This window comes from Oncorhynchus gorbuscha, linkage group LG09 (assembly GCF_021184085.1).
Source record: "Oncorhynchus gorbuscha isolate QuinsamMale2020 ecotype Even-year linkage group LG09, OgorEven_v1.0, whole genome shotgun sequence".
In the NCBI taxonomy this organism is placed as follows: Eukaryota; Metazoa; Chordata; class Actinopteri; order Salmoniformes; family Salmonidae; genus Oncorhynchus; species Oncorhynchus gorbuscha.
Genome location: NC_060181.1, coordinates 60740218 through 60884396, shown reverse-complemented (window position 1 = coordinate 60884396; position 144179 = coordinate 60740218). Strand labels below are relative to the sequence as shown.

Below are 144179 nucleotides of genomic sequence, written 5' to 3'. Positions count from 1 at the left end.
AGGTCTTCGCCAGCGCCCCATTAATGGGCATGGAAGCATAGATCAGCCCCCTGGCCCCTGGCATCAAAGATACTGGTTGGTCATACACAAACACACACACAGAGCACTGACTACATTATCAATGATGTTTAGGATTTGCATGGTGGAACCAACCTGATCACTGCATTCACCTTTCTATTTCACTTCAGATATCATGATATAAAAATAGAATGGTAAACGCAGCGATAAGGCTGCGTTTACCTGGTCAAATGTCACCATCCTGATTCAGGTGTCCTCCCTAGGAATGCTCACAGCAAGGGTGTCTGGGTGATGCTGAGGGTCCCCTTGCTCGTCTTCTCTATGATGCATGTTCGGCAGCAAACTGGACATCTCTCGAACAACTGCAGCAGGCGTTCCTCATCTAATGAGGTGGTGTTGACTGGGAGGGCCTGTTACAGGGTGATAAAATAGACATCCAAGTGGCAAATTGCATTTTCTTATGAAGAAAGGACAATGCTTTTTGATGATGCACTTCACAACCAAAATGAATCTATAACTTATATCTGCTTGGCTGGGTAATTAACCTACTAGTTTACAGTGGTGACATGTCATTCAGAGCACTACCTGTTTTGAGCCCCACCTGTTTAGCAAAAAATATGTTTTTTTTCCCCCTTGCTTTGCATGTTATTTTGGCATGAATACATGTCACATATCAGTTTGCAAACAATGTAAAAAATAAATAATTTAGTTAATAAAGCCGCAAACAAACATGGTCTCTTTTTTGCTTTCTTGAGTAAGGCAGCTCCAAAATGCAGGTGTTTTAGTCTAGTTCAGTGCTTTCTGTGGTGTTGGGGCAGTCAGTGGAAAATACGGAGCGTAAGGGTTGGTAATGTTCTCTAGTTGCGCCGTGATTGGCTCAGTGTTCTGTCACTCATGGGGACACTACGTCACCTCAAAATCTACAGGTAGAGCTCGAAAATTCAAGCCCCTAGAGTGCTGCAATAGACTTACATTAGAAGTGCCCATCCAAGGTGGCTCAAGGCAATTGGCCACAGATAAAATTGTTAAATCACGTTATATCTACTGTAGCTTTGATTGGACTGATCATGTCAACATCATACTTTCAAAATCTTAGCAAGCAGTCATCTTGCATCAAGTCAGCAATCTACTGGCAAATATTTTTCAATCCTTGTCATATGAAGAGAAATTATAGATAAAACGCATCGGTGCTCTGCGGCCATAAAAATTACACAAGTTGGAAATTGCAAATTTAACAATAAATGCTAAGGCATCACTGCAACACTGGGTTCAATCCCAGGCTGTGTCACAGATGGCTGTGACCGGGAGACCCATGAGGCCCAGCGTCGTCCGGGTTAGGGGAGGGTTTGGCCGGCCGGGATGTCCTTGCCTCATCGTGCTCTAATGTCTACTTGTGGCGGGCCGGGTGCCTGCAAGCTGACTTCGGTCATTAGTTTGACAGTGTTTCCTACGACACATTGGTGTGGCTGGCTTCCAGGTTAAGTGAGCAGTGTGTCAAGAAGCAGTGTGGCTTGGCTCTCGACCTTCGCTGAGTCCGATGAGACAGGATAGTAACTACAAATTGGATATCCCGATAAAGGGGGAAACACCATGGGCCAGTAAAGTTTGAATACATTGGCCATCTAGTCAATCCAGCAGGTATTCTGCCGTGCTCAATACAACTGGAAACTTGGAAATCTCATACAGTGAGTTCAAGACAACTGGGATAAAACTAGACTGGGAAAATAATTTTGAACGGTCATCCAACTCAGAATTCCAAGTCGGAATATCGGGCCTCTTTCTAGAGCCAACAAGGACCTCCACACCACCTTCCTGTTCAAGTGAGCACAACAAGGTAAGTCCAAAAATGTATGGTATACTGCTGCATGAATTATTAAATATGCCAGTGGAATATGCATAAGCCAAGAGAGTAATACTAAGTGCACAGTGCATTCGGAAAGTATTCAGACCCCTTGACTTTTATCACATTGTTACCTTACAGCCTTATTCTAAAATTGATTAAATTGTTTTTTCCCCTTCATCAATCTACTGTACACACAATACCTTACAACAAAAAAGCAAAAACAGGTTATGAATTTTTTGCACATTTATTTAAAAATAAAAATACCACATTTACTTAAGTATTCAGACCCTTTACTCAATAATTTGTTGAAGCACCTTTGGCAGTGATTACAGCCTTGAGTCTTCTTGTGTATGACGCAACAAGCTTGGCACACCTGTATTTTGGGAGTTTCTCTAATTATTCTCTGCAGATCCTCTCAAGCTCTGTCAGGTTGGATGGGGAGCGTTGCAGCACAGCTATTGTCAGGACTCTCCAGAGATGTTTGATCGGGTTCAAGTCAGAGCTCTGGCTGGGCCACTCAAGGACATTCAGACACTTGTCCCGAAGCCACTCCTGCGTTGTTTAGGCTGTGTGCTTAGGGTCGTTGTCATATTGGAACCCAGTCAGAGGTCCCGAGTGCTCTCGAGCAGATTTTCATCAAGGATCTCTGTACTTTGCTCCATTTAGCTTTCACTCGATCCTGACTAGTCTCCCAGTCCATGCCACTGAAAAACATCTCCACAGCATGATGTTGCTGCCACCACCATGCTTCACCAAAGGGATGGTACCAGGTTGTTGCCACACGTAAAGAGTTCAATCTTGGTATCATCAGACCAGATAATCTTGTTTCTTATGGTCTGAGAGTCCCTTAGGTGCCTTTTGGAAAATTCCAAGCTGGCTGCCATGTGTCTTTTACTGAGGAGTGGCTTCCGTCTGGCCAATCTACCATAAAGGCCTGATTGATGGAGTGCTGCAGAGATGTTTGTCCTTCTGGAAGGTTCTGCCATCTCCACAGAGGAACTCTGGATTTCTGTCAGAGTGGCCATCAGGTTCTTGGTCACCTCCCTTACCAAGCCCTTTCTACCTTGATTGCTCCGGGTGGACAGCTTTAGGAAGAGCCTTGGTGGTTCGAAACCTCTTCCATTTAAGAATGATGGAGGCCACTGTGTTCTTGGGGATCTTCAATGCTGCAGAGATGTTTTTGTACTCTTCCTCAGATCTGTGCCTCAACACAATCCTGTATCTGAGCTGTACGGACAATTCCTTCGACCTCCTGGCTTGGTTTTCGCTCTGACATGCACTGTCAACTGTGGGACCTTATATAGACAGACGTGTGCCTTTCCAAATCATGTCCAATCAATTGAATTTACCACAGGTGGACTCCAATCAAGTTATAGAAACATCTCAAGGATGATCAGTGGAAACACACCTGAGCTCCATTTCGAGTCTCATAGCAAAGGGTCTGAATATTATGTAAATAAGGTATTCCTGTTTATTATTTTTAATACATTTGCAAATAATTCTAAAAACTGTTTTTGTTTTGTCATTATGTGGAATTTTGTGTAGATTGATGAGGAAATGTTTTTATTTAATCCACTTTAGAATAAGGCTGTAACTTAACAAAATGTGGAAAAGGTCAAGGGGTCGGAATGCTTTCCTTAGGCACTCTATCTCCAGTGCTTGATTTATGGCTTCGCATATGACTGTCATACACTCCACTCGGGCTCCCGAGTGCAGCAGTCTAAGGCACTGCATCTCAGTGCTAGAGCCATCACTACAGACACCCTGGTTCAAATCCAGGCTGTATCACAACCAGCTGTGATTTGGGAGTCCCACTGGGCGGTATGCAATTGGCCCAGTGTCTTCCGGGTTTGGCCGGTGTAGGCCATCATTGTAAATAAGAATTTGTTCTTAACTGACTTGCCAAGTTAAATAAAGGTTAAATAAAACAAAAATAAAAGCACTATTCTGATTTTCTCTGTTGCCCACATCTTCAATATTTAAATATTTAAATAATAATGTTCCAGGGTCTTAACGATGGAGGATCATTTTATATCCAGTTTTTAAGTAAACGTTTTTTTAAATGATTGAAGAGAAAAGTATTCAATGAGGGGAAGTGAAGTGGGCGGAGTGCTGATTTGCACTTGGAGCTTGGCAAAAGGGGGCATGATTTGTTGACATAATTGTAATCAAAACCCAACCTTCATTTACTGATTGTGATGCAGTGAGGTTCCAAAAACCGTTTTAGAAGACCCTGACTGACTTTGTAACCAAAATGATCCTATTTACACTTTGAAGTCAATTTTGACACTACAATAAATGTGTATGACTCATATCAATGCCACAAAGACTGTTTTCAAAGGCGTACTTTGCTTTTATGGGTCAGTCGTTCTTTAACTATTCAAATGTATCTTGCATTTTTATGGGCTGATTGTTTAGACATGGAGGTATGGGTTAGCCAAATTAGCCCAATTGTATCCAATTACTTTGCACTTAGTAAAACAACATCCTCTTATGGCAACACGTTACAGTTTGGAGGAGCCATTACGGGTTTGCTTCAATTTTTTTCACTGACACGAAGTCCTCTGTCACGTGGTGAAGCCAGCATGGTCAACGTTACAGCGTATGCGGTATTATGTGAAGTCACATAAACCGACCCTGGATCTGCGGTTAGGGGCGGGTTTGCGTGTCTTCTGACGTCAGAAATGGGTCGCGCATATTCTTCCGCCCCTAATATATAAGCAACAATATAGTGGTAATTGTGTTTCAGTCACAGATGAACTTCGGACATTAATACTGTCCAGGTAAATTGCTTCAGAATTAGTTCAACGCCAGTGCTAGCAAAAAAAAGTGTGTTCCTTGATATTGAATCGCGTTTACGATAAAGTGTCTAGCTGAAATAGCGACTGTTAGTTTAAAGTTGCATGAAGCTAAAGTTGCTAACTGGAACAACGATGGCTAGAACGCTGCAACTTGACACTTTTGAGTTGGTCAATTTAGTAGCTAACTAGATAGTTTTCCCCTTCTATGCAAGAAGGTCGAATTGGCTAGCGAGTTATGTCGCTTGATGTTGAACACTTCTGCCCATGAGCCAAAGCCCTAGTTAGCTAGCTAAATTAGCTTGTGCATGCTAACTAGTACTTAGCTAACTCCAGCGCAATGTGCCGTTGAGCTATTTCATGCACACATTTGGTTGACTATGTCACACTGTGCATTTTGTTTTTCTGGGCAAAGTGAACGGTACCGTTAACCAATTTAAGAAATGCATCGTAAATTAAACTAGGTAATGTGGTGCTAGCGTCACAGCAACTCGTTGTGGTCGAGCGAGGTATCAAACGTCAGTGCGGTGCGTCTGCTAGAGTTCGTCTATTCTAGACTTAGCTAGAGCCTATACGTTCCAAAATAGTAAATTGTTCTGTTATTGTGCCTTTGGACACGCAGCGAACTGTTGCTTGCTCGCTTCAAAACATACGCTACACTCTTGATGAATCCTGGACAGGTAAACACATGCGTCATGTGACCCACTTTTGGATTTGGGATTAGCTAGCCAATGTATGCAATTTAACCAATATGTAAATCAAGAATAATGCTTTCAAAAGTTGGGAACGTTATGGAGCTTGAGTCCCACACTCAAGTGAATTTACAGTGTCAGTAAATTGGATACCCATGCATTATCATCAGCTACCTTCCTTGCACAATCATTGGTTGCTTGTATTTTGTTTTGATAGGAATGTAGACTGAGCAGTATTAGCTAACAGTACATTTTTGTCAGCAGGTGAAGAGAGATTCCACTGGAAAATCAGAGGGCTCTTAAAAGACTGACTTCATTTGGTCCTCAACATGGGGGTTGTAATATCCCGGTTTAGGGTATGTATGGCATAACCTGTGTTTTCCTCTTGGTGATATGTATCACAGGTTGGTGGCACCTTAATTGGGGAGGCTGGGCTTGTGGTAATGGCCGAGTGGAAAAGGTGGAATTGTGGAACTGTATCAAATACATCAAGTATATGGCTTCAGTGTGTTTGATTCCATTCGCTCTGTTCCAGCCATTATTGTGAGCCGTCCTCCCCTCATTGCCTCCACTGATATGTATGGCTGAGTATGTATAAAATATATTTTTAGGAACTTAGTTGGCTCTCAATTTAGTTAGAATAGTAGAATACACAAGGTGCAATTTTGAAATTTGGTTTGCATCAGATTTTTGCTGATGTTGGTCACTCAAATACCCATGTCAGCTAAAAAAACGTTGATTGAGAAGTTACTCTATCTAGCCTGTTATCTAAACTTGTAGTACTCATGGCCTTATACTGACTGGTCATGTGCCCAGGACCCTGACTTCCAGGGGACCCCATTGATTTTGTTTTCTTTGTCAGTCTCTCTGATAACCTATTAAAGGAAAAATTACTATCATTTACAGTGGTCCATAACACTAATGTGAGGACAATCTTTCATTTTGTCGTTTATAAGGTTGGTAGCAATGTGAAACTTGTTGTGGAAATCTGTTGCAGCTGAAGTTTACTACAAAACCTGGCAATGCTCTATGGGCTAGCTAGCTAGGTACGTAGCCACACGCAATAATACCAAAGTCAATATCTGCACGTGAAGTAGCTAGTTAGCTGTAAAATCCTCTAAACAAACTGCACTGTCAATTTAGGAGTCTACATTCTCACCATGTTCAACCTGCATTATGACATGGGCCAGTATTGAAATCTGACATGTATGATAGATGCTTTTGTGATCTTAAAGGCCTATTCCTCTTTACTTCCAGTGTAGTGAGCGCAGCCTTATCGTAATGCTACGTCATACCTGCCCAACTGCTGCCTGATTAAAATGCAATAGCTCAGATACACACATGAAATGACCCAGGGAAGTGGTAGTTCATCGTCCAGAGATGCACAAAGTCTTTACTTTAGCATGGCATAAGTCATGGCAAAATTTGTGGAATTGCAGGAAATTAGATGTTAAACTGCTTTATTATAATTTTTTGCTTTAAAACTTTCTATACACCCCATGGAAAAAATGTGTAGAAATATATATACTTTAAAACAAAAAAATTATCCTGAGGGGAGAGCAACCAAATTTCACTTAGGGGCTTGTCCTAGGTACTAGTAACATGCATTTATTTAAGAGTAAAGTAGTTTATCTGCACAAATCAGTTGACTGCGTGTGGGGTATGCAGACCCACGAGCCACTGCAGGCCCTGTGAGTTCAAAATGTGTGGCCCCCACCCCCATCAAAGTTGCCCATCCCTGCTATAGAATGTATGGCGTAACTTGTTTGACATTTAAATAGTGCAGCATTAAAGAAGTGCTCTGCAATGCTCACAAACACACAAGATGTATTATGCGTAAGCTGCTGTGGTGTTATTGACACTACTGAATATCTTTCATTGGATGTTAAATTGTGAAAGGGATTAGTTGACTCTGTCTACATTGCTTGGCAGTGCATATGTCTGAAATAACATTGATGTAATTTTCTACTAGTATAGAGGAGAATGTGTGGGTGATACTCATTGGCCGATATGTAATTCAAGTCTAGTGATCGTTCACTTGTTTGAGCTCTGTTTAGTGCAATATGTCCATGCATGGGACAGGAAAGATACAAAAACCTCTGCTTTCACATGTTATGGCTTTACTATTCAGCACTTCCTAAAAACAAATGCTGTTTTATGGGGTAATGGACAATAGCATTGTTATCATATCAACATGATAATGGTAAATGTAATGATGCTATAGGCCTATATACGGTTTAGCAGACAATTTTATCCAAAGTGACGTACAACGGCGAGTGCTTTTATTTGTATTAGTGGCCCCAGCTATGTCATGTAATTTAGGAACAGCATATTTTATACAACAAGTGGAAATGCAAGTGCTTTTGAATGACAGTTTTGTTCATCACAAGTTAAAAAAAAAATAATAATACTACAATGACGCAATACTTCTCTTGCATTTCTCAAAGAGAAGCAACAATCTGCACATCTAGATGAATGGACAGTACTATTTTTCACAATTTGTGTTCTGAATGGGAACATTTGGTGGGAACATGCAGTACTTTGAACTTATGCAAACTGGAAGGCAATGTAGGGACCCTCAACTCCAGAAAATAAGCCTATGGTTATAAGCTATGGATGGTACCCTGCTTTCTTAAAACTGAACTCTATGCATGTCTTCAATCTCTAATTGTATCTCATTTATTTTTCTTTGGACAGACTAAGCCATCAACTGTAGAGGTTTTGGAAGGAATTGATAAGGTATGTGTTTCTGCTTTTTGAAAAAATATATTTAGCCTCAGAGGCTACACTCCCTCAAGATGACGTTGATCAAGAGTATTTTGGGAACTTGCTCTAGACTAGAGATTGACCTTATTACATTATACAGATCCTGTCTCGCTCGAGGTTTAGACCACTGGAACCAATGTCCAGTGGAGTGACAGACACACATGTTTCCTAGCACCAGCGCAGGATAGGTTGCTACGCTGTCCATCAACTGATATTTTTGGGGGCGAGGTTAATCCACACCGAGAACCAAAGGTGTTTCCTTTCCATCTAAATATAAAGGAAAGATAAGTTGGCAATGCAGTCTGATTTAAGCCTGCATTGAATACATAGGCTTTTGTCAAGATCACAGGAGGAAGGGTGGAAAAGTCATGTTTCCAAATGTTACGCCACAGTCCAGGTTCCAACACTTATATTGTATTGATGTTTGGCTTTATGCTGGTTGTTTATGTATTCATCATACACACGAGGTACAGTATTGACATAATTGTAGCCACAGGGTTATGTTGGATAACTAAAAGTTCTGATATTAGTATTATAATTTGGGAATACTAAACTTGTCAGTTTATAGTGAGAGAGAGCTGGGCTATATTCAATGTGTTTTTTTGTTTGTTTTTGAGGAACATGATCATTGTTTTTTACAGGATATCCAGGCTTGTGAGGAATGTCAAGAACTGTATCAAAAACAGTTGAAGTTATGGGTGTGGAGACTGCTTCAGTACTCATCTCTTCTTTACCTGATGGCTAGCATAATTGTGTGTCTTTGGTACCTCCCTGAACAGATGATTGGAAAGGTCATATTGGTCCTTCCTTTTGTTGTATTTCCACTATTGTAAGTATAGCTGTTTAAAAACATTTCTAAAGAAATGGATTGCTAGAACTACTAATAGTTTGTTACTGAACCTGCAATTGAGGTTCTAATATTTCCTTCAACAGTGTATGGCTCCTTCGAAAGGGGCTGCTCACTCTTTTTAAAAGAAGAACAGAAAAAAACAGTATGTGCTTTGAACTTTATTTACCTCTGCCTCATCATTATTATGACACCGCTGCTAATCTCTGTTATCTATATGTAGTCTTTTCATTTTTTTACTGCATTGTTGGTTAGGAGGTCGTAAGTAAGCAATTCACTAAGGTCAGCTAAATCTGTATTTGGCGCATGTGACTAATACAACTTTACTTGACATTCTGCTTTTGGTGTAATCACTCAAATGTCGTTTTTTGTTTCAGATGAAAAATTGGAGCACCTCAAATCACAAAAACGAAAAATGGTAAGTTCACTTTTTTACAGGTTTGCTTTTGATTGGGTGAACATCGTCTAGACCGCAATTTAGAATCCCACCATAGCTGATCCCTTATCTTTAAAAGGAGCGTCGTGCAGCATTGCAAAATATTTATGCAGTACATAAAACGGTTGTTGTTGATTACATTAACATCTTTGGTGTAATATCGCAAACTGACAGGGCTGTTTTACCATTAAAGATTCCAGCTTTAAAGGCCCAATGCAGTCAATTTATTTCAGTTTTATATCAGATTGTACAGCTGATGAAACTAAGACTGTAAAAGTGTTAACATTTTTGATCAGCTTTATTTCCTGATAGTTGCTTGTTGAAATTACAATCTACGTAGGACCTTCTAATCAGCAGTCTTTCATTGGCGGGAGTTTCTGCTTTCCATGGTGACATCACCATGCAGTAAATTGGTTAATAGAACGATTGTATTTACATTTTTTAAAACTAGTTAAGTCAGTTAAAGAAATTCTTATTTGCAATCTTGGCCTAGGAACAGTGGGTTAACTGCGTTGTCAGGCCCCCAAATTTGCTACTCTCTTGGCCCAATGCAACCTCGACGGAGCTATATCCTTGGCCCAATGCTCTAACCACTAGGCCACCTGCCGCCCCACTATACGAAGCGTTACAAACCTCTCTGCCAAAAGCTAGTTTTTGGTTTTCCCCTTCCCACTCAAACCAGTCCCAGATAGCCCTAACAAAATTATTTCTTGAGCAATAGTTTTGCTAAAAAGCAATTTTTGCCCATTTGTTTTTTAAAATGGAAATCTATTGCAATAAGGTACTTAATTGGTAACCATAAATGATTTGATACTGATGTAAAAAATAATAATAATGTGAATTGCTGCATTGGGTCTTTTTTTAAAGGGTGTAGGCATACTACAGACACTTATTTTCAAAAACATTTTACAATGCAGTGATAAATGTCGGTCTGGCTGCCATTTTGACTTTTGTAGGTAGCTCATTTTGTGGAGTTTCATAAGACTGAAGAAGAAACATCTAGTTGAGAATATTCACATACTTCAAAGACCATTTGTATGAACAGGTCTTAGATCAGCACGCCCTACTCTGAGACTCTTTGTGTTTATGGGCCCGGATCTGTGCAGATGCATGACAGGATAGATGTGGATCGTAGGACCCACCTGTTTTTAAAGCAGTTAATTATTTCAAGAAATCAATTAGTGTGTTTACATGCTCTTTTTAATTTGATTAATGATGATATGGAAGGTACAACGTTAGTCATCATTGATGTCTTCATTACTCATTGGATTTGAACAGAATTAAATGTATGGAATGGTGACATGTCATAACAACATAGGTCAATTAACAGATCAAACACAAGCGTCTTGAATAAAAACCTGTGTAGTCAAAGGGGTTAACTGGAACACCAATCCTTGCTTCAATACTCCAATGCTTGCCTGAAGACGAATACTATGATGTTTGACTGAATTTTTCTTTTGAATTTTTTTAAATAACCCAAACAGGTGTCACAAATCAACCTGACTTTCAATTTGTGCTTTATTTGCCCTTTTCATTTCCTTTTACATTGAAAATATGAACTGCTTTTGTCCAACAGCTTCTAGAGGTGATGGAGACTGAAACATATAAAACCGCAAAAATAATTCTGGAGAGATTTGATCCTGATTCAAAGACAAAGGTGAGTATTCCATCTTCCTCTGAGCCCACTAATTCTTTGAATACCCCCCGCCGCTATAATTAACCTTGACGGTATCCTTCTTAATCTTGTTTCCAATTTGAAGGTGCCAGAATCCATTCCAAGTGGAACACCTATGACTCCAAAACCTGGCCAAGGTAATATAGTTGGCTAGATATTTTAAGGCCTTTCATGTGCTTGCGTTGCAGACCACTGATAAACATAATCCCTGCATTGTTTCCTCCATTAGAACTCCGTCAGCGGTATGTCACTCCTCGGCCCCCGGTGGCGGTGACTCCTGCTGCAGGACGTCCTCTTCTGGCACCAGGGGCCACCCATGCAGGACCGCCCCTCCACTCAGCTCCTGGAGGACCCCCAGAGAGAATCCTGTCTGCTGAGGCTGCTCAGCAGAGCTTGATGAAGAGGCCCATGACCCCTGGCACACCTGTTCCAGGAGTGGGTGAGTTAGCTGCACACGGGGACTACATCATAATGTGGTCGATTTTTAAGGTGATTTACCCATCCCTGTCTCACCAGTCCTTCAGGGATGGGACTCTATTAATAAACTTTTTTTTTTTAAATATTTTTTTACTGTACTGGTATGACAGTTTGTTTTACAAATGGTAGTTATGACCAATTAATTGTAGTATTTGAATCCATTATGGTAGGGTTTGCCGTAAAACAAACCGAAGGTCAAGCTTGTTCCAGAGAAGAGGCAATAATGGTTAACAAAGTCAATAGGTGTGAAATTGTACCTAGATTTTAGGGCCATTTGCAGCATCAAATTTGTTCCAATTCAAAAACAAACAAAATAATTCTCACGACAAAGGGTTATTCCAAAATAAACCGGACACTACCCAGGTTTCCATCAAACCTTTTTATACGAGTGAAGTACATGTAGGATTAAAAGAAGTCATGACAGGCCTGAAGGACAGGCCTTAAACTTTCCAAATGTAGACAAAACAAAATACGCTTGTCTTTTTGTCTGTAAAATTAATTATGCAAGAAATGGTGGTGGAAATGCCTTAAAGTGCATATATCGATCTAATATTAAATGGAAGTAAACTTGGAGTCACGCGATATGTTGTGTGGTATTCACACTACAACTCTGGAAAGCTTTTTCTTCATTAGGCTTCAGATGAAATTATACTGAACAAAAATATAAACGCAACAATCGGAGTGTTTGTTTCATGAGCTGAAATAAATGATCAGAGAAATTTTCTATACGCATAAAAATCTAAATCTAAATCTCTCAAATTGGGCACAAATTTGGCTTACATCCCTATTAGTGAAACTTCCCATTGCCAAGATAATCCAACCACCTAACAGGTGTCATATCAAGAAGCAGATAAAACTGCAGGATAATTGCACAGGTGCACCTTGTGCTGAGGACAAAAGGCCACTCTAAAATGTGCATTTTTGTCACAACCCAATGCCACACTTTTGTAATTGGCATGCTAACTGCAGGAATGTCTGCCAGAGCTCTTGCCAGAGAATTTAATGTTAGTCTATCTACCATAAACTGCCTACAATGTCGTTTTTAGAGAATTTGGCTGTACGTCCAACCAGCCTCACAAGTGCAGACCACGTGTAACCAACCCAGGACGTCCACATCCGGCATCTTCACATGCGGGATTGTCTGAGACCAGCCAACCGGACATCTGATGAAACTGAGGAGTATTTCTGTCTGTAATAAAGACCTTTTGTGGTGGGGGACTAATTCTGATTGGCTATGCTCTCCCAGGCCCACCCATGCTTGCGTTCCTGCCCAGTCATGTGAAATCTGCTGTTGGCTAGAGCACATGCGCGAAGACCAGCATGGGCTCATTCGCTTTCCAACACATTTGTGACAACCAGTAGTAAAGTTGAAAATACGATTTGAAACCATTTTAACTTATATTTTTTCATTAGGTACATAGGAATTTAACCGCAGAAGTAATTTTTATGTGCACTACATCAACACGCACAACCATTTATCCACAACAAGTCAGTTTGATGGGACATCTTGTGGGAAAACACCTATGTAGTTTTTATGCAGATTTTACAATCTTTTACAACATTAAAATCTGTCGCCCATTGGATGGAAACCTAGCTACTGTCAGTTTATGTTAAGTATATATTTACTCTTATGTAAACATGCGGTCTGGCCTTGGACACTTCATAGGAAATGCGAAAGAGGGCAAACCGTTAAAGACTGTTTGCTTTCCCAGAGAAAGCAACATGGTGTAATTGCCATGTGGAATGCCAACAGAGGTGTACAAGAGCCAAGATCACTTTAACTATGATTAATTAGGTAGGCCGGCATTTGTTCTCTGGGCATTGGTACTGAAATGTTACTAAATGCCTTTCTATTGGCCAGGTGAAATTGCGTTTGGCATAGGCACACCATGCAAATGTTTCATATGGCTCGAAACTCAGGCACTTTTGTGGAAAATTGAAAGTGAAAAGCAATTTGATAGAAAGAGTCACCACAGAGTTTCCATATGTTGGTAAATGAATAAGCAGCAGGAAGCTGAGACTTTGCCAAGTCTCCCAGAAATGACCAGTCATCTTCCTATGATTGCTCTTGATGTTAGATTATATTAATTACTGCTCAGCGACACAGCAGGGATTCTCGTTCAAGTGAGATCCATTTCCAAGTCATTATTAAAACCTGTCCGTATCAACCGTTTATCATGGTCCTCTGCCACTAACTGTTGATCTGTCTGGTTTCTTCTCCTCTGGCGCAGTGTGTGACGATTTGTGTTTGAGAACAGACTTTGTGCTGCTAATGTGCATGTGTGTTTGCCATAACAGGAATGCACCCTCCAGGCCCACCCTTGGCCAGACCTGTTCTCCCCCGGGATAGAGGCACCATGGACAGGGTCATTGAGTACTTTGTTGGCGATGGCCCTCAGAATAGGTAAAATGTTGCTTCTGTTTGAGTGTCACCCAAATATTTGCTTTTGGAAATCAAATATGTATTTGTGCAGATGTAAGCGCTGTAGGAATTTACAGTTAAATGTATTTCTAGTGACAATTGCTATGTTTAAATGCAGCTAAATTATCTTTAATTTCATTGCATGTATGCAGTCTAACAGATTATTTTCTCCCTCCAGATATGCCCTCATATGCCAGCAGTGTCTCACCCATAACGGCATGGCATTAAAAGAGGAATTTGAATATGTTGGTAAGATTTAGAGAAACACGACTCTGTCAGTCTCCATCAAACACTGCGCCTTCATTTGCCCTCTAGCATTTGGCAGTGCCGTATATCATCAGGCTCTTAAAAGCCTCTGCCACTACCAGCCTCTGTAAGCAAAAAGAGCCCATCTAGATTGACTATGCAAATGAGTGTAACCCATCGATCTGATGAGTTTATGCGTCTTTGACTCAATTCTTCTTGGAATATCATTGGTTTCATTTTCATTATACATGAATCTGTGTCTACATGGAAATGTATGACAATCATTCATTTGACAGTCGCTTCGGGCATGGTGGTTTGTGTCTCGTTTCAGCCTTCAGATGTGCATATTGTTATTTTCTGAATCCTGCGAGAAAGACCAGACCCCAAGCCCCCCGACTCTCTGAGGTCACTGCTGAGGCAAAGACGCCTTCACACGCACCCATACCAACATCACCAACACCTGTGGAAGCAGCACCCGTAGAACCAGCACCTGCCCCTGAAGCTGATGAGAGCCCCGCTACTGCAGGTTTGTCTCTGCGCAACCTCCTCATTATTGTTCCCAAATTCACTGCTCAAAAAAATAAAGGGAACATTAAAATAACACATCCTAGATCTGAAAGAATGAAATATTCTTATTAAATATTTTTTTCTTTACATAGTTGAATGTGCTGACATGACAACAAAATCACACAAATTATCAATGGAAATCAAATTTATGGCAGTCAGGCTACCTACCTCTGGCCATTTGAACGGTACCTGCCCCAATGCATAGTGCCAACTAAAGTTTGGAGGACTAATGGTCTGGGGCTGTTTTTCATGGTTCGGGTCAGGCCCCTTAGTTCCAGTGACGGGAAATCTTTAACGCTACTGCATACAATGACATTCTAGACGATTCTGTGCATCCAACTTTGTGGCAACAGTTTGGGGTAAGCCCTTTCCTGTTTTCAGCATGACAATGCTCCCATGCACAAACGAGGCCCATACATAAATGGTTTGTCGATCGGTGTGGAGGAACTTGGCTAGCCGCCAGCCACTGATTTAAAAAAAACAACAAAAAGAATAATTAAAATAAATCTACCACCCACTCAGATTTTTTTTTAGTAGACCAAATAAAAAAATATTCACACAAATTACACCAACAAAACACAAGCGGATGAGCATGCGTTGCAATGCTTCTAAAATGTAAAACTAGGCAGGAGTAATGTGGTATATTGTTTAATTGCATTTAACCAAAATATCAGATGAGACAATGTTCACGGTTGAACTAATGTGATTAGCATGAGGTTGTAAGTAACAAGAGAATTTCCCAGGACACAGACATATCTGATATGGGCAGAAAGCTTTAACAATAATTTATCTAACTGCTCTGTTCATTTTACACAAGCTATTACCATTGAAATAATACCATGTTATTGTTTGAAGAGTGCACGGTTATGTACTCAAATGTATCAATAAGCCAATTAGGCACATTTTGAGCAGACTTGATACATTTTGAACAGTAATGCAATGGTTCATTGGAGCAGTCTAAAACTATGCACATGCACTGCTGCCATTTAGTGCCCAAAATCCAAATTACGCCTAAACTGGAATAATGCATTGTGGCTTCTCTTGCATTTCAAAGATGATGTAAACAAAAAAACATTTATTTTGTATGATCTTTTATCAGATCTGTGTTGTTCTCCTACATTAATGTCACATTTCCACAAACTTAAGTGTTTCCTTTCAAAAGGTATCAATAATATGCATATCCTTGCTTCAGGTCCTGAGCTACAGGCAGTTAGATTTGGGTTTGTCATTTTAGGCAAAAATTTAAAAAAGGGTCTGATCCTTAAGAGGGCGAGATGTTACTGTGGTAATGCTACTCGTCATGCTTGTGCCTATGAGTCCAACTAGTAGCTGCTTTGTCTTCTCTTCCCAAACATTGAAAAATAACCTAGCTTGTAAATAGCCAAGAAGAACAGTCTCACTTCAGTAGACTTTTGTTTAAAGTAAATTAGACAACTTTTACACCTGTGCACAGTGCTACGAAAAATGTTTCGCTCGTCACGTGAGCACAGCCCCCAGCCAGTTAGTGTTGTCATGGGATAGGCAATAGTAGGATTTGTGCGGTTGTTTGACCTTGTGCGGTTTAATTTACCAGCTATGAAACAAAATGGCAGAAATACTTAAACCGATACAGCAGAATTTATTTTGCTAAAATTTGATCATACTTGACAATTAAAATATATATATATATTTTTATTATTTATTTATTCACACATGCAAGTGAAGTGGTGACACTGTGGAGCCCTGACCACCCACCAACGTGGCTGATGAAATAGACATCTTTACCCGCCAATGCTAAAGTCCACCCACATTTGGCAGGTGGCCGGTTTTAATTTTTAGGCCCTGATTGGCAGAATTTCCTGATTGTCTTCATTGCTTACTTTCTTAAATGCCTGTAAATTGAATTGATCCTCAATTTTAGTTGCTGAGAAGCAGCCTACTCCCCCAGCTGAAGAGATCCAGGAGTTGGTGACTCTGACCACAGATACTGCCCCAGAAACAGAAGTGCCAGGAACTTCACAATCTCTGCAACTCACCCCAGTGAAGTCAGACGGGGAGCTGGATGTATCAGACATGGAGGTTGAATAGAATGTCATTTCAACACATTAATTTATGCTAGAGCTATATTCTATGTTTTTCAGGGGGGGGGTTATTTCTGTTTTTAAAGTCGACTTAATAATGGTTAGAATAATGCTGTGAGGTAGAATGGCAGAATAACAGGCAACGGGTTTGGTATTAACTTAAAGGTATTTTCTTGTCAGTTGTCATGGTACCAATATGACTTTAATGATTGGAATAAAAGTGAACAGCCAACACTTGAGATTTTACGTCATGTCCACGGTACTTTCATGAACTGTACTTTCACTTCTATACATTGCGCAACAGCACACTTAGGTCAGCTAGCTAAGCGTTTAGCGTTGATGCACTTAGTGTGTTCTACATAAGCGGAAAAGCAATTTCCAACATTACTATTGTATTTGACTTGTCTCTATCCATGTTGTCTACAGGCATGCAAGATGATGACAATAACGAGCCAAAATCTAGCTAAGCAGTTTGAGTTTCTGCACATATGTAGAATGAGGGTTTCTTTTTTTAAATTTAAGTAATTTGCAACATTGTTTTAGTAGTTTGTCTTTTGACTGAATGTCTTACCATGTCTACAGAAGTGCAAAAAAATGTCCTGTCTGGTGTGATGAAATATTTTTAGGGGGCAGATATTTATAGATACTATGGTATACGTTAGTGCCTTTTTAACAGTATTGACTAGGTTTTGGGTAGTCCTAGTACAATGGGACTAACCACATGTTTACACAGTAATAGTACAGTCATAGTAGTACTTATTTATTGCTTAAGAGGAGAAATGAAGCTGTATTTGCTGTCCTCTGCACCTGAGTGCCTTGATGCGTTTTATGTTTCCACTTTGAAATGAATAAAGACTTGAGTCATTGTCAGAATGCATGTGTTTGAAAATGCCAGTTTCGTGTGACCCTGCTATTTGGAGTTCAAGTTTTAATCTCCATTCTCTCAGGCTCCCAGAGTTCATTGTTGAGAAGGATGTACTGCTGATTTCTGAAGCACCCATTCCAACACTTAAGGTACACTATATATATATGAAAGTATGTGGACTCTCCTTCAAATTAGTGGATTTGGGTATTTCAGCTGCACCTGTTGGTGACATTGTCGGTAGAATGGCCTTACGGAAGCGCTCAGGGACATTCAGCATGCACCGTCATAGGATGCCACCTTTCCAACAAGTCAGTTTGTCAAATTTCTGGATATCACTCGAGGTAAGATGTAGGCTATAAGAGTATATTGAAGGCTAGCTGTATTGGGTGCAGATGACTGAACTGCTCACTTTTGTGTCTGTCTGCAGGTATACAGATGAGGCATACAAAGGTAGTTCAGTTGGTATTTTATGCAGATCACATTTACCATCTTCCTCCCTTACCTCTTCAATAAATATCCAATAGGCCTCTACATTATGGACAAGGTATGTGTATGAAAACTATTATCAAAAGTTTTAAATGTTATATTCACATTTACCACAACCAAGGTATGAATACATGTCGTGCATGTTTTGTTATCTGTATAATTACATTTTTCTCTCTATGCCTCTGATAAATATAACAGGTAACCTGTTCGATCACAATGCACTACAAAATCATTCTGGCTATGGAGAACATAAACATGCCAGAGATTATACCCATTGGACTTGGGGCTCTGATGGGAGTTTACCTCATATTTAGATTTTTTAATTCTGCTTTGCCACTAAAATCACAAGCACTGACAACTAAAGTATTGTGTTACTGTTATTCATATTCAAAATAACGGGAGGGGGTTAGTTAAAAAACGAACCCCAAAAGGTTCTGCAAGGATCTGTTAAAAGGTGTTCTTTGAAGAACTTTTAAACGGTTCTTCAAAGAATTTAGAGGTTCCCCAACAGTTTCAATTTAAAGAAGCCTTAAAGGATACTCCAGGAATCTTTATAGTGTACATATACAATGCATTCAGAAAGTATTCAAAACCTTCACTTTTGCCACATTTTGTTAGTGTTATAGCATTATTCTAAGCTGGATGTAATTCTTTTTCTCAGCAATTTACACACAGTACCCCATAATGACAAAGCAAAAACAGGTTTTCATAAATGTTTGCAAATGTAGTACAAATAAAAACTGAAATACCTTATGTAAGTATTCAGACCCTTTAGCTATGAGACTCAATTTAGCTCAGGTGCATCCTGTATCCATTGATCATCCTTGATATGTTTCTACAACAACTTGATTGGAGTCCACCTTTTGGTAAATTCATTTGATTGGACATGATTTGGAAAGGCACACAACTGTCTATATAAGGTCCCACAGTTGACAGTGCACCTCAGAGCAAAAACCAAGCCTCGGGGTGGAAGGAATTGTCCGTAGATCTCCGAGACAGGTTTGTTTCGAAGCACAGATCTGGGGAAGGGTAACAAAACATTTCTGCAGCTTTTAAGGTCACCAAGAACACAGTGCCTTCTATCATTCTTAAATGGAAGAAGTTTGGAACCACCAAGACTCTTCTTAGAGCTGGCCGCCCTGCCAAACTGAGCAATCGGGGAAGAAGGGCCTTGATCTGGGAGGTTACAAAGAACCCGATGGTCACTCTGACAGAGCTCCAGAGTTCCTCTGTGGAGATGGGAGAACCTTCCAGAAGGACAACCATCTCTGCAGCACTCCACCAATCAGGCCTTTATGGTAGAGTGGCCAGACAGATGCCACTCCTCAGTAAAAGGCACATGACAGCCTGCTCAGAGTTTTTTTAAAATCTCAATGTCAATTCAGTTCTGGGTAACAATTAAGTACCTTACTGTGATTGCTTTCAATTAAAATTGTCAAAAATAAAGAAAAATATCTTAGCGAAGTGCAAATTTCTCAAGCATGAATTTTGCAAGGAAACAGAGTAGTCTGAGTGGGGAGGGGAAAAACTGACAACTAGCTGTTATTGGCAGAGAGGGTTGGAACTCTCTTTCTTATTGGTCTATGAACTAATTTATCGCCTGGTGAGTTCACCATGCAAGACAAAACTCCATCCCACCTAAACAGACTGACATTTTTGGCAGTCTTTTCAAACAGCTATTACATTAAAAGGGCATTACCATAATTTTCACAATTTCACAGTATTATTCCGACCTCATCGTGTGGAAATGTATATGAAATACAGGGAAATAATGTTTTTGACTGCACTGGACCTTTAAATCAAAATAACTTAGTTTTTCCAGTGAGGTAACTTTTTTTGTGATTCAGTTCATGAAACAGTAGACCTAAACCTACACATAAGGAACAAACTATTGCCAGGATAAAAGGAAATGATGTGGATATTCAACCCGCAGAAGAAAAAGAAATGGTTGAAAAAATGCCAGTTTAACATACACTACCAAAACCAAAAAGTAATCAGATCAGAGGGGTATTTCAGAAAGTGGGGTCAATGAGTTAACTAGATAAGTTTACTGTTAAAAGACACCGTAAGCTTATGGGGCATTCGCATGCTCGTCGGAAGTGGGAAACTTTCCAATAAGGGAGTTGTAAGTCTGACATAATTGTGTTCAAGTGCTTTTGAAGTTGGAACAATTCTTAAACAAACAAGATTTTAGCGAGATGAGCTAGCTAACGTCACTAATTAGCTACCTTGCTTATCATTGACAATATGTTCAAACTAGCTACATTTTCCACATTGTTAAGTTTGTAATTATCAAAAATGTATTTGTTTGCCACTTCAAGTGAAACATCCCAGTCTTCGTTGCACCTTAATTAGTTGAGAATGCTTCAGAAGTGCGAGTGAAATACTTGAAATAGACTTTTGGGGGTCCATTTCAAAATGCTATTGAGGGGTCCAGCAAAATTGACATTTTCCTTCACACATTAGCTGCTATAATTATTATTATCCCACCTAACAAATAACTATTTTGTTTAAGTATTTAATTTTAAGCACTTTTGGCAATATGAAGATGTAGAATCATTGGTTAACACACTTAAAAGGTCAGAGAGGCAGCTGGAGCCTGTTTAGTTTGAAGCCTATGAAACATAGGGGAGGATATCAAGGGTCTGGAAAGATTGTGTATGGAGAAATGGTCTTAGATCCCTTACAATATGTTCTCCAATCTCATAAAACATATTAGAAAACGGCTCAGTGCCGTTATGCTTGCAAGGTGGGGTATTGAAAGATATTGCCAGTAATCTTGACAATTGTACTAGTATATTAGTATTAGTATAAAATAATATAATTTCCCATTGCTTTTAGCATACAATATATGTCAGTATTTATATTATTTACTTTATACAGTCATTTTTGCTCATCTTTATTAAGGGTGTGAATCATTTTGGATCTATCCAAACATTTGTGGGTTTGATTACAGGCTCAAAATGACCAGAAACAAATAACTTTCTTCTAAAACTTGTCAGTCTATTCTTGTTCTGTGAAATTAATGCTATTCTATGCGAGAAATAGCCAAGAAACTGAAGATCATGTACAACGCTGTGTACTACTCCCTTCACAAAGCAGCGCAAACTGGCTCTAACCAGAACAGAAAGAGGCCCCGGTGCACAACTGAGCAAGAGGACAAGTACATTAGAGTGTCTAGTTTGAGAAACAGATGCCTCACAAATCCTCAACAGGCAGCTTCATTAAATAGTACCCGCAAAACACTAGCCTCAATGTCAACAATGAAGAGGCGACTCTGGGATGCTGGCTTTTTAGGCAGAGTTCCTCTGTCCAATGTCTGTGATATGGCTTTTCTTTGCAACTCTGCCTAGAAGGCCAGAATTCCGGAGTCGCCTCTTCACTGTTGACGTTGAGACTGGAGACAACGCAGGATTGGCTTTGGAACAAGTCTCTGAATGTCCTTGAGTGGCCCAGCCGAGCCTGGACTTCAACCCGATCTAACATCTCTGAAGAATCCTGAAAATAGCTGTGCGGCAACACTCCCCATCCAACCTGACAGAGCTTGAGAGGATCTGCAGAGAAGAATGGGAGAAATCCCCAAATACAGGTGTGCCCAACTTGTAGCGTCATAGCCAAGACGACTCAAGGCTTTAATCGCTGCAAAAGGTCCTTCAACAAAGTTCTGAGTAAAGGGTCTGAATACTTATGTAAATGTGATGTTTCCATAATTTTTATATACATTTGCAAAAATGTTTTAAACCTGTTTTTGTTCTGTCATTATAGGGTATTATGTGTAGAATGATGAGAAAAAAAATAATATTTAATTAATTTTAGAATATAATAATAATATTTATGTATAGGTAATGATATTTAAAGATACTGCAGTACTGTGATAACATTGTTTTTATACTAGTATGGAATAGGTTTTGGGTTCCAAGAATAATGTGGATAACCATATGTTTACACTGTCATAGGAGTGCTTACCTATACACTGCATGTACAAAACATTAGGAACGACTTCCTAACATTGAGTTGCACTCCTCTTTTGCCCTCAGAACAGAATCCATTTTCCAGGGCATGGGACTCTACAAGGTGTTGAAAGCATTCCACACGGAATGTTGACTCCAATGCTTCCGACAGCTGTGTAAAGTTGGCTGGATGTCCTTTGGGTGGTGGACCATTCTTGATACACACAGGAAACTGTTGAGTGTGAAAAACCCAGCAGCGTTGCAGTTCTTGACACTCAAAACAGTGCACCTGGCACCTACTACCATGCCCTGTTCAAAGGCACTTAAATATTTTGTCTTTCCCATTCACCCTCTGAATGTCACACCTACACAATCCATGCCTCAATTGTCTCAAGGCTTAAAAATCCCCCCCTTTATCTGATTGAAGTGGATTTAACAGCTGACATCAACAAGGGATTATAGCTTTCACCTGGATTCACCTGGTCAAGTCTATGTCATGGAAAGAGCAGGTGTTCTTAATGTTTTGTACACTCAGTGTATATGTATTGCTTAAAATGAGAAAGATGTACTGCTGATGCTAAGGAAAGCCTCACTGCTGCAGGCATGTCTCACCTCAAGATTAAACAATATATCATTTTTTGTGATCTATTGTGTTGCCCCGTTAACCCATAACCCAATTACCTGTTTTGTTTAAATAGGGCTCTTTTGTCTTACATTTTGATAACCCAGGAGTTTTATTGTGACAACCAAAGAGAGTGCAGCCCCTGGTGGCCAAGAAATAAAAGTCAGAAGCCACCCCAGAGAGGTCAGACAGAGAGCAGGATGTCTCAGCCATGGAGGTCAAATAGAAGGTCATTTCAACACACGCAGAGCTCAGTTCAGCTGGCTAAGCATTTTTACTTGAATAATGATTTGTTTTCAGTGTAATTTGTTTGCTCGATCTGAAATGTCAATTCTCTCAGGCCCCCCAACTCCCTGAGTTCAGTCTTGGCCAAGATGTACTGCTGATTTCTGAAGCACCTATTCCAACACCCCCTGCCCCTGGTACTGCTGATGCTGTTACAGGTAAGCCTCTGCTCACCCTATTCACACAATTTTCCCAAATGTATTTTATTGTATTTAAATCTTTGGGAAAAACCTTTAGAGCAAGTGCCGACTAAAACTTTTATTTTAATAATGGTGAGCCCCCCCCCCCAAAAAAAATGCAATGGAAGAATCACGTCAATGTCCTCGTTGCTTACTTTTTCTTGAATGCCTGTTGAGACCAAGCAGCCTGCTCCCCCAGCTAAAGAGGAGCTCCAGGAGCCAGTGATTCTGGCCACAGATAGCGTTCCAGAAATAAAAGTGCCAGTAGCCTCAGAAGCTAAAGGAGCCAGAAACACCACAAGCCAAGAAAGTCACCCAGAGAAGTCAAACGGCATACTGGAAGTCACCCAGAGAAGTCAAATGGCATGCTGGAAGTCACCCAGAGAAGTCAAACGGCATGCTGGAAGTCACCCGGAGAAGTCAAACGGCATGCTGGATGTCACCCTGGAGAAGTCAAACGGCATGCTGGAAGTCACCCAGAGAAGTCAAACGGCATGCTGGAAGTCACCCGGAGAAGTCAAACGGCATGCTGGAAGTCACCCGGAGAAGTCAAACGGCATGCTGGAAGTCACCCGGAGAAGTCAAACGGCATACTGGAAGTCACCCTGGAGAAGACCAATGGCACGAAGGATGTCCCAGAGAAAACAGAAAGATCTTGTAACATCCTTTAGTGTCTTTAAAGATCTTACAAGGTTCCTAATGATTTTTTTATTTTACTTAACCTTTTTTTAAACTATTTAATTATGAGCAAGAGCTTAGGCAAGATCCTTGCCACAAATAGTGTCCTCTGTCCGATATCCTATTCATATTCAGGATCCTAATCAAATCTTGCAAAGATACGAGATCTTTTGATCCTACTCAGGAATTAAATCCTGTACAGGATCCTAACTAAGATTCAGTTTGTGTACCGGATATTTACCAGGATTCTACCTCTACATCGGATTTTGAAGGTTGAATAGAATGCTAAACAAATTAATATTTTCTTAGCAGTGTGATTTTAAACAGAGGATTTTATTGTCCGAATAATGGTGGCAATGTGAATGTAACGATGACAGTAAATCATAACCTTTATACCCAAATAACCATATTTTCCAAATGTACACGTCCAATGCATGTATGTTCTTTGCTAGCAGTTTTATACACAATACATGTGAACAGCTAAGCACTTTCAGTTGATGAACATCCATATAATGTGATTGTTGGTACTCCAAGCATGTTTATATAGCAATGGTACAATCATAGAGGTACTTACTTACACATGTATTGCTTAAAAGGATAAATTGGATGTACTGCTGTACTCTGCACCCAGGTGCCTTGATGTGCTTTTTGAAAATACCAATTTCATAATTTGACCATGTTATTGAATATAGGTTTGAAAAAAAAGTGAGATTTCCATGAGCCATATTGGTTTATATTGTATTGATCACTTCTTATGATTCATAAAGGTTGAGGGATTGTCCTTACTATCACTCACAAGTGTAAGATCTTGAAGTGAGGAGATGTAAACATATAAATGCTCATTTTCATTAATGCCCCCATAGTCATCTGGATCATTTATCTCGCATGTCACTCAATCAATCGTACACAAAAATGGGTGAAACCATGGTCCCTACTTTGTTGAAATGAGATATTAAGCGTGTTAGTTTGCTGGTTTATTGTCCACCTTGCCTCTGTTCCACTTCACGTATCACCATGGGACATTTAAAGGAACACGTTAAAACAGTCTGTTTTCATTAGCAAGCCTATTTTAGCTTGTGATCATTTGATTTTAGCTCATTGATCATTTCAGACAGCGTAAGATAATGGTGTTGACACACAACCCCAGCCAATCTTGATTGCTTGACCCTCTTCATTTGCAAGGAGAGAGTCATCGCTGCTACAAAGTTGCCCTCTGCCTTTTCACGACCCCCCCCCGAAGATACAGCGTAAACTGTTGGTGGGGTCAACGTCACACGTTTTTCCCTGGGTTTTGATAATGTATGTTTACGGAGACATGACCTTCTGTGTTTAGTAATGCATCAATGTGACATGAACAGTAACACCTGATTCCACTGCATGCTGCTTGAGGTTGACCTCTGACAAGAGCCCAACAGAAAACATAAGACAGCGTTTGAATCTTTTTTTTTTTCACCACAGAGAGGCTTTTTAAATACTGTAGTATGTGTACTACCACTAAGGTCCCAGTGAGCATGTTAAATACCACAACGCTAATGTAATGAACATTCATTTTGTTTACAGTTTTTATGGATATTACCTGCTGCATTTCATCGTTTTGTCAAATAGCATTTATTTTATCTGTCATTTTGACTGCACAGTCACTAAAATGATTGTTTGTGCAGAGCGTTTTTTGAATTCACATCAATTTAAGAGCATTCCATCTTTCAGTGATAGTTTTTCTTCTCTTTTATGGAAGATTTCACCCAAGGAACAGATGGAGATATTAAAAACACCGTCAAGGTTATACATCTTTCAGAGAACAGATAGAGATTTGAACAAATCCACCACTGCAACTATTTCAAAGCACAATCATTTAAAAAACAAACACACAATCTTGCATATGAGAATAATGCAACCTAAAAAATAGTGTCAAAAGACATATGACTTTCTCTTACCACTAACATTTGAATTGCTAGATGCTCCTGACGGGCATTCTCTTTGAGCATAATGAATGACTTGAGACCACCTTACAAGTCATATGGCCTATCAGCAGGTTGAAAATAACAATTGTCTGCAACTGACCTCAAGGGCAACTTCTTTCACAAGTTGTGTAATCAACTCCAACCAATAGATAGACATGATTTGAAAATGAAGAGATGCAGCTTTGTGTCTCCATTTGTCCACAGTAGGAAGATTGCATCTGCTCTATGTTATCAGTGAGCCACTAATTGATTTTCAAGGATGACAAATGACATACAAGGCCTCAGTGCCAAGGTAATTCTGTGCCGCGAATCAAAATGTACAGCCGGGCTGTCCCAAGGTCCATGGTTCTTTTCACACTCATCTCTCACACGGGCATTCCGGGCCACTTGACTCAAATTTATACTGATCTTTTATTTATACCCCCAAAAAATGGCAGATAAGAAACATAAGTGTTCTTGATATTGTGTTTTGTCATATCTAGCAGCCAAAGATTGAAATCCTGCGAAACAATTTTCTGAAGAAATGAAAGAGCGTGGCCTCCTGAACCCTGGAGGAAAATAACCTCGCTAGTTGAGGCAGAATATGAAACAGAGGCACAGAATAAGTAAAATAGACAAGTGCACCATGGCTTGTCACTTTTCCATTTGCTGCCCCTGAATGTGAGCACTTCAAAATTCTCCTCAGCTCAAAAAAGACCTTTATCATTATCCATCTACCCACTGTACTGAATACAAAAGAAATGCCATACCGTTCCACAAAATGATAATACAACGTTTACGTTTAAAGATACACTATGTTTATGTCCATAGTAAAGTAGATCATTAAAATACAGAAATATAGCTATGAAGGATTGTTTGGGGGGTTTCATCCAAGAGTGTATATGAGACAATGTGAAAATACTTAGACCTAGAAGACTTGTCACAAAAGCAATTAACATGCCCGGAATATTAGAGATCACCATGGGTTCTTGACAACAGCATCATTACACTGTAATATGAGCAGCAGCTCCTTCAGAGAAGCATTAAAATCAAATTAGACGATTATACAAGAGCTTGCCTTGATGGCTTATAATAGGAGATTGTTTCTGAACAGTTGATTTCTGGTCATTAGTTCTTGGCTACTTGGACTTTAAATGCCACTTGACAAAGTTGAGTGGCATGAATACATTTGACGAAAGGTCATGAGCCTCTAAGAAATTAGTTTTTAAAAATCAAATTATCATTTCAAACCACAAAATACAATTAGGAAGCCGCGCTTCAATTTTCCCCCACATTTCATTTATTCATGAACGCATGGCATAGAGTGCATCACGTAAGCAATAAACTACTGCCAAGTCATTTATACAATGACATTCAAGGATCAGGCTTTTTAGAAATGGAGCCTCTCCCTTCTACATTCTACCTCCAACAACTCAGACGGAACCTTAAACTCTGCCTATTCAGTACCATTACAAAGGTTAAAAGCCATATTCAGGGGATTTCGTTGAAATGCATGACAAAGGTTTTCCTAACAGAAGTTGTGCTGCATTTTCAACACACATGGGAGTATGTGGGGCCAGAAGGATGGTCTTATTAAAGCCTCTATTACGGGTGGAAAGTGTTCACATATCAAGCATTAGTTGATGGGTGATGATTGTGGTTGGGTGATGCCAAGGTATTTCCCACATTATATGGATATAGAATTACATTCTAGACCCCAGATGCATTGATTCATCTTAAAATGACTCTAAAATAACATTGTATTGTAAATCGATTAGAAGCCAAAGCGATTTACCAAATGTTCAAGTGCCTTCATGTGTACTATAATTGTAATAGTTCTAGCACACACACAAAATAATGTAAAACAAATTCTAGTTTCCAGCCGAGGGACTTTTCTGAGAGGGATACATCTCTCCGGTTGTGCTCCAGAATCCAACAGCAAAGCTCTCCTGGTTCTGGAAGGGGAAATGGAGAATGGTTGGCCTGGACTCATACACACCCCTGGCACTACCTCATGTGGAAATCATACAAAGCATCCTGCGGGCAGCAGGTTCATTTTATGGCTTCATCTATTACCACACTGTCATTGTTAATTGTCTTCTTTTTACCTCTGCAGGATTCACCAAATTGGCCCTATCGAATGTGACAGGAGGAAGAGCATTAAGCATCTGACAAGATGATATCTAAGTTCAATTTCCTACTCCACACCTGATTTATACCTGCAGCAGATCATTTTCCTTTCTGTCATAAAGACCTCTATAAATCAGTGATGCTTATGGGAGCGCTGCAGAACAGGTCCCTGGATTTGTATCCCCTGTGTTGGCTATTAGGAAGCCATTACTGCCACATTTTCCTCCTTCAAACAAAAATGATCAAATCTAATACCAGCAAGATTAGGGAGATTAAGAGAAAAAGTGCTGGCAGAGCCATTCAACACGAGCCCCTATCTAAACAATATACGCTAAACTCAATAAAAACAGGGCTTTTTCCTGTTGACACCATTATCCATCTGTTTGGACAAAATTGCTGTATCATGGTATAAATCTGTGATACAAGTGACATATCCTCTAAAATAAAAGGGAACATTAACTGCTCTATCTTCTAGAGGCCCTGGGACTAGCTGGCTATAAGCTCACTCAAGTGTGATGGCAGTTATACTGTGTTTTACTAGACTGCAGACAATTATCCTTTGCTCCTCTCCCCTTTGAAGACAAACTGCCATGACTTGAGCTGAAATGATTTCAAATAGATTTTCCAAAATGTCTGTCGCTAGATTGCTTCCATACATTATTTCGCTTAAATGGATAGAAAAAAAGAGGGTGTAAATCCACAAATCAATCACAACAGCCGCTTTACCAGATGGAAACAAAAAATAAGCTTTCCTTCAGTGTGTGTGTGTGTGTGTGTGTGTGTGTGTGTGTGTGTGTGTGTGTGTGTGTGTGTGTGTGTGTGTGTGTGTGTGTGTGTGTGTGTGTGTGTGTGTGTGTGTGTTATTGCTTTAAAAACCGTCAGAGACAGTTATGGGGTTTGGAGTGTCCTGTCTATTCTGTTCTACACGTCTCACTCACCTTGGGGACACGGTTGTCCTCCGGATGAGCTAGGATAGCTTCTTGCCATGGGTAAGTGCTCCTTTGCAATGCTGTACTTAACAGTGGCATAATGTGCACTGCACTGTACTGCTGACATTAGATGCCAACAACATGTACAATCCATTAATTAAGGAAAGAAAAATCCAATCGGATGTGCCATTATTTCACATTTAGGATGGAGTCAATGAATGATATTTTTCAACAATTCACAATTCGATTTTTGGGTCAAAGTGCAACACGCAAATGTCTTGACAATATTTTTTCAGGAAGTCACGTTTTTGAATCAGGACAGGTGAAACGTTTTACATTTCAGTCATGGGTACGAAGTCTTAATATGGTGTTCTATTAAACAGAGCAGCCGTACCGATTAAGACACTATGCTGCAATTCCGCATTATAGTCATCCACATTTATTACATTTAGGTCGGCTGGCTCAAACAGCCATGCATGACTCAATCCATCTCTGTTTGTTGCAGATAGATTTTATGAGATGAATATATGCACAAAAAAAAGTGTCTCAAATGTGCAGAAATTGTGCTGAATTGTAACAACGGATAAATTAAAGAGCTGCTTCACTGATTTTCATTCCCTAAATGAAAGAATTACAGCTTTTCATGGTTCTTTATCATAACTTTGACTCCCTTTTGTTCTCTCCCTAATATTTCTGTTTTTACAATGTGTCTCGATGAAAATCAAGCAATAATCTTTATTCATATTCAAACAACCCATGCTGTGACCCAAGGTTGAAATCAACATAATTGAAATCCATCATCAAAATGATCAGTGAACACTAGCCTGAATAAAATGAGGCATGTGTGGAAGCCAGTGCAAGTATCCCCTCTCAAGCAAGCCTCCCATCTAGGTTCTGAACATTTAGGCCTATGCAACAACACTAATGTTTAGATCATCGCTTTACCAGCATGTCTATGTTGTTTCAGGGTCATTTTGCACTGAGAAGCTGGGTATGTATCCCTGACAAGTAATCCGTTTACCTTCTTATGATTGGTAAAGCTGCAGATGGTAGAAGCCATTTTAAGTGACTACAAAGACAGGACCATACCAGGTTGTCTCTTCATTGGCGCCAACCTAAACTCAATTAGCATACAACACTGGTTGGTTACACCTAATGGTGTAATGTCAGTCAAAATAATACATTTTCTATACATTTCCCCCGAAACCAATATCTATCCTCAACTGGAACCACTGTTTCAGAACGGAGCTGGATTGATGGTGTGAACGCACAGTACAACTGCACATGCTGCAACCATTTCACTCTTTATAATATATGGTCTGTTACCTACAAGGACACATTTCTGGTAATCAGGAACCAGTAAAATGTCTACTGGAGTTTATTGCTTGTGTCCTTGACCTCTGGTCGAACTGCTTCAGGAGCAATGTCCACTGTAAAGAAATAGCCACAAGCCATTGAAACCACTACCGCCAGGATTCTAAAGCCAATACCTTGCTGAGTATCTTGTGTTCAAGACGACCCACGGCTAATGTCATCTTGACATTTGAAAAGAGGTTGGGGTTGGGAAAATGCATTCATAAGAGAGGAGAGCAGGCGCAAGTGGAAAAGAGGGTACAGAAAGTTACACTCCAGCACTGTGTGTAGGCCACTGCATCCGCAACAGTATTGATTGAACTTGTTCAACATTTAAACGGTGGTCTCTAATGCGACTTTGCTCCTACCTGCACATACTGTAGAGTACTGCTCTGAACTGTTGCATTTATTGCTATTGTATGACGGACCCAAGACAACATTCACAAATGTAATTATCACATTAAAGCTTCAATGAGAAAACAGTTTAATGCCGTTGTCTTTTTGGACATTAACTCTGCGCTGCCCGTGATACTAATTGCCCTGAATACTTGCCAGGTAGTCCTTTACAGACATACTGTAGTCCCTATTGCCAACCATAATTAATAGCTTTACAGTCTTTGAGGCCATAATGCTCATCAGTTATTAATTAGAAATTACTTTTACTGAATAAATAATGCTGATGATTGATGATGGAACTTGTAATTGGGCTGTGAGAGTAATTCTCTGGGGAGAGCCTTCACTGGAAAGTATATTAAATACTTCACTGAAACAGGAACTATTGGACGTCTTGTGATAGTCAATGAATAGCCTGGCTATACTGTGAGGACTACAGTGCAGTATAGCCACAACAATATCCTCTGGACTGATAATTAAATGAATGCAGCCTACCAAATTATGATGGATTGTAAGGCCTATGTCACATGATCAGTGCATATAATTGCCAGTCAAATGAAAGAGGGCTTTCAGGTAAATAGAAAAAACACTGAACCATGTTGCCCAATGACCATATCCTTCAACCTGACCTGAACATGTAACATTAAAACAAGTAAGTACATGCCAGATGACAGAGACACAGTTGCATGTGCTAGTTTTGGAATGGTAAACCAGACTTGTTATAGAGTAAAAGATTCGGCGCGCAAGTTGTCAAATGTTTATCAGTGTGCGTCTCAACCTACCCGAAAATCACTCGCGTGCTCAAAGCTACCTATTCCATCCACACATGCACCTAAGTAATCTAGGCATAACATGTTTTATTGTCCACTAAATGTATTCCATAACAACAGTTCCTGCTCCACCAAATAGGTTACCTTATCCCAGAGTGTGTGTTAGTGTAGCTCGCGAATTGATGGGGAAGTTCTGGAACCTTGGACATTTCTGGAACAGGGCTAACGCGATGGCGCCCGTGTGTTTGCACGAACTTCATCATGTGATATCACGGTATCAATATTTGCAACAAAAGGCAAAACTGCAAACCTTAGCTAATCGGTGGTAACCGCATGGTTGCTAAGTTACACAATTATCTTGGGGCCTGCTCTGCACGGTGCAGTCTTTTTTAAATGACGGGGGAGAACTGTGAAAACTCTAGCCATTTATGCCTCACTATTGATTTTACACAGAACATCCAAGCACTGACGATAGTCTTTTTGATATATTTCCCTGCTGCAGCAAGACAAGTCCCTTGGAGTCTTGAGAGTAAAAAAAAAACACTTGTCAATATACACCTATTAAGGTCTCTTGATCTGTGGCCATTAACGTTATTTAGTTCAAACCCTTATTAGAACCGAATGGTGGAGACTTGTTCTGTCAAGTGTTGTGATATTTAAAGAACTGGGCTCATCTTTCGTGGCCTAATTAATGATTGACTCACAGAGGTACAGCTGTGACATCATGAGCCTGAGCAATAAGGTACAACTGATGAGGTGACCTCATCAAGCTTAGAAGCAGTCACTGGTCTATCATCTGTCAGTCAGAGAGTGAGCAATAGAACCCCCCTCCTCCTCCTCCACATACTCCCTGCTTAGCAGTTTCTGCCCTATTAGCAATTTACAATGGTGATCAAAAAGTAGTCAGTGGAGAATCAAGACAACTGTCTGCCCACTGCCTATAATTGGCCTTGTGTTCTCTTTCTGATAAACGGCTCGTGACTACTAAGGTCCCTTGGATTTCAGCGCCTTAATAGGCCACAGTAACTAGATTTACCAACAGATACCAGGTCAGAAAAGGAGATGGGGGTGCAAAAAAATGTTAATTAATATCAATAATGGCCAATTATTAGTTTGACAGAGGGATCCAAGCTAGCTGTGTGCTCTAATGACTCAGAGCTAACTTGAAGGGAAACACTGGCAAATTAGCATAACTGTGTATGCACACTCCATGGAGGTGCCCAGCAAACATCTGTTATGTTAGAAATTCAAATAGAATTCCTATTAGTAACACTGGCTGTGGTTGCATAATCAGCCATTCTTCTCTGGTCATTTTGAAGCCACTAACAATGCCCCAGTGACTGGTGTAACTCCTCCCTCTGGGCTTTCCAATCAGATTTGGGCCCCATGTGGACCTGGTCCTAACAACAGACAAGTTAAAGTGGACTCTTTGAGGGGGGCTTGGCTTTGTGCTGCCCAGGCTCATTCTCCTTAGCCATGGCACTCTGCTTAAGATGGGCAAACATTTTTTGTTTTAAATATACAGTAGGTAAAAGTGAGATGAATTAATTATAAAACACAAGCAAGTGTGTTTTTGACCGGCTGGCAGACAGCCACTTATTCTGCTGCTCACCATGTGTTTTTCTTATTTCCCATGCTAACCAGAGGTTCCTTTCAGGGTGGGTTGGATTTTGTAGGAAGAAGTGATTTATGCCATAAATTCTATGTCAATACTGAATATATGCATGAAATCAGATAGGACAGGGGAGAGGGATTTCCTACTGCTTTGAAAAGTCTCCTGTTTAATAACCATCTCAGCTAACCACAGTGGACCCAATAGCTGCTTTAACATTAAGTACTACCTACTATGCAGATTTTTTTCTCCCCTCACGGAACACCAATATCGAGCTTTATAAATTAACTTAGCATTTCTTTTGGAAAAATGTACTTAAAACTTCTTTCTCTGTCATGACCTCCTGATTTAGCATAAATCAAGTACCGTAACATGTTTTTATAGATCTACGGCCCAAAACAACCGTGCATTACTAACTCCATTGTAAAGCCCTGTAGACATTTTCTGTGGTCTTAGAACAGCAAAGATTATGGTGGTAAAGATCCTATTCTGTCTGGCCTCTGTTTTCAAGGGTCTTCATGTACACATCATCAGTACATACTGGTTGGAGGCATGTACACTAGACAGGCCGAGTGTTCTCAAATTCACTGAAGAGGATCTGTTTGGCTATGTCAGGCTCAAAGAGGATCTGTTTGGCTATGTCAGGCTCAAAGAGGATCTGTTTGGCTATGTCAGGCTCAAAGAGGATCTGTTTGGCTATGTCAGGCTGAAGAGGATATATTTGACCCTGTCTGGAGACCTGACATTTCAATGCAAGCTTGCTTATCTGAACATGGAGGTTGCTTTTAATTAAATGGGATGTCTGGACACGCAAAATACACATTTAGTTACTGACATGGTTTGGATCTGGATGGCCTATCTATTCAGTGTTGCAAATAAACTCTTGATTGGTTTAGTTACATTTTCTAGTTGGTTTCAATTGTCAAAGGACTCTTGTAATAAGTACAATTTTTGTGTCTCTTTAACATTTTCCAATCTATGTTAATGTTCAGTAAGGTTGATTATTGAGTGTCCTATTGGATCCATAGCCTAAATGATGGACAATGAGCCTGTGTTTATTATTGAAATTAAGAACTAAGAGACCATTTCAAATATAATATTTGTTCTGGTAACCCAAGAAAACCAAATCAAAAGCATTTGGTCCATCAAAAAGAACTACATCAATAGCAAGTGTATACAACAGTTTAGTTTCGAATGTGGCAGGATAATCTCATTTTAAATTGTAATTCACAGCATGTCTGAGGGCAGGTTAAAGAAAGACTATTGTATTCAGTTTGGTGTCAATGGACTAATTCTTTAAGCTATACTACCCTTGCTAACCGCACCATTCTGCGAGACTGCCTTTATGACTTACAACAGCATTGTGACCTTCTCTATTATAATTTAAGCATGTTATTCCCTCTAGTGGAATGTCATGTTTGATCAGGGCAGGGGAGGTACCTCTGGTTGTAGTGTCCTGATCTCAGCAATGCACAGCAGGAGGCGTGGCGAGTCAAAAGAACAACTACAAGTTCCCCTTGAGGGCAAAATTGACATTGTCTGCATATACTGTACCTGCTTCATTTTGCTTGGCTCCGTGCAATGTTTTGACTTGTGGGCCTCGTACTGGGATAAGGTGGCGTTGGCTACTATCTGAAAGGGGACGAGCGTGCACCGAGTTATGGATTTACAGCAAATGGATGGGCAATTAATGTAGTGTAATTAATGAGAGAGTTGACGGATAATCCTGCAAAGTGATGAAAGAAGTAGATCCCTTGCTATAACTCATCAAAATCTAAATTGGTATTAAAGAAGCTGCAAAAATCGATGCTTGTCAGGGGAAAATGTTTTTTGTTTTTTTATCGCACTCTAAATGAGGTTAAGTATTTATTTTGGCAAAAGGCAAGCTTTACTCTTCAGTTTGAATGTATTCCTGTCTCCTGCACCAATTTCATAGCCATTAAAAAACGACATATGTTTGGTGCACGTTGCTGCATCCAACAGATTTTGGGTGCAGTATAGATGAGTGGTGAATCCAAGGCTGTATATATGAAATGGCTCGTGCTTTCTGCTCTTCCCCATTCCGGAGGCCTCCGGTGTATAAATTTACTTGATGGTTTTTTCGTTTCTCTTTCTTAATTCATTACAGTCGGGTTCCTCTTTGATGCAGTTCTCTTGTCCCCCCACCCAAACAATTGAAGTGTAGACAATGGAGGCACGATGATAGATCCGTGTACCCACCATCTGTAAGAGCAGCTGCTCCCCTGCATCTGTACAATATGCTGGAGCGGGGAGCCTCAGTAATCTGCATAATAAGGAGAGGGCTTATCTCAGTCTAGTTAATAATCACAAGCAATCGATGCACTTCATTCCCTCACTCTTGCCGGTTAGAAAAAAAACAACAACGTTTCAGTATGCCTGCCATATCCTCCAGACGTGTGGGGGTCACGGTGTAATGTCGAGCTGTTGATTTAGCCTGGAGCTACAGATTTACACTGCGCTCAATTTCATCTTTTCATGAATACCATAATTAGGACACTGGGTTATCACGTCGCCGACCCTCTCCGCTTCTTTCAGGAGGACTTTGCTCATCTGATGTTGGATCCAATATCAAAATGGGACATAGGAGGACACAACCCACTGGGCACCACACTGGTTGAGTCAATGGTGTTTCCACGTCATTTCAACGGAGTTACGTTGAGACAAACGTGGAATAGACGTTGAATTGACATCTGTGCCCAGTGGGAATGCAAAATCAGTGTTACGACCTGACATGTGGTGGACACAGTTTGGCGGGGGTGGTGGTGGTGGAATTCTCACCTCATAATCAATAGTGTACCATCAGAAAGACTAGAGGATTGGCCTCATAAAATGGCATGACTCAAATGGTAATGTCACTTCCTGTCCAAATCACTCAGGCCCTGGCATCCTAGTCCATGTGACTATAATAGCCCTATAATGAGTAGACTGTAAGGCACTGAGACATCAGGTACAGTTAGCCAGGGTTTTTTAGTGTACAAACACAGAAATGGATGTGGAAATGTGCTTATTACCACTTTTATGGTTCATCATTTTCGCTGAGATTGCATTCCATTTCAGAAGGCTAGCTTGTATGCCTCATCATTGGAATCATGATTTGTTCCAGTATGAAACACGTGCTTTGGTCCAAAGTCAGTGTTATAGTTGTGTTTGGAGCTTAGTCACACTCGATGAAAGATTTGAATAACTACAGATCACGGAAATGACTTGTGTAGGCCTGTACGATAATCAATGTATTATGTTTACTTAGCCATTTTGATAAAGCAACAGTTCATTCTGTTTGTGAATTGTATTTGTAAATTGTTGATTATATCACAGTGTGATATGCATGGAACTACTTTAATGTGTTTGGAATTTGTCTGGCATTGAACACTTCTCTGCTGTTTAATAAATGCCTTTGGGTGTTGGGAATTAGTATATTCCACTTTTCTGATATAACACAATTTATTAAACTAGGTAATGGACCATAAGCAGACACTAAATTGATTGAATAGGAAGTATGCGATAATATTGATCAACAAAGTCTCCCCTTGGTATTCCCTTGTTAAATAGCATATGCTCATTAAATGGAAACTATTTATCGTACTTTGCACTCTGAATATAGTAGCATACGGGGTGACACTAAGATGGAAAGAAAATGCTTTCATTTTTAATGGTATTTCTCACAGGACTAACTCTAACTCATTTTCTTGACCATTTCTTTAATTTTGTTGTCTTTTAGAAATGAGGACTGTGGAGCGGTGAGGACTGCGGAGCGGTGAGGACTGTGGAGCGGCGAGGACTGTGGAGCGGTGAGGACTGCGGAGCGGTGAGGACTGTGGAGTGGCGAGGACTGTGGAGTGGCGAGGACTGTGGAGCGGCGAGGACTGTGGAACGGTGAGGACTGTGGAACGGTGAGGACTGTGGAGCGGTGAGGACTGTGGAGCGATGAGGACTGCGGAGCGATGAGGACTGCGGAGTGGCGAGGACTGTGGAGTGGCGAGGACTGTGGAGCGGCGAGGACTGTGGAGCGATGAGGACTGTGGAGCGGTGAGGACTGTGGAGCGATGAGGACTGTGGAGCGGTGAGGACTGTGGAGCGATGAGGACTGTGGAGCGGCGAGGACTGTGGAGAGGCGAGGACTGTGGAGAGGTGAGGACTGTGGAACGGTGAGGACTGTGGAACGGTGAGGACTGTGGAGCGGTGAGGACTGTGGAGCGGTGAGGACTGTGGAGCGGTGAGGACTGTGGAGCGGTGAGGACTGTGGAGCGGTGAGGACTGTGGAGCGGTGAGGACCTTGGAGCGATGAGGACTGTGGAGCGGTGAGGACTGTGGAGCGATGAGGACTGTGGAAGGAGACAAAGCTTTTGATGACACACAACAGGTAGGCCACATTTCCACTCTGAAAATAACTTAATCAGATGCAACAAAAGTGTAAATATACCGAGGTGCACATAGCCCAGTATTTTGTCACTGTCCTGTATATGATATTAGTAGGCATGTCAGTGTGGAGACCTGAAAGATGTCAGTATGAAAAGTATGGATTAAAAATCGCAACAGCGTTCCCAAGACCCTAAATCCTCCTAATTAAACATGCATGATGTTTAGCTTCCAGATGCTGAGATGTTAAAAGGCATGAAGCAGGTGTATTGAGCTCCCAGTGAGGCCAGGCGGGGGATGCTATAGAAGTGCAGGTGTGACATGTTAAGAGCTATCCAGGTGCTTATTGAGATATCAGAATCAGTCACTGTGAGTTTTGATGCATCGTCTGGGGTTTAGCATTGTCACTCTGAGCAGTGTATCAGACAACTAACTAGACTGTTTGTTTATTGAGCAGGCAGCTTGTCAACTCGCAAAACACAAGCGTAGCCTGCGATGCTAATTTAGCTAGCTCTGCTAGGCTACATTTAAAAGCACATGAATGCACAAAAAAATACTCAAACCTTTTCAGTTAAGTGCGTTTGTGTTTTGTTATGACAGTGTAGGGACACCAAATTCTCTCAAGCCTCCCTGTCAGTGCCGTGCTCTTCTATTCAGAATGCATTAAGACCGATTACGCCATGTTTGGATGTCTCCATAAAGCACATCCATTAAGCTTGCGGAGAGCTCGTCATATAACGCCCACTGCTTGACATGAAAGGCCTCCTTTCCTTTTTAATTCGGGAGAGCCCCGCACAACTTTGAATCAGCCAGTGTGTCTCCATGAGCACATAAAAGGTACCCAGATTTACGGGAAGGTTTTCATCCTAGACTCTTATCCCAGGCACCATCTGATAAACAAGCAGTCTTTGCTTGTGGCTAAATTATACTCTTTGAGGTACTGATTTACAATGCTGTGAAGGATCCGTTTGTGATTCCAGTTGTGAAGCGCCTCTGTGATTAGTCATCCGTAAGTTCCAAATTTGGCTTAGATCTTCAGCTTAGGAGCTTGAGGATTTCTAAATGAACAGATGCATAAATGATGGTGGCTTTATTCCGAGTTAATAGGTGAAGAGAAAGGAACTTTTCACAGATGCGAATGGCTCTGAGATTGAAGTAAATTCCCCAGATTCCTCTTGATTTGAGGGTAAAGCTTAGCCAGCGTGCAGCAGCCAATCTTATTTTCCTGCCTTTTTAAAGGGAACTCATTGGGGCATTGGTCCACTACATGGATTCCTAAGAGATCTGATTAAAGGGAAATCCTTCAATGTTTTACCCTCACTTTTTCAATAATAAATGAGTTGCCCATTGCAAATGACTAAACTCGCCTCACATCCCCATCACTTGTCACAGGAGTTAGAGAGCTGTCTTTGAAGGCAGTGAAAGATGCTCAAAAGACAAACAAATTGTGTTTTTTTTTGTGAATCCCTTTGTGTGATACTCATATTAGCAATGTTTTTTTTTATTCCTTAAGGCACAGGGGTTCCACTTGGACATCCCGACCCAATCAGCTCCTTACGGTAGATTGTTTTATCTTAATTCCGTCGTAGCCAGACAGACTTCTCTAGAATGGTCTAATTTACCGACCATGTCTTGTAGAAGGGTCTAATGTGTGTCTACTAACTAACCCAACTGTACTAAAATATCTTGCAATTTTGGGATAGTACGTTGGTCATTTCAGTAGGTCTTCACCACTACATTATTTTCCCTGGTTGTTCAAAATATAGTATTTACAAAAAGGTTGAAAAGAATTACGCAAAGCCCTTTCCTATCTTATTGCTCAGAATTAGCTATCTTTGTAAATCCTTCCTTGAGTTTTTTCACTAGGTATTACTTATATGGATTGTGTCAAATCAACAGTCAGTGTTTAATCAATGGTGACCTAGCTCAGTCATAATCAGAGGGGAATCATATCATAATTTATGCAGATTTTAAGGAATGCATTCACTCTCAAGCAGATGAAGTAGTTCGGGCCCATGGCAATGCATATGACATGTAAATAGCTTGAGTAATTCTGTTTGCATTCGAATAAACATGGACTCAAGGTCATAACACGAGCTGTAAGCTCTGGTGGTCCAAGCTCATAAATTCGACTTCATTCGGCAGTATTTCTGGAGAAGAGCGAGCTAATTTTCAATTTATGACACGCACAGACTTGTTGTGTGTTTACATGTTCTTGGTGCATGACAGGAACTTCTGCAGCTTGTATATTAACCAGTGAATTAAGCTCTAATGATAGCATTAAGTTCCATTAATGAAAAAAAATCATGGATCATTTGCAGTATCAGGCTTGCTTAAAAAGTACCATTCATTTAATCATTTCCTGCGAGTCGGCGACAATTACATTTTCATTGAGAGTTTTGTACAGTTAGTTTTCTTTCAATGGCAATAAACACAGCATCTTCAGAGTTGAGTGCACTACAGTAGCCTATAAGAAAATGACAAAGGTTTGTCTGGATATTAACACCAATTTGTGCTTTCTTGTTGGAACATGACACAGTTTACACAAGCCTGTTGTGGACCGTGAAATTCTGAGGGTTGCCCCTGAGTTGCCTTGAGGATTTCACTATGGCTGTGCTTAGCATGGCCATAGCTATATTTAACTGTATCCTCTCTTGTTTCAGTATACATTAACCTAGGTCTCTATAGAGAGCACATACCCTTAGAACGTCAACCCACCATGCTATATTTATCCCATATCAAGTGTCAACTTCTTGGCTGTGTTTGCTTTAGTCGTAGTTGAGGATGTAGGTCAAAGTTCTGCGCCAACATAATTGGATGACCGATGCTCGAAAGCTTTTGGCAAGCAAATCAAATGCTATGTTTCAACTCTAATACACATCATGGTAAGCTTTCATTTCGTTTAGCGTGTAGTCGGTGGGTCCTGAGGAGGCCTTGACATTGCCTGTTCAGAATGTTGAGGCATTAATTGTGCTGAGAGCTCTCCATCACAGCTGCTGAGAAATTACTAGGAGATTGAATGCCCCTGATGTCTGGTAATTACTGCTTCAGGTTGTTACATGGTAATTTATGACCCGTAGAGCTCTGCACTAAATGGACAATAAAAAGAATAATGGAGTAGCCAACAGACAAGGAATTAAGTGGGAATTAAATGTCTGTTAGAAGATGTAGGTTAAAGGTTAGAGGGCGAGCTTAGGAACAAGTAAGTCAATTTCCTATCAGACCGTAATTGGAAAAGAAGATGCTCGGAGTTAAAAGGTCATAGTACATTTGGCTCTGATATGTTAAAGGATATCTTCACTTCTTTTTGACATCTCTTTAGACTTGTCACTTACCCTGAAAGTAATTTATGGGGCTTTTGGAGAGACAGTCGTCCACGCTTTGGATTTATGTTTCAAAAGCCACCGCTCCTTTAAAAGAGAGGAGAGTATAATTGTAACATAATTGAATGGTAGACTGTGCAGCGGCTCGAAAATGGCATTACAAACACTAAACACACTATTTTGGTCCATTAGAAACATGCTAAACAAAAGAAAGGTTCTGCTTGTATAGTCAGTCCACATTGTGTTTTGGGCCTTGTTCCAATGAGGGGAGGTGGTTTGCTAAACAAACCGCTCTCTGTGATATCAGCTGGTTAATCCTGTTCCTTTAGTGTTTTTATTGGTTCATTCAAGAGGGTCTGTTGACATTCCCCCTGCCCTGTTAAAAGGCGACTGCATCTCAAGTGAAATCTGGAGTGTTCTTTACACAGGCGGGGAGCCCCATGTGGCCGCTGGCTCCCAGAGGGCCTGTGATTTTCCTGCTTTAAGTGTCTACTGTCAACGCTAATTTGTCCCACTCCTCCTCCACCCCCCCCAGAGGGGGACGCTCTCCTAAAGTTTTAATAAAAGATCAGCCATAACTCCCTGTTTGTTTTCTGGGGAGGACACTGAAGTTTTAAAGCCATAAAGGCCATAAGATGCCAGGTAATGATTACAAGACCAGAACAAAAGCACTACCCAATGCCACTTACTGTGTTACACAGCACTGGGACGTGTACGGCTTCACTAGCAGCAGACTGAATTATGGAAATGATGTGGTCACACTGGTCAGCTTTCAAACCAGACCTTTAAAAAGGGGTTCCTGTTTGGAAATGAAACATGCCCCTGAAATAGCATAGAACTAGTACTGCATAATGTTTCAATTAATGTGGTCAGCTTTGGCATTTTATTCGTTTAGCAGACGCTGTTATCCACAGCAACTTACAGTAGTGAGTAGATACGTATTCACACGTTTTTGTTGTTGTACTGTTCCCCCTTGGGAATCAAAGCCACAACCCTGGTGTTCATAAGCGCCATTCTCTCCCAACTAAGCTACACAGAACCCAAACTGGACCGCTAGAGTGGGTTTACTGCTTGGGATGGAAAGGTATCCCTGAGACGGAATAGAGGATGTCCTTACTGATGTCATTTGTGTGTACTGTACATTGTGTTAATTTCTATTATATTTGTTACTCCTGTACTGACACATGTTGGGTCTTTCTACCCACAAAAGGGCGTGGGCAGCTTAATACGAATTCAAAATGCATTGTTTCTCAGCTGAATGCCTTTGTTTGTGAACTCTCATTTATTCATTTTCGCTCTGGATTTATAAGAGGTGCATGATTGCAAATAATAGTTTCTGACATGTTGTTCAGCCTACAGGAATGGCTTTACTGGGCCAGCCAAAGCAAATTGCCCGATCGGATTTATCTACCTTTGATTTCTAAAGGAAAATCAATGAAAGAAGGTAATTCTTTTCTGCCACTCAGCCAAATTCCCATCCAACTCAATGATAAGTCTCCGGGAAAGCGGTCAGTCAGGAGACCTTTCTTTTCAATTATCCCCCCCCCCTTGTTTACATTACATTCTGTAGAAGTGCTGGATGGGAACACTCAGACCTTATATGGACTGCTGTGTTCTTATTGAACAAGCGAAACAAAATTTCACATCTGAGGTGGGCAAGAACCATGTAGAAGATTGTTCAATATCTCGGTTGCAGGCCAATTTCCACTGCATTGTTTTGTCATACATGGTATTGCAGGGGTATGGTAATATAATATGCATAATTCATACACCTTGGGCCCCTCTTCCTTTTTGATTCTGCTGTCCTGCCTGTTCATCTGAAGCTGAATTAATGCTACATTGTCCATTAGGCGGCCATAACACAGGGCGATATTGTCACACACTTTATGAGAACTGATATCTCGGGAGGCAGAACCCTTTTTTTCCCCCTGTTATACTTACGCAAGTATTGGTTTGCAAAACATAAAAACATTGTTTTCTGATTCTCACTCTGGACCAAGGTCTTATATGTATATTGTCTTACCCTCTTGGCTGTAGTTCATTTTGTTTCGCTGAATAATTCCACTAAAATGTATAAAAACTTAATAGAATGATATTCAGTTATACAATAAATGTAGAAATTGAGCTGTCCATATTCAAAACGAAAAAATACACTTTTTCATTTGGAGTGCCGAGGTCGGCCAGAGCTGAGGCCACGGTGAGAGCACAGAGAGACAGTGTTGGACAGAGCTTATTATCCTCTCCAGGGTTCACTTAGAGAGCCCCTGGACTACTGTAATGGTGACCTTCATAAGGCCCCGTCTCCCTGCTGGGAACACGCATACCAGACACATCCACTCCACAACCGACACTCATTGGGTCATGATGGGGCTAAGCAGGCCCCATTAAGGCATGCTCATCTAGGCTGGGATCACGTGCACAAAGCATAAGGATGGACCTCAGCCAGGAACATGAAGGCTAGGGCTTCTTAGCCTAGCACCTTGACTCTTTATAGTTTATAGATGTGGTGGAAAGCGGTATATACGCTCAGTCAATTATTATTACTATTATAAAAGTCCATTATTGATTTTTTGGTGTGCCAGGCTATTGCTTTATTCCTACCCTTAAGATGCTCTTCTCAGGATCTCTGGTGATGCTATCAGTGGATTATGAATCCATTTTTCAGACATGGCATGGTCAGTTTAATGATCATTATATGGCTCAGATGGAAAAACATGGGAATAAGGTGAATCAATGATTGATTCTGCAACGTTGCTTGATTCATGGATGGTCTTTTGATGAATGACCAGCTTATTGAGCCTCAGAAGAGCCCCTTTGAAGTAAAAACTGTTAGTAAGTGAGGAGAAACGAGAAATGAGACCATGAAAATATATACTTTTGTGGTTTTCAGTGACTTCACAGCACCTGAATGAACTTCTATTAGACATGGTAGAGCTGTTAAATTGAATGTGAATCCAGTTTTGATATAAGTATGCTTTTATTTAAGTCGATGGATCCCTATGTAGCTTCATACTGCAGGTGGAAGTCTCCCTCACAGACCTAGTTGATGGAATCCCAACAGCGACTCAAGTATTGTAGAGTTTTATCATTTAAATCAAACGCTGAGTAATCTTTGCAGACGTAGGCTAGTATGTATGTGTGAAATGGCCGTTTTGTGTCAACTCTCTCCGTTAGAACACAAGCATGTATAATAGCAGGCGGGGGATCTGTCTTTTGATTCTGAGAGACGGGGGGGGGGGGGGACAAGCTTCACCTAAGTGTAGTGAAGCAGAGAAATAATGGTATCCTACTCTGCTTGTGCAAAAGCAATAGGAGAACGAATGGGGGGATTCACATTAAAAGTGCCTCTCTTGGTAGCTGACATGACGCGTCTAGTCAGACGTAAATAATGACAGACGGAAACTATCATGAGGTCTGTGAAGCATCCACACGCTGCCGTCATTTTGTGTCTAACCTTGCATTGCCAGCAGCTCACAGCCCTTACCAGCCCTGGAGATCATTTAAAAAGCAGAGACTAATGGCGCTGCCAGGCCTAACACCAGTCTGGTGGATTTGCATGAGTTTAGATCAGTTAAAGAGATCGCTGTCATTGCAGCGTCTTGATGTCTGACTTCTGCATCCATTTCAATACCATCCATTTTTTTAGCACTTATTATTTACTGTTTGTGGGAAAGGTCGGAGTTCGTGCGCTTCCTTTTGTTGCTTGCTCACCAAGAGTCACTGTCGATGACACTGTTATTGATCTCCTTAATATGAATGGATGACTTTTTGAATGAGGTTGAAATTAAGATACAAGAGTAGTAAAAAGTAAACGTCAATTTATGTAACGATTCGGTGTTTAGATGGGTTGGTTCTTGATCAGCTCCAATTCAAGACCTGGAGGTTTTAAATCAAAACGGTATGTTTACGGAGCAGGGCGTAATTAAGAAGGATGGCTTTTGTTTTTTGTTAATTCGTGTGTTTCAGTATGATCGAAAAGCAAGGTCACGCACTTTGTCAGGGGATCTGATTTGATAACCGTTTCATAAGACTGAGATGCTCTGTTTAAAACAAGCAATAAACCTACTGTGTCAGTGACTTCTCTCATTGTTGCATTTGCATAATGCAACAATGAGTCGCACTCAACCGACGTATTCATCTAGATCGTAAAATAGCCACGGCAAAGCAACTTGCATACTGTAATTGGCATCTTGTGGTTTGCTTTCCTGAGGAGAAAGTTAATTTTACATGTTTTTATAATAAATAGCATATTTAAGCAGCCAGGAAATCACTGCAAGACATCCATCCTACAACGTTTCATTTATTCTTGTGTGTTTAATTAAAGCCAGGAAACTGTTTGCAATTTGTGTCTGATACATTGTCTAATGTCTGAGACTGGTTATTAGATATTAAATTGATGCATAATTCAGGCAATTAAGAAAGTAATCACACAAAGTAATGTAATGGAAGTTAATTATTACTGCATAAGCAAACAGTTCATCAATGCTAGTTAACGCTGTGACTGCATGCCTAATATGCACACCAAGCAAGCAAATTCCTCTCTCTCTCTCCGAGTGTTTTGATCAGCTGATTAAACATAATACAGGCTGATTAGTGGGGAAGGGAAGCCAGGCCTCCTCACCTCCCCTGTGTCTGAGCGACAGGGTTCACTGTGCTGCTGTAGCAGGAGAGGGTCTGTTCTCTTTTTAAAGCAGCACACATGACGAGGGGAAGGTTGCTCTGCGGCAGCCTTCTCCAGTCAACACTCGTGTCACAGACTGGGTGACTGCCAGTTCCACTCTCTTCCCACTCACTTTCTTCCCCATCTCTCTCTCTCTCTCTCTCTGTTTCCCTCTAATACTGTGGTAATCTTTCTGTCTTTCTCTTACTATCTCTATATCTATATATATCTCTCTGCGTGTTGTTAAGCAGTGGAGCTTGACGAGGCTTTGTGTGCTTTGAAACCATGAAATGCTTATCTCAGTACCTTACCCTTTGATGGCGGCGGTGAGGATTTGAGTGCTTCCTTAGCAAAGCACCAGTGACAACGTCGAGCCGCTCTTTATGGGAACAAAGGCCCTAGTCAACATAATCCCAACAATTCGGTGCCCAGACTCTCCCTTTTGAAGCAGCCCTATAAAACAAGACCTTCCAGCCTTTAGTTGTTTTCCTGAGTAAACATGCATGTCACAGTTGACCTTTCCCGGGGTCAGGCCGCTTTTATATTGGCTGACATGTTTCCAACTTAATAGATCCATTTAGCAGGGGTCCCCTGGGCTCCTTTATTTATTAAGCTGCAATGAGTTGCATCTGTCTGCTGGAATCGAGGGGACCAATCAGCAGAGGTCACATCCGCACTAACATAGAGATATATAGACATATACTAGACATATATAGATGCACGCAAGTGCACACACACACACCCACACACACTGCACAGACGCTTGTACCAGCCTCAAATAGTAACCCTTTTTCTGTGATTGTCTGTCCTCAAATGATTAGCCCCCTTTTCAAATGCACCCCTTGCTGGGTTAGGGTTGTCAGCGTTCCTGAAGTATTATGCGGTGTGACACCCTTCAGTTGTTTTTCTCAGCTGTTGTCTGAGAGTTGTATTGATCTATCTTTGTTCATCCATTGTACAACACCCCATAATGCTGGTCATTTTCTTAGACTGATTCTAAGCCCCTGTCTGGTAATCAGGGATAATTGTCAATTATCACAAGGAACCATCAGATCAATTACTGCAAAATCAATGCAGCCACTTGACTGGAGTGCTTTGTTTCCCCAGCAAAACTAAGGTCTGGACTGTTCAAGCTGCAGAATATTCAGGAATGCGACAGTACTATATAGTGAAAATGTTTACCATGTTGGGGTAATTTCCTATTGAACCTGTTTAAGGAAAAAAGGATCTCCAGATCGTCTTTTACTGTGATGTTGTTGAACTAGTAAGGCACCAGATGGTGTGTTGTTGTTACTATTGTTTGTAATGTCTAATGGAGACAAAACTACTGTTGTCCTTTCAACTGAAAACAGTGGATTACACCTTTCCCCTTTTATGAGCAGGATAGAAGGAGCCTCTATATTCCTGGTGGTTGAAATGACTTTTGTGATGAAAGTTAATGTGTGTTTGTCCTGACGTCCTTATTTTCCTCATCGGGCCCAGATTTCACTTTCACCTCATGAAGGCGATGCCATCTCCTGAATCGCTTCCAGTGTGTATGGAAACAAATGTCCTGCTGTAATGGCATAGCCCAGCCAGCAGCCTGACATATTATCTCCTCCTCAACGTATTTACAGTGAACTTCTCAGCAAATTGTGTTGTCATCTTAATAGGGGAAGATTAATCTGTTGCCATGTAGGTTTAGGTGAGTGAAAGAGATGGACTTTTTCGGAGCTTTGTTTACACACCAATAAAACAAGTTAACTCTTCGATGCCCGGGCCCCCGTGCTTTAGAGTAAAGGTTCCCTCTGATTATTCATATTTAAACTAACTCAGTTGTAATTACATGGTATAAGTGAATGATAATGAACTAATCTTACTCAGTCTGTGTGATTAAAAAGGATAATGATTCAAATGTGAACTGTCCCTCGCCTGTCTTAATCTGAACAGTATTTGCAGAATCACTTCTGAAATATTAACATAACCTATCTACTCCATACTGTATTCAATATTACTTCAATTTAGGTTGTATCTGATACTTGCCACGTGGATAGTTCTATTCAAGGACACTGTTAACATTTTGTTTACAGAGCAAGGTTGACAATCCTGTATCATGACAAATGACAAGGTTATTGAGCGCTAGTATTTAAAAAAATATATGTTAGCATTGTACATTTCAAGTCAAATCCTGAAATAGGGTGCCCAAATCAAGTAGGCCTACTTATAATACCATCACTATACTAAATGTAACTTTAACAGTCATCACTGTCAGTGATTGTAATTGAGATTGTCATTTACCCTGTGTCCAGTCTGCTCATATTTCATCCCTCCCTGAAAGAGCCACACATTGAATATAATCACACACACCTACTGCACCAGACCAAGAGAAAACAGAGTGTGCACTTTGTGCACAGCTATTTATATCAATAAGTCCCGTGCTGAGAGGCACAAAATGAGCGTTTAAGCTGCAGGGCCCAGAGAGCTCAGTAGCAGGTGGGCAGGCTGCCTGTGGGTGCCTGGGTGGAGGGAGTGCCCGCTCTTTTACAGGTGTTGCCCATCTCTCTGGGCCTCCGTGGCTCTGAGAGGGGGAGGTTTTGGGGAGGGCAGGGAGTGGGACAGCTGGAGGCGCAGGCGTTGGAGAGACCGAGAAGGAGCCACTTCTCGCTGTCGAGGCCTCCGCAGGTCAGTGCCTCTCCCCAAAGGGACCGCCGAGCGAAACGCCATCAATTCACAAACAAAGGAGCCACTTCACCCGCCACAAAGGAAACATATGTGATAGAGCTGGCTCCCGAGCCGCAGCTCATTTTAACATGTCAGCCTCTCCTAATTAGCTTTGTTAACTCCCTCTGCTGTCTGCCCAACTGAGGCCTGGGGAAGTCACATGTGGGCTTTGGGTTTACAACAGCAGTTGCTCGGCCTCGGCTATGCCCTTTACAGAGATTTAGTTAAACGTGATACTCTATCCTGTTTGATTATATTAGTGTAGAAATGGACCCTACCAAACTCTGTTGCCTTCTTGAAGATTGACATGCTGTAGATATATTGATCATGTATGATCCAAATGAGCAAAATCTTGTACTCTCTGTAAGGTTACACAGAGAGGCTTCACTTGGCCTTTTGTCCGTGTGTGTGTGTGTGTGTGTGTGTGCGCGTGTTGAAATGAAAACACAAACACAGCTCCCCCTCTATCTTTGTTGGGACGGCTTGGCGGTCATTACTGGCTGGCCTTCAGAACGTGGTCCTCCAAGCGTTACACGCTGTAGTCCACACTGGGCCTCATGTGACCCCTGCTGCTTATCCACTGGCAGTGCAATTTAAGCAGTCTGATGACATGCAGCATGACACCCCTCTGAGAAGAGGCCCTCTCCGGCTCCTCGTTGTGGTTACTGGGTTAGGGGAGGTGTGTGAACTGCAGGGCTCCTACTCACCTCTCCCGAAACGCAGCTCAAATTGGGCAATTTTCATTGTTTGTTTCATTGTTGTTGTTTATTTTTTGGGGGGTGCATTTTTAGGAGGATTGTTAGGGATGTTGAAGTGTGATGCCTTGATGCTTAATAGCTCTCATCCTGTAATTGCTCTGCAGGTGAAAATGAGGAACAGGAAGTTCCTTCTCCAACTTTGTGAAATGAATGAGCGAGGGTGTGTATGGATACGCTACATTTGGCGTGGGATGCCCTCGAGTGCAGTGGTGTGAATCTAATTAAAATACGGCGTCCACTGAGTCCGTCTCTAGCGAGACATATCTGGTATAAGCTCTACTAGGTAGATCTGACTATTGACAGGTCTCCAAAAATGTCAGCCTTGTTGCTGTTTCTTCCACTTTGTTGGGCTTTAGACAGCAGTATGCGCTTTATTTACTTCGTGAACAATGCCAGGGAGCGTTTATAATGTGTTCTTCTCGAACAATGTGTATGTTGATATAAGTGGAATCAATTTCAGTGTGTTTAAGTACAAGGCAAACTAAAATGCTCGCCTCCCCTCTGGCCCTGTCTGCCAAGCAGTGGAGTCCAGCTGGAGTAGCAGCCAGCTCAGAGCTGTGTGACTGCTGCCGACTAAAGTGTCATGATCCCCGGATCTCTGCTCCCTCTTTTGACAGAAGGATTTGAAATTCCTGGGTTAAAAGTTCTCTTGAGTTGATATCTCAGAAGGCTTATGTGATGATGGTCTATGACAGGTATTGTTTTCTAGTGGCTAGCAGAATTCTGCTGAATTTCTATCTGTAGACTATACCGTGTAGCCAACTTAAAAATAACAAATAAATCACAACAGTGAGATATCTAGACAAATATTGTGTTGCACGTTTCTTGAAAATGAACCAGTGGGATGGTTTTGGAAAAGCAAACCCCCTCGACATCAAAATAAAGATAATTTTGGATTGGCAGTAGGTTAAAGACAAAATGTTTATTGAATTGTCAACAATTAAATTGTCGGAAATAGTTTATAGAGATGGATATAACCTCCTTAGATGTCAGCCAGATAACATTTATCGAGGATTGTTTTGGTTTTAACTCTGCTTTAGACAGTTTCCTTTTTATTGCCAGTGTTCCAATATTGGAGAAAAGAACAGGTTCATTGCTATATTTACACAAGTAAACAGCTTTGCCTTTGAAGTTGATCAATTATTTGCTCATGAACCTTTCAGCTGTAATATGCCCATACTTAACTTGCTCGTTCATTTCACGAGAAGCAGGTCTGCCAGCAAGATGCACTTTCTAGATCTAGATTATGATCTCATTAAGATTGACATTGATGACAGCTCGCCCCAAAGTTGAAAAGGTCACTGTGTTCATATAGTGTCTTACCAGAGAGTGCTGCTGTAGGATCTGCGGTTTATATAGAATGAATGTGCTTCATGGGCAGGCTGAAGGTCTATTACACCCCTCTTTGATGTCGAGAGTACGATCAGAGGAAATATTGGCCCGCTTTTATTGTACGACTCTGTACGAGCTGTTCAAATACATTTCACGTTCATTACCCATGTGTCTTCTTCATTGTGTTGTACGTGGCTGAACATGTATGTGGTTTTCCTTTCCTTGGGGTACCGACCGGAACACAGGACCCATGATGTTGCATCTTCGATCATCTAACTGATACGAGGTCATCTATACAGGGAAATGAATGAGGGGGAGCGTTTTCTGTACGCGACTGGCTCGTGCAGAGGATGTACGTGAAGGCACAGGGTGACAATCCTTCCAGATGATGACCGTCAACCCACTGCAGTGTTTTCCTGTCAGTGACACCAATCTGCTTGACGGTGCAGTGCTAGACCACCGTCGGTGTCTAGAATGCGCATAGCAAGAAGCCGTGTAGGGAGCCATCTTGTGTAGCTACAAATGTTGACGTAAGGACGACATATTCCAGCAAATGCATGCAAATAACAGCACTAATCAGTCAGCGAAGGGCTTTAAGGTAATTCAACCCGGCCTGTGCCTTTTAGGGAAAGAGAGCAACGTGTTTACCAAGCAAATGTGGATCAAAATATGGCATTATTCCTCTGATAGGTGAAGCATACTGTACCATGCCTCAGTGGCTAAATGTATTTTACACACTCACTTCCAGGCATGACAGCAGGTTTTGTGTGTGTGTGTGTGTGTGTGTGTGTGTGTGTGTGTGTGTGTGTGTGTGTGTGTGTGTGTGTGTGTGTGTGTGTGTGTGTGTGTGTGTGTGTGTGTGTGTGTGTGTGTGTGTGTGTGTGTGTGTGTGTGTGTGTGTGTGTGTGTGTGTGTGTGTGTGTGTGTGTGTGTGTGTGTGTGTGTCCCCTCTGTCTCTAACACTTAGAATAAAAATCACACGAACAGTCGTGGAGGAATACCAAGGCAACAGTCTGGAGATGTCTGGCCAAAAGGGATTTGTCCCTCTAGGTACAAGGTAGAGAGCCGTGTGCCCTGGCATTTGCATTTCTGAATTGCTTAGCTGCCCAAGCATGCTTTATGTGAGCAGGTTGCGGCGTGTCATAGCATCATATGACCGTTGTACTGGAGGCTCACTGTTGGACTTTACCCAACAAATATGGATTATGTTAAAGCGGGCTGTGGATTGACGAGGATATGCTAATATGTCCCAGATGGGCATCTGAGCGGCTGCCGGCAGGGACATGCAGACAGTATATGGCAGGAGCAGTGTTTGGCAGGTCCATCATTCCGTCATTAAAGGCCACATTATTACTTACAACCGGGCTTGCATGACAATGGCAGGAATGAATGCAGTCCCTTGGAGAGTAACCCGTTGTGTCCTTCACGTTTCTGTGGCTTTTCCCCCCTTTTTGTTGTTGTCGGTATCCTTGAAAATACGCTCTCAGTAGCAGGTTCAGTACGGTGGGGAAGTGTCACTATGAATGTGTGCCCATGTGGATATAGGGTTTGCGCTTATGGTCAAAGCATCAGCGAAGAGGCCTCTCAGAGGGATCGGTCGTTCATTCATACTCAGTGACTAATTGTTGGATGGTTGTATTATCAATGAAGCCAATTTGTTTGTATAGGGTTCTAGATATCATTGATATTGCCGTCGCTGTCCCTATTTTGCCTTGACAATTTGAGGTATCACAGGTCTGTGTTGTGTTTTAGACAACATAGAGTTGTTCAGAGTGGTGGAATAACTCTATTGCACTATGGGTAAGCTGTCCCTTTCGTACTATTATTGAACTAAGGTATTAGGTTTTCTGCTGTGCAAGCAGAAAAATAATGGTGGCTTATGTGTAAGTGTACATTTGGGAAGGCCTTGTGTCCTTTTGATATAAGAAGCCATATAAATGGCAGGATTAAAGAAAACAACTAAATGATTTTAAGTATTCTTCAGCTCCACTGAGATTCCCACACTGCGCCTCGATCCGCGTGCTAATGGGCAGTTGCCATGCACACCAAAAGAGAGAGAGAATATTTGCGATGTCTCGGATTCCATGTGTGACACCTCCGAACGTTATTTGAAAACCACGGACTTTTGTATGCCATGTTTTTTTTTGAAAGAGTAGATCCTGAGGATCTACGGCAAAGGAACCCCGTGTGGAGGCGCACGTTGGTGTGGAGCAAATGGCCACTGACAGCAACATCTAAACACATCAGAGATTATCATCACCAGAGTGACAGCATTAAAGATGTCAGGACGGGCTTTGAACGTCCCTCTGGAGGGGATGGAGGGGCTGCGGGGGGGGGGGGGGGGCATTCCTTATGGTCGACACGTTGTGTTTGCTGGGGGCATTGTTAGTACACTGCCTCCAGCCCAGGATTTAGGCAGGCCCACAGCAGATGTGGACGCCCCCCGTACACACACATACACTCACAACCCACAAAGCATCCCCTACCCACCCCTGGAATAAAGAAGAATAGGTGCCCTAAGGCAGTTTAGCTGGTGTGGATCAGTTCAGATGAGGTACATTAAATGGCTAGTGATAATTTGGCATGACAATTGCAAACACCATTGCTTTTGTCTGTAATTAATTCCAGTGGTGCCTCAGGCCTTCCCTCTGTTGCTACGGGTGTGGGCCAACACTGCTAGCCTAACAAGAGAACATTACAGCCAGGATTACAGCCCAGATAAACCAGCCGAGATGGAGAGAGAGAGCAGTAGAGTGTGTATGGAAATGGGTTTCAGAAGAATGCGATAGAAGACAACCTAAGATAACTAAATATATTACATTTCAAAAGGCAAAATAAACCCCCTTAAAAGGTGTGTTTGGTGTGATTTAAACTTGATCTATTCTGACCATTAAATGAATTTCAGGAAGAAAAAACATTTTCAGCAATATATTTTTTTCACTATCAGTAACAATAACAAATTTTTCACATCTGTGCAAATAAATCCATGTATTTTTGATGCGGTTTGTAACACGGGACTGTTGCTATTAGCTAGTTTATTCATTTAGTAGCTTCTTCATATTCTTCCAGAAGTTGATCAATTAGCACAGAGCAATGAAAAATCTTATAGATTGCACCTATAATCTTTGGTCCAATGGGCCCCACTATCCAGCTCCTCCCATCCACTGGTGATGTCTGTGGAGGCATTAATTAACGGCTTGTACTTCTCAGTAGTTCTATTACTGTTAATGTACCTCATTAAGAGAAATATAGTTACTTGAGGACATAAAAAGAATCCCTCCGCATCCCCATTAATCTTGATTTCACATGTGAGACTGCTTGGTGATCTCCTGATAGATTCTCTACCATGTGGCGGCGCCTCTTTTTTTTCTCTCTCTCTCTCTCTCTCTCTGTCTGTCTGTCTGTCTGTCTGTCTGTCTGTCTGTCTGTCTGTCTGTCTGTCTGTCTGTCTGTCTGTCTGTCTGTCTGTCTGTCTGTCTGTCTGTCTGTCTGTCTGTCTGTCTGTCTGTCTGTCTGTCTGTCTGTCTGTCTGTCTGTCTGTCTGTCTGTCTGTCTGTCTGTCTGTCTGTCTGTCTGTCTGTCTGTCTGTCTGTCTGTCTGTCTGTCTGTCTGTCTGTCTGTCTGTCTGTCTGTCTGTCTGTCTGTCTGTCTGTCTGTCTGTCTGTCTGTCTGTCTGTCTGTCTGTCTGTCTGTCTGTCTGTCTGTCTGTCTGTCTGTCTGTCTGTCTGTCTGTCTGTCTGTCTGTCTGTCTGTCTGTCTGTCTGTCTGTCTGTCTGTCTGTCTGTCTGTCTGTCTGTCTGTCTGTCTGTCTGTCTGTCTGTCTGTCTGTCTGTCTGTCTGTCTGTCTGTCTGTCTGTCTGTCTGTCTGTCTGTCTGTCTGTCTGTCTGTCTGTCTGTCTGTCTGTCTGTCTGTCTGTCTGTCTGTCTGTCTGTCTGTCTGTCTGTCTGTCTGTCTGTCTGTCTGTCTGTCTGTCTGTCTGTCTGTCTGTCTGTCTGTCTGTCTGTCTGTCTGTCTGTCTGTCTGTCTGTCTGTCTGTCTGTCTGTCTGTCTGTCTGTCTGTCTGTCTGTCTGTCTGTCTGTCTGTCTGTCTGTCTGTCTGTCTGTCTGGTCTGTCTGTCTGTCTGTCTGTCTGTCTGTCTGTCTGTCTGTCTGTCTGTCTGTCTGTCTGTCTGTCTGTCTGTCTGTCTGTCTGTCTGTCTGTCTGTCTGTCTGTCTGTCTGTCTGTCTGTCTGTCTGTCTGTCTGTCTGTCTGTCTGTGGAGGTGACAAAGTGTTAAGTAATGGGCCTCAACATCACGTTCTGACAGGACAACACGATAGTGGGCAGATCTTACGGTAGTGAATCAATTAAAGCTACTAGGGTTGAGGACATATCCAGCCAACCACTCAGACGAGCTCCAGCCAATCACTCAGACGAGCTCCAGCTAGCAGATTTTTCAGCGATGAACCAAATGACCAGAGGCACGCGACCTGTGGCTCAAGCATCACGACTGGCATGACTGGCTCACCTTGAAAGCCAGTTCAACAGTCGGGGTGAGTGGACACGTCGGACGAACCAAACAAAGAAAACAAAGTGAAGCATTTCTTGATCATGATCATCAGGGCCAGCTCTATCCTTTTGAGGGCTCTAAGCGAGATTTGGTTGGGGGGGGGCCTTCAAATGTGGCCCCAGTCTTGACTGCGGAGAGAACATTTTTATTTTCAAAGTGAATTTCCTAAAGCAAGTTTCCTGCAGTTCTACACATGTTGACATGACTTATGCCATGTTAATGACATTTGAGTGAGAGTTACTAACAAAATCAATGGGGGCCCCCTGGAGGGCCTGGTCCTGTGTTGGTCTGGTGTGTGCAGCACGGTTGGAGTAACTAGTTAAGTAGTTATATGATTATAAAGAAGGTAACACTTTATTTGTATAGTCCATCTGTACATGCTCTACAGCAGCATTTCAACAGCATATCTTTATCCTTTCAGTAGCATCTCAATATATATCATATCATTTATCATCATTTGTCCATCTATAGATGCTCAACAAATCTGTAGACTATCAGCAGCATTTCACGTGTACAGTAGTGTTGCATAGTCCTGTATCTCTCTCTCTCTCTCTCTCTCTCTCTCTCTCTCTCTCTCTCTCTCTCTCTCTCTCTCTCTCTCTCTCTCTCTCTCTCTCTCGGCTCTCTGCTCTCCTCGCCTCCTCACAGTGGCTCCAGCGCCTCCTCGTGAGCCTCCAGCAGGGGGAAGCTGAACACACCACCAATCTGTGTCATTACTCTGTCATTGCATCAAATCACATGATTAGCTCCATGGGGCAGTGGAGGAAGCCTGCTCGGTGCAGCTCCAAGCCGCAGTCCCCTGGTAATGGTCTGATGGCACTGTGATGGAGAGTTGTGTACTGTCCCTCATGCAGGGCCAAGGATGCGCTATCATTCAGCCAGCCAGTGATGGCCTCAGGGTGAATCCTCTACTTCACATTCCCTCCCTTCACTCATGTCAGTGTGCTTTTCCTCCTCGAGAAAACATACTGTAATTTGGTGCTACTGCCATTTTCTTATTTCCTTGAATGTGGAATAATTTGAGAAGGATAGGTAATGATCAGTGTTTGGTTTAGGTTCCCAATTTACAGGAAAATGTATATGAAGTCAATGGTGTATATGCTTTTGGAAAAAAAAGAGTTACAAACATTTGTTGGCAATTAAATGGGAGAAGGAGTACTTAGGAGCAACTAACAGGGCTTGGTGCTTGGTGGCAGGCCGACAGTTTGTCGATGCAGCCTTTTATAATGCAAAGGCTTATAATTATCTCACGCTTGCTTATTTCACACTGACATATCGCTTTCCTAAATGTCAGAAGGAGCAGGCAGCCCAGCCCAGTGCAGAGCGGCCCTCTCCTCTCCCCCCCCAGCCCGGGCGAGCGCTCTCACAGCCCTGCACACAGCCATGATGATGGCAGTGCTTTAGCCCTGAACGTGCAGCCCCCCGCCGGGGAATAGTGGTTCAGGCATCACCGATCGTTGACCTGGCTATTGTTGTTTGTGATACTTACTGGTAAACTTTTGCAATCAATACAACATCAGCCGGCGGAGCCCCTGGGAATGAAAACCTGAAACAGCGCACTTAATCTTGGAGCCGGCCCCTGCTCCCTGCTCTGCCGCTAAACTGGGTAGTTGGCCTACTTGATGCAGCATTATTGCAGCAGAGGTCAGATGTGAGCTGTCTCGCAGAGCGCCTGATGAATGGCTGTTTTTGATAAAGCGCCTCTCCCATCCAACAAGAGACATTTAATAATGATGGACCATAACTGCACACAAAAAAAAAATCATTGTAACCTGCTGGAGGAAAGAAATCTCTCCTGCTGCCTCCTCTCTTCATCTCAGAGACCGAGAAGGTAGCCATACTCATTGCCCTCTTGGGCATACACATTATTGTGGAACTCTACGCTCTCTGTATTGTATATTGCACCGAATTGTGTCAATACAGTAGATTCTTAACAGGATCATGACTTGAATACTTAATTGTTCTGTTGCCAATGCTCTACAAGGGGCTGAAATAAAGATCACTTTGTCGATCACTTACAGTGACTTCAGAGAGTATTCGTACCCTCTTGACTTTTTTTCCGCACATTTTATTGTGTTACAGCCTGAATTTGAAATGGATTCAATTGAGATGTTGTGTCACTGGCCTGCACACAACATCCCATAACGTCAGTGTCAAACAGTCACTACAAAAATACAGGGCGTCCTTCCTAAATCGGTTGCCGGAGAAGAAGGAAACCACTCAGGGATTTCACCATGAAGCCAATTGTGATTTTAAAATAGTTACAGAGTTTCAAAAATGTGGCAAAGAATTGAATTTTATCTCCTTTATGCAAAGTGTTATGTTTGGGGAAAATCCAACACAAGACATCGCTGATAATACAGTACAAACACTATATACAGCAGTATGTGGACACCCCTTCAAATGAGTGTATTTGGCTGTTTCAGCCACACCCGTTGCTGACAGCACACGGCCATGCAATCTCCATAGACAAACATTGGCAGTAGAATGGCCTTACTGAAGAGCTCCGTGACTTTCAACGTGGCACCGTCATAGGTTGCCACCTTTCTAACAAGTCGGTTTGTCAAATGTCTGCCCTGCTAGAGCTGCCCCGGTAAACTGTAAGTGCAGTTATTGTGAAGCGGAAACATTGAGGAGCTACAACGGCTCAGCCATGAAGTGATAAGCCACACAAGCTCACAGAATGGGACCGCCAAGTGCTGAAGTGTGTAACGCATTAACATAATCTGTCCTCAGTTACAACACTCACTACCAAGTTCCGAACTACCAATGGAAGCAACATCGGGACAATAACTTTTCGTCGAGAGCTTCATAAAATGGGTTTCCATGGCCGAGCAGCCGCATACAAGCCTAAGATCACTATGCGCTGGATGGATGAATCTGGGTTTGGCAAATGCCAGGAGAACGCTACCTGCCCCAATGCATAGTGCCAACTGTAATGTTGGGTGGAGGAGGAATAATGGTCGGGGGCTGTTCGGACTAGGCCCCTTAGTTCCAGTGAAGGGAAATCTTAACGCTACAGCATATAATGACATTCTAGACGATTCTGTGCTTCCAGGTTATGGCATAGTTTGGGGAAGGTCCTTTCCTGTTTCTGCATGACAATGCTCCCATGCACAAAGCGAGGTCCATACAGAAATGTTTTGTCAAGATTGGTGTGGAAGAACTTGACTGGCCCGCACAGAGCCCTGACCTCAACCCCATCAAACACCTTTGGGATGAATTGGAACGCCGACTGCGCGCCAGGACCAATCGCCCAACATCAGTGCCCGACTTCACTAATGCTCTTGTGGCTGAATGGAAGCAAGTCCCCGCAACAATGTTCCAACATCTAGTAGAAAGCCTTCCCAGAAGAGTGGAGACTGTTATGGCAACAAAGGGGGGACCAACTCCATATTAATGCCCATGATTTTGGAATGAGATATTTGACGATTCGTTGTCCACATTCTTTTGGTCAGGTAGTGTATTATATACAATAATCGTGTTCTTATATTATGCCATATGATTTTATGGGTCTACTTAAATGTATATTTGCTACAGTTACAGATCTATTTACTTTCAATTCACGTTTCCATTACTTGTTAACATTTCATAGTTTGTGCAACCCTTTTCAAGTAATTCCTGCAAATTGGGATCTACTTGGGACCAAATGGTAGTTAATGCTGTTCTTTTCCCATAAGCATACTGTACTTCAAGTTGATGTTGATGCACTGTTTATGGAGGACATTTGTGCATTGCAGCACACTGGAAATGATTCAGAACGCTTAACCGTGTTAAGATATAAGATGATGTCCATAGTAATGAGATTGAAGACATCCACTCAGGTTGCAAAAATGTTCCTTTCAATCCCTTCCTCGGGAGGCAACCGTACCATAATTGAATGTCTGATAAACCACGTATGATCATTTAACTAGCCCAGAGGTAAAGAGGTAAAAAAAAGGCTACACCCAGCCATTTTGCAATCTGTCATCCTGATGAGCAATCAAATCACCATGTAGTTAGTCTAAATGGCTCTAAATGAAATGGAGCCCTTTTAAATGACTGGAGTTAGAAAAGTCTTTGAGGGAAATGAAATGCCATTCTCCCGGAAACTAAGCCCAAAGCGTGGCGACAGTTTTGACGTAGACAATGCCTTTAGTGACAGGAATAACAAATTAATTGGGACCATAACACATTCTCTCTAAAGGTGAAGTAAACACACTTGACTGTATATTTTTCACCATCAGTTAGATCTCAATTGGCTCTAAAAATAAACCCAAGACATTGAACCGTTTTAATGGATGTTGACATCTCTGCATTTCGCCGTCACTCCACAATAAATGAATCATAACTTTGCTCTGCACCAAGGAATTACCATGCATTTTGAGAAAATGTATTGTGCGCCAAGCAATGAATTATGACGCAAGATCAAAATAAATGTGTAATGACTGGAGATGCCCAGAATAATTTATTGGTTGGAGATTGTTCCATATTGGAAAAGACGGAGAAAAAAAAAGACGAAAGAAGGAAAGTGTTTTCTCAGTGCACTGACAGACCACAATGTGTTTTGGATTTCGAAATGTCAGCTTTAGAGAGGCAGACAGATAGTTAACCTGTTTACTGAAGCTTGGTAAACGAGGGCTTCATTGGGAATGCAACAGTATTCAATTATATGTTTATTTATTGATCACAGACAATATGTGTCAGTCTATGTAAGGAATTCTGATGAATTTGGCGGATAAAAAGAAGAGTGTCAGGGAAATGGGTCGATGAAGGATTGCATTTCAAGTTTTCTCCAGAGAAGCAACACCCCCCCCCACCAGCAAAAATAACATGGAGGACAAAGAGAGAGTCAAATAATGACGGTAAACACCATATGACCTGTGAAATATTCGGAAAGTAGTACTGGAATATGTTTTCGCCACAACAGTACACGGTCATAGTCATTTTAGCAGCAGTACAATTGGTAATAGAACTTAGTATTGTTTGTCATAGAGGGAGTAGTCCAAATGATTTTAGATGAACATAAAGTAGTCTATAGTCGAGTGTTCTAACAGTCCCACATCAGCCAACCTTTGACCCATGATGCCACACTTCAGGAACCCAACATCAACCCTCACCATAGATGCACACCACCGGAGTCTCCAGATCATGTGATCACCTCCTTGGACAACAGAGTCGATGGCGACTGTAGCCCCCCCCCCCCCCGCGATCTCCTTTGTGTACTATGAAGAGTGAAAACTTTACATCTTTTGTTAAAGCGTCAGCTCATTTAAAGGGCTCAGCTGAAGTGTGCTGGGGTGTGTGATGCACCAGCGCACCCACTTTACATCCCCACTGTAAACACTGTCTATTATATTCTTCACACCCCGGGCCTGTCCTCCAGAGAGATGGAGCTCCCGGCTTGGTGAGGCCCTATTGAATATGTAACGCTAGTAGTGCTGCACTTACCTGCTGCCCATATCAGTGTGGCCCGCGCTGGCCCTCACATAGTTCTCACTTAGTTGGGCTGGAGAATAATCCCTGGGCAGACTGGAGCTTCTTCTGTTGTCTCCTGGTTGTTTTCTGTGTAGTTCATAAATTATAGATGGGCCATGTCGAGGGCCATCACGCAGCCTGATCCCTGTCTGTGCTGACAGCTGTATGATGCGCACTGAGTGCAGCAGATTGGGAGCTCAGAGTTTCATCAATAAATATCACTCTGACCCTCACACTTGGCCTCGTGTCGGCGGTCAAGGTAATGGCTTTTTATTATTGTGAAGGGCAGCCCAGCGTGGGGTAGTCGTAAGGTTGCTCGTCCATCTCAGGTCCGGAGACGCTAAAAAGGGAGAGCGAGGAGAAGAGGAGTAGCCGGCCCAACGTTTAAATGGAGCGAGCTCCTATTATGCCTGGGACGTGTGTGGATGGGTTGTGTTTGACAGTGCGCAGCAGGGTGCTTTTGTGTGATATACAGAGCAGGAGTGGTCCCTGAAGAGGTAGTGATTTTCATGGATACATTATTGGATTCAATTAACGTTATTACCCAGCTGTGATGAATTCAATGGAGTCTACGGCTTCCCAAAGATCTCAAGGAAACGTGTGTGTGTGTGTGTGTGTGTGTGTGTGTGTGTGTGTGTGTGTCTGTTAGCCCTAATATGATCCTACTCGTTCCAGAGATGACAGGGCTTGAAATGCCATGATTGTGTACTGAGAGATCAGGCTGCTACAGTACACCCAGCATAATGTCTTCAGAATGCAGCTTTTTACACCAAACGATATAGAACAGAACAACATTTTGTCTAAAGTTCATTCATCAAAGAAGCTGCATATTTTGAAAAGGGTAAAAGCACCACACAGCCCTGTCAGAGCAGCGCAAAGGCTAGATACTATAGATTACTTTAATCCCCCTGACAGATATAAAAAGGATAATTACATATTTGTGGTGGAGGCAGTGTGGTGAAAAAATCAATACGGACCTTTTTTTTTCTCTATGACACTTCATTAGGGTGAGCGAAAAAAATCTCGGCGCTGAGAAGAACTGCACTGCAATTAAATGGTTCTGCTACCTTAGACTTTGTCTCTGTATTGTTATCCAGTTTATTTGAAATAGTGGTTGCACTTGAGGAGTAATTGGAAAGCATTGATTATGCACTTTTATGTCTACACTCTTGCAAATCATTATGGAGAGAAGCAATAGTTAGTTAGCCTCTCTAATGAAGCACTAATTACACTAAGTAGGTTAAAATGTTTGTCAAACTGCACTCAGCTGAAATCACAGCACAAAGACTTACACACAAGGAATCTGCATACGAAGACTTGAAACGTCACTGTGGATCGCACACCCTGCAGTTTTGTATTTATTTTGTGTCACAACTGCATAAATAAAATAAAAATTGTATTTGGTATCAGACCATCGGCAGTAGATGGAATTGAGTGGGAAGAGGGAGGGGGGCTGAAGAAAGGATGGAGAAAGGAAAAATAGAAAGTGATGGAATATTAAGTGCACCTAGTCTGGCGCTCTGTATTCCAGGGAAGCCGTTTTAGATTGGTTCCTTAACAGCGTTTGTGGAGCAGCCATGGCAGACACATTTACAGGCATGCTATTTGTTTAAGGTGGTTATAACATTTATTAGGAGTGGAAGGACCTTGAACTTTTCATCATTTGTTTAGCCCGGGGCTGTGCATAGGTCCGGCTTCCTGTGGTGTCTCGACGTTATAGCTAAATGGAGATGGCTATATATTGACTCATTGATATCAATGAAGGTAATCTGCAGGGACTGTACACTGTGCTCTCAATATTTGGATTTGTGTGTTTAAGAACGCATGCACACGCGCACACACACACACACACACACACACCAAATAATATCTTATTGTCGTTATGGTTGTTACGCTACATTGATTGCTGGAAAATAATAACCACATCAATCTAAAGTAACTATTTATGCTTAATTGGAAATACACATTTGTATTATTTTAAGACAACATGTAAGCTCCTTTCACCTGTGTCTGGTCTTCAGTTTGGAAGGTGGTGGTACAATCCTGTTTTGTCCACTCAAATGACCCGCTGTGGTCATTATGAGAGTGTTGTGCTGCCATTGGCTCCCTATGGGCCTGATGGGATTGTAACAGGGCCAGCAAGAGGGTCAGCATGCACACTGTCTCTCATCATGCTCCTCTATAGAGAGACTGCTGCTGGCACTATACTCTGTCCTGGCAATCAGTCAGCTCGCCACCCACCACTATGCGCTACCCGAGATGTGGAGAGGAGGGTCTGCACTGGTTACAGCTTAAACCCAGCAGCAGCCATCAGACTAGGAGCCTTTGATCTTTTCCTTTCACAGGGCTCAAATGCTCACACCATTGTACGCTTGAGAGCCGCAAACACTCCAACCGGCACCGCCCAGCGAAAAAAAAAAATGGATTCGCTAGTCGTTACAGCCACGGAATCATACAAATAGAAGAATACAAGTCTTGATGGATTAAAATCCATGATCATATACATCTTATTTAATCATGCGTAGAGCACCGAGGTTTGTATAGAGGTGCTGTAAAACTACAGTGTTAAAGGTGGGATTCTCCATCAGGATCTCTTATTAATATGGGTTTTTCTTCAGGGAAATCTGAGGAAATCTCCTTGCTTTATATGTCCGTCTGGGGAGGGGGCCAAGCCCTGTTAGCTGTCATTGCACATGAAAGGATTAATGTCATCTTATAAGAAGAGGGAAAAGCCGTCTTATAGTTATTTATTCTGTTTCATTCACATTCTGCTGGCTCTGCTGCAAGGGAAAAGGCTAATGTCTGGTCTAATTTGTAGCCCTTTAAATTCCAGACAGAGATTCTTTACATATCTCTGGAGCTCAGGGCTTCTCTCTCGGCTGCAGCCCCTCTCCTCGTCTCCTTCTGGGATTCTTCTTAAACCCCACCAATTTACTATCTGAAGCAAAGTGAAGATTTACATGAGTTGTACTTGAATGGCTTCACCAGTAGCTTCATGCACTAAACACTCCCACTTTAATTACCATTGGTGAATTCTGCTCTCTGATACAGGTGCCATATCTTAATTCGATCATCTTGTTGTTGCAGGAATTTTCCTGCACGGCAGGAAATGCAAACTATTCAAGGTTTAAAAAGGCCTCTAAAGTTTGTAATTTCCACTTTAAAATGTAAGACCTGATTTACCCTAACAAAAAATGTGTCAACCCCTACAAAAAATGTCCATGAATTATAATCCACATAATAATTCAGATTTCCTGTTGCTGCAGGATTATTATCCCGCCGTAAGAATGTCAAATTAAGATCCTACATCTGCCTCTCACACTCTCCTCTACACCTAGACCAATTGAAGAAGAGCAAAGGAAAATACGTATTCCCCAATGCTGATTCTTAGTGCTCCTTGTTCAGGATCTGTAATTGGATCTGTGTTTTCGACTCCCTGCTAATAAGCAGCTTACTCTGGCTCCCTCTAGACTTGACCCACCACATTTTTTGTTTTATGAATTTTACAAGGGGATTTTAATAGGTGCTTTAGGCTATGCAAACATAGGCTGAAGGGAAGTCATGCTGTAGCAGCCTTGACACAGAGGTTGCCTGAGTGGTTGCTTATCATTGCGGACAGGTCTCATAACTTTCATTAAGATTGATGGAGGACAAAAGGGGGCGCGGCGAGGAGAGGGACATGAGAGAATATTAACCTGTGTTCCTGTAACTAACTATAATTGTTTAGTACTGTGGCTTTCCTCAGGCAGCGCACCTCATTACCGTGACTCCTACATGATGGTGTGGTTGATTCTAGTAGCAGGGCTTGTTAGAGGAGGTTGGGGGTCAGGACACAGTGTAGTTTGCCCGGGCTCTTTTTTTTAAAGGTAGAATCAGACGGCCAGAGGCTGAACTGGGATCAATGGACTTTACAAATATGACTTTGTTTCCTTTCATTTTACATCGCTCTAATTGTTAAATGTTATCTACGGGGCTGGTCAAAAGGGGGAAAGCCCAGTGTAGAATTTGGATTCACAAAGATGGTGTTGTTTAAAAAAAATATATATATTTGTGTTCATATTGTAACACATGGTATAATCTTGAAAGATTTTTCTTGTGTCCCGTGTCCCATGTATATAATAACAAATGTTAAGTGAACCAGTCCACGCTCACATTTCCCATTCATAATTGGGACGGTCTCTTGTGCCAGACAGCAGGATGTAGATTTTGATGCCCACACCTGTCTCCTCTCTCTAATATAGAGTCCGGTGTGAACGCCGTGCTCATTTGAGAATCGCAGAATGACAGTGTCTTCCATACAGGGTCACTGAGATGAGATGAATGAGAAATGTAAAGACAAGCAGTGACCAGTGGGCCACCCACAGTCTATTCAATCATTAAAATACTTCCAGCGACCACAAATTATTCCATAAGTCATTATGGGAAATATCTAAGTGATTTTAGCTTGGCTGTCAACTTATAATTTCTCTCTTTTACATTAAATGAAAACTGAGTTCATTTTCTCAAGAAGAGAAATGAAATAACGTTTTTCAATGTATTTCTAGACAGGTATGAGACGGGCACAGTCTTAGAGGTGAACATTGTGCGTAGATGGAGCATCTCTTGGAAGATACTAACTAAGACAGTCTGTTGGTTATTGGAACACTAATGAACAACACAATCACCTGTCTCGACATGAATACCAAAGATAACGAGGAGAGGTGGGAATAGGTGGGATGCTCTCGTCTTCCATCCCCTCTTCTGTCTCTCGCCCTCGATGGGACTCCAACAAGCCCGATTTCACTTCATCACAAAGCTAACGTGGCATGGAACTTTTAAACCCGCTATTGTCTTTTGTATCTTCCTCTCCCCTTTCCTCCTCGGCTGGTGGGTAATTCTCCCATCTGGAGGATGTTTGAGAGAAACAAAGAAACAATAAGAGGAAGTTGGGAGAGGGGGTGTCAGGCTGTCAGTAATCTGACAGCTATGGTAACTACCCTCTAATCCAGACGGCTCCAGCCACGCTCCGGCCTGACACCCGGGCCTCTGACTGACAGCTGAAGACCGGCCACATTCCACAGGCAGAAGTGACATCCAGTCTATTAAGGAAGACAAGCACAAAGCAGAGATTTGCCCTGACTGCCTGGTACTGAAGCCTACTATGGGGGTGATTGGAGAGGTCCTGGAGAAGGTGTCAGACTCAAGCTCAGATGATAACCATATTGTAATGATGCTGCTGGACAATGAAGTGCCATGATTACCCATGCTGACAGAGGAAGTGTACGTCTAGATATCAGGCAGGCAGCTCACAACGGCACGCGCGCGGTCTCCAGGTCCCACATGCCAGTCAAAGCCTGGCCGCAAACGGATGCACTTCTTATTCCAACACTGGAGCACAGCAAACACTGATCTCTAATGGACTGACCTGAGGCACCGCGTTCTGACAGACCGAGAGAGAAAGAGAGGGAGAGAAAGAAAGAGAGAGAGAGAGAGAGAGAGAGAGAGAGAGAGAGAGAGCATTATAATTGTTTATCTTCTCTTTAGATATTTGTGCGAGAACATGTAGAGACTCCTCAAGACTGATTTGAGCTGCTGCCACAGACAACCCCAGAACCCAGACCGTGGTTTCTTTATTGGTACACACTCTCAGAGAAAGACATACATGATTGCTTCCAGGGGGTTTTGTGATGGCAAAAAAAAAGGGGTACGTAATTGGTTTCAGTTTAGGTTAATTATTTGCACTGGCAGGTCATATTGTTGTAAGCCGTTCATTAGACTACACATCCAACACACAGAGCAAATGAGATGTGCTGGCAGTGCTTTGTTGTAGGTTTGCTTTAAAAAGACGCCGAAAAACCAAGCTAGACCCTTAATGATACTCTCAGCAGCCTATATAATGGAACAAGTTTACATAAATTAGGCCACAGTGCTGCAGCAATAACAGACATGCCAGTAGACTATCTGTTTGTATGAGAACACTTTACCTAATTAGAAGAGCCGGAGGGTTGATTCGCTCTCAAATATACATGTTATTTGATATGATTCTTTTCCGGAGATTCTCTGGAGTGCACAGGATATATCCCAATACCCTTACGTCCAACCTCGATAGTTGCAGGCAGCAGTCCACGTCAAATGCCTATGATTCAAACTTTTCTTTCACAAAGCCTGATGGCATAGGACAAGCTAGACGATTAAATGCTCAGCCTGTGATGTCGCTCGCGACGCCAATGCGTTGCAGAGATTTGTAAGGCGAAGAGATCAGCCGGAGAGGAGATTTCCTTTTGGACGCCTCGCGTATGAAGGAACTAAATCCCTGAAAAATCTGTAGCTAGTAGCTACGTCCAACATTCCCTCAGTTGAACTCCGATTAGCTGTGTGAAAGACGCGCACTCTCCTCCCATCAAGCCAACCCTGAAGGGTATCCTCTCGCCCTTAGCTGAACATTCAAATAAGTCTGAAAGAATTCCATCCCAGGTGAGTTCACCAAAGGTGGCATTTCTCGTCTCTTTCCCAACCAAAGCCTCCTTGTCTTCCATCTTACTTAGCCCCTCTTGATGGAGACTCAGGGTGTATGCCTTGTTAAGTGACAGGGAGTTAAATATACATTCACACTGTCTTGAGCAGCTCGTTAAGGTGACAGAGCAGCTTTAAATCTAGTCGGTCAACACGAAGCCCATTCGCCCTCCGATCAGGCATGATAACTAGTTTTGGGGGCGTGTGGAATTATCAGTTTGCAGGGTTCACTGGGGAATTTTCACATTATTCATTTACAAACTCATCTATGTAATAGGTATTGCCACTCCTGATTTGAGAGAATTCGCCTTGGCTCAATCTATGAAAAAACACGAGATATACCTGTAAAATTCTCTCATAACGTAACAATAACAAGGCCATACTTTTGGTCTTAGCCATTCTCTTGGCTTTAAAAAAAAAAGATTATCTCTGGACAAAAGGTGCAAGCAATTCTGTCCCATTGAGAGGTAGATTAAAAAAGGTTATATCTTCATCAACGTGATCCGTTTGGGGCCCCGTACGACTTTCAGAAACCAACTGCTGATGGTGCAACACATACCCTTCTTTCTATCAAAGAGTAACAACACATAATAGGAATATTGCATATAAATGAATCATTACACAGTGCAATATTATAGCTGAGGAAACATACACATTTTACACCATGTAGCTAAACTGTTCAACATCCAGCCATTCGTTTCCAATGCTTCTACCCAGCTCCAGTTTTTATCCACTGAATAGCACCAGATGGTTTTCTGTGGAAGTATTTTATTTGCACAGCACATCCTCTTCGCTCTTTGTACATGCAGTCCAATATAGCTGTAATGAGACAGATAATTGAGGATATTTTTTTATTCAATGGCTAGTTAATTGGTTGCCACCAGTGTCTCAGCAAAGGTTAAACTTAAAGTTGCATGTCACCAATTACAATTCCAGCTGGCTTTGTTCATCTGGAAATATTTATGACAAAAAGTCAATGTTTGGGCGACAAATGACAGGGCAGACGTGAATGCTTTGCAGATCATGCCTGGAAGAGGCTCGCGTTGCATTCTCTCCAAAGCATTTCATCCGACTTTGCCATGCAAAAACACTCCTTTTTGAGAGTAGAATCAATGTGTGCATAATGAAAACTCCTATTGACAGCACTCATATCCTTTTCTTCCCCCCGTAGCAGAAAAGAGGATGTGGACAGGAGAGGAAGGAATGCATTTAACATCCCCTCAGTCAGTCTAGCAGAAAACAAAGCTCACCGTCTCACTGTTAACACTGGAGATTAGGTCAAGTTTTATACCCCTCTGAGCTTCTCTCCTGTAAATGACGAGTTCTGATGTGAAACAAGCAACATGTCAAAGCGAGTTGAAAGATGTAGGCATTTTTCTGCCATGTCCCAATGACAGGCTGCTGAATATTTGGGCCATTAGGGGCTTATTAGTGAATAAATGACCAGATGGTTCAGTGATGCACAGAGATGGACAGAACTGGATGCTACTAATCAGCTGTGTCTGTAGCTCGGTGTCAAATCAAGTGACATGGTAACCCATGGCAACCGAATAAAAGTTAATATTAGCAAGTCAATTTGAGATCTGGGTGCTTTAAACAGACTTCCAAAATGGCCATCCAGTGATCTCTTGGAAAGAAGGGAATGTCTGCTTATTCTAAGGAACAAATAGGATTTCAAGCGCTTGTTTTGTTTCATCACCTTCCCCACTTGTACAATACATGATTTCTGTGTTTTATTTTATGTGATCGTTGACACTTATATTTTCAATTTGTCTGTTCAATCCCTAGGAAAATGTAAATGCCCCGTTGCCATGGGACTTTTGAATATGCTCTCCTAGCAACCTTTTTGTTAAAATGAACGTATTGCTTATTGTTAAGAAACGTTGCCGCTATTTCATATAAATGGTAGGGTATGTCCTAGTCAATATAGTCCAATCAGGTATGAATGTGTGGAATTAGATTTTTAAAAGAACAGCATATGTACAATACTAGTTTTAAAAAAAACATACATTTTTATTAGAGGCTTAGTGTTGAGAAGACTTTGTAAGTAAAGGTATATCTTCACAGAATGTCGGGCGATCAGTATGTGAATATGCACGTTTTCTGCCACAGCTGCAATGTCAAGTTATTTTGGCTCAGATTTAATACAGTAAAAAAATCGACCCATAATATCGCATGTGAAATAGATAATCACGTGTTTTCAATGTCATGTTTTCAGGCATTATCGGCTGATACTGTATACATTTAGCTGCCACATCCCTGTTTTATAATATATCCAAAGTAGTAAACATTCCCAGTGTGGCCGTTTCAAATAGAATACTGATCTGTATCCACAATGCAATGGGCCCTTCAGTTCATTTGAGTGGGAGTGCACAGTAGTGAAACATATACAGTATATAGTAGTAAACATTCCCAGTGTGGCCGTTTCAAATAGAATACTGATCTGTATCCACAATGCAATGGGCCCTTCAGTTCATTTGAGTGGGAGTGCACAGTAGTGAAACATATACAGTATATAGTAGTAAAGCTCGAATGTTGTTTCTTCTGGAGAACCTGACATTCATATGTTAGAATGGGATGCCTCTTACAAGCGCTTCACTTTTGTAATTGTCAATATATTTGATTCAATTTCTACTTTTGAGGTGCTTTGATTCGGTTTGATTCCGAGATGCGGCATCGAATCTTCTTTACAGGAAGTAGCCTTCAAATTCCCAACCAGCCGTGTTTGTGCATCAATCTAATTGGGTTGATCTGTGACAGAAAGGGGTTGTATTGCAGCCAACACAATGGATGGTGTGCTGTGTTGGAGTTGCATATGAATGTGGAGGTAAACACCCGGGGTCTCTTTAATTGTATGGTTTGTGAGGGTTTGCTCCAGACCTACAACTGACACAAACAGGCAGCTTGTTTAATGGATGAGAAGAGCCGCGTGGAGACAGTCTGTCACTTCTGATTGGTAGAGGCCTGTTCTACAGAATAATTGATCACTTGTCTCCTAATACCCCACCATTTAACATGTGTTCTCATCGTCATTAGGTCTAAATGGATAGTCTATCAATTAGAGATCTAGTTTAGATATGGCATAGAGGTAGATTTGCAATTAGTTGCTCATTTGGCTTTTTGTAATGGAGAAAATACATTTCTAACAGGGTTAGTACACAACAATGATATTGTGCGTTTTACGGAACACGTTTTTCTTTCCGAACAACAGAGAAAACATGATTAAAATGAATAGCTAATCATTTTTTCTTCGCTGATATCTTAACAGTAATAGGCTATGATGAGATTATGATAAATCAGGCATTGTGTGTAGAGAGTGCACTTTGACTTATTGATGTAACTGTGATATTTCCCAATAAACAACCGTATTTGAATAATTTATGCACGTATATTGTATCGTCGTCCATTATACCTTTGAACAGCAGCGTAGGCACTGAAACATAAATATTGGGAGCATTATGTAGGGTGGAAACAGTGGGATTCCATGTTATTATCCCACCCCCATTACATTGAATGGAGCACATTGTTATTATTTGTCATCATATGCTAATTACACATCATTAATGTTAGACCTTAATGGCCCCAAGAGTGGGTAATAGGCTGTAAAGCTGAGTTTGTTGCTTGCAGGGAATCCGAGTCTGGGGGAAAGAACACATGCTAATGAAGCCGAGACCTTTTATCTTAGCAGATTAAAAGGGAAAAGATCACAACCCTCAAAATAAGCGTTTTGACATCTGTAATTGGAAGAGACAACAAGCTTTTGTTCCATTATAGGGTGGAGGAGGCATCAGGCCGGGTGTATAAATCTCTCTAGCGAGTGCTAGTGCTCCCTCAGTGACTTCAGTCAGTTAGCCAAATGAAATCTCACTGCTGCTTTCATGCTTTTAGCTGCACTTAGACAGAAGACGGAGTGAGCCCTAGCTCCTCGACTGATTCCAAAGTACCCAGGAGTCTGTGATCTGGCTGCATGCATGTGTGCTTTCGGTAGCTTAGCGATGTCAAATAAATGGATGCCCTTGTATGCTGATTCTGAATAGTGACCCCCGCCAATTATAAGGGGGAATTGTCACGACCTGTCTCGTCTCAGACCACTCTCGCTTCTAGTTTACTATACAAAACCACTCATGTTTCCTACAGGAGACTATGCCATTGCTTATTCTTTGCTATAATAACTAAGTATTCCTTACTACAACGGAATTAAGTGAAACAATGGGAGTGCATTGAATATTACTTACTGAGGCCCTGAGCATGTTGGCTCTGGAAGAGTGAGTGAGAGAGGGTGAGTGAGAGAGGGTGCGCATCTGGCCTCCTCCGAAAGGCCTGGCTCAGAGCTGGGAGGAACAGGGAAGTGACAGCTGGTCCAGCATGGCTCCATGTTTGACCCACAGCACTGTGTGTCCTCCTGGATGGCCAGCGGCGCTCTGTACCCCCCACGACACGGACGCCATCTCAACACCTGGCGGGAGGTAGCCCACCTTGGAGCCTAGGGTCAAGCTGTCCCCACTCTGGGTTATGGGTGGAGGGGTAGGGGGACCATGGTATTAGGTCTCTGATCCCCCCCCCCCCCCCCCCTCCCAGCCTCTAGATCCTCAGTGCCCCAACAGGCTCAGAGACCAGGGGGCCAGTTGACTGGCCATTTGCTTTCTCTCGTCACCTGCGCAGAGGTCCTGCTACCACAGGCAGCTCTGCTGTCGTCCATAGGTTAGGTGACCCACACCTATCCATACTGTTCGTCACCTGGCTATTTATACCTGGCTTGATTTCTCCCAAACTAATGAACTGTACCCGATATACAGTATAGTGTGTGTTATAATGTAATACAATAGGACTGTATGTTGATTGCATACTAATACAATTGGGTGGAGTTGTGTATTTATATACAGTGCAAAACCCAATCCAAAAGTAAGCATGATATCCTTGTACAGCCATTGTTTAAGTATTTGTTTAAGTACGGCAGCGCAGTTGGCTATAGAGTGAAATCCTCATTGTCAGTTTAATAGCAATTTATTTCAATGCATGAAATCTTATGACTTGGAAAGTCTCCACCATTTCACTCTCCGGTCTGTTTCATGAATATTTTATGTAAGGAGGTAGGAGATGTTGATCAGGGAAAATGGAACGGAGTTTGTCTCCATTATGCATGCTTATCATAATCGCAGCGACATTACGCAGTAACGGAGTAGCAGCGGCAATAAGTCTCCCGGATGACAATGGGGGAAGAAGGCACTCTTCTGCTGTAAATCTCAACCACACTGCCACATCGTTTCTGTGAACATCATTGGGTTATTGTATGCACTGCAGATGCAGGAAATTACAGGGGAAATGACGGTGCTAAAATGTCAGTTTGTTTAATTATTGCTAGTTATCACATTTACCTCCTCTTTGACTTCAACATGTATGTAATAAGAGTGTTCCTGAGTGCCTGGGAGAAATGTGAAAGGTCAGATGTCACTTTTAATATGACTAGTGCGCCTCTAATGAAACGCTGTTGCAATATATGTTGAATACGAATGCATTAATTTCTTAAATGTCTTTCACATTTCCGGGCGCCTCAGCCATTTTTAACAGGGATAATTTGACAGCAGCCCACAGCCTGGCTCTGACAGCTCCGAGGAGCTGGGGCTCAGCACCTGCGTCCACCCAAGCATTAAACCTCAGATCCTGAACCCTCCTCACAAATGAACTGTCAGATCATTACGGCGCGTGATGCAATATAATCTGTCTCAGAATTAGCATTGGCCGGTCCACACAGGCTTCTCTCCCATCTCTCCCTCCTCGAACCAGCCCAGCTCAGAAGGCGCCGTTTTGAATATGCATCTCGACTGCATTTCCACGAGGGACCCACAGGGAGTACAAGCGGAGAGCAGCTTTCAGCATTAGCATGTCAAGAGAGAAGGGTCCTTTTGGTTTTTGGGTCCCACTGCAGATGCTCTGCCCCACTTGTTCATTACAATTGCATTTCATCAGCTTGATGATGTCCACATGTCAATTGAGTGTGAGGATTTTGCACACAAAGGAGCCTCTGGGAAAAGGACTTCATCGGCTAATCAGCTGATTATCATACCTCAAATGGGCTGCAGAGCTCAGTTCCAAACGCCAGTCAGAGAGGAGAGGTAGAGTAGACGGGCACCGGATGGCCCCAGATAGACAGGCTGCTGCAGGCTGATTAGACTAGCTCCTTTACGAGCACACATAGAGGAATGCAAAGTGGGCAAATGAAATTCAGTACCAGCAGGACAAATAAAAGAGAACAACGAAAGCATTTGTGATTGTAACCCTTAGGTGTAGATTGATTTACTCACCGTTTCAGTGACGCATGGAGTAAATGTGGCTTTCCACCAATTCGGTGCCTTTTGACAAGTGTGACTTGGTCAAGAAAATACTTTCGATTGAAAAATTCTGTCATGAAGAGCAGATGTACAACTTTATAAAAAAATATCCTGTTTTCCCATCTCAAAAAAATGTGGACTATAGTAAGTGCCAAATACAACCCTGACCATAACAGGGTTGACCGTAACAGGATTGACAATGTCTTCGTAAATCCCCTTGTGACAGAAGCTTGTTGTGTACAACAAGGAGTGGCAATTAATTTCAAAAAATGTGTTAAAACATTTCAAGTCTCTATGGGCAAAAAGGTTGACGTGTTATGCTTGACCCTCACATTTTTACCACCAGAAAATGGCAAAAAAGAGTAGAATTAGTTCACCTGCTCTTACCCTATGATTTGACGAGTAGATGTTTTATGTTTCTTTAGAAAAGAAATCTTTAAAAAGGAATAGTTTCACCGTATTCAAAAAAGGGTTCAGTTCACGTAACGGGGTTGATCTTAAAATGAGGGAGACAGATGTAAACTAATCACTAATCACAGGACATAGATCATCTTCAGAAATAGTTAGTCAAAGCAACAAAATAAGTCGGGCTTTTAAAATGATGGTGAAAATCTTGGATGAAAATCTTCCTAGAAGTGACGCAGGGTTGACAAAGGGACATGACATAATGCTTCATTTGGGCACCTTACCAAGCCTTTATTCCTATAAAACCATTTCATTTATTGAATGATTTTTGTGGCATGTATTAAAGGGCATTTCATTGAATATAGGAGACTTTTAAAAATCAACATTGGTGCGCAATATCTTTTTTAACTTTTTAAAAATCAGTTAGACAAAAGACACTCTTTTCATGGAACAATCCAAGTCATGATGAAGCTCTTAGTGCTGAATGCCGATTAACCGGCATTTCTTGTGGGAGAGAGAGGGGGTATTCAACAACTAATTGACCGACTTCGGTTCAATTACTTGAATTCCACGTTTGTTTGTTTTTCTGTGAGCCCAACGTGACGTTTCTCTTGAGAGAAATCAAATCATTCACGAGAGAAATTAAGTCAAGAACTATGTGGGACGCTGGGCTGAAGGAGTTGTAGTTTTCATTCAGCAAATATATTCAAATATTCAACCTAGTTCAGTGCAGAAATGTGGTAATTAACTACAATGACCATACTCCATTGCACCTGTTTTTTCCAGCTCAGACAGAGACCGATCAGAGAGGAAGAAGCGAGAGGTTTCATTCTCGCCAGATTGTGTCAAAAAGAATCCCAATGCGTTTCTATGAGTTTATTTTGGACCTAAGCTTTCGCCTGCCTTCCTGCCTTTGGTACAACGACTCCCATTGTTAGGGCGGAGACATGAGGATCTCATCATTATACAGATCTTTGGACGGATACACTTGTACGCCTTCTACGTTAGGTTAGATACAAACAGACTGCATGAGAGAGGAATGTACACAACACAACGACGAGAGGGATAGAGACAGTTTGTGAAAGTATGCCTTATCTACTTTGAGGAGCTAGTAGAATGATTTTGTCAAACAGCTTTGCAGCATTCGTCAGACAACTCTGTAGCATACTAGGCGGGCTAGCTAAATAGGATGACTGAAGATAGTACAGTATGGAGGACATAGATAATGTTAGATGGTCTGGCTGGCTGCTAATACCTGAGCAGAGATGAGGTGATGACCTTAAGGAAAGAAAAATAATAAAGTAATATACACAACTGAAATATTTTATTATTTCTTAGTCATGTCCTCTATTTCTGTTGATGTCTACCCATTGTGGACCTGACAGAGACAATGGAATATTTTCAATGTTTTTGCATTTGAATGTTCACTATTGTTGGCTTTGGAATTTCCATTTAAAAAAATCTAAATGATGATAACATTAAATGCATTCATCAAAAATCGATAACCGTGCACATTGTTTAAATAATCAAACCGACCTCAAAAACCACTAATCGCTCGCCACTAAAAGCGACAATATCTGTAAACCATATTCTTTCTTTCCAAGCCGTTGACTGTCATATTTACCACGTAACAGGCAATAGATTATAATGAAAACCATTTCATTTACTGTGCTCAATAAATAATGTTGCATGATTGCATTGTTCATTGTTTAGCTATTCATTGTGTTTAGTCGAGGCTCTATCGAAGCTTTTGATGTGTAATAAATTCATGTATATTGCACGTATGGTATGTTTTTTAAAATTGTTTTATTCCCGAATCTCATTGTGTGGCTCATAATCCATCACACATCTTCCCCATTGCATGTGCTCAAAGGGCACATCTCTCTGTTCTCATCCCCTTTTGTTTGAATGGAGATAGCCTAGCCAGGCAGCCACACACACTGGAAGTCACAAGTGACCGGAAAGCCCAATTATAAAGTCTGCAATCTGCATTGTTCTTGGAGCAAAAAAGAATCAATGTGCTGAAGGCATATCCCCATCACAAGACCTAATGATGTCTTTCTGGACCACAGCCTTGCACACTGCATAGTAATCTTCTGCTAATTAAGTTTATAATGCTCAGGCAGGCCTCCGCATCAGCACTATTCCAGGGAGGACAGTGAAGTTATTTATTTATCTCGCCGTGCTCTATTGTTACTGCTATTATAATTAAAGCAAAATTATTCAAATAGAAGAAGGATTTATTGGAATTAGTGTTGACTGTAAGCATGAGCCAGGGTTGTATTTTCAATCATGAGGCCAAATTAATTCAAATTGAATGCACCCCATATATCAGTCAGGAAAAGTGTTGCTCTCCTACTTAGCTTTCTCAGAAGCTCTTGGTGAATTGTAAAGCCCTGTTGAGAGTCATCAAAGTAAAGCAACGGGAGCGGCCCAGTATCCACATGGCTCTGCAGCGCCCAGGTTGCTGGATCAATAACAGCAGCCATATTCTCTATGTAATGCCTTTGTGCTCCATTCACTCATGTGGCCATATTAAAATAGTTCAATAAGCTGGATTCATTGCTGCAGTCAGTGGAACCATAGTAAACAAGAGCGGGAGTATATGCAGGCAGTCACTTGGACAGACAAGGTGTCTGTGGGACACAGGCTCAGAGGAACTAGAGGACAAATACTCCAGCTCAGCTCACCTCAAACAGATCAGTATTGTGTCCCTGGCTTACAGAGGAGGCAGCCCTTGGGCTACTTTGTGTGACTACTCCATGATGGAGACAAGCGGACTGAAAGATACAAGTATCTGTTTCTCAAAGGAACACTGCAAAATGCTCTGCCAAGACACTGGTCAGATACACTACATCACCAAATGTATGTGGACACCCCTTCAAATTAGTGGATTTGGCTATTGCCGTTGCTGACAGGTGTATAAATTCGAGCCCACAGCCATGCAATCTCCACAGATAAACATTGGCAGTAGAATGGCCTTACTGAAGAATGCCATCATAGGATGCCACCTTTCCAACAAGTCAGTTCAAATGTCTCCCCTGCGAGAGCTACCCCGGTCAACTGTATGTGCCATTATTGTGAAGTGGAAATGTCTAGGAGCAACAACGGCTCAGCCGCAGAGTGGTAGGCCACACAAGCTCACAGAATGGGACCACCAAGTGCTGTAGTGCGTAAAAATCATCTGTCCTCAGTTGCAACACTCACTACCGAGTTCCAAACTGCCTCTGGAAGCAACATCAGCAAAATAACTGTTCGCTGGGAGCTTCATGAAATGGGTTTCCATGGCCGCGCAGCCGCACACAAGCCTAAAATCACCATGTGCAATGCCAAGCGTCAGCTGGAGTGGTGTAAAGCTCGCCACCATTGGACACTGGAGCAGTGGAAACACGTTATCTGGAGTGATGAATCACCCTTCACCATCTGGCAGTCCAATGGATGAATCTGGGTTTGGCGAATGCCAGGAGAATGCTACCTTCTCCAATGCATAGTTCCAACTGTAAAGTATGGTGGAGGAGGAATACTAGTCCGGGGCTGTTTTTCATGGTTCAGGCTTGGCCCCTTAAGATTTCCCTTCACTGGAACTAAAGTTACAGCATACAATGACATTATAGACGATTCTGTGCTTCCAACCTTGTGGCAACAGTTTGGGGAAGGCCTTTTCCTGTTTTGAAAGTGACAATGCCCCTGTGCACAAATTGAGGTCCATACAGAAATGGTTTGTCAAGATGGGTGTGGAAGAACTTGACTGGCCTGCACAGAGCCCTGACCTCAACCCCATCGAACACCTTTGGGATGAATCGGAACGGCGACTGCGAGCCAGGCCTGATCGACCAACATCCGTGCCCGACCTCACTAATGCTCTTGTGGCTGAATGGAAGCAAGTCCCCGCAGCAAGGTTGTTTCAACATCTTGTGGAAAGTCTTCCCAGAAGAGTGGAGGCTGGGATCAACTCCATATTAATGCCCATGATTTTGGGAAGAGATGTTCGACGAGCAGGTGACCACATACTTTTGGTCATGTAGTGTACTTATTATAAGCTACAATGGTATTTGTCAATCTGAATCTATCTGATCTGTGTCCCACGTGCAGTATTTGCAAATGTGAATACCATACATTACCTTTTATTATCTTAGGTTCCAAAGGTTAATTTCACCACAAGTTATCAGTCATTTAATTTAAGAATGTGGATCTTCAAACTTTCCTTTTTTAAAGGGGTAGTAACTTTTGGTCTTTGTCTTCTCTCAGGGAGGTTAGTAGCTTTCCACCTCTCCTGGCAGACCGTTAACTGACAAGCTTCTAGCATTTGGCAAGATGTTATCCCACAGCCCAACTCATCTCCAGCCCTGACAGCCCAACGCACCTGCCAAAGGAACTTCTTCATACCTCCACTATATTGCTGTGAGTGAGGAGCGCTCAAAGCTAAGGTAACTGTTTCATGCCCCTCACAATGGAAGATTTCTTTGTGTTCACATATAGTTCCCTTTTTTCCTTGATTAGACAGAGGGAGTTTAGGTCTAGGAGACTTTCATGGCTAATGAGACAATGGATAGGGTTTAAAAAAATGTATTTTCCATTTCAGGTCTCCATTTGTCTGTGTGCCGAGCAGACGCACTGTTGGAATTCGAGGAAGAAAATGCATTTGATCAATGTCATATTATCCTGGTTTAGTAATCACATAATGGAATTTGGCTAAACTTATTGAGGAGAATAGAGTCCTTATGGAGTGTTGCCTCTCAATTGCAAGGTGCTGGTATTAGCCTTAAGAACTCGTATGGCTCTCTGTCTCCGAATGGAGTGATGCAATTGGACACAGCTGAAGTGGTAGATGAGAAGAATTTAATTTGCTCTCCTTTCTACCTCGCTGCCTACAGACGTGAGGCCTTTTCTCTAATGCAGCCATGACCATGATAGATAAGCCTGCATAAGTCTACAAAGCCCACTTCAATGCAAGTGAGATTAGTACATGGTCTCCCTCTGTGGACCCCCTCGGCACTAAGGCTGACCCTGGCCTTGGTGACAGGACAGCTAGCCACGCCGGCCTCGGGGAAAGCAAGTCACTTCAACACGCTAGCATGTTCCATAATTAGCCATAATGGCGTCTGACTACAGGGCAGGTTGATGAAACGTTGCCTAGATGAAGGAACTAGGGGCTTATGGGTAGAGAAAACAGCAGGGCTCTGCTAAGAGCCCGATGATAGCAATTTGCAGAGTGAGTTATTTCCCATAACCTCGACGCAGCGAGTACTTTGAGCGTGTTGTGTTCTTAAATAGGGTATAGTGTTCCATTTCACAACCATTAATATGCATGGAACAGCTAATGAGGCTGAACCAACTAAGATAATAAGATTCTGGTGCTGCAGCACCACACGCACAGCATTAATACTGTGTGACTTTGTGTTGAGGCATTTGTCTCCAGATGCCGTTGGACACGGGCAAAAATGGGACTCGAAAGAAATCTGTTCATTGGAACATGGATACAGTCATTTTGATATGCATTTTACAGTAATTGCACCATTAAAATGCTTGAGGAAAGACGTATTTTATCCACTGAGCACTAGTTTAGGTTTTTCTGGGTTTTTTTTTACGATACATAATTAGTTAGTCTTTTTATGTTTTCATTTGTGCTCTACACTCATAATTGTGTACAGTCAAATAGGATACTGAAATAACCGATTTATTGTAGTGTTTTACTATTCATTTGGTATTTTATGTATATGAAGACTAATCACAAGTGGCTGATCTATCAAAAACAGTTCCGAGATGCATACATGGGTTTGTGTTTTTTGTCTTCCTCTTGAGGAGAGACAATCGGAGTAAACCCTCAACGTCTTAATCTGGCCAACTCTACCTAAAGTATCGGCGATGCTAAAGCTCTAATGGATTCTTATGAACTCATTGTTACGTGTGTTTTAATTGCAAAGCGCGTTCGGGTTTGCATTTGTTACCGAAGGACACGAACGAAGTGAGCAGGGTCCACAGGCATATGTAAAAGAAAAGCATCGTTGATTCCTCACGTTTCATCTCTCGTCGAAGTAGAACAAGTGGGGAGTGAGGTTTTAGAGGTCGCGCACCGAAGGACTGTCAAGTTGTTTGGATGTTATTAAACGTTACTATAAATATAAGTAAGTGTAGCATGATTTCTGCCAGGAAACTGGTCCTCTCCCTGTCAGCAATTTTTCCCGCATTGAGAAAGGGGGTGCGTTACGTTGTCTCCTCTCAGTAAATAATGTGTCCTCATTCAGTCACTGTGAGGAGAAAGAGCATTTGACTACAATGGGCTATTATTGGCTATCATGGGGATGAAACAGACTCTCAGGAGAGACTGGGAGACTTTGGGAGCTGGAAATGGCTGCTGTTCATCACATCATGTTGTAGACAGGGTTTTCCTCTTAAGAAACGTTAGGTTCCTCATGATAACTTACACTTAAACCTCTTAGATTGCACAGCGCTGTTTTACTATTGCTTAAATAAGAATGAAATCACAATGTTTAGATACTGTACCCCTAACCCCCTTCCCCAAATGGATGAATCCCTCTCCCTGACTGGACCCCTTCATGCTCTTCCTCCCTGTTATGGACACTCACCCTGGGCCTGAATAGACCCCTTCTATAGAGCCTCCCACCTTGACTGAACCCCTTCTCCCCCTCCCTCCCCTGTTATGCAGTATGTAACCTCACCCCTCCCTCCCGCTGGCTGGATCCCTCTCTTCCCCTCCCCCGTAGCCTGGAACCCTCTCTCCCCCTGCCTTCCTCCAGAATGGACCCCTCTCTCCCCCTGCCTTCCTCCAGAATGGACCCCTCTCTCCCCCGCCTTCCTCCAGAATGGACCCCTCTCTCCCCCTGCCTTCCTCCAGAATGAACCCCTCTCTCCACCTAGCCTGGACTCCTCTCCCCCTTACCCCCCACCTTTCTCCAAAATGGACCCCTCTCTCCCCCTCCATCCCTCTGACTGGACTCCCTGTCTCTACCCCCTCCCCTTCTAGACTGGATCCTTCTTTCTCCCCTCTCTCCCCCTATTCCTTCTTTCAGAATGTACCCTTCTCCCCCTCCCCTTCTAGACTTGATCTCCCCCTCCACCCCTTAGCCTGGACCCCTCTCTCTCTCCTGAATGGACCCCTCTCCCCTCCCCTTCTAGACTTGACCCCCTCCCTTCCCCCTCCCTCCAGAATGGACACCTCTCTCCCCCTTTCCCCTCTAGAATGGACCCCTCTCTCACCCTCCCTCTCCCTGGCTGGACCCCTCTCTCCTGTGCGGGGCCTGGCTGTCAGGCCCTCTCCTGTGAGTGCGGCTGCTGTGATTTCCTCTGGGCCATCAGGTGGGCTGCAGCTAACTAGCCAAGCCTGAGACAGGGTGACCTCAAGCCTCAACATGATGGGTCTGAATCAACAATGTGTTCGCCTAAACAGGGAGGGAGAGACCAAACAACTTAGAGGGCTGCCAGCAAGTAAACCAACGCCCCTGCATCTCAAAGTTGTTTATGTACCTGAGGAAATACTACAAGTAAGCATTGCATTCTTCTCCCAATCTTTTTAGTAACTGGTCATTTCCATCTTGGATTTCAAAATTCTGTTGTTTTGCGTGTGTTTATCACATGGTTTTGTCGCAGTGGTGCTTCACAGTAGGTGTATTGTAAATCAAACGGCTGTTGCTTGAACTGTCGTTATAGCGATCATTAACACTTGTGGTACCATCAGTGGATGGCAGGTACTTCATTACCGGATGCTTTGCTGTGTTTCAGAGGCCCTGATGTATTTTTCTCTTTCAGAACCATTTCTAGTGTATGCAAAATCCATATTAGCCTGTCTGATTACAGGAAGCTCAGCTTTAATGAGTTCTTTCAGTGGCACGCTTTCAGATGGAACTCATTAAGGCTAATCATACTGTAGTATGAGTTTTAAGGAGGAATTTATACCCAGGCTTGGTCTTTCTAATTGATTTTACCCGGCCAAAAGGAACATTTAAGTGGGTCAGATTGGATTGCTCTAATAAACAAATGTCACTCTTCCAGTCAGTAAGACACATCCAGTTAATTGGACAGAGAGAAATAACTATTAAGCAACATTTCGGAATTAAGCACTTTATCATATCCCTTTTGTTTTTACAAATCACAGCCTCTATTGTGTAATGTGCACATGGGGTAGTTAGCATTTTGAAGTGCTAATCAGATTTGATGAGGGCGTTACTGAAGAGCTTGAGTCTTGCCGCAATCCCTCTGTTCTCTCCCGGGCCCTCCTTTTCTCAAAATGTTTCAAACTTTTTCTCCTCCACAATTCCCTGGAGCTGGCCTCCCATCATATCTGAAATGCGCTTACAGCAGTGGCCGTCTTTTGCTTGAGAGCTCTTTGCCTTATGCTTCCATCAGAGGAGTGTAAGTCTCACAGATGCACTGCTTAACAATGCCATCCCCCGCTCCCATCAGAAGGGGGAAGGTTGCGGAGCTGCGCCCTGCAGAATAAGGGGGGCAGGTCCCCTGTGATTGGCGAGAGCTGAACATCGATGCCAGCTTCCATCTGTCATGATAGCCTATCTCTGAACCTTCAATCTGTCAAAAGCTTGCAGCCTAGCTGAAGGCTCCAGGAGATTTGGCGTGCTAAACAGATTTGACAACAGGCATTATCACTGCGAGGGGCCTAGGCGAAAAAACGCCATCAACGTGTTAATTGTGGCTGGAGATGTAAACTGTCACTTCTCATCTCATTTAACACTCGCATTGCCAATTTCTCCACACCTTTTTTTATTTACTTTAACCAAACATATGGGAAGGTTTAGGCACCCTCTGTCCCCCTCTCGGTTGGTGGGGACCAAAAGCTTCTGTACCGTGGTTTTCAGAGAGATTTAGGCAACACTGTAGTACCACTGAGAGGAGAGATGATACGAAAGTCTCATGTTGTCTGCTTGTAGTATCATATGAAAACAAAAACAAAAAAGCAGAAATATTTTTGCCCATGAAATTTAAGGGTGGTCAACCATTGTACGCTCACTTAAAAGTAATGTGTGTTTAATGCTTTTGTTCCATTCTTGTTGTCCTTATCTTGTTCCTTTCATCAAATGAGTGTGAATTGCTACAATTAATGATGAAAGCAGCCTATTATATGTAACCAGTCCCCTGACAGGTCTTCATGGTGATGCTTGGTTTAACCCCCAGGCTGTGCTAATGGGATCTAGCAGCAGGTGACTGGTAACACACACACCCACACCCCACTGACCCTTAACCCCTAGAGACAGTCCCCCAGCCCAGCCAGCCAGCCCCCCTCCAATTGGCTGCTCAGCGCCTAGTATGAGCGCTAGCTGTTTGTTTGTTTACGGTGTTAATCTGCCTAGTCACCCTCCCCCGGTAAGACCTGACTTTAGCATAGAGAAGCAGGTCTGTAATCATGCCAGTCCTGGCTGACTCCCCTTTTGTGTTTTTTTTTCTCCTGTAGAGTCAGAATGTATGTACACATACATATGCAATGGCCAATGCAAATAAAGCCCCGGCTAGCAGACACAGACAGCAGCAGCAGCAGCAGCATCTTGGAGATGACAGACGACAGCCAGACGAAAGGCCATCCCCCTTACATCCCCCCCCGTACTCAGGTCCACTCACAACACTGATTGTCAGACCAGACCACGAAAGCCTCTGTGTGTCTGATGAAACATGTTTCGAGTTTTTGTAATTATTGAGATCATTTTTGCTATTGATGATGACTAATTGTCAGAACGAAAGCAGCATGAATTGATAGTTAATGTACAATATTTTATTTTGCTATAATAATTAGCCTGTTTTTTTCCTATTACTGAGTGTACTTTGGTCTCTCAGCATTGACTAATGATGAAACCATTAATTGTGGTCCAGAGGTGACTAAGGTGATCATGACATTTTTAACGATCCGTCATTATATCATCAGCAGAGGACCTTGCTGAGCTTCTGATCCACCCATCAGCAGAAATGGCTTGTGTAAAGGGCTCCCATTATGTATGGACAGTGGAGCTGTCAGAGCAGCTAGCTAGTTTAGCCAGGTGAGGCCATGGTGTCACCCCGTCCTTCCTGTGCCCCTGTCCGTCAAGATCAGAGCTGCTGCTAACTGAGGCAGGGCTGTTCTCTCAGCTTTATTTGGTGCTCCGCCCTGTCGTCCCTCCTCTCCGCAAATCACTATAGAGACCATCCATTTCCACCTCTATGCTGATGGGGAAGACGATGCACTGGGAGCATGAAACGGTGTTGTGTTGGTCGGCTGGGGGGGGGGGGTGAGGAACACACCGAGACCAGAGCAGGAGCAGAGAGGCCGGGAGGGGATGGCTTTGTTATCCTGGTAATTAAGGACAGAGTGGCTCTCATTCAGGGCCTGGACAGGATGTGGCAAATTACTGTATTCTTTGTGTGGAAAAGCTGCTCCCTCTCTGCTCTTTCCATCCTCAGGGGACCTCATCATCTTCCCTAACAGTCAGAATGGGATTTTGTACCCTCTATTCCCTCACCTTCCTCTTCTTTCTCGGTGTCTTCTTCTCCCTCGTTCACCCTGTCTCTTATCTCTGTCACTCTCTCATTGAAATGTAGACCTATTTCCCAAGCTAGCATTTCTAGAGACCTATATGTTAGGATGTTTTGTTCTTTTCCCCAATTCAGTTTAGTTTACTTGATTGCGAAATTTGAATTTTGAAGGAAAAAATAACTCTGATATTACGGTTTCAGTCTTTAGCTAGAGCTCTGACAGTGCACAATTCAAGGGAGTGATTTTGCGTATTTTTTTAAACATAATGATAGGCTAATTCTAAGAATATTTTTCTCAGCTTAAATTGATGCTGATAATTGTTTCCAGAGAGGAACCGGAAGCCCAAAAGATAAACCCCAAGACATGCAGAACGTCAGCAGCACAGTCACTGGATAGATGACATACAAATAGAAAATGGTCATTTATGTGTAAATCCCTATCTGGAGAGATCCGAGGAAATACAGCCCACCAAGTCCCACTGAGGCCACTGGAGAAATATTTTGTAGCTCAGAAATCACTGCATAATGTCTGGGAAAAAGGATAATAGGCTTTTCCCCCTTTTTGTTTGGCTGTTTTGTCCCTGCCTCCTTAGGAAACGGTGCTCAGGTGGGGACGGGGGAAAAGGTGCCCCTCGCAGCAAGCCTCAGCAGCAGCAGTATGGCAAGAGGGAGAACACTCTGGGGTTTAAAAGTACCCAAAGCATCCTGGGTAATTAGCCATTACGGCGCTGTCACAGAGGGTTCTGCAGTCAATACAGAGATAATTTGGGCAATGGTGAATGACAGTGCTGTCCAGGCTTTTGGGATGATCAAGGACAGATCCAGCTGCACCAGGCATCTGTCAGGCCCATGAATCACTTCTCCAGCCAGCAGCTGGGTGAGTGGAGCAGAGAGAATCGCTGGAGAGGCATGTGCAGACACACAAATAAACATGTTCCTCGCTCCCCTCGCCAAACCCGGGAAATGGCTATTAAAGAGCTGCCGTTACAGAGCACCGGGTGGAAAAGCCTTGTTACCTTCGGATGTTAAATGAATGACATTGGGAATAAGGTGAGGAATGAAACACAGACCAAGGGGACATTTTCTCCTGTTATGTCATTCAATATGTGCAAATAGAAATAAAGCAGCGGCACACATGCGAAACCGCATAATAAAATAAAAACAGGACAAATTCGTGGCAAAATGATCATGCTAATGAACCGTAACATCTTGATGTTGAGCAGGCTTGCTGTGTATAGGCCTTGTTGAAGTCATTATCCTATCACCAGGCTGCCAACGGTATCATTATTTTCATTGGAAAGATTTTGAATATCATAACTGGTTTATAATGAAGGTTCTGTCAGTTTTTATTGCCAACATACTGCAGCAAGATACCTGATACTGCTAGAGCTAGCTTCGAGGCCTAGCTGGTTTAGATATAATAGCCACAGCAGTTGCTATTGTCAATGAATGTGTTTCCTTTCGGGGGTATTGCGCTTAATGGAATGGCTTGACGTCATTGGCGAGACAGAGAGCCTTTGACGCGGTGATGACCCTGTCAGGTGAGTTATCGTTTGTTTTATCTTACATAGCTGTGGTTGTGTTGGAGAGAGTTTTTGTTCCTCTCTATAATATACAAGTCTACCATTAGCGCAGTATATTTAATCATGTCTGTAGAAGCTCCTCAGTTCTGGTGCTGGGCTTTCTTATCATACTTTAATCAATATCTCTCTAACAATGGTAACAAAATGCAGCCGCTACTTGCAGCAGAGCTGGAGTGAACATGTATTATGGATAACAAGGTCTGGGGAAATGGCGCTGGATAGAAACACTGTTAATGAGATGGAATCTTTTTTATTTGATTTTTTTAATGTGGTTTTGTTATAAAAACAGTCCCGTACAAATGAGTTGGTATTTTGTTTATAGTTATTTGACAAGCACAGTGTTACCTTGGGCGAGGCAGTCAAGTGTGAGTCACGTGGTGTATGGCCCTCTCGAAAATACTTTTCAAGCCAATTCGACTAAACGACTTGAAAAACGACTTGAATGAAACGACTTGATAAACGACTTGATAAACGACTTGAATCCTCGCCAGGAGTTTGTTTAATCCCTTTCCATTATAGTCTGGCAGTGACCTAGTGCAGCACCTCAGAATAGGGAAGGTACTTGTAGAATAAGTCAACTTCCTACACCGTAACTACCACCATTCATCTAAGAACGGCATTAGCTTCATGATAAAGACAATGAAACCGCCTATCCATCTTCCATAGAATGACTATGTAGATGCACAACTGTGACAGTCAATTAAAAATGAAAGATATCGCATTCTTTTTACTTTTAGTGGAATGCTTATATTCAATTTCAAATATGTAAATACCTGGCAGGGATTCAAAGCTGTTTTCCAATTTACTTTCTCATTTTTCTCCAAAGTGAAACACCATAAACTGTGAATATTTACCTGCCATTTACCATAGCTGGTGCTGGTGGCTTCTCCTGCGTGACTGCCGTATGACCACATTTAGTATTCCTCAGGGATCCATTCCCGTGTATGCCTCTATAAAGGGAATTTGCAGAGAGGGAAGTGTACATGTTATACCGGTCGTTTGCTGTACAAGGAGATTTTCCTCCAAACTGCATTTTAAATGATAAGTTGTTCTCCGTTACTCTGCTGAGATAAACATTTAAATGCCCTTTAATTAGTGTGTCCTTCGCTTTCTGTCGATAGGCCGCTGGTAACCACTCAGAGACCTAATGACTCTTGATTGAAGTGGTTTAAGTGGAACACAATGGGAAAGATCCTGTCATTTGTATCCAGAGGGGGAAAACAAGCCAAACATGTGTCATTTTGTTCGACATTCCCCTTAATAGATATTACACATGTCTACTATTAAAAATAGATAATAATGATCACTTAGCACTGTTGTAGTTGTGCGAAACCATGATTTTATTCCAGTAAGAACTTGGATGGTATATCATCAGTGTCTCTGGGAATATTAATTAGCTCATTTTCATATTTGTTCTAAAATATTTGTGTCACATATTTCAAATTTTGTGTCATACGAGCAAAGCTGCAAAGGATATTTATGTATTCATCACCAGGTCAGTACAGTCATTATGCCATACATACATTTGCAGTAATTCACAGGTACTCTTGAAATAGCACAGAAAGAGTATTCTGACATTCTTCTTAAGCGGAGGTCAATGTAACGGTTTGAAGTTAAACAGAGGTGCTGAGAGCTCAAATGTAACCAGTGTAGGAAAGGGATGAGCAATTAAAAAAAAAAAAAACTTTCCAAGGAAACTTAATGTCCCTGTTCTCCTGTACATTGTCGCTGGCTTGGGTGAAACTTTCTGTCCCAATTACACATTTCAGCCTGTCTGTTTCACATCTCCTACACTCCCTCATTATCCCCCGGGCCACCTCGCAGTCTGCTCAGTGTTACATTAGTAAAATAGACCCTTTTGATTTGTTCTCAACAGCATAGACATTTAGGGAAAAGAAAGAAGAGAAGGTGAGGGATAAGTTCTCGGTGGTCTGGAGTGGAGCTCGGACTGCTGAACGTATCGACTGGGAATTTAAACGCCACCCCCCCCCCTCAAGAAAACGACATCTGATTCAAGGGCAAGCCATTTAATGTAGCCTTAAGACATTTTGTTTTCCACTAACTCCACTATGTGTCCGATATAGGGAGTCCCAATCTATTGGTAGATGAAAGACAGTGAAACTGCTTTTAAAATACACACATTATAGCAACAACAACTAAAAGTGTGGATTGCAGTATCTGAAACAAACCAAAAAGTGCACCTTATGAACAAATCCCTGTACGGGCTACCCTAAGTCCCATTGTTCTGACATTAAGTCAGGCTTATTAGTACTGTTGGGTTGTACCTTCTTGGCCATAATTCAGGCAAGAAATGACAGCAATAAGAAGCTGATCATGCCGGGTCACTCTGGAAGAGTGCGGCCCCTGCCTCTGCCTCCCTTAATTAAAGCTACACAGCCCTCCTTCATCTTTGCATATTGTGTGGCTGGGACATTGATACTCATTATTTCTTAAGTCTAAACACCCAGACTGTGTCAAGAATGCATCCATCACCGAAGGGCTGCTTGTAGTCAGCAGAAACACTTCTGTCCTGTCAGCAAATTCGGCAATTTGCAATTTTCTACGGGGTCTGACATGTTTTTATTGCTGAAGATCACTTTCAAATGCGAAGATCATGAGGACGCTGCCTTGTTAGTCCTCTCGCCTGGCCCCCTGCTCTAATGACTGTCATTAACAGGGCTGCATTAGAGAGACACCTCAGGAAGCATTGGAGTGTTCATTTGCATGGCACTAATACGGGGGATGCTGTGCTGTGAGAGGCTAGCCATGAGTGCTGCTACCGCCGACTTGGCAAGCCCTCCTGTTCCGTTCTTAACTGCGCCCGGGCCTATTCTCCCATTCATTATGTGCCTAAAGCTTGAGTTATCCTCTCCTTGGTGCGCGGATGAATGTTATTAAAGGCCTAGCCTTCTGACACGGTTCTAATGAAAAATAGGATGTTTCTGAAGGTTATGTTGCCAGCCAGCTCAGAAATGCCTGCTTCATTTTCCCCAGCCTAACACAGGGCAGTGTAATTCCCACCTCCTGATACATCTTTTCTGTTTAAGTTCTGTGGCTCTGTGTGCCGGAGCCTCATCATAAAGAGACCTTTATTATCTCACTTTCTCTGTCTCTCTCTCCATGCTCATCATAAAGAAACCTTTATTATCTCACTTTCTCTGTCTCTCTCTCCATGCTCATCATAAAGAAACCTTTATTATCTCACTTTCTCCGTCTCTCTCCATGCTCAGCAAGAAGAGACCTTTATTATCTCACTTTCTCCATCTCTCTCCATGCTCAGCAAAAAAGAGACCTTTATTATCTCACTTTCTCTGTCTCTCTCCATGCTCAGCAAAAAAGAGACCTTTATTATCTCACTTTCTCCGTCTCTCTCCATGCTCAGCAAAAAGGCCAGACTGGACTTTTTGGCACATTACAAAATTGTGAGACCCTAGAACTAGGCTACTGTAATGTTTTGGAATGGTGGCCGCCAATATGGGCGTATAATATGGAGACATTGTTTCGTTTTTGTTTTGCTGCAGATATGGCTGCAAATAGGCAGATATTGCTGACTTAAATTTTACGACTATCAACCTTGCTATCACCAATTGAATTTGCTCCTCGATAGAACACAGTCATTTCTTAAACACAAATTTGGCACTATTTCCCGTCGAACATTACATTATAATGCTGTGTATAAAATTGAAATCCTTTTCACATTATTGTGGGGCGACATCATCCGAAAGATAAAAATATGGTGCAGTCCTTCTCCAGACGACGCAGGGTTGCGTGACAGCGACAGAGAAACGAGTGCTCAGCAGCAGGATCAGATTGCAGACTGTTTAAAGGCCAGTCAGAAGTGGCAGGTCATGTTAAAGTTGACCCCGCCCGCCCACACTGACACTCCCCAGCCCAGGCCTATAAACCTGTCCCCTCCTCCTCCTCCCCCGCTCTCTGCCCCACCAGGCCAACCCGTCTGACTCAGAACCACATGAGAGGCCAGCACAGTCACACACAATATGCTAGGGTGCTAACATTTGGGATTGTGTTTGTACAGACTTCTCCGGTTGCTTTGAAGACTCAGTGACCTGATACTTATTTAAAGATGAGAAAAAAGATGCTCAGTCTGGATACTGTTATGGTCATACCGAGCATCACACCTTCTATTCATTTAAGCTTTTAATATATACCCTACAGAGGAGAAGTATGTGGTTTGCATAAATTACCCCAAGGACATATATCATCCTTCTGCAGCCCCCCCCACAATGCATCGATTATTTATCACAGCCAATGCGGTGGAGATGCTAGTATAACATACAGTATGCCTTCTCTATTTTCATATATAACCAATCAAAGTCAAATGAAGTCACACATCACAACAGACCCCTGCTCCGTAGGCCAATGGGTAAAAGTTACATTGACACCAGAGCCTGAGTGATTTCCATCATACGCCGGAGTCAGAAGACTGGCGTCAACATCAGAGGGCAGTGAAAATCACCTCAAGGTATAGGGATCTATCATTACCCACTGACTTGTCCTGACAAGGAAAAGCAACGTGTCAAAAGACAACAAACTCTTCCGCGTCGCCCATTTTGTTATGAAATAGTCAAAATGTAGGCTACAGTACATGCTATTTTGAATGTCCCTCCACAAAACCTTGTTTGTGGCTCTATTTGTTTTTCCTTGTGAGTAGCCATGTGCTGGTTATGTCACGGTCACAGCTACATGATGTGACATCATGCCAATGTGTTGAAAGTCTTTATGAGTTTGCAGTATTGCATGGTACATGCATTCTACAGGCAGCAGGCCCAGTCTGCAGTCCTGTCTACTAGGCAGCAGACCCAGTCTGTAGTTCTGTCTACTAGGCAGCAGGCCCAGTCTGCAGTCCTGTCTAATAGGCAGCAGACCCAGTCTGTAGTTCTGTCTACTAGGCAGCAGACCCAGTCTGTAGTTCTGTCTACTAGGCAGCAGGCCCAGTCTGCAGTCCTGTCTAATAGGCAGCAGACCCAGTCTGTAGTTCTGTCTACTAGGCAGCAGACCCAGTCTGTAGTTCTGTCTACTAGGCAGCAGACCCAGTCTGTAGTTCTGTCTACTAGGCAGCAGGCCCAGTCTGCAGTCCTGTCTACTAGGGTCTGGCAGCAGACCCAATCTGTAGTCCTGTCTAATAGGCAGAAGACCCCAGTCTGCAGTCCTGTCTAATAGGCAGAAGACCCAGTCTGCAGTCCTGTCTAATAGGCAGAAGACCCAGTCTGCAGTCCTGTCTAATAGGCAGCAGACCCAGTCTGTAGTTCTGTCTACGAGGCAGCAGGCCCAATCTGTAGTCCTATCTAATAGGCAGCAGACCCAGTCTGCAGTCCTGTCTAATAGGCAGAAGACCCAGTCTACAGTCCTGTCTACTAGGCAGCAGACCCCGTCTGCAGTCCTGTCTAATAGGCAGCAGACCCAGTTTGCAGTCCTGTCTAATAGACAGCAGACCCCGTCTGCAGTCCTGCCTAATAGGCAGCAGACCCTAAACACAACTGTTCCAGGGTCAACCCGCTGAGACCTTTAGGGTTTGGCCGCCACCTCTTACTGGATATAAATCACAGCAGACATCGAACCCCCCCAAAAAGCAGCAGTATGTGGGTGTTCCCCTTGCCGAAAACACATGAGTTACAGGCTGATAGCAGTGCCTCGTCACTTTAATGGCAATTCTATGGAACCTGGGTTTAAACATGTATTGGGGCTGCCACCCGGGCAGACTGGTTCAAAGGGGCCGCGGTGTGTAGACTATATAGGCTCCTCTGATTGGTTTGAGAAGCCCATGAACACGATCACAGTACACACTATTTTCTTGAAGCTGAGAGCCAGTCCAGTACGGCTGTGAATGGTACTTACAGTCACTAATCCTTTGAGTTGTGACGTAAATTAAAAAGCATTATAGTATCTTTGCAGGGACAAAACAATGGCATGATGTTAAGCACCTGGTTAACATCATTTACAAGTCAGTCTGTGATTGTGTCTGGCACCTGTGGCGTGTTTTAAAGAACGCCACATATCCTCTCTGTGGTACACCAGTGTGGTTTGTTAGGGTTGTTTTTGAAGCTGAGACTCCACTTGTCAGATTATGCCACATTTCCATTTGACTTTCATAAGCTGTTTACGCTTCAGAAATTGTGGCAATAGCTTGTCTCTTGTGCAAAGGCTTTTACATATGTTGCGTTTCTGGAAATTGCTGGCCCAGTTATAGCAATAATTTTAAAACCAATCCCACAAGTCTTTTTTTTTCTCCACATTTTTTTCTGGGGGTTTTTTTCTCTCGTTTTTTTAGTGCATAAGAACCGAATGGAATGAAAATGTAAATGCGTAAATGCAAAAAGAAAACATTCTAAAAAGAATAGCATACACCTTCTGACTTGCTAAAATGCTTCACCACGTGTGTTTGCGGAAACCGACTAGTATCAGCATCACCAAAGAGTCAACGTTTCACCCCAAATCTCAAGGCAGTCCAACAAATATTGAGAGGCCCTGACTCTGAATCCATGTACGGCTTTGTGCTTTAAACAAAGCCCCTTAATAATGTGTTTAATGGGGACAATATTGCTTACACATGGGCTCTTATTAGTGGTTGGTAGGTGGGTCCAGGGCTCAGTGGCTGTGTCCATTAGGGATGGCCTCTCTTAGGGGAGGATGAAACAAGTGTATGAGAAAAAACCCCACGTGAGTCCTGTTCAAAGGCACAGGCGAGATCTGACTAGATTAACATTTATTGACCGTTTAAGCTTGCCTTTTCTTTTTTTCTTTTTTCTTTTTGCTCCAGGACAAAGATTCAAACTTAATTGCAGTGGCTGTTCCAGCAACTGATCACCAATGTGCCTACAAAAGCCTCGCTAATAGACGCTTCATTAAGGATTAGAAAGTCTCTTAATACAAAACAAATTAAGCATGCTCTGATCTTAACCTGTAGGTCGAACGGCATTACAGCAAAGTTTAAGCTGTTAGATAGCTGAAAAACTTATTACGGGTTAGCGCTGAGATAGCACTTTGGTATTGATTTTACGATAGCTAGGTATGATGATTTATGGAGTGCTTGTGTCAGTATAACAAGCTGAAGGACACACAATATCATCTCCAACATCATTAAAATGCAGAAGTCTCCAGAGCTAGCTCATCAAGTACTGTTCACTACCTTGGAGTTTCATATAGATACGTACATACATGCAGGTCTAGATATAGATATACCTGTAGGCACACATAGGCTACACTGTTCCTATTGTGGTACATCTAATTGAGTGTATTTTCCAGCAGTTTTACACAACAGACTACATGTACATGTGCGATTTTGGTAATTCTACATATGCACTTTTTCATGTATATTTCATTTAGGTTAAACATTTGTTTTGTTTTCAGTGTTCTGTTTCGTTCCTAAAATTGTTTAAAGTGCACAGTGCACAGCCCTGTCTCCCCGACCAGTGCCACAGTCTTTGAAAGGTAGTGAATGGTCCTGCTGACAGAGGCCAGTAGATTCTATGGTACACTAGAGCCCCCTGTGGGCACATGAAAGTAATACCAGCCAAATTAGATTGTGCAAATAAGTGGACAGGGGCTTCCCTTTGTAAAGGTAAACATGTCCCACTTTAATTTTCTTCATTTATTTATTTAGCTAATAATAATGATTATTAGTCTATACTAAATGTGGTTGTATTTTAACCTTTTATATTCATATGTGTATTTGTCACATTAGACATTTTGAAATGAGATCAATGAACATATTTCTGTATTAATTAGCTATATGTGCAATTTAATTAAGCAAAAAATTACAGTTACAAAACTACAAATCCTTTTCTTTTCATCTCAGAACTGTTGTTGAGAGTAGACAGATGTGGTAAAAGTGAACAGACTCTTGCAATGTAAATCTTATTGATCATCTCTGCATTCCACAGGCAGATGCACAGCTTTCAAGCTGTTAAGTGTTGTCACTCAAATGAGTTCTTACTACAGTTAATTCAATGCCATTATTTTAGAAATTCCCCTTGAATGAGACATTTGTACATTCATAAATAATTTCAAGTTATTCGTTTAAATGAGGTCTAATTTCATCAGCAACATCACAAAGCAACTCATACACATTACATTCAACAGAAAGAATCTCAAAATCATCACATTAAATTAACTATCACTTCAGTGGTACCCCCAACCCCACCCCCCACCTCCCTCAAAGCCCCCACCCCAATGAGGAGACTCAGAGACTACCATGTCATAGAGGGCTGTCCGTGGATCTGCCTGTAGGATGGAGGTGAGGCTAGTACCTGGGCCTCTGTCTCGGATTCCTCTGGATCCACCCCCCTCCTGGATCCCAGATTCTCTCCATCATCTCCTCTAGCCGAAAGGTCTGACCGGCGGCTCCGGGGCAGAGGTGTGTGGGCGGACACGCTGGGCGCTGGCAGCCTGCTCCGTCTGCCACTGAGTAATGTGAAGCAGAGAGAGAACCCCCCAGAAAGAGACGGGCCATAGACGGAGGCAGGCGTTCCTGCTGTGACTTGGCGCACCCCACTGGACAGCTGGAGACTCAGGGAGCAGAGACGCTGCCAAACATGCCTGGCGGAGCAAGGGGGTGCTGGGGCTGCAGAGCTGGGCGAGGCCCGGGGTGGCTCCCATACCTGCAGCTGATCACCATCCCATCATCTGTAATTAGGTACACTTATATGCCTGTGAAATAAAGGGGGGGATCACACACCCTCACTGTCATGTTAAACGATCGCAAGGTAACTGGGCGAAAGGGCTCTTATAAGACTACTGTATGGAGTATCAGGATTTAGAATGAGGAAAATAAAGGTCATTTTCTTACCACCCATTGGGAAATAGGTGCGGTATACATTAATTAATGAATTCATAATCCATTTCATATTGAGCTGAAAATGACAATACGCAATTCATATTCTAACGCATAACTCCAATTATAGTGTGGACACGTTATGAATAATGTAGGAAATGTGCTTGAGCTGTATTCTTTCACGGCGGATTAGAGTTCTTATCGGAGAGAGAGCATTATAAACAATATGAATAACAGCAGTAAATCTCCTTTTGCACTGTGGAAATGATGATTTCTGTCTAAGGAAATGCAGCTGATATGGGCAAGTATAATGGTGGAGATGCTTTTAAAACCAAACTAAGATAAAGTAAAATAATCACATAAATTATGTATAAGCTTCTCAAATGGAACAAAAATGTTTACTCACATGCATTATTCATAACGCAGGTATTATCATATCTTGAGAACTTTAAAAAAATAAAAAAATAAGGGTGGAAATGGCATATTTTGCTGGTATGGCAACATTTCGAAATTCCTCATATTACCCCGGCTATGAGACCTGACATATATGCAGATTAGAGAAAAGTGTTGCAATATTCAGTGGGATGCTCAGCTCACTCATGATGCTGTGGGATTGCAGGTGTTTTGCAGGTCTCTCCACCACCATCTTGCTCTGGATAGATTCTCCTATTAGAAATAATGTCATGTTAAATATTCTGTATATTGAACGAAGCTCTATGAAATGTGGCTCTGGCACCATTTCTCTTCCTCCGTTCTCAATCTTGGGCTTAATCGTGATTCATCAGTTACAGGGCCCTTATTATAGAGCTAGGACAGCGTGCTCGGGCTGGTGATAAATGACGCCGCTCTGGCCAGATTTAAAACGCGCAGGCTCAAGTGCCAATTATCTATGCAGACCTGGTTAATAACAAGATCTCTTGTTAAAGATCTGATCTCAGCGTGAGCATCATTTGTCAAGCAGGCTGCATGTTTACCTCCGAGACAGGGTTCCTGAGACCCCCCTATGCCTAACATATGTAAAACCTGGATCTGTGTGCTTTTAATGACCTTTTATTAGGGATCTGACATCATGATTAAGCTTACCCCAAACACACACAATGAGGTAGACAATTACCCTCAGCCACTCGCACGTAGAACTGCTGCAGATCAGGGGGAAAATAATCAACATTGAGTTGGTGTTTGATCCCTTTCCCATCCAAGGCCCCAATTTGCTGAGAGCACCTGGAGCTGTGCCACTGCATGCAGTTTTTGAGGTGATGATGGATTCTCTCAGGGTCTGCTTTCAATACACTCCTCCTTTTGCTGATTTGTTAAGACGATCATTGCGTTAACCTGAACGTATCATTATAGCTCATTAAAGCTATGTCGTTGGTTTACAGCTTTCAATGCCAGGTTGTTGGAACCTACTTATTTCTGGCTGACTTTTCGAGCCGTTTTCTATTGAAGCGCTTTAAAACTTAGTGTCTGTGTTATTCACTGTTAAGCTGCTCCCAGGTCTCTAGGTCTCAGATTAATAAACACTCACTGTGTGTACTGCAGGAGGAAGGGCGGGCCAGGGGAGGTGAGATGCCCCCTGTCCTCTCGGAAACCCCAGCCTAGCCACCCTGTCTATCCGAATCTGGCTGCCTCCCGCATGGCGAACATTCTGCACGCTCTACTCATGACAAATAAATATATTTGCAGAATATTACTTTACTTACAGGGCTTTGTTTTATGTCAAGAAGCGCCTCGAGCTCATACCGTATGTGCAGTACGCCTGTTTCAAATGGGACTATAGCAGTTGGAACATTTTCTTTAACCTTAGTTGTCTGGCACACACATTCACATGATTCCCTGCTTGAAATGAGGGGGGAAAAAATGAATTGTGCAATGTTTTGGCGTCGTTGCTCAGATGTGGAGTCACTGGGAAGCCAGGTGGAGAGATGCTATCTATCCGGCATCTCTACTTCCTGACTGGCTGCACACAGGACACAGGACTGTCTAGGCAGCATCTGCCCAGGAAAATAAAGCCCCCATTTCCTCATCATGTAGAGAAGATCATTTGCATAATATCCCTCTCTGTAAGGTGAAAACAGAATAATAATTGGCTTGCCCTTTTCTCTCTCTGTGTTGTAAAACAGTTAGGAATTAATTTGAGGATAACTGCGCAATTAATTCTAAATGCTAAAGATGGTGTGGGGAGCTGTGATTCAGAGGAGGGGGAAAGGTACACAGGCTGAGGTCATGAAACAAGGACTTTCTGCTGTGTTGCTCCTTGGTCTTGGTAGACCTTAACCACAGTAGTTATACTTGCTTACAGACAGGGGGCACCAATATTAGAAAACACCTTGAGAAAGGGAAATTGAGGATCAACTCTCGACCACAATTCCCACTTTCTAGAGGCTATTCTCACCACTTCTATATTTGTATACATTGCCAAGTGTTGTTATAGCAGTCCCGGCCTCTGCCTGACTTAGTGTGAATTATAGTGTTGCAGTGAACGTTCTGTATGGGCACTATTAGGATGCATGAGTCTGTTCTTACCCTCATTACACAAGCCTGCAAATTACATGCATCCCCATTATAACTAATGAGCAGCACTGTAATCAGAGCCTGACTGGGGCCGGATGGCTCTCCCTGTGAATCTTAACTACTGTGTTTACAATAATGGAACATACTCCAGATTCTACAGACAGCTGTCAATAACAGCCTATGCATGTAATGTGTACCTTTAAATATGTGGGTATGTTGCACACACTCAGGATTCAGTTCACTGTCAACATCAGACAAACAACATCAGACAGGCAGTTTGGACTGACACTTGATATTGCTCAATGGCTTTTGCATTGCACAGTAAAAAAGCACCCATACTTGTTTCTATAGAGGTTTCTACACTGAACTAACATATAAACACATTTAAAGAGTTGGTCCCATGTTTCATGAGCTTAAATAAAATATTCCAGAAATGTTCCGTACACACAGTGCATTTCTCTTCAATTTTGTGCACAGATTTGTTTACATCCCTGTTAGTGAGCATTTCTCCTTTGCCAGGATAATCCAACCACCTGACGACGGGTGTAGCATATCAAGAAGCTGATTAAACAGCATGATCAGTACACAGGTGCACCTTGTGTTGGGGACAATAAAAGGCCACTCTAGAATCTGCAGTTTTGTCACACAGCACAATGCCACAGATGTCTCAAGTTTTGAGGGAATGTGCAATTGGCATGCTGACTGCAGGAATGTCCACCAGAGCTGTTGCCAGAGAATGTAATGTTAATTTCTCTACCATAAGCTGCCTCCAACGTCCTTTTAGAGCATTTTTTACATCCAACCGGCCTTACAACCACAGACCACGTGTCACCACGCCAGCTCAGGACCTCCACATCTGGCTTCTTCATCTGTGGAATCATCTGAGACCAGCCTCCCAGACAGCTGATGAAACTGTGAGTTTGCGCAACCGAAGAATTCATGCACAAACTGTCAGAAACCTTCTCAGGGAAGCTCATCTGCATGCTCGTCGTCCTCACCAGTGCCTTGATCTGACTGCAGTTCGGCGTCGTAACTGACTTCAGTTGGCAAATGCTTACCTTCGATGGCCAATGGCACGCTGGAGAAATGTGCTCTTCACGGACATGAATCCCAGTTTCAACTGTACCGGGCAGATGCCAGACCGTGTGTATGGTGTTGCGTGGGCGAGCGGTTTGCTGATGTCAACGTTGTGAACAGTGCCCCATGGTGGCAGTGGGGTTATGGTATGGGCAGGCATAAGCTACAGACAACAAACACAATTGCATTTTATCAATGGCAGTTTGAATGTGCAGAGATACCGTGACAAGATCCTGAGGCCAATTGTCGAGCCATTCATCCGCCACCATCACCTCATGTTTCAGCATGATAATCCACAGACTCATGTTGCAAGGGTCTGTACACAATTCCTGGAAGCAGAAAATGTCCCAGTGCATACTCAGCAGACATGTCACACATTGAGCATGTTTGGGATGCTCTGGATCGACGTGTATGACGGGGTTCCAGTTCCCGCCAATATCCGGCAATTTCGTACAGCCATTGAAGAGGAGTGGGACATCATTCCACAGGCCACAATCAACAGCCTGATTAACTCTATACGAAGGAGCTGTGTCGCGCTGCATGAGGCAAATGGTAGTCACACCAGATACTGACTGGTTTTCTGATCCACGTCCATACCTTTTTTTGAAGGTATCTGACCAGCAGATGCATATCTGTATTCCCAGTTATGTCAAATCCATAGATTAGGGCCTTTGACTGATTTCCTTATATGAACTGTAACTCAGTAAACATTTTGAAATTGTTGCATGTTGCGTTTATATTTTTGTTCAGTGTACATACCTATCATGTGTAGTATTCAAGCATTCTGTTCTTATAGCTTGGACACCTTTCTCTGTGCTGCGTGTCTTATTAGGAGTGGCTTTGAGATATCCTGTCCAACCAGACTCCTCCTAGCCAAACGCTAAGCAATGAGTCTGGATCTGAGTACATCTCGACCCTTCACTGAATGCGGTAAAGCGGCAATTTGAAAATGTGTTATTTGCCTTTGAAGCTCTGATTGGTTAGAGACAATCCAATCGCTGAGGACTTTTTGTATAATACCCCTAGTTCCCCACGTCACCACAAACGACTTCAATGATGGCAGACTCGGACTAAAGTATGTAGCAAACAGCAGAGCAGAGGAGGAATTTAGTGTGAGTCGTCAGGCTAGGCTTGAGAAGCCTCGTTCCTAAATATGGGCTTGGAGGAAGAACATCGCCATGAGTCCCAATTACACATAATGATGGAGCACATGTAGATTGTGCACCAGTTATTTTGTCACGCGAGGCAGTCCATACTATCATTTATCACTGTAGTAGTCATATCCTGCACTACTCCTCCTAGAGCGCTGAGACAATGCCTCCCAGCTCATCATGCATGGTGTTATGTTATTTGTGTTTAACTGCCAGGAAAAGGAAAATAAAAGCCCAGTTGCAAGGCATTGTGGCGTTTGTCTGTTTCCTGACCAAACGTGAGAGTCTCTGTCATCAGGGAGGAAATGCAGTTCTATTCCACTGTTTAACGCATGGGTCTCTCCAGAGCCCAGTGAGCATTTGGCCTCCCTTGATAAAAAAAGTATAAAATAATAGCCAATCAGCCTTGAGCTAAGCTGAATGAGCTCAACTATGAATGGTCCTGGCAGACCAAAAAGAAAAGTGCCAAGGGAAGCCAGTTTGGATTTGGCTTCACTCCAATCACATCGCATCGAGACCATAAGTCATTGGCAGAAACTCGTTGTGCATTTTGTTGTGTTGTTGTCATCTGGTGGCTAGCTAGCTAGCTAAAATGGTCCCTTTCCTAAATTAGCCATGGATGGAAATAGGGATTTGGACTTGTGGTTGTACTTAATTCTCCATAGTGGCCAATGATTATAACGGCGATTCTGATCCAACCATTAATTCATACATTGTTGTGCCCCAGACCACAGAGAATGGATGTTCAATATGTAGCTAGATGTAGAAGGCTAATGTTAACTAGCTAATGTTGCCCATGAAATGGAGTTAGGCTAGCGAGCAAGCATTTTAGCCAGGTAATTTAAGCGTGTAATGTATGACAGTGTGGTAGACCGTTTCATCAACATGAAAGAGAGGAGGATGCCATTGGAGTTTCTCTACAAGTAGGGTGAGTCAGCATGTTTTTTCTACTTACACACACACACACACACACACACACACACACACACACACACACACACACACACACACACACACACACACACACACACACACACACACACACACACACACACACACACACACACACACACACACACACACACACACACACACATGCACACAGAAATCACAACCATGGACAGCCACACCATATTTAGCCTATGTTGATTAGACAAAATCATTTTTGGTATATTTTAGTTGTCACTGTATTCGACTAAGCATAGGTGATTGGATTATTTTAAAGTTGAGATGGTGCTGGAATAGTGGAGTGCAGCTTCTGTTTTCTTTGTGACTTGCGGTAACTCCCTGTGGTTCTAAATCAGTAGTTGTTTAGTGGTCCGACAATGTCGAAAACATTAACTGGCTTGACCATGCTGTAGGTCATGTAACTGTCTGTTACTGTACATGCAATATGCTTTGTGGACTTGACCAGACAGAGGTTGATCTCCGGGTTTTGTGATGAAACAAAGGTGTGGTTGAATTGATTCTGCCAAGGGCTTCTTATTGTCTCGGCCTTAGGCCTATATATCACGGTGTGTCAAGGCATATGAACTAACAGGTTATAGTTCAAACAACGCAACACGTAGGTTGTAATATTACTTTTTTCCTGTCTTGGCTTCCCCAGTGATTTTACCCACGCGCCACTACTGCTAGAGCCCTACCCACAAAGATATCCACTACTGCTAGAGCCCTACCCACAAAGATATCCACTACTGCTAGAGCCCTACCCACAAAGATATCCACTACTGCTAGAGCCCTACCCACAAAGATATCCACTACTGCTAGAGCCCTACCCACAAAGATATCCTCCTGTGTTTGGATACCTTCTCCGTTTTCCAATCAATGTGGGCTTTGAAACCCAAATGAGCTGGAAGTGTAAGGTATTTTGTATTACATCTCCAGAGGCGGGGGGAAAGCTTAGTGTGAGATTTGGGGGTGCAGTATGAGTGTGGAGCTGCTGCAGGAGAGAGGACTGTGTGCTTGTTCAGTGGCTTTCTCCTAATCCAGGCCTGATCTTTGTGTTTGATCCGCAGTGTGTTCCTGAGACAGCATGAGCAGCCGCTATTGCTGTAATTTAAAGTCAATATGCTACTCATGATCCCTCTCTCCGGGCCAAAGAACAGCCCCTCTCTGAGGTGGAGATAGTCATCTCTGGTGCTTAGAGGGAATCCTCAGCTTGACTTGCTCTCTCTTCTTTTGGCTCCTGAATGAGATCTGTCCAGAGAGGAAAATGCAGGTGTCATATGTTCTCGGCTTATGTTCCTGGAGTGAGGTGATGACAAGCTTGGGCTAATTTTTTTGGTCGGTTCCAGTGTATTGTCTGATCTGTTTCCTTTCAGAATGATGCTGACCTTGTTGTGTTTCCTTGTGTTTTTAAGACTCATATTTCATGGTAGAAATTGATAGGGAATGAGTCATAATATAGAGGTCCTCCAAGTTCCTGGTGTAGCGTTCTTAGCTAAACACCTACTGTAATATTGTTGGAGGGATTTGAAATTAACATGGAGAATTCCATACATCATAGATGTACAGTATTAGTCCACCAGCCTTCAATGGTTGCCCGGCTTCTACTGCAACAACAACAAATGTATCAGCTTCTATTGTAGTAAAAGATAAAGATCACTCTAGAGGCACCCCCTCTGCACAAATACCATCAGAAATTGGTATTACTCCATTGTAGCAGCTATTGACTTGTGGTTCGGAATAACAAGCCTATGGTGACATCAATACCTTTTGATGGCTCATTCAGAGGACTTTAACTGAGCTAAGATGAAGACTCAGGGCCTGATCCACAAATCCCCTCCCATGTTATTAAAGTGAGGGGGCCTAAGCTATTTATCCTGTGTGAATGACATGAGATATAGAGGAACTGACTCAAGGGCCCATTAAATCCATACATATGTCATGATCTCCAACGTTATACACTAAAACTTTCAACAAAACACATATCTGACAAACACGGTGACATGGCTGTAAATTTGATAGCTGTGGTCAGTGAACTCTAGATTGAGGTGAAATGTAAAAAATTGATTCCTTTAGTGGCCACAATTTGTTTTGACAAGGCTTGAACCTTTTTTGTTATTAGTATGTACCCTCTCCTCCGCTCGTGGGGTACGGGGGGTTATGTTCTACAGCTTCCAAGACATGGATCCCTGTCCTAAGTTAAAGAACAAACTCTTCTTTCACATTTAATTTAAAACAATCATTGGCTTGCAAGAAGCCATTCATCTGCTGGTTGTTTGATGTTGCTGACTTGACGTGCACAGGCCAGTTATGTTGGTCAAGGTCAGACTAATAGATTAGAAGATTCTGTCATGGCTGATCACAATCAGGATTTTCAAGGATTCTCCGAAATACATTAAAAACATATATTTAGATGTATATTTTCTGTACATACCCCATTTTCATGCCTTGACTTGCAAAAGCCCAATATTTATTTCAAGAGACACTCTTACTACGGAAACCATGATATCCTGTTTTTATGTAAGCCACTGGCCCACTTATAACTTAAATGACTAGTTTAGTTAACCTTCCTGTTCAAGTCTAACATATCATTATGGCAGCAACAGTACCCTGCATAATTTCCATGGCATTAGCATCCGTCATGTTCCCCCTCCTTGCTATAAATACCCCTGACAGGTGAACTGTTTCGGGAAGTGTTCCTCACTGTGAATGTGTGCAGGGCTTCACAGGTGAGGCACTTTGATAGTACAGCTCATGAAATATTTGCTGACTTCTAACACCTGGGGGACTAGTGTTCTGATGGAGCCACTGATATGTGCCCCTATTAGTCTCCAAGGGTTCTCCCTAGCCCACTTTCACACGATCCATGCCAATTAAGCAGCCGAATTATGTATAATAGCGGCAGTCACTTGCATTTGCCGAGCGCGGGAATGTATAGGGAAGGATGACAGAGGAAATACTGTTGAATAATTAGAGTGAATTTCCAGAGCCCTGGAAACTCAATCATTTTTTGCCATATGCTAACTATTTTTAACTTAATCCTTCCTCCCCTCTTAAGGCTCTACCTCTCTCACTTACTCCACATATACAGTGAAGTACTGCACCGTTCTCTGGATATTTCTTTGTTTCTCAAGGAATCACTGCACACCTTCTCTGTGTCCTTCTGAAGAATGGGGGTATGTTGAGAGGTATCGTGCTCTTGCGGGGTCCTGTGTGGCTCCGTTGGTAGATCATGGCCCTTGCAATGCCAGGGTTGTTGGTTCGATTCCCACTAGGGACCAGTACAAAAATGTATGCACTTGCTACTGGAAGTCGCTCTGGATAAGAGCGTCTGCTGAATGACCAAAAAGTGTTAGTCTTGTATATTCTTCTTCAAAGATTGTCTTACAGCACTACCTGGTTGTGTTAAGTCAATAGTTGAAATAGACAATATGTTTTTTCACTTGATTGGTCATTTGAATCCTTTTTGGATCTCTACTGGATTGCGCCTGTGTGGTCCAGACAGTCATCATCCTGCAACCGAATCGCTCAAATGTTATGTCTCAATAACATATATGAGTATGACTTAAAGTCACATTTACCGGTGGTTCCAATTGTGGTTATATGGAGCTGTAGTGGATTGTGTGTGTTTGTCTGCATTATGATGTCACGAGCAGGCTTCTCATCCTCACAGACACTTCCCTTAGTCATCAGTATTCTAATGATTCACACCACAACGATTCCCTAATGGTTATTTTTAGAGATGGAGAGATTGATGAGACGCTCATATCGTCCTTAACCACCAACTAATTAACTAATTAGGGCGTCTAAATGAAGACTTGCTCTCGATAACGCAGTGTGGCTTTGGCATGGGTAAACAGCTCTTAAATAAAATCCAATAACTGCTTGACTCAGCTTTTGGGTTTTAGGATCTCTGTTCCTCAGCAGAAAATGGCCCATTTTGTAACTGTATACATTCAAATAGCATTGTTATTCATAGGCTTATTGAGGTAGGTGCTCTGTGATCAATGTATAGGATATGACATTGTATAAATACAGCGGTATGACCTTCATTATCAAAATAATGCAGTTCTTTAATATATTCCTCTATTAGCCAGGTGTTGGGAGAGGTTGAGTGAAAGTTGACAAGGCTGTCCCCTCTTGCTCCACGCATGTGCAAATGATTGTACAGTACATGAATCAATGAGGCCTCTCCAGCCCTCTGCCCCTGTCCTTACACACTCTCCACATCCCAAATGATTTTCCATCGCGCTCCTCATTGGCTGACTTTGATTCTATGGTCCTGGGGTGGAAGGTCACAAAGCCTTGCTGCCGCTAAGATTCCATCGTCTGTATTATAATTAGTTCTTTACCATTGACATAACACCTCTCACCTTGTTCTCGCACATATCTTAACCTGTTCTCGGTCTCCTGCTCTTGTGGCGCTGGGCCTGCATTGAGCTCTGTACATAGGCCGCCTACACATTGTCGGCCTGAGAAGTGTGAAGTGTCAGCATTCTGTGTGTTTTAATTGAGAGGAGCTATTTCCTGATGGTTTATGGCTGTTGTTGGTCCACTGTTGTTGGTCCATTCCGCAGCAGTGCCAGCCTGTAATGAAGCTCTGGACCATCTGACCAGCCTACTGATTATGATTGAATGTAATGCCTGTTTTGCACTTCAATCTCAGCATGTTTTTGGTGCTTTGACACTAACATTTGAGGGTTTAATCCCACATGGCTCCATCTTAAAGGTTAATAATCCTTTTAATTAAAGGATAAGCCCGCTATTGAACACAAAGTATAATCACTGAAGGATTACCAGGGAAAATGAATATAGCCCGAGCAATTAGTCTGATAATTAAGATTTAAGTGCTGGACCGAGATCAGAGAGCTTTCGTGATGTGTCATAAAATTCCTAGAGTGTTGTGGAAATGTTAGTTTGCGCCTTTACTGCAAAGCGCCTGCGTGTGCACCCAGGGTGGCTGTGAAACATGGCGTCCCAGTGGATGGAGCTGCAACAGCTGTTCCTGCCTGAACCTGGTGTTTCGCACAATATGATCGCTCCATCAGCGCTGGTGCCCGCTCTCCAAACAGGCACATCTGCATTCATCAAACACACTTATCAATAAACAGGGCTGCAACAATTAGTGATCTCTGAGGGGGAACAAAACAGCCAAGCCAGAAAATACAAAAAGTCGACCGTACACTTTAATCACTGATGCCGTTAATCAATAAAACGCCTTCATATCTTTTAATTAAAGTTTTATTCTCTGCGAATGTTTGGAGAATCTGTTTGAGCCTCTTTTTCCATTAATGGACACAGTTGGGGTTGGGAAATGGTGGTGGCAGCTGCTGATGACCAGTCACGGTGGGGCACTTCATGTTTGTAATTGCATTTTGTCACCTACAGAGGGTGTTAAGAATCCTTGTTAAAAGCAGAGGAAATCTCACAGTAACAATTATTGTAGAGAATTACCAGGTAGGCAATATCTAAGCTGTCAGGAAAGGTTAGTAAGAACGCTAGCAAGGAAATGGACCATTCAGTCATTCATCATGGCCATAGTTGCTGCCAACAAATTGAAATTTGAAGAAAAAAATATCATCAATTTCCCTAAAAGTTAGTTTTGATTATCACAGTGATTGACAGGGGGGGATGGATAAATACATTGAATGTTGCTTGTTTATTCATGACCTCTTTTCAATCTTAAAAGCTGTATGGTATATTGAAGACAGATGAAGGATAATATGTGTCCATATCTGACTGTACACATGGTCTAATGATATTAATTATGTCAATCAAATCTACCCATGAACATCTGAGAGCCTATCAAAGATGTGCTTATAATACTTGGAGACATCTAAACTTCACACATTCCTCCATGGCCTACAGTATTGTCAATGGAACACACGTTTGTACAGTATGGTCACATGAGAGTTTCACTCCACCATCTGTCTCTATAGTAGTGCATACATAAAGTACACATCCAGACACGTGTACACCTAGTTTTAATAGGAATCTAAGACAAGTGTAAAATAAAGTATTTAAAAAAATATTCTGGTATAGCCATCGTGTTGAATGGGCCAAAAGTATCCTCATTGTCTATTGGCAGAAGCCCTATCCTTTGAATTCCATTTATTTCCAACAATAAATTGAATTATTGGAAAAGTATTTTTTTTTCTGGCACGAAATCAGTGAAGCAGTAAAAGGGTTAAAGCCAGGGAGCCATAAAAACAATAAGAGAGGGTGTGAAAAATAAACTAGCCCAATCAGACCAGGCTCAATATCCAGCCTCCCCTGTATCACAGAATTTAATAGGTTATGCTCCACATATATTTATAGATTGCAAACGTTCTGAAAATATGTGGTAAACATGTCACCGCTGGCCTCAAACAGCCTCCCAGCTGTGTAAGAAAAGCCGTGTGGCCTTTTGATGACATTGGATGTACCATGTTGTAATACAGAGCACCCTTTCAATTTTGGGAGATACTTTAGGACTTGATCTAGTATGATGAAAACTAGGCTTTTACTTTCCAGGACTAGGAAAGGCTGCTCTGCAGAACCTGTCCGAGAGACTATTATAGAATGCTCTGTTGGCCTTATGGGTAATTACAGTAGTACTGACAACTTTGGCCTATATCAACCATCTTGTAGCAGCTGGTCAATAAACATAACAATAACGAATGCCAGGACGTGACCTTATAAACCACATGATGATTTGGAGAAGAAGAAAAAACTGTACAATAATATTTCCACAGAATATTTCCAATACACAGCAAAGAGCCTCCTAGATGCCCTCATATTGTACATTTAGACACCTTTCTGTTACAATTTGTATTTTACCTTTATTTAACTAGGCAAGTCAGTTAAGAACATATTCTTATTCACGATGATGGCCTAGGAACAGTGGGTTAACTTGCCTTGTTCAGGGGCAGAATGACAGATTTTTAACTTGTCAGCTCGGGGATTCAATTTAGCAACCTTTCGGTTACTGGCCCAACGCTCTAACCACTAGGCTACCTGCCACCCCAACCTTTCTTACAAGGTCTCAGTTGAATCATTTACAAGCTGTGGCCATTGTTGGTTCAAGGTCAAATCTGGTATTATTGTCATGTAGGCTCATGATTTCATTGTTGTTATTTTCCAGAACAGGCCTATTTGACTATTTAATTGAGGCTCATGGGCTTGGCTGTGAAACGGCACACGGGGGAGTAAGCACGTCAAGCGGGTGAGTTTCCACAGCCATTAACCGCTCTACACTCAATTAGAATGCATAGAATCCTGACATTTCAGAACTTATGAGTTTCCATGCCAGCATAACACAAGCCAGTAAACACAGCCACATTCTGAAGATACAGACCTCTACACTGATATTCACTTTAATATGAAACTAATCACATTCTGAATTTTGTGCTGCAAATTAAATCTGGCTAAATGGTGTAAATGACGTGACAAAAACTACCTGGTGCTCTATTTTGTCACTGTAGTGTAAACGTGGAAGGGTATGTTACAAATAGGATGCCACAGAGGACTCTGGGTGAAAAGCTGTTGCCGCTCTAGCTATCAATTAAATTCCCTTTCAGGGCAGCATTCTCATATTTCCATGTCTAATAAATCATGTTGCGTATTAGACATGGCGTGGATACCTATTTTAAAAACAGGACTGCGTAGGAATACATCATCAATATGAAATATGACGGGCAACAAAATAACTCGAGACACTTAATAAAATTGAAGATTTGTTACACTGCTAGATGCTGTATGAGGAAAGGTGATTCTGACAATCAGAAATTATGACGGTAGAAATGTACTTTGATTGCGGTTTAATTTTCTTTGGTGATCTTTCGTCGCCACGATATCTCCGTAGCAGAACAGACAGGTCCCATTTGGCATACAATTAATAACCCGGGGCGCTTCTGTGAGATTTGGCTATTATTTCTAATATGTTGCGTGATTGTAAAAAGCACCTTTTCCAGCAGTACGATTACATTCATTTATATCTTGTTATTGCTTAAATGCTTTTCCATGCCTTTCATTTCAACAGAATGAAAGGACATTTCTAAAATGCCATCAGTAACCCAATCTGAAAAGAAAGTTATTTGAGGGGTTGAACCCACAGAGGGGGATAACTTCACATTCATCGCCTGCCCCTACACATTACATGCTGCAATCTTCAGTGTTGATTGTGCCTGTTGTGATTATAAACAGTCATTTATTATGTGCAACATGCAATTAATTAGGAGCAATCATAATATCTAATGAGAAAAGCCCTAACGTGTACCAAGTCGAAACATGAATACTGAACAGATTCACCCTACAATGACTAAAGGTAACAAGAGTTTTCAGAACACTTGGTGTCATGTGTGAGAAGTTAGTAATAAAGTCCACTTGTCAAGGGATTAAGGTGTCTACTGGAGAGTTGAACTGAGAGGTCTGAGTAAACTGAGTGAAGAGTGAAGCTAGTAGCTCTTCTCCCTTGGTGGTCAACCAATAATGTTAAAGCAGGTGAACCCCCCCCCCCCCCCCGCCGTGCACAACAGAGTCATCAGCAATACCTTGAAGGTGGGGCCACCCTTGGTCAGCGCCGCTGTGACTCCTGACATTATGACAGATTAACGGCAACGAGTTGAGCCCTGCACTTTGGGCCGCCCACAATCTCAATTATGTCTGTCTTAATGTACATTGAACAGCCACAATCGGAGGGGCCATAGACGGGGTAAACACACTTGCAGGAAGCAGACTAGTGACAGGCTAATAAAGCACCACGATTGATTCGGCTTGCTCTGTGCCAGCTTGGTTTATTGTGTAGGAGGAGTGGGACCAGATTGTGCGGGTTTCTGCAGTAACTGATCTGGCTCCCAGTCGAAAGAGAGGCGTGGAGGCAAGATGATGTTTATGTGTTGTATAGTAGCCTAATACAAGAATGTTTATATAAGCATGTGTAGCAAAAACGTATATGTTGGTAGACAGACAGTTCTCTTCAGTCCATGAATTTTTGTTGTTGCACACCTTTGTAGTGGTGGATGTTGTGTGCCTTTTGCGGGGGGAAAAACATTGCCACTATGGCTCTAGGATTGTACTTTATTGTATGGTAGTTCCTTTTCATTTGCTTATGGATTCTTTAACACTTAATTTCCAGAGGGATGTATTTGTGAGAATCCTACTGTGCCAGTTGTGGAGCTTTTCATTGTTGAGTCAATATCCTGGTATGTTCCTCATCCTTTTCTTTCTTTTTCTCATAACAAGTGAGGGCGATGGCAGACCAGACGTACATGAATGCGTGTTTCATGTGGTGGCCAATGCTTGGACTTTTATAGCCTTTTTAAAAAATTGGCCTCATGCTGCCTTAATTAGGATTGTTGAAGAGTAGCTTTCCAGATTATTTCGTCATGGCCAAAACAACATGACTAGACCTCACTGAGAGAGTCATGTGTTATAAATAAATGCTGCCAGCTGTGGCTTTTTGCTTGCTCTCATATCTTGGGAAAGAAAGTTAATTCTTATTAATGGAGCCTATAAAAGCAACTCATTGAGCATTCCGGAACTTGCTGAGTTTGGCATCTGCTACTGACATTGTGCAGCTTCAGACCTCCACCAGACCACTTTTATTAGCTCTATGAACTGGGCTGTAGGTCAGCCCATTAAAGGCAGGAAGGGCTTGTTCACTACATTTTGAGAGAGCCTCATATATGACACCTGATCTGAGACCAGTGCTTAGGAGAAATTTGCAGGGATCTATGGTGAATAGGTTTTCGTAAGGAAGCATTTGATAATGGAGGGTCTTTCAAAAGCTAATCCCAGTTTAAAACCATATAAGTGAGCATAATAAATTCCAACCATATGCGCCTCTTAAAATGAACAGTGTTCCGAATGAGTGCCACTGCACGTTAAGAAAACCTGTGCTGATAAAGAAAAACTCCGACTTGACTCACTCACACTGACAATGGCTTAAATGTGTATGTTCCTACTAACTACAGCCTGATTGAATAAATACATTCAAGCCATATTTGAGATAAATTTTGAGTACAGAATCTTTACAGTAATGCATGTTAACTACCCCCAGAAACTGATAAGAAAGCACATCTCTAAATGCAGCTTTCTTCAACCTGTACCACATATTGTCTGTCCATCAACACACTTCTCCATATGCCTGCAAGTGTGCCTGCTCGAACCGTCTCCCTTCGTTCCGTCTGTTTGTGAAACTGCATGTTCGGAGCCTTTCTTAGATGTTATATGCAGATATGTTCAGGTACCACAAAGTGGTGAACAAAAAAGGGCCAAGCGCATTCCATTACGGTGGACAACTCCTGGCTTTTTAAATCAGCTTCAGACGCCCGTTATTAAAGAGCCATAAGCACTTTGATTGTAAATCTCAGTGACCTTGAAGACACCAGAGGAAGCGCACATCTGTAAACCAATCATCGCACGGCTGCCCCTGTCAGCCACGCTACCTCACATGAAGCCACCGACTGCCACTTGTGATGCTGAGCAGAACTATTTTGATGGGGAGAGAAAGAGGAAGGAGATAGAGGGGTATGCTCATTTTTAATCTTGAAGAGAATATATCTATTGCTGTAGTTTTTTTCTTTACCTAGATTATATTTGATATTGATCAGAATACACTGTGGATGATTACATGATTACAATTACATGCATGATTGCCCCACGACCTCTACATCTTTTACACTGCCGATCCACCCGCAACACTAAAAGTCTGCTCTGAAGAAAATCAAGTTAGGGGGCTCCCGAGTGGTGCAGTGGTCTAAGGCACTGCATCTCAGTGCAAGAGGTGTCACTACAGTCCCTGGTTTGATTCCTTGCTGTATCACATCTGGCTGTGATTGGAAGTCCCATAGGGCGGCACACAGTTGGCCGGGGTAGGTCGTCATTGTAAATACGAATTTGTTCTTAATTAACTGACTTGCCAAGTTAAATAAAGTTTTTTTTTAAAATAGTGATTTGATGAGAATTTGGAATGTTGAGCCACAATAGAATTTTGTATGCATTAATCAATTGTAATGAAGCCTGTGGGGGGGGAAAAACAAGTATTTTACAGCCACCCTTTTAGGGGATCAAAGTGAGATTTGGCTGGAGGGCCCCCACCTCGTGGGCAAAACATTTTAGTGCCCCCCCCCTCTTGATGGCTGAGAGTTTGAAAGTTAATTTCCTGCAATTCTACACATTTTGTCATGGGGTGGAGAGAAACATTTGTAAATTCATAACACATTTCATACAATTCTACACATTTTTACCATGGAAGGAGAAAAGAACTTGCAGTTTTCCAGCGAATATCCTGCAATTCTACACATTTTGCCATGGAGCGGAGAGAAACGTTTGCAAATTTATGAAATTCTGCACCTTTTGCCATGACTTATGCCATGCTATTATGATATCTGAGCTGCCGGGTGCTCTAAGCAACCGCTTATGCCCAGGGCCGGCCCCGAGCGACCCTTTTGTCTCAATCTAATTTATATGGTGTGCAACTGAGCGCAGTGTGTGAAATTAAGACCTTTTGGTCCTTCTTTATGTTTCACCTTTAAACATGTGTCCATGAAAAGTGGTTGTTTCTCTTGGCTCTATTTTCAGCTTTGCCCATTTTATAGCTTCTCTCTTGATGTAGTTGGAGCAAATGCTTTCGGTGTCGAAATGTAGAACCTCCAAGCAGAATGAGGTTAAACCAGCCTTACCCTGCTCCCTCTCAGAACATACAGACACAGTACAAGAGGGTGCCTGCTTGTAGAGTTGTTACAGGCCTATAAAGTCAGGATCTATTAAGAATGATGATACTGCAAGCCTCAGCACTTCTTGCCTCACTCCAACGGCCCTGCTTACTAGCAGCACAAAGATCAGTGTTATTATGGATTTGTGGGAAAAATATATATATATTTTGTGAATACTAATGTCCTTTAAATCTTTGCATTCTCTTTGAGAGAACGTATCTATTGGATATTGTAGGATGATTTCCAGCTGTATCACTGAGCTCTCTGGCCCCTCCTACGTTGCCATGGGTTATTGGACCAACTGTTTGAAGGCCATCTAGGAAGAAAAAAACTCCAAGTGATCAAGTAGATGGTAAACATGCCATTAAAGGTGAACATGAGTTTGATGGTACGGAAGATGACAGTAGCCAGTAAGGGTCTGTTCTGCCTGTGATTATTATTATTTGACCATGCTGGTCATTTATGAACATTTGAACATCTTGGCCATGTTCTGTTATAATCTCCACCCGGCACAGCCAGAAGAGGACTGGCCACCCCACATAGCCTGGTTCCTCTCTAGGTTTCTTCCTGGGTTTTGGCCTTTCTAGGGAGTTTTTCCTAGTCACTGTGCTTCTACACCTGCATTGCTTGCTGTTTGGGGTTTTAGGCTGGGTTTCTGTACAGCACTTTGAGATATCAGCTGATGTACGAAGGGCTATATAAATACATTTGATTTGATTTGATATTTAAACCACTGATAAACTCCAGTTCACTTTCTTCTTAGCTGTGGCCTTGTCATAGATATCAGTGTGTCTATACAGTATATTTGTGCATCCAGAGCTAGAGATTAGCATGGAGCCATCACCAGCAGCGCTGCCTGCAGTCCTTCCTTCTCTGGTCTGCCTCCGCTGTCAGAGCGCCTCGCCTCCTCCCAGCTTGTCAGGAGCTCCGGCGAGGAGCTGTAAAAACCTTTTCCCCTCTCCTTAACAACTGCAAAACAACACGCACACACCCCTCGGCTGAGGTGCCCGCATTTCTGAGACCTCTGACAGGACGTGCTGCAGGCACAAATTGTAATTCATAAAGGTTAAGGGGGTCAATGCCTTTTATTATGAGTCTGAGTGCATCCAGCTTGATGGGGCCGGCATGCAAATGGAATGTCTCTGAGTGTTATATGCAACACCACAGACAGGGAGAGCAGAGCGTGCATGCCTCAGTGAGCGAGGGAGGAGGCGGGAGTCAGGGGAGAGACTGGGCTGTGCTTTCTTCACCTTCCACAGCCGTGGACCCCCCCCCCTCCCCGTACTGCAGTTCTGTTAATTAGACACTAAGACAGTGACCTCAGGTGGTTAACCACTTCTTTGATATGCTGTCTGTCTAGTTGTTGCAATTAATACATTGCTATATGCTCCTGCTTCAAAATACTATGATTTTGGCCGTAGAGCACACATAGTATGGTATGTATCATGTAGCCTATACATTGAAAATAATCTGCTAGCTACACTTAAATAGGACTTTACAAAAAACAGACATTGTACACTTATTGTATATTCATTCTGCTACCTTGTCAAGAATAAAGATACAGGTAACTACCAAAACAATGGAAACACTTGAGTAAATGTGGGATACAAAGTATATTGAACAAAAATATAAACGCAACTTTTAATGTGTAGGTCCCGTGTTTCATGAGCTGAAAACAAAGATCCCAGAAATGTTTAATTAGCACAAAAAGCTAATTTATGTCAAATTTTGCACACAAATTTGTTTACATATCTGTTAGTGAGCATTTATCATTTTCCAAGATAATCAATCCACCTGATAGGTGTGGCATATCAAGAAGCTGATTAAACAGCATGATCATTTACACGGGTGCACCTTGTACGAGGGATATTAAAAGGCCACTCTAAAATGTGCAGTTTTGTCACACTACACAATGCCACAGATGTCTTAAGTTTTAAGGGAGCATGCAATTGGAATGCAGACCGCAGGAATGTCCAACAGAGCTGTTGCCAGCAATTTGAATGTTAATTTATCTACCATAAGCCAATGTAGTTTTAGAGAATTTGTGAGTACATCCAACCAGCATCACAACCACATGCCACGTGTAACCACAACTGCCCAGGACAGCCACGTCTGGCTTCTTCACCTGCGGGATTGTCTGAGGAGGGAGAGGAGTGTTGAGGAGTGCTTCTGTCTGTAATAAAGCCCCTTTGTGGGGAAAAACTCATTCTGATTGGCTGGACCTGGCTCCCCAGTGGGTGGGCCTTGCTCCCAAGTGGGTGGGCCTATGTCCTCCCAGGCCCATCCATGGCTGTGCCCCTGCCCAGTCATGTGAAATGCATAAATTAGGGCCTAATTTATTTATTTCAATTGACTGATTTCCTTCAATGAACTATAACTCTGTAAGAATCTTTGAAATTTTAGCATGTTGCTTTTATATTTTTGTTCAGAATATATTGAAAGCAGGTGCTTCCACACAGGTGTGGTTCCTGAGTTAATAAAGCAATTAATGTCCCATCATGCTTAGGGTCATGCTGGGCAGGCCATTATTTTGGCTACCATGGCTATGCCCCCATAGGATGACAATGCCCCCATCCACGAGGCACTAGTGGTCACTGAGTGGTTAGATGAGCATGAAAACGATGTAATCCATATGCCATGGCCGTCTCAGTCACCAGATCTCTACCCAATTGAACGGTTGCCTGAGACTGTGTTTTCCACCACCACTATCAACAAAACACTAAATCATTGAATTTATTGTGGAAGAATGGTGTCACTGGTAGAATCTATGCCAAGGCGCATTGAAGCTGTTCTGGCAGGTCGCGGTGGCCCAACTCCCTATTAAGACACTTTATGTTGGTGTTTCCTTTATTTTGTCAGTTACCTGTAAATACCATATGCATCATTTAAGAATAAATTAAATACACTTGGAATATGGAATATAAAATTCACTCAGTGGATATGATAATGTCAAAAATGATGACCGCAAAACTGTAAGAAGAACAGTAAGCCTATGACATTCCTGTAGTTAACCAAAGTCCTCGACCCTGCTGACAACAAAGGCGATGGTCACAGCCATCACATTAGCCTCAATTGCACCCTCTGCTGGACTTTAATCCCACTGACTGCGCTCAGGAATAGCACAGGGGACTGGTTATTTTGTGTAACCTGGGCCTAGTTTTTCAAAAGTTATCTATCTAAATTTTGCCTATCGGGTATAGGATTAAATGGCTAAAAATAGAATGAATAAAGCATGACTCCCCATTCAAGGCAGTGATTCATCCGTTCAATCTATTTATATGGATTTAATCCTATCTGACAGGCGGAGTCAAGAGAAATATTTTTTTTCTCCACTGGGCCCATAGGACATGGACTTTTTAATTAATATGTAACAATATGGTGCATGACACTGTGATACATTCTGTAATAATGGTGATGTAAAATCCCTATAAATAGAAATACTTGAAACTAGCTATGGACATGACATATAACATGATATGATTGTCAACATAGCTACATTTCAGGTTGATCAATTGATTGGAACAAAAAATGGACCTACGTCCCATTACACAGTTTCCATTATTCCACTACTTACATTGTGTGTTAAATGTACCAGTATGTATCTAAATGCAATTATAGAATTCTACCTTTGGTTGATCAAGATGCACTCCAGCTCAGTGTTACTGTACTCTGTATAAATAAAGGTAATCTTATTTCATCTGTGCTCTGCAGTGAGATGAAAAATGAAATGGATCCTTCAGTGACTGTTGATTCATTCATTTCCATAGGGCGTTGGAGGTTTATGTGCTACATTAGTAGGACTGATTCTACATTGTGCTCATGAGATCTAGAGGCTGTGACTTCAACCCCCTGTGCACCCGCAAAGATCATACCTGACAAACCAGTGGGGGATTCCTCCCTTAGAGCAATCATACGGCAGCAAAGAGGGCCTCGATCCCCATCCTCATTACCTTTACCTTCCAGCCCCAGCTGCTGGCGAGCCATTCATCAACATTACAAATCCTCCTGGTGTGCAGCTACACTTCCAAGCAGAGAGATGCCTAGACAGGGCCCTGGGACGTCCCCTCTGGGTAGTGTTAAATTCACACCTCAACAGATGCACTGGGAAAGAATAGGCCTAGGTGAAATGTTGAAGGCACTGTTTACTCAATGAGTTGTATAACAGGGGAGAAATAGTATCTGACTTTATATGTACATCAAAATATGATTTTGATTTCATGATGAATTAATGACTTAATTAATTAATGGATGAATTAATGAATGAATACAATACATGCATTCCTGTATCACCTGGCCTATACATGATGCTCAAGATGAGCCACTAGGCAGGCCATAATGTGCACAACGACGTGTATAGAATTGTTGCCAATTGCCTGTTGCCTAATTCAGCATATACTGTACAGCTAAATAAAAGTAGGCTTAAATAATCCAATCTTTGATTGCTTAGTTCTGTCAATATCAACCATTCAATCATATTTTTGTCTAATGCTGATATTCTTTAAGCCAGACATTCTGAAGAAAATAAGTTGATTCTTCCCCTGCTTGTTTGTGCTATTTCTTTGGAATGTTTTGGTTTTTAGATAATACTGAAGACAATAGGTCTGATCTATTAAAAAGGGTATACATAAAAGTCCTACATACTGTACGTGTTATTCACGGAGCTCTGATGGATTTCCATGGTCAATTATCTAGAAAAATCTTTGTCACTGAAAATGACTGTACAGGGTTTCATTCATGGTTTCTTTAGGTTTAATTCAAACGTTGAACTGGTTTAATAAAGTTATAGTGAAATGACCTTCCGTTGTCCCAAAATCTTCATCCGGGAATCTATAAACACCGATATGCGCGTGCGCACTTCTCTACTGTGGTTCGACCTTCTACAGTCGGTAAGAGGGATATGTTAGACATTGTCCATTGTAAATCCTTTTTCATCCTTCTTTAAAACAACACCTAGCACAACACAAGTGAGGGGTGCATATTGTACGGACTATTGTGTGCATTGGACTGTCATTATTTTCAGCATCGTGCATTTTAAAACCCATTGACCTTATATTTGTGTTGTCTCTGCAGAAAGACCCGGCTTCAATCAAATTTGACCGACCAGGTTAAAACAGACTAAATTGATCATGTACGCCTGTGCAAAGTTCGTCTCCACGCCGGCTCTGGTGAGTATTTTTATTTCTATGTTTTACTCAATCTGATTAAACCAATGTTTTATTACATCTGCACTCATTCTCCGCTGTATTCGTATGGGCCTGTGTTGAACTTGAATAGAGCTGCCTGACAAGGGTATTAGCTAACTAGGTAGCTATTAAGCTAACGATGGTTGCAATGAAATGCCATTATCTCTTCAAGTTTTGCATGATAGAAGTAGCTTCTTTGATTAAGTGAGAGGCTCTTATTTTAGTTTCCTAACTAACGTTAGCGATCTGTGCACATCTGAGACTAGACCCGGCCTAGGAGCTAGCTAGGTAGCCTGTTAGCTATAGCCTAGGTAGTTATGAATAAGGTCAACATGACACTTAGACTTGCGTGCTGAAGAAAGCCATCAGTAGCTACCTAACGCTAACTAGTGACTTATTTTGTTGAGCTGTCTTATTCCCTTTCATGTGTGTTCGGGGCTATTTGCCCAAGGTCATGTTTGGCTAGAAATATTGCAGGTTCAGGTGAAACGTAGCTACAACATGGATAACAGGTTATAGCTAATTTTACTGGTACGATAACTGTTAAAGGTTGACACTAGCTTGTGCCAAGTGCACTCAGCTGGTAAAATGAGTTAAACTTTTTTATTTATTTATATTTTATGTAGGCTTGTATCCAGTAATATTGAGGAAAGAATATTACATGTATCATGGTTGAAAATGCATTTTGATGATTTAATGGGAATGCAGTTGTACGGCTCTGACAGTTGATCACTTCAATGACAGTGGCTAGCTTTGTCAAGGTGCCTCCCACGGCCCATGGTGCACTTGTGCTGCCTTTGACAGAGGGAAACACTTGTGCTGCACTTTGAACAGTCGTGTTTGCACCTTAACATCTGTATATTTCTTTATTGTCTTTAAGATCACCTGTGTAGACTCTCAAGCAGAATGTTGTTTCTTTTTTTTCACTGTTCTGTGCTTGTTCCTGGTGCAGGTCCGTGCTGGCTCCCGGGCTCTTTACAGACCCCTGTCTGCCTCTATGCTGTCCAGGCCTGAGGTCAATACAGAGGTGAAAAACATATTCTTGTAGTGCGGGGCCTTATGCTCTTCCAAAGCTTGTCAATCCCTTTAATAGTTATTGATGTTGGAGTTCTTTTCCCATCACTAAGGAGGTGTTTGTTTTTCAGAGAAACGTAGCCCTCATGCCACAGAGCCCCTTCACCCAGGTAGCTCTCAGAGGCTTCCAGACCAGTGCTGTGAGCAGGGACATTGATACCGCTGCCAAATTCATTGGTGCTGGAGCCGCCACAGTCGGAGTGGCTGGATCTGGTGCTGGAATTGGAACAGTGTTCGGCAGTCTCATCATTGGATATGCCAGGTAAGTCCACTGCTACAAACTGAGTACTAGATCTGTGCTTGTCAATGTCAGCTTTCAGAAAAATTATGATTTCCAACAGATTTGACATGAAATGGTTTGTCTTGTTCATTTCTGCAGGAACCCATCATTGAAGCAGCAGCTCTTCTCCTACGCTATCCTGGGATTCGCCCTGTCTGAAGCTATGGGCCTATTCTGTTTGATGGTTGCTTTCTTAATCTTGTTTGCTATGTAAAAGAAATCTGTCTATAGAAACTGTAATTACAGATGTGACTACATATTTTATTGTGGCTACCAAAATTGTTCCGTGTTGGTGTCATGGAAATGTACATTTTCAAGTCTGTCCGACACTCTCAAAATAACAGAAACATGTATTGTAAAAAATGTAAGAAATTACATAATTAAAATGCATGTATTTGACTAGTTGACATATGGCAGTATGTTTTCTATGTAAGGAATCATGTTTCACCACAATCAAGACGCCAACTAGCTTCTATTGAATGTCAACATGGGATTATTACAAAGGAACTGCTTAGACGTCATGTCAATCAGTCTGGTGCATTTGCCATTTTCAGTGCATCATGTGTTCGCTTCTGTGGGTCCACATTTATGTTGTCGTTGGTTCAAGTGCAGGTCAATAGCATTCTGTAAGTAGGCAGCAAGTGGGCACTTGCTCTTGTAAATGGAATTAAATAAATCTAGACCACAATTTGATTGTGCTAAATAGTGGTCACTGGTCCAGATTATTTTGGATGTTCTCTGCATGAACGTGTTCAGCCTGGAGATCATGACATGATTGCACTTAACAACTCTATTACAGTTTGGTTCACACTAAGCTTGCACAAAGTTGAGTTATCCCTCAGTGATAGATTTTAGAGCCTTTCAATGCACCTAGAGGTACATTGTCAAATCGAATGGGCCTGGAGGAAATTGGATCTGTAATGTATTTGACTCGATGGTTACGTTCTCATAAATGCCATAAAAGGTCACATTTACATTACATTTAAGTCATGTAGCAGACGCTCTTATCCAGAGCGACTTACAAATTGGTGCATTCACCTTATGACATCCAGTGGAACAGTCACTTTACAATAGTGCATCTAAATCTTAAAGGGGGGGGGGGTGAGAGGGATTACTTATCCTATCCTAGGTGTCTCCGGAAGGTGGTGATTGACTCTGCTGTCCTGGTGTCGTGAGGGAGTTTGTTCCACCATTGGGGGGCCAGAGCAGCGAACAGTTTTGACTGGGCTGAGCGGGAGCTGTACTTCCTCAGTGGTAGGGAGGCGAGCAGGCCAGAGGTGGATGAACGCAGTGCCCTTGTTTGGGTGTAGGGCCTGATCAGAGCCTGGAGGTACTGAGGTGCCGTTCCCCTCACAGCTCCGTAGGCAAGCACCATGGTCTTGTAGCAGATGCGAGCTTCAACTGGAAGCCAGTGGAGAGAACGGAGGAGCGGGGTGACGTGAGAGAACTTGGGAAGGTTGAACACCAGACGGGCTGCGGCGTTCTGGATGAGTTGAAGTGGTTTAATGGCACAGGCAGGGAGCCCAGCCAACAGCGAGTTGCAGTAATCCAGACGGGAGATGACAAGTGCCTGGATTAGGACCTGCGTCGCTTCCTGTGTGAGGCAGGGTCGTACTCTGCGGATGTTGTAGAGCATGAACCTACAGGAATGGGCCACCGCCTTGATGTTGGTTGAGAACGACAGGGTGTTGTCCAGGATCACGCCAAGGTTCTTAGCGCTCTGGGAGGAGGACACAATGGAGTTGTCAACCGTGATGGCGAGATCATGGAACGGGCAGTCCTTCCCCGGGAGGAAGAGCAGCTCCGTCTTGCCGAGGTTCAGCTTGAGGTGGTGATCCGTCATCCACACTGATATGTCTGCCAGACATGCAGAGATGCGATTCGCCACCTGGTCATCAGAAGGGGGAAAGGAGAAACTAGATGAGACTAGGTCACATAGATAACGTGAAAGGAATCTGCATGTATTTTCTGGAGATGGTCACCCTTCATACCCAAGCTCCCAGATGTCATCTAGTTTAAGACCCAGGGAACAGAAAACATTTAAAAACTAAGGGTGGTACTACCTGAACTTGTACAGCAAAAATACTCTCAGTGTTTGAGAGGTTTTACTATTTTGTGCTCTGAACAAGACCATGGTGTGTGTATACCTGCCTTCCAGTGGAGTTAATTTCTCCATCCCACAGATGGTAATACCATTCACTCATCACCTGGCTTTCCCCATCCTTGGTATTTAGGATGCTTCTTATCCCTTCTCTGTTCTGGTGGGATCCACCTCCCACTGCTTTCAAGCAGAGTTGTAATTTGTTCTACCAAAGACAGAATACCCTGCCCTGTTCACCAGGACTCCGTTATGGATTGTTCCCTTACTCAAGGACTTCAAGATTGGATGCTATAATATTCCGGACAATTTTGTGTCTGCTACTGTGCTAATTTGTTTTTGCATTGGGGGTGTGGCATTGTCCCAGCACATTTGTTGTATTCACCACATCTCTTGGCATTATAACAGCATCTCATGACCAGCTTTGAAGTAAAATATATAATTTAAATAGTATATTGTAAATTGTATTGTGACCTGATTTCTCTGCACTTCTATATTATTGCTGGCGGGTGGCACACTGCTTTTCTGTGGCTGTGGTGTGTCGGAAGTAAGTGACGTGTACGGAAAATATGCTGCTCTCGCGAGACCGTTGTACAGACGTGGGATTTTGATATCAAGGGTTGAGCCCGTGGGTAAGTGTCCACGAACTGACAGTGATTGTACACAAAAAAATCGCCCTTGTAACGATTTATTGGCATTCGTGGGGATATAAGCTTGAATAAAAATGATTGGTCTGTGATGAATGCAGATCCTGTCTGTATTAGCAGTTATAAATAGAGCTAATATGGCCACGGTGATATGCTTGCACATGCTACCCTGCCTAAATGGGCGGTGTGGATGGATATGGCTGGTAGCTTGATGATGGTGAGGGGCTGTGTAAACAAAACCACCCGCATTGTTTTGTTAGCTTGTGCTGAATTTGTCAACAATTTAAATTGCAAGGTTTGTGTCTAATGTTGTGGCTAAATTGTTGCATTTAATCTGTTTGTCTTCTAAATAAGGACAACGCTAGCTGAATTAAAGCTAGCCAGAAATGTTGCATTGTCAGTTTCATAATAGCTAGCTACTGCTGCTGTAGGTTACCCAACTAACGTTACCTAGCTAGCTAGTGATGCTTTAGCTATCTTTCTAGCTAAATATACAGTGGTGTCATCTGTCATATTTCGAGTTTCCACTATTCATTTTGATAGATATCCTCTGTCTATGACCAGCAGTGTCTCTCACTCTTTCTTCTGACTCAGAAAGACCATGCATTTACAAGGGACAGTTGCCAACTTGCTATCAATAAGCTTTGTCCCCACACAAAGTCCTAAAGCAGATACAATATTTGACGGAGCCTCCTATAAAGGTGATGATCATTGATCTGGGACATTCTACCTACAACAGTGCAAATCATGATTGGAATTTTGCATTCCAGGGTATAAAAGGAGTTCCTGAATATGAGTGATGACAAACCTTTCTTATGTGCTGCTCCTGGGTGTGGTCAGGTATGTTTTTGTAGTCCATTTGGTTTGTCTTTGTTGGTTATATATGAAAAGTGTTATATCTGTAAATGATACATTTTCATAATTCCATAGCGATTTACAAACGAAGACCACTTGGCTGTCCACAAACATAAACATGAGATGACACTCAAGTTTGGTCCAGCAAGGGACAACAGTGTCATCGTTGCTGGTAAGCACTATAAGAGCCCACAATTAAATGACTAAATGTTAGTATTCATTCAAGTGGTATGAGAGAGAGAGACCCTGTCTTGTGTTGCAGACCAAACACCAACACCTACACGCTTTCTGAAGAATTGTGAGGAAGTGGGACTCTTCAATGAGCTTACCAGTCCATTTGAGCATGACTTCAAAAAAGCTACTGATGATGACCTCAAAAAGGTGAGTAATTACTATCCAGTGGTGCTATCAAAGCTAAGGCTGACTTGGTAGTACAGGTTGCTCCAGATCTGATCTGTTGATATTTGTTTCTGACATGCAGATGCCCTTGGATCTGTCGCCTCTTGCCACACCAATGATCATACAAAATAAAATTGAGGACCACTCAGCTGTGGAAGCACATCGGGGCAGCCCTCTGCCCCATCCGGAATCTACAACAAGTGACGACAAGGTAAAGGATTTGGTATACTTCATACATTGATATCCTGGTGGATCAGTTGATATGTAGGGCAATTCTAAATCTTTACTTTTGGACATTAACAACTATTGTCTCACCACTTGAACAGCCAGGGTTATATTCAACCCAAACATTTTGATTCATTGTTGAAAAGTATTCATTGAAGGTTGGAGAATACTCAGATTGCTGAAGAAGTAATTGTATTTTCTACCATATAGACTAACTTTTCAGATGTGGTGTCATAATTGTGCTAATACAGTGTCCATGAACTCTAATGGATGGCTTATCAGAGATGTTGCTCAACAACATTGCAATAAGCTCAGAGTGAATTACCCTCAAATGACCACCCAATGTAACATAGTTAAACTACTGTTTTGATTATTTTGCCATCTAAGGAGAAGGTTTACCCTCATATGCACATTTGCAGCATCTTTGAATATTTTCATCATAGACTAACAGCTCTTACTGGGATCACTGATTCCCTTTTGCAGTGCTTTGGTTGATAGTTTCACTGCTTCCCCAAAATAGTACACAGTAGTACCAGAACTGCAAAAAATATTTGGATAAATAAATCCCTTTTTATATTTTGTACATCAGATCCTTGTCTATTAGCAGTTATTAATCAATCCATCTTTTAATCTGTACTATAAGAATGACACACAACTAGGGCATTATTTCGTGGTTGAAATCTAGAGAATGGTTGTCATTGAAGGTTTTAATGCAGCTAAGGTCTCGTATGGTGTTTTCAGGAGGTATCTTTGCAGCCGACCTCACTGCCAACCTCTACTATAGTCCATCCTGCATCCCTCCAAGTCCCAAATGTACTCCTAGCAACCTCAGACGCTAGTGTTGTTATACAGCAAGCTCTCCCATCGCCAACATCTAGCTCTGTAATTACCCAAGTCCCATCCTCTAATAGACCAATAGTGTAAGTAACTAAAAAATGTTAATTATTTGATCTTTTTTGTATAACTTTTTTTTTTCGCGTGTTTTTGCTTTTAATTTACTTTTTGTAATTGTGTTTTGTGTCTTTATGGTTTTGCATTTTGTGGTAAGATGGTTCATTGAAAAGTATGCTCTTTGGTTTGTTGTCAGTGACCCATACTGGTACCATATGGTACGAGTACAAATCCACAAAGTTCTGCTGTCCATTTTACGTTACCTTATGTTCCTTTGAGTGTCTGTTTTGTGTTTCTTTGTTGTAGTGTGAAGTGTATGGTAACTTTCTTAAAGGATAAATAATTTAATACATAACATGACTAGATATTCTTTTGCTGGGTGTTGTGTAACCCATAGTCTCCTCTCTCCCCTCCAGTCCAGTCTCTGGAACTTTTCCTGTACTCTTTCAGCTGCCTAATGGACAAACCATGCCCGTCGCAATCCCAGCAACCATCGCATCTAGTGTACATATTCCAACCGCAATTCCTGTAAGTATCGCATGTCAAGCTCGTTGCTTTATGGAGTTCCAATGTGTATTTTCAATGCATGGATTTACAGTGTGCTGCACATTCGCTCAGGCAAAATTGAACTAGACCTAAATCCATGTTCCAGTGATTAGTTAATGCCATGTATTCAGCCCCTAGAACAGGCTCACTATTTACTACTTTGGCACTAGTGTCTTTGGCATGCGTTGGACAGGCAGGGGACGATGGGGGAACTAATGGGCCTTAGAAGAGAGCAGCTGTATGTCACCTTGGCAAAGACAGTGAGTAGGCCAAACGGTTGTATGTTCCAGTCCAGGGTGCTTCACTGCCATTTGTCCTTGTACAATTTGAATCACCACACTTGACTTCTGGCAGACTGGATGTGTTGCAATCAATTAATATGCCACCCCTGGATATTATGCTTCAGTGTCTGTTAAGGACATTAGCTAATCTAGCCATATCGTAGGCCCTATAGAAATCTCCCTGTCCCTAGTTCCCCCAGAGCGACGTGTGGCTGGTGACGATAGACAGACAGGGTCCCTGTCTTGTTCTCTCTGGCCCTGATTGTCTGTGTGGAACACTGAGCAGCAGATGATTATCTCCTGATGGCGGCGCAGCGGGGAAAAGACCTCCGTTCTCCCAGTCTGTGGGGAGCCACTGACGAGGAAAGGAAGAGATCCCACTGCTGGGTCTCCTCTCCCCTCCTCCCTTCATCCCCTTTCCTCTCCTCCTCTCTCTCCTTTTCCATCCGTTTCGTTGTGAGGAGACTGCAGAGGAGACCCGGCTCTGGCCTTCCAGCTCGTCTCTCCCTCCATCCCTCTCCTGTGCTTAGCCCTTCTGTCCATATGCTTTCCACACAGGCAGGCAGGAGCTCATTAGCGTACATGGTGCATCTCCATGTGGCGCTGCCTCCACAAAATAACAGGCCATCCAGCCTAATGAGGCTGAGATATGAGGAAAACTCTGAGCGTACGGCTGTGTGTGTGTGTGTGTGTGTGTGTGTGTGTGTGTGTGTGTGTGTGTGTGTGTGTGTGTGTGTGTGTGTGTGTGTGTGTGTGTGTGTGTGTGTGTGCGCACATATTGGGAGGGGAGGGGGCTGCCTGCCTCTCACTGGGAGAGACTAATTCTCCTTGTGCCGGTCTCTCTGTGTGTGTCTGTGCTGTCAGCTTGTCAGACCTGTCACCGTAGTGCCTAACGTCCCTGGGATCCCTGGACCGCCCTCGCCTCAAGCCGTCCAATCAGAAGCTAAGCTGGTAATGTCTTTGTCTCAATACACATACCGTCAAGGGTTCTGTACATATGTGCATGCCTGAAATTCCCCCAAACAATGTCAAATTGATCCACAAAGTAATGTTACATTTGGATTATGTACAATAGTAGTTCATGCCAATACTGTAGGTACTATGTCTGTACTGTATGTAGTTCCTTGCTTTAACCAGAAGAGGGAACTAGAAACAAGTGTTTTGCAATGATGTTAGCCGTTTGTATTTGATATAAATTGTCATTAAAGTTGAGTATGTGTTACAGATGCTAGTGAATGGTGTATGACTGTGAGCTGGCTTAAAGAGATACTTCGGGATTTGGGCAATGACGCCCTTTATCTACTTCCCCAGAGTCTTGTGGATACCAGCATGTTAGCAGATACCCATAGACTTCCAGGCATTGTAGTTAGCATTGGCTCACAAAAAAAACTCTAACTTCCTTCATACTACACACAGAGACATGAAAATGGTATCTACGAGTTCATCGGACTCAAAATACCCAAAGTATCCCTTTTAATGCCTCAACCAGGGTGGATGAGCAGTGTCTCCAGCCTCTGGCCCTTTGTGTTAGTAGTGACTGTTGAAGGGCAGAGATATGGACTGTTGTTGGGTAGATCATTGGCACGGTGATGAAGCACGGAACCTGTAAATGCTCACAGCACGCCGCACCTCTGAAAATTTAACAGGTAAAGCTTTACAAGGAGGGCTGGGGGGGGGTGGACTTTAAGGTGGGTGAGGGGTGGTTTATTGGGTTCGCAGGGCGCAGGGATGACAAACGCAGAGATAGCGTTGTGCTCAACACGCCGTCACCGAGGCCAACCGGGGGGGGGCTTCTGCCGAGAGCCAGCTGGGGGCATCTTGGCATGGGGCTCGGAGAGGCACATTAAGTCAGCCTCACCCTGCATGGAACCTTTTGTTCAGCAGAATCCTGGCTGACCTGCGAACCCCCCACCCCGGTGCCCCCCACCACCACCACCACCACACTCAGCTCATCAGCAAACACCTAATGAGCCCACGTCAAGAAAACAGCCCCCCGCCCAGCCAGCCCCCCACCCACCCTGCTCTCCGGGGGCGCGGAGACGGCGCTTTACAAGGACTGATGATGCTGCAAAGACCACAATAATGATAATTAACTTGCTGAATTTAGAAGATTATGCTGTTAATTAGTTGCAAAATAAAGATAAGTAATACAGCAGCAGATGGTTGAATAACACCCATGAGATGGAGGGTTATTACACTGATGAGGTTTCTGTGGCAGAAATGAAATATGAATCTGACTGGCTTCTCCCTCCTTCTATGGGCCATTCCAGGAGAATAATATCTTGTTTCTGCCAGAAGAGCTTCTGGAAGGGTATTACACGATAAACTAATTTGGTAGATAGATTGGTCTGGCAAAAAGGTAGTTGTTAGAATAATGTGCTCCTCTGTTCTCCCATGTAAATGTATTCCCACTCACTTTGTTACGGGTTGAGATGGCTCATTCACCTTCAGCTTGTTTACTCACTGTTTGATGGTGGAGTATTTGGGCTTTAAATTACTCTCTGTCACCTTTATCGAGATGCAGGACGGGTGAAGTGTGTTGCGTAGATTTTCATGTAAAACATGAAAACAATTACAAATATGGATTTGCCATGTGATTTAATTCCCCGGTATGTCGTATGACTAGCTACATGTAGATTAGAAGGATGTAGTTGTATATGTCTTTTGTTAGGAGGATCGCCTATAAGATAGTTGTTTTGTCTCTTTAACGCACTGTAGATGTCTGTGTTCCTGGTGACTTTGTTAGCTAGTTTTATGGCTTGTCTGACAGATGCCCAGGGACAGAGAAGGGGGGTTGGGCGCTCTAGATGGGGGGGGGGGGGCACTATGTTATAAACACACCCAAGAGGCAAAGCTTCCCCTGACAAGTTGACATCCCCAGCTCATCAGGGGAATAGGATATTGGCCGTGACAGCTATTAGATTTCCTATGTAACATTACTGGAGGAAGTCTTTGTTTTGATGTCTAATTTCCCATCATACAGGATATAGTGTTTTGGTTTCGTCTTTTGCAACTCCTTGTTTTTTAAAATCTCATTGGTCTTCAAGACTTTGTTCATGACTTTCAACTCAAACGGAACATCCCTACATTGCAGAGAGGTGTTGTCTCGGCTCATGTGCTCTTGTGTTGTTTTCTTCCCCTAGAAGCTGAAGGCAGTGCTAAGCCAGCAGCTCCCTCAGGTAACCAATGGAGATTCTGGTGATGTCCAGAGCAGTGCTGTGACCCACAATGCAGCCCCGGCTCTGGTCCCTTCCCCATCTCTGTCTCCTGGCCCTCCCCTGGCCCCGCCTGAGGAACCCTGCCCCCAGACCCTCCAGCAGCCTGCCACCTCCACCACTGAGACGCCTGTGAGTACACTACCACAACTGGCCACCAGAGGGCGCGATGCTTAAATTTGGCTATTCCACAACTAACCATTGAAGTACCTTTTTTTTAAAGGGTATTAATATATTATTACCCTAATACCCTAACTAGTGATTATGATGAACATTACATTAGCCATGAAATGCATGTTTATAGCCTATGTGTTATAGAGCTTGATAGGTTGGTTCTGATGAATTTGTGCCGCGCATTCTGTTCTCCATGCCAGGCGACTAAGGCGCACCCTGCCCAGCACACAGGGGGCCGGCGGCGCAGAGCCACCAGCGAGGACCCGGACGAGAAGAGGCGTAAGTTCCTGGAACGCAACCGAGCTGCGGCGTCCCGCTGCAGACAGAAGAGGAAGGTCTGGGTGTCTTCGCTGGAGAAGAAGGCTGAGGACCTCAACTCTATGAACGGACAACTACAGGTATATGCACACCTTGGCTCAGTCTGCCATTTAGTAACTGCTTATTGCATCAGGTATGAGGGATTCTACTGTGTGCGTGCATTTTCTTTTTCCCCTTGTGCGGTGATGAAGTCATTAAAGCCTATTAAGAGGAGTTGCGGTGTGACAGCGGGCGGCGTGCGAGCCCCCCCATTCTCCGATACATCCCTGTCAATAAAGCTGTATCCTCCAGATGTCAGCCGCACACAAGCGTGTCCTCGCTTCTGTCTCAGCAGTTTACTGGATGGCCTCTAAAATCTCTCAGGGAAAGGTGTCTTTTTGAACCTTCATTTTGCAGAAAGCAATTAGGATCTGATGCTGACAAGTTCTCTACAGTTCATGTGACTGTTGTCTCTGTTGATAAGTGTGATTCGGGGTGCGGCACATTGGCGTTCCACACAATTAAATGAGATGTGCTGTTTTATTTGCTTGCTGTCTTCTTTGTCCATGGAGGCAAAGTAAGACATAGGAGGGTTGAGGCGGAGGGGGGGGAGAATGCGGGAAAGGGGAAATGAAATGGAGGGGGGAATTGTGATGAATTTCCGTTACAATAACCGATTGTCACCCTTGATGGTCATCGGTGTGCCTGCTAAGGGTTAAATGAACGCAAGCAGATGAAGGTGGAGGAACGGAGAGAGGGACTTAGGAAGGACGGGGTCGCAGAGAGCACCACTGTTAACTATGAGGAACGGAATAAGTCGCGGGCGAAAATTGAATGTCACAGAATGAAAGTGTTCTTTTATATGAAGGCATTAATCAGCGGTGCGGTTTTAGTTCTAACTCCCGTGCTGACACATTGGCCCAACTGATCAGCGGAGTGGGCCCTAATGATGCACGATTACTATAACATCATCCTTAACGGGCTTTTTTTAATGAGGTGTCAGAGCAGGCAGCAACCCACAGGGCTCCCGGCCTCCGAGTCAGGAAGGAAAGGACCATTTGCTCCCAAACTTAGAAACAAGTTAAACTTCTTCAGGCCGCCATGCTTTATCCTACTGTATGACAACATGATGCATATTAATTGGATGAGGAATGCAGCCATTTATGTTTTTTTTCGGGGTTTAACATCCTGGTTGTAATAGTGCACCTCATCAGACCTGGGTGTTTAGTTGTTCCACCAATGCAGTAGTAACAATAACAAACAGTCTGGTTGTGTAGTCCATACCAGGCTAGATTCCTCCACGTCATACCAACAATCTATGGTCTTAATGGTATTCGGAATACGGTAGCTAGATCAAAGTATTCGCTAAACACTGCCTGTTGGGGCCACCCAACATCTATCAATACCATAACTTCTATTCCCTGTAGCCATGCTAAAAGATCTCTCTCTGTGAGCTGCACCTGCACTGGAGGGTTGATCCAAACCAGCGGTTCCCAAACTTTTTATAGTCCCGCACCCCTTCTTCAAGCATTCCACCTCCAGCTGCGTACCCCCTCTAGCACCAGGGTCAGCCCTTAAACCGTCATTGTAAGCCTGCCACACAGACTATACGATTTATTAAACATAAGAATGAGTGTGAGTTTTTGTCACAACCCGGCTCGTGGGAGGTGACAAAGAGCTCTTATAGGACCAGGGCACAAATAATAATAATCAACAGGGGATACCTGGAGGAGGAGAGGATGAGTGTCTTCACAAAGCAGCAGTGGTTGTTTATCTGTAATGAGAGATGGTTGCGTAGTGAGCCTGGTGTGGTAGAGATGTGTAAGGGCTCTACCAGCTGTTAAAATCTGTCTCGCGTCATGTAAATCCATAATCTGGATTCACATAAATTGGCCGCTTTCAGACTAATAGATTAAGCTGCCATAGTCCTTTTAAAAAAAAAATGTTTAAAAAAAGGAGAACAGAAAGAGTCTAAATCTGCCATAGGGCGTTCTGTGGGCCCCCGGCTGCTCTAATTCCAGTGAAAGTCACCTTCAGCGTAATGTGGCCTCTCTTTACTGCATGCAGAATCCCTAGCTCCCATGGGGACTGTAATGACATGGGAGTGTAAATCTCAGCAGAATCCACAAAGTTGTGCTGACAATCGGAAGAGCTCACCTCTGACAAATGTGTTGGTCGGGTGCCAGTAAAGAGCCGTAATTATAGCGCAAGGAGCAACATAATTGAAAAAGTGCATCATACTTTATTCACCTTGCCATCCATTATCCAGTTAGCTACCTTTCCCTGTGTCTGTTCTTCTTCATGGGATGGGTGGGGGATGAGTATTTCTGCAGTAATGTAACGGTCATATAGGCCTCTCATACAGACAGACAATGAGAGAGAAGTTACTTGTGGTTATCCCTTTGTCAAATAAAATCCTAATGGTTTTGGGTACTGAGAAAATAGTAGCTAAAGTCTCCTCACAAACCTGGCTGTTTTCATAACTGGGGAATGTGTGTATGCTGGACCTGGCACCTACTACCATACCCCGTTCAAAGGCAGTTACATATTTTGTCTTGCCCATTCATCCTCTTGAATGCCACACATACACAACCCGTGTCTCAAGGCTTAAAACGCCATATTTAACCCGTCTCCTCCCCTTCGTCTACACTGATTGAGGTGGATTTAGCAAGTGTTGTGATGTAAACAAAGGTTTATCTTGCACATCACAGCCCCCCACAGAGACAGTCGTTGATGGCCGATGGTTTGACAGGTCATGCTCCTCATGGGATGGGATGGTGAAGGTTTAGCACTAAATGTAGTATGTTTCAATCAGAGATGCATGCAATGCAGATGGTTATCAGACTCTGGTATCTGTTTGGAAGTGTGTGGCAGTCAGTCAAGTCTCCATTTTATGGAGTGAATGTGTGTTTTGTCTGTTTCCCTCCTCTCTGGCAGAGTGAAGTCACCCTGCTGAGAAATGAAGTGGCTCGGCTGAAGCAGCTTCTTCTGGCTCATAAAGATTGCCCTGTAACCGCCATGCAGAAGAAATCTGCCTATCACAGTGAGTTATGTTCCATTATCCTCAGCCCCAGGCCGCCATGCAAATACATCCAAAAACGAGCCCTGCTAACCTCTCGCCAGAGGGACACGTCTCGCTCATCGCCTAGCCCCGACACCACCAGAGCTATGGACACATTAGGCCATTTTCTGGTTTTGGAAAAACTTCAGAGAAGTTTGTCTATTCATGTGCCTTTTTGTCTCCTGCAAGTCATCGGTTTTGAGCTGTCATTTCAAGTCATATTGTTTTAAATGTGATTCACCTGCACCATTATGGAAACCTAAATGCAGAATAAAGGCATCAGTCTTTAGCTTTTTATTCTTTAATGATGCCTTTTGAAATGTGCAAATCTGTGCATAGTGTCTGCCTTATGCAGCCTCTTAGTTTCAATTTGCTGTTGTCAGTAGAACGGCTGTCTGGGAGGCGATGGTTGACTCACTTTGCCCAGAAGTGCCTGTTCCTCAGGTGCTCATTGTAAAACTTAATGGCTGCCAGGTTTCGCCAGTCACTGTGTAAGCACTTTTGTAAGAACAGGCTATAGTTTTTAATTTCCACCATTTCAGCCCCCTTTGCCTCTCTAGATTTTTGTCAGCTCAGCTTTGTGCTCATAACTCACCATCTCTCTTTAGATGGGCCAATATGCAGAACGTGTACGCATAGCCACGTCTCGGCAGTGCTCAGGAGTCTGCCGCTGACTTGTATTGACAATGATTGCCTCCAAAATGAGTCCATTATAGCGGAGAGCTTGACAAGACTGCGGTGCTTTCTCGATGAGAGGTGCCGCGGTCACCGAGCGCCACTGTTCATTCCACATCCCTATTGTTAACCATAGCACTGCCGCTGACACGCCTCATGCATATTATAGGACTGATGACTCCCAGGCTATATTGGCCTGTCACAGACTGTGCTCATTTGGTTGTCTGGATTGTTTTGACTACCATTTGCAGATGAATTGGGTCATCTTTCTCACATATTGTTGAGGATTCTTCCTATCTTAGACCTCAGCGAAGGCTGATCGCTTGCAGCTAGTTGATACCATGGAGAAATGGAGCCTCATCTAGTGATCCCATTACTTTACGGAAGCATTCTGTTGTTGAAAGGTGAGGTTGAGTTAGATGATTACAAGGCTTTACCGTACCGTTAACAGTAAAACGTTACGATAGCGTTCGAGGTGGCTGCTGGGAGTCTCCCCAGCTCTGCTAAAACCGTTTTCAATGGATTGGTAAGTGCATGTAGAACTAACTATTTGATTTTAATATCACCTCCTTGAAGAGCACAGTCAAAACTACACATTTCCGATTATTCCACATTTTTAGCTCTTATCATCAGAGTTTTACAGCAATCAGTTAACATCAATTGATCAAGTTGTTTTCATATACTGTACTTGAGGGGTAGCCTGATCCTAGCTATAAAGCAAACAACGTGTCATTTAGCTTGCTTCATCAGATATTAGGCGTTTGGAAAGAGCTTGACATCGTTCTGGTAAAGTTGTCAGTAGGACTACTGTGAGGCGTTTATTTTATATCACTCAAATATCCAATTAATGGTGGCTACCCTCGCGTATCTGAAATTACATGGTCAGTTGATGTTTTACATACTGTCAATACTGTGACACGTGGTCCGTGATTAAACACTATTTAAAAACATCAAATCATGGGATAATGTTAGCTAACTTCACTGGGTAAGTCCACATTGAAGAAAAATGTGCATTAGGTCTACTTACCACAATGTTTAGCCAACTGTACAAAGTTTCTACCTGTAGCTGGCAAAGTAAACATTATCAGCTAACAGTAACGTTAATCGGCAATGCACCAGTGGCGGAAAAAGTACCCATTAGTCATACTTGAGTAAAAGTAAAGATACCTTATTAATAAAATGACACAAGTGAAAGTCACCCAGTAAAATACTACTTGAGTAAAAGTCTAAAGTAAATGTAATTGCTAAAATATACTTAAGTATAAATTATTTGAAGATCCTTGCATTAAGCAAACTAGAATTTTGTATGAATTTTTACGGATAGCTAGGGGCACACGCCAACATTCAGACACAATTTACAAAGAAGCATGTATGTTTAGTGAGTCCGCCAGATCAGAAGCAGTAGGGATGACAGGGATGTTCTCTTGATAAGTGTGTGAATGGACCATTTTCCTGTCCTGCTAAGCAATGAAAATGTATGGAGTAAAAAGTACATTATTTTCTTTAGGAATGTAGTGACGTAAAAGTTGTCCAAATATAAATAGTAAAGTACATATACCCCAAAAAACGACTTTAAGTTACTTTAAAGTACTACTTAGGTACTTTACACCACTGCAATGCACCCTTCTGCTGCTTGACAGGCAGATCCCATGTAGGATGGGAAATGAAGCTAAACCATTCATATTTGTCAGATATAGTTCACTTTTATTTTATATCACTCAAATATCCAATTAATGGTGGCTACCCTCACGTATCTGAAATTACATGGTCAGTTGATGTTTTACATACTGTCAATACTGTGACAACGTAAGGCAGATCTTGTAAAGATTCCATCATGGTGTTGCCTCAGCGCAGAGGTCTTTTCAGCTACTCTGTGTTTTCTCCCAGTCCTTACCCCCCCCCCCCAATACCAGTGGTCCCCCAGGCCCCCAGCATCCTCCATCCCTGTCTGGTAACATGTTTCCTCATCCAGCCCAGGCACACTGCTACAGCAGGTGGGAGGATATTACCCAGCCTGCCCTACAAACAAGCCAGACCATGCTTCCTCTTGGCACACCGAGCTGTCCATCTGCTTATGGTGAAGTCTGCTCTGGGTAGCTAGTAAAGCTGCATATGATAATATATCAGCAGTCTACTCTCGCCTTCCGCTCCTGTGCTTAATGCCATTAAGAGTAATAATACACACTGGAATATGGAACAAAAAGGTTGATTTACAAGGGGATCGACCTTATGCAGGGAGAAATGGCAGAGCGATTTACGGTGCTTTGACATTCACCTGCACTAAATCACCTGATCAAAGTCTGATCAATGCGAACGCCAAGGGAGCCCCCCCCCCACACACAGGGCCTTTTTAAATGCAATTTTATTGCAAACTTCTCTTATTATGGAGTCTGTGTCTCACATTCTCAAATACCAAGCCCAATCGTTAATTACTTAGTGCCATTTCAACTGACTTCATATCATTAGCTATATTAATTATCATAGTGGTCCTCCTCATTCCTTTGAGTCGGAGCATGAGAGAGGATTTTTTTCCTCATCAGGATCCAATTAATTCAATGCAACTGCCTAACAGCTGGTGGCATTTCGACTCCAAATCTTGCATACTCTCCAGTGTGAGCGTCATTAAAATCAGGTGCTGTAATCATCTGTCGCTGCAGTAGTTGGCAAGGTAGCAAAAAACAAATGAGAACGCAGTGAGGAGTGGGAAACACTGCCACATGCCCCAGAATGTAATGTCCCCTTATGATGTTGGTTTAAATTGACATTGTAACTGAACTTTAATTAAGAGCAGAAAAAACAGTAAGTAGTAATAACAAAATGTCCTAGGATATACATATTAGTCCTAAATAGATTGGCCAACAGAGGTTACTCCTGATCCTATTTTGGAATATGATCATAGTGCAATGAATATAGGCTGCATTTTGTTGAAGTGAGTCGTCTACTTTAACAAGCACTTTTGCTGCAATAATGTACTGTATAAAACAGGTGATGATCGAACCATAAAGCCGTAACAGGCCTTTTTTTTTACTGTGTGTGTGTGTGTGTGTGTGTGTGTGTGTGTGTGTGTGTGTGTGTGTGTGTGTGTGTGTGTGTGTGTGTGTGTGTGTGTGTGTGTGTGTGTGTGTGTGTGTGTGTGTGTGTGTGTGTGTGTGTGTGTGTTTGCAGCATCTGAGAAGGAAGACAGCTGTGAGGAGATGTCAGTCCCAGGCAGCCCCCAGAACGAGGCCATCCAGCACAGCTCCGTCAGCACCTCCAACGGAGTCAGCTCCTCCTCCATGACCCCTGCTGCCTCCGCCCCTGCCACAGCAGACCAGAGCACAGAGGATGGCCAGGCACAGCGTGGCGCTGCCCTGTCCACCATCCAGACTCAGCCCTCAGGAAGCTGATCAGCCCCACCGCACCGCAGGCAGTGGCCCAGCCTCGCTGCTGCCTCTGTAGGGGAAAGGAACTCTCACTCAGCTTCGGTTTGGACTATACTGTCTTTGCTCATTGTTTGGTTTTGTTTCTTTCGATTTTCTTGGAATGCAATGTAATGGTTTGTTGGAAATTGGTAAAGATGCAAAAGAAGGCCCTTTACGAATGGTTTAAAAATGGAAATGATTGTCTTATTTCCACCTTGTTTTCTAGTCATTCTGATTGATTTATTTAACTGTACACATGTCCTTTTTGTTTTGGACCTCTGTGAACTTTGAAGTTGTAATGATTTGAATCAGTGCATTGTCAATGAGACCTTACCAAAGTGTGTTGTGGCTCACTTGGAATGTATTTGTTTTTAATGGCCTTTTATATCCTTATTTTATGGTGAGAAGACGTAAGGAGTAGACACTTTAATTGTTTTGCCTTTTTCATTTTGCACATAACAGATGAAGGGTTTAACTTTTTAGTGTTTTTGATTGTTCCAATAAGATGTACTGGCAGCTTTTTAAGGTAGATTTTAATACCTTTCTCGTTACAAAACTTCAACGGTTGAATCAGATTTGAACTGCCAACGTTTATGTGAGTGATTTATTTTGGCTACGTCTGCCGGTAGCATTATGTGGTTTAAATGTTCAGAGTTGCCTGCACTTGTAAAATAGGAGCTTGGGTCGAATTCTATGTGCGTTCTTTGACCAACATTCCATTTGTAGTTTGATTGTTTCATGAACCAGTGATTGTAGGATTGCAGTACATTTTACATTACATAAACATGTTGACTCAACCATGTGCCATTAATTTTATCACACAGATTGATTATGAGTGTTTCCATGTACGTAATTTCTTGGTATAGGAGATCTGTTTCTTCTGAATAATGTTTCTGCTTACTAAGTTGCTTGTCCATTGCTTTGATGTTTGACTCTGAACCCTTGTGGAAATATTCATGTTACTTAAGAATATGACATTTTTAGGAAACATTGTAAATAACATCATTACTGTCACATTGTGGTTTTTCCAGATGTCATACTTTAAAAAAAACATGTGTTAGAGTCCTAATAAGTTTTATTTGTATTAAATAAATATCAACTTGAGGAACCTTTACTGGCCTCCAACCTAAAACGAAGGCTCTGTTTGCCTTGCATAGTAGTACAATAACTTTGAGAACACTAATAGTCACACTGCGCCAGAAACTTAATGAGGAATCAATGCTGTATGTGTATATGTTGATCTTATACTGCTTTTAAGGCTAGTGATGTTTTAGAAAATAGTTGTAGTTGGCAAATCATACAATTATTATTTTGTATCAAATTGCCTTTTCTCATTAAATGTATTGGCTTACTACTGTGTAGTTTAACGAGACACTACTACATTTAGTTTCAGACCTCATTTGTTCCTTTTTAATTTAATTTTTTTTTTGTACTGTCACTTATGTGCTCTCAGCATGATTTCAATAATTCTCTGAGAGAATTAAACTGATATTTAATAATGTCTCAGTCAAATAAGTAACATTGAACATGTTCACCTTGAGTTATAACTAGCTGTTCTTAAGTTTATGAAAGGTTTTGTCAATTATTTTACCCTGGCTTAGCGGCTTAAACGGGGTTTGATATTGTGTTGACAGTAAACTTGTAACTTGTGAAAGTTATGTATAAAGTACAGTATCCTAAATGAATAAGACTTAATAAATCTTTTATCTCTTTAAATCCATTTTTGCCTCCTGGATTTTTATTTTATCATCTAGGGAGGCAACCAAAGAGCTGGTGTAAGAGGCAGAAAAGGGCAACTTGTGGCCGAGGATGAAGGAAATTAGTAGGGGAATAAAGAGCTAACATCTAAAGGAAGGCCAGTTGTAAGGGTGTCTCAAGGAGTCCCTGCCACTGCTCCGCCACCAGAAAATGTACCGGCACAATGAGCAGAACATTGAGGAGTTTTGGTGCCCGGCCCGATGACCATGTAGCATCTTGTCTGCTGGCACCGTTGGAGATGTGACAGGCAGAAATGTCAAGCAGGTAACCATGGATATACACTATATATACAAAAGTATGTGGACACCCCTTCAAATGAGTGGATTCTGCTATTTCAGCCACATCTGTTGTTGACAGGTGTATAACATTGAGCACACAGCCACGCAATATCCATAGACAAACACTGGCAATAGAAGGGCCTTACTGAAGAGCTCAGTGACTTTTAACATGGCACCGTCATAGGATGCCACCTTTTCGTACAAGTCAGTTCGTCAAATTTCTGCCCTGCTTATTTTTAAGTGGAAACGTCTAGGAGCAACAATGGCTCAGCTGTGAAGTGGTAGGCCATACAAGCTCACAGAACGGGACCACCGAGTGTTGAAGCATGTAGCGCATAAAATGTGTCTGTCCTCGGTTGCAACACTCACTACCGAGTTCCAAACTGCCTCTGGAAGCAACGTCAGCACAAGAACTGTTCGGCGGGAGTTTCATGAAATGGGTTTACATGGCCGAGCAGCCTCACACAAGCCTAAGATCACCATGCGCAATGCCAAGCATCAGCTGGAGTGATGTAAAGTTCACCGCCATTGGACTCTAGAGCAGTGGAAACACGTTCTCTGGAGTGATGAATCATGCTTTACCATCTGGCAGTCCGACCCTTGGTTTGGTGGATGCCAGAACACTACCTGCCCGAATGCATAGTGCAAACTGTAAAGTTTGGAGGAGGAATAATGATCTGAGGCAGTTTTTCATAGGCCCCTTAGTTCCAGTGAAGTGAAATCTTAACGCTACAGCATACAATGACATTCTAGACAATTCTGTGCTTCCAACTTTGTGGCAACAGTTTGGGGAAGGCCCTTTCCTGTTTCAGCATGACAATGCCCCCGTGCCCAAAGCGAAGTCCATTCAGAAATGGTTTGTTGAGATCGTTTTGGAAGAACTTGACTGGCCTGCACAGAGCCCTGACCTCAACCCCATCAAATATATTTGGGATTAATTGGAACACAGACTGTGAGCCAGGCCTAATCGCCCAACATCAGTGCCCGACCTTCACTAATGCTCTTGTGGCTGAATGGAAGCAAGACCCCACAGCAATGTTACAACATCTAGTGGAAAGTCTTCCCAGAAGAGTGGAACTTTTTATAGCAGTAAAGGGGGAAACCAACTCCCTATTAATGCCCATGATTTTGGAATGAGATGTTCGACCAGCAGGTGTCCATATACTTTTGGTCATGTAGTGTATCTGTATAAAGCATGTGGGGTATAACCAGTTGTGCAGACTAGATAGTTGCTTCTTTCTGACTCAAAGCATGCTTTGTTTGGACCATTTAATGATTCGTTTCTTTATTGTACTTAAAGGTGGAATCCGCAGTAAGGGGAAACGACGCCACTGGCCACCCCACCACCATTGTTTTTGTTTTTGTTGCCGAGCTGAGTAGCGTCGCGCAGCATGGTAAAGAAATGTTGCAGTACATACATCTCTTCTATCGCATGCGCAATGATGTCCGAGGGGAAAAACAGTGTTCGCTGTTTGCAGTAACTTCTTTGTTGTACAAACGGACATGATACCAGCTTAACTGCTGACTGAGACTAGTCTGTGTAAGTTTATTGTGGTGTCTTCTGCCACCTGGTGGATATTGTGCAATGAGTTTTGGTGTGGGTCAGTGAGTACAGAAAGACCTACAACAACCCCCCCCTCAAGACTCAGCAAACAATTCAGTGAAAGATGAGTTTCAATGACAAATATAACAGATAATTCAATGCTTTGATAGATCAACTTGACATACAGTATGTAATCATATAATAAATAATATGATCATGAAGGGTTAATGGCCACCCGAGTACGGTAACGTGTAGATAGATATATGTTTAGTGTGCAGGTGGCAGCTCTATGGCATCATCCTCATTCAGCTGATAAGTGCCCATGTGGGAACTGTTTGTTTGAATGCCCGAGTTACGATAAGACATTGGTATCCCAGCACACATAGCACAGGAGATACTTCTGCTCTGAGAGAACATCAGCAGAGTACTGCTCCAGTGTTTCCTCAGTGTGAAGGCCGTAAATCCCAAAGAGAATTAGGACAACAATAATAACCAGGGTATTTGTAGCAATAAAGTACAATATTATAGTGTGAGGCTCAGGCCCTGATAACTCATCTGTGATGGTACCAAGACAGAGATCACGAAAGGCTACATGGCCCGACTTGCTCATGGGCGACACTGAGGGCTGTAGGTCATCGAGGTGATAAACTGTGCCCTGCTTGACATTGACGAACCTATTGAACTTAGCTGTTGGATCAAACTGGTCATACATTACCCTAAAGTACACATTTTGTCTGTCAGCTTTCGCCGACAATCAATGACAGCAGGGCTAAAAATGACAATCCGTGCTGAAATGTTGATGATCACCTGATTGTAGGTACCTGCATCATTGACTGTAATTTCCACAGGGGACACTTTGGTCGGAGTTGTGGTTTGCACTGATATTGATTGGATTGTTCTGTTTCCAAGGGGCAATATTCCAACCGCTGTTTGATTGGACTATTACTGTGACTCTGAAACATCACGCTTGTTTGCATTTCTGATGATCGCCACAGGAGTAGCAGTCTTATGTGTCTGTATTTCCTCAATGTTCAGCTCTGACAGCCATGTGTTGCTGGCAAAGGCGATTGCTCCGGAATTGACATGGGGGAGTGCATCACTGCACATGCTGTTGTTGCTCTGGATCAATGCACTGCTTATGGCACCCAGGTACTGCCCTTCTCCGAGTTTCAGGTTGAGAGCACCTCACAGAAACACTGAGACGTCTGTTACTGCTCTTCTCAAGCCATCTTTTTTAGGCAAAGTATTCTGCAGTCGCAGTCCCATGGGTTGTCATCCAGACTGAAAAATGACAGCCGAAGGCGGCTTTCCAATGCCTTTGGACATAAGTGCGAGAGTATGTTGCGGTTCAGTATCAGAACCCTTAGATGTGTTAAACCCACCAAAGCAGAATCCTCAATCGTGGAGATTAAATTGTCACTGAGGCCAATCTCCCTGATGTGAGTACAGAGACTGAACACATGCTTCCCGATCTTCAAGATATGATTTCCATTCAGCCTCAAAGGCTTCCAGTTTTGATAACTTGTTGAAAGCGCCTGGGTCAACCTCAGAAAACATGTTATGGCTCAAAGACCGTGCCTTTAATTCCACCGGGGATTTGAAGTGTGTGTGTTTGATTTGCATGATGGAATTATCATTCAGCAGGAGATCTGACAGCGATGAAAGTGGTTTAAAAACACTGCCTGGAAACCATGACAATGAGATCCAGCTCATGTAAATGTCTAAGTCCTTTAAATATATTTCTCGACATTGACGTGATTTGGTTATTTTCAAGGTATAAGGTCTCCAGCGATCTTAAACCAACAAAGAGCCCTCGATGCAGGACTGTAAGGGCATTGCCACTGATCCTCAGCCTTGTTAGATGAATTAATCCATCAACTGTACCCTGTTTAACATCACACAGTTGGTTGCCATGTAAAGAGAGTATACTTGTCACTCCTGAAAAGGTCTGTCTCTCAAGTGAAGAGATCTTGTTATTTTCCAGATTAAGCTCTGTCAGACCACTCAGAGAATAGAATGATCCATGGTGAATGGAAGATATTGAATTGGATCCCAGGTCCAAACTGGTCAGATTTGGGTAGTGTAGAAAAGCCTTAGGTTCAACTGTGTTGATGGAGTTCCTAGTCAAACTCAGATGTTTTGCAAAACCACGAACCAGTAAGACGATGGTAATTCCTCTATCTGAGCAAACTATTTCTTCATTGTGACATTTACAGAATGAAGGACACAGTGTAGATAATGCTGTGTGTAGGAAAAATGGGCAAAATGATTTTTAAAATATCCTCAACATTTTCAGGGTCCTTAGAAAAATCCTATGATGATACTCTGACGTTGTCCAAAGCCAATGAGAAAACTACCTTTGCCCATCTCCTCAAAAACAGGAAAAGACAGTGAATAAGGCATTTCCTGTTCCTTCTATTTTTTGTATCCCTCTAAACAAACATGTGCCTCGAGAGAAATACTGTACAAGGTATAATTATTTTCATTGTCATGCACCACCCATTTCCCCAATGTTCATGTTTTCCTACAAGCAACCTATTTCCCCGATTTAATGCTGAATGAAAACAAACGAAATACTACAAACACACAATCTACATATTTTTGTTGACAGACAAGTGGACTTTCGCTTGTTTTTCTTTGTGCTATATTATTATCAATGGGTGAATTTAACATGTTGGAGGTGAGCTGGTAGTGGATTGCAGAGAATAATCAGCCATGATGGGAAAAGGGCTGTGTTGGACACCATGATAACTTAAGCCTACTTATAACTTATTGGACTTTTGGTAAAATATATCTCTATAGGCCTATATCTCTATCCAAGGGGATTTTTGGTTCAGTGGCTGCTATAACGCTTAATAGAGACCAATGAATCTTGAGGGCCTTACTCCATTATCACCTCCCCTGGCAGCATCTTGGGGTCTCCATGGTTACAGGGAGGGTCTGCGTCCCAAAGATACCATAATGACGTCAACACCCCCCGCAGCCGATTATAGTCACCATATTACCATGTGGCTGGAATAATTTGTCTGACACCTTTATTGTCTTCTCGTAAATAGCCTTTACAATTAGCAATTGTACAAATTAAAGCGTAGGTAGGTCTTGCGATACGACAAATCTTCGGTAAGTTGTTCAAGAAAATAACGTAGAAACGTAAAGATAGGATAGCTCCTGCAGCATGCACAAATATTCAACTACATCGTTCATAGCCTCATAGCCAGCCCAGTAGGCTACATCCCTAAAACGCATGACCAAATTCAATACAACACAGCACTGATAAGTAGGTTGATACATTCATCTAAAATGGTGCAGTGCAATTGTGCAGTCCAACGTTTTGATATCAAAACCTCTGCGAAAGATGATTGTAACAATATGGCTCAAAACAATGTAACATATGTAAATGGAAGTTGTAAAAAATATTGTATCATGTGATCGTACTACTATCCCTTTGAGTTAGTTTGAACAGTAGTGTATTTGCCAAGAAAGCAGTTCACCAGTACATGCAGTACATTCAGTGTGCCTGACCAAAAAAATAGCCATGTTGTACATAGCCATATTTACCACAGACAGTCTATGATGAATACAGAACTCTAGCGGTAAACGTTTCTGTAAGAATTGGTCCATTTTCTTCATACATTTCACCATGCTTTCCCTGCGACTCTTGTTCTGCAGTAGTGTCCTAGCTCCAGCAGAAGGCGCCATATCCGTACCTGAAAACCTGCACCCCAGAGCCTGACTGCCAGAGGTGAGTTGATGAACCTTCTTCCCGAGGACACACTCAACTACTGTACTAGATAACTACAGGGGGACATAAAATGTGTCAATAAGTCAGATGTGACATTTAATTATTGCACTGCACAATTTTAGATGAATGTATCAACCTACTTATCAGTGCTGTGTTGTATTGAATTTGGCCATGCGTTTTAGGTTTATGCATCCAAAGCTCATATTGTCTGTCCTCAGCACAACAACAAGCCCTCACAGTGGCATCACAGCAGCTCTGATTTGGGCTAGCTTTGACTAGCGAATGATCACAGAGGGTTGAATTGTAAATGTTAATATGTAGGTCACCGTCACACAACTCTGATGAATAACAATGACTTCCTTTGCCTCTGTGTGGCTATTTGAAGTCTATGACTGGCTAGCCTAGTTAGCACTCAGCATGGTTTATTTGAGATGCGCTTATAAAGTATATCAACAGAATCAACAAAACAGCACTAGCAAATCAATAAAAGAAGCTCCGTTGACCCCCCCCCGCAGATTATTAATTCCGATTGTTGCATTAATTAAAAACCTTGAGGTAATGGTGATGCATTATTCATCTTGTAATGATGTGAATGTTAATTTGCTGGAGGCTGCGACCATGAGAGCGGAGAGCATCCATGCCTACCGTTTTCTTGTCAGGTTCTCATTGTGTTAGGAGGAAGCCTCTGCCTCAGACAGATGTGTCTGCTGTGTTGAGGATGGAGAGAAGCACTCACTCATTCTGTCTGTCAGAAAGGCCACAACGCAGACAGAATGGCTTGATTGTTCGTCAAAACCGCCGAAAGCAAGCGGGCTGCACAAAGTGTATATTCATGTATGTACAGGGCATTGGGAAAGTATTCAGACCACTGACTTTTCCACATTTTGTTACGTTACAGCCTTTTTCTAAAATTCATTAAATTGTTTATTTTCCGCATCAATCTACACACAATACCCCATAATGATAAATCAAAAATAGGTTTATTTAAATATTTGAAAACATATAATTTTATTTTTTTGAATATCAAATTTACATAAGTATTCAGTCCCTCTACTCAGTACTTTGTTGAAGCACCTTTGGCAGTGAACCTTCACCCCAGTCTGAGGTCCTGAGCGCTCTAGTCTCCCAGTCCCTGCTGCTGAAAACATCCCTATGCTGCCACCACCATGCTTCACCGTAGGGATGGTGCCAGGTTTCCTCCAGACGTGACGCTTGGCATTCAGGCCAAAGAGTTCAATTTTGGTTTCATCAGACCAGAGAATCTTGTTTCTCATGGTCTCAGAGTCTTTAGGTGCCTTTTGGCAAACTCCAAGTGGGCTATCATGTGCCTTTTACTGAGGAGTGGCTTCCGTCTGGCCACTCTACCATAAAGTCCTAACTGGTGGAGGGCTGCAGAGATGGTTGTCCTTCTGGAAGGTTCTCCCTTTTCCACAGAGGAACTCTAGAGCTCTGTCAGAGTGACCATCAGGTTCTTGGTCACCTCCCTGACCAAGGCCCTTCTCCCCCGATTGTTCAGTTTGGCCAGGCGGCCAGCTCAGGTAATAGTCTTGGTGGTTCCAAACTTCTTCCATTTAAGAATGATGGAGGCCACTATGTTCTTGGGGACCTTCAATGATGCAGAAGTTTTTTGGTACCCTTCCCCAGATCTGTGCCTCGACACAATCCTGTCTCTGAGCTTTACCGACAATTCCTTCAACCTCATGCCTTGGTTTTTGCTCTGACATGCATGGTCAACTGTGCGATCTTATACAGGCATGTGTGTACCTTTCCAAATCATGTCCAATCAATTGAATTTACCAAAGGTGGACTCCAATCAAGTTGTAGAAACATCTCAAGGATGATGAATGGAAACAGGATGGACCTGAACTTCATTTTCGAGTCTCATAGCAAAGGGTCTGAATACTTAC

At 42.4% G+C, this 144179-nt stretch overlaps 3 protein-coding genes and 1 long non-coding RNA gene across 13 annotated transcripts; all 4 read left to right on the top strand.

Moving 5' to 3' along the window:
• Window positions 1-4521: 4521 nt before the first annotated feature.
• LOC124043879 (endoplasmic reticulum junction formation protein lunapark-A-like) lies at window positions 4522-17741 on the top strand. Of its 6 annotated transcripts, none has more exons than XM_046362974.1 (14): window positions 4542-4644; window positions 5282-5339; window positions 5616-5707; window positions 8049-8090; window positions 8759-8946; window positions 9051-9109; window positions 9342-9382; window positions 10977-11057; window positions 11161-11212; window positions 11305-11514; window positions 13851-13956; window positions 14153-14223; window positions 14552-14746; window positions 16688-17741. In XM_046362974.1, exons 3-14 carry the CDS (start codon window positions 5681-5683, stop codon window positions 16852-16854), a joined length of 1239 nt encoding a protein of 412 aa, XP_046218930.1. In that variant the 5' UTR covers window positions 4542-4644; window positions 5282-5339; window positions 5616-5680; the 3' UTR covers window positions 16855-17741. The 6 variants fall into 6 exon arrangements, with proteins under 6 accessions (XP_046218928.1, XP_046218930.1, XP_046218929.1 ...); XM_046362976.1 differs by having other exon boundaries at window positions 4550-4644; window positions 5613-5707; XM_046362972.1 differs by lacking the exon at window positions 5282-5339 and having other exon boundaries at window positions 4522-4644; window positions 5613-5707.
• Window positions 17742-31189: 13448 nt separating this feature from the next.
• Window positions 31190-79547, top strand: LOC124042893. Its single transcript, XR_006840222.1, has 4 exons — window positions 31190-31309; window positions 36779-37420; window positions 77671-77849; window positions 78005-79547. It is a non-coding gene; the product is annotated as an uncharacterized LOC124042893 (long non-coding RNA).
• Window positions 79548-116474: 36927 nt separating this feature from the next.
• On the top strand, window positions 116475-118894 carry LOC124043877 (ATP synthase F(0) complex subunit C3, mitochondrial-like). 3 transcript variants are annotated; one of them, XM_046362969.1, is made up of 5 exons: window positions 116475-116535; window positions 116720-116814; window positions 117785-117859; window positions 117978-118168; window positions 118286-118894. In XM_046362969.1, exons 2-5 carry the CDS (start codon window positions 116776-116778, stop codon window positions 118398-118400), a joined length of 420 nt encoding a protein of 139 aa, XP_046218925.1. In that variant the 5' UTR covers window positions 116475-116535; window positions 116720-116775; the 3' UTR covers window positions 118401-118894. The 3 variants fall into 3 exon arrangements, with proteins under 3 accessions (XP_046218925.1, XP_046218927.1, XP_046218926.1); XM_046362971.1 differs by having other exon boundaries at window positions 116516-116613; XM_046362970.1 differs by lacking the exon at window positions 116475-116535 and adding an exon at window positions 116536-116629.
• Window positions 118895-120819: 1925 nt separating this feature from the next.
• On the top strand, window positions 120820-136671 carry atf2 (activating transcription factor 2). 3 transcript variants are annotated; one of them, XM_046362966.1, is made up of 12 exons: window positions 120820-120916; window positions 121702-121771; window positions 121862-121958; window positions 122049-122167; window positions 122268-122396; window positions 123152-123330; window positions 123718-123829; window positions 124993-125079; window positions 127272-127475; window positions 127718-127915; window positions 130752-130857; window positions 134716-136671. In XM_046362966.1, the coding sequence occupies exons 2-12, from the start codon at window positions 121724-121726 to the stop codon at window positions 134934-134936; spliced, it is 1500 nt and encodes a 499-aa protein (XP_046218922.1). In that variant the 5' UTR covers window positions 120820-120916; window positions 121702-121723; the 3' UTR covers window positions 134937-136671. The 3 variants fall into 3 exon arrangements, with proteins under 3 accessions (XP_046218922.1, XP_046218923.1, XP_046218924.1); XM_046362967.1 differs by lacking the exon at window positions 120820-120916 and adding an exon at window positions 120994-121148; XM_046362968.1 differs by lacking the exon at window positions 120820-120916 and adding an exon at window positions 120994-121226.
• Window positions 136672-144179: the final 7508 nt, after the last annotated feature.

What these genes read in the sequence shown, in the direction of transcription:
- LOC124043879 (XM_046362972.1), top strand. Translation starts at nt 5,681, where the DNA reads ATGGGGGTTGTAATATCCCGGTTTAGG. An exon ending in AATCACAAAAACGAAAAATG is followed by an intron (nt 9,383 to 10,976) that starts GTAAGTTCACTT and finishes TTTGTCCAACAG; the next exon opens with CTTCTAGAGGTGATGGAGAC. An exon ending in GGCGATGGCCCTCAGAATAG is followed by an intron (nt 13,957 to 14,152) that starts GTAAAATGTTGC and finishes TTCTCCCTCCAG; the next exon opens with ATATGCCCTCATATGCCAGC.
- LOC124043877 (XM_046362969.1), top strand. Translation starts at nt 116,776, where the DNA reads ATGTACGCCTGTGCAAAGTTCGTCTCCACGCCGGCTCTG. An exon ending in TCGTCTCCACGCCGGCTCTG is followed by an intron (nt 116,815 to 117,784) that starts GTGAGTATTTTT and finishes TTCCTGGTGCAG; the next exon opens with GTCCGTGCTGGCTCCCGGGC. An exon ending in CTCATCATTGGATATGCCAG is followed by an intron (nt 118,169 to 118,285) that starts GTAAGTCCACTG and finishes TCATTTCTGCAG; the next exon opens with GAACCCATCATTGAAGCAGC.
- atf2 (XM_046362966.1), top strand. Translation starts at nt 121,724, where the DNA reads ATGAGTGATGACAAACCTTTCTTATGTGCTGCTCCTGGGTGTGGTCAG. An exon ending in CTACAACAAGTGACGACAAG is followed by an intron (nt 122,397 to 123,151) that starts GTAAAGGATTTG and finishes TGGTGTTTTCAG; the next exon opens with GAGGTATCTTTGCAGCCGAC. An exon ending in TCCTCTAATAGACCAATAGT is followed by an intron (nt 123,331 to 123,717) that starts GTAAGTAACTAA and finishes TCTCCCCTCCAG; the next exon opens with TCCAGTCTCTGGAACTTTTC.